Here is a 113,481-nt window from a genome sequence, read left to right on the forward strand (position 1 = left end):
ACAATGTTCTGTCTGTGTGTATGTCTGCAGGCCAGAAGAGGGCACCAGACATCATTACAGATGGTTGTGAGCCACCATATGGTTGCTGGGAATTGAACTCAGGACCTTTGGAAGAACAGGCAATGCTCTTAACCACTGAGCCATCTCTCCAGCCCTTTTTTTTTTTAATATTTATTTATTATACATACAATGTTTTACAACTTTTATAATTATGTGTGTGAAATATGCTATGAGTGTGGATGCATTGTGCAAAGGTGTCTTCTGGAGGTCAAAAGACAATTTTCAAAGGGGCAGTTCCCTTCCTTGAGGCAGGGTTTCTCGTTTCTACCATGCTGTGTATTTCAGTCTGAACGAGAGCTTTTGGGTTGAGTGAGTGTCTTGTTCCTCTTGTCTCATGCCAGAATGCTGGGTTTGCAGAGGCTTGCCACTGCATCTGGTTTTTATTTAGAATAAGATGCCCCATAAGTCTTGTGCATTCCCCATTCGGTGGCTGTTTTAGTGGGAGGGGTTGGGATGTGTGACCTTGTTGGAGGAAGTATGTCACTGGAGGTGGGCTTTGAGATTTCAAAAGACCCCTGCCATCCCAATGTACTCTTAATTCTCTGCTTGTGAATCAAGATGTTCACTCTCAACTGTTACTGCCATACCTTCCTTCATCCTTCATCATGGACACTAACCCTCTAGAACCATAAGCCCAAATAAAGGCTTTTTAAAAAATAAGTAGCCTTGACTATGGTGTTTTATCACAGCAATAGAAAAGTAAGACAGTGGGTTCTGGGGATGAAACTTAGATTATCAAGTTTGTGTGACAAGTACTTTTTCCCACTAAACCATCTTACTGGTCCTAGATATATATTTTCAAAACCAATAATTGAATAGCAGGAAATAATACAGGTCTTCTATGAGCTTAGTGGAGTACTGGATGCTGGAAGCTTAGTGGGGTATTGGATGCTGGGAGTTTAGTGGGGTAATGGATGCTGGGAGTTTAGTGGGGTACTGAATACTGGGAACCAGTGGGGTACTGGATTCTGGGAGCTTAGTGGGTGAGTACTGGAGGCGGATATTTGTGAGGGATTGGCTCTTCTTGGCCCCTTGGCTTGCTGTGTTTTCCATGAGGTAGGGACAGCAGAGAACCCTTCATGTTGTCTTAGTGTTTTGTGTCAGAGGGTAAAGAGTCTGTAATAAATTGAATAACATTTGCCCCAATTTCATGCCTACCTGTGATGGTTCATCTTCTCAACCTGATTGGATTAAGGGGCACCTGGGGAATCAACAAGGAACCAATAAGTGTGTATATGAAGGTGTTTCCAGAGAGAGTGACAGAACCCCATCTTACAGGCTGGGCATCCTAATGGAATAGAAGAGGGAAGACAGGTAGGGTGGATATTGCTGCCTGCTGTGAGGTCCGGGGCTCCTCCAACATGCTACACTGCCATTCTGTCCTGCTGAAGTATGTGGAGCTAAACGACCATGGATAAGATCCCTCAGAAACCATGAACCCAGAGTCTTCCTCCTTAAGCTGTATGCATCAGGCATCCCATCACAACAATGAAATCTGAGCCATGCAGCCAGATCTAAGATCATGAAGTCAGACTGAATTGAGGCCCTACACTCAAAGGTAGGGATGGGAGCATCGGAACCAACCAAAGCCCAAGGAATTGAACAAAGCAGAGGTACTCTGCCTATATATAGCCTTGGCAGGGAAAGTCCTAGGGACCCCTTGACTTGACACTGGGTTTTTGTGGTGCTGACTTCCCAGTTTGTGCTCACTTTTTGTGGTTGTTCTACGACATACATACAGCCTGGCTTCACATGTGAACTAAGGCACTGAAGGAGGACATGGTATCCCCTGAGGCCAGTGTTCTGACAAATGCCCTAGTGAACTTCTCACTGTTAGGATGTCAGGATGTGGCATGTGAGCTGAAGCAGAAACTCATGGGAGACAGAGTGCAGGGTGTGCCACACACTGTCTACCCCACCAAGATCCCACAGCTGGAGCTGAAGTCAATTCCAAAGCCATTGTGAGGGCTCTACAGATCCACTCCAAATTTACATTGTTTTTGAGATAGAGGTCTTATTTAGCTGTAAATACAACACTGTAGCCAAGGATGACCTTGAACTTGTGAACCTCCCATCTCCACTTCCTCCCTTCCCCCAGTGCTGGGAGCCAGATGTGCCCTACTGCACCCAGTTTACACGTAAGTTGGGACAGAACCCAGGGGCTTTGTGCTTGTGAGGCAAGCACTTACCTAAGCTACATCCCAAGACAAATTTATAAGTATTTTGAAAATGCTTCTCACTAATGGACCAATAATGTTTCTTCTAGTTTATCTTAGGAAAAAAAAGACAGAAATTAGATGAAGGTTTATCTCTTCAGGGTGTTGACCATGACTTTATGTGGGAAAAGGTGGGCAGGCTAGATGTCCAGTGGTAAGGCAGTGGTGAGGCAGATGACAGAGTGTCCATGGGATGGAGTACTAAGCAGCCATTATAAATATTTATGAAAAGTGTTTGATGTTAACAGAGAGCTTTTAATGATGTAGGAGGAGCCTATGTGGTATAATATTAACTGAAAAGAAAGCTGGGCATAAAATGTTTCAATATGATGTCAACATGACAAAGAAATGTATGAGAAGACGTCAAGGAAATATGCCAAAATACCAGCGGCCACTGGGAAAGTTGTGTGTGTTTAATTTTTTTATATACTTCCTGTACTTTTAAAATAACTTCCTGTGCACACAAGTTATGGCCATAATCAAGAAAGAGGGAAGAAATTTAAAAATGCTCTGTGTGTTTTTCATTTTTATTTTCTCTGATGGATAGTTTGCACATCAGTAAATTTTGACTGGTGCTAACTACTTAGGCCAATCACAACACACATATACGCACAGAGAGGTCACACAGGCTGTGCCAGGCTGGCCATTGCAAATGTACATCAAGTTACACAGGAGGAATTGTGGGACTGGCTCAAACACGCCACCAGATGGCTGGGACACAGTTGGATCACACTTCCTCTCCTGCTGCCTGTCAGTTATTCTTCACTGAGATGTTGGGCCAGCGGGTGACCTCTCACTGGTACTCCCTGCAGCAGCCCTCAGTGGGTGAAGAGGATGCTGGTTGGCATCTGTTCTGGATCCCTTTCTTGACCATTCGACAGTGGCACCTGCAGCTCTCTGCAAACTGGTCCAGTCACCGGATCTGCTCTTGATCACTCACTCCTCCTCACCCCATTCCACTGTGGGTTGGACATGACAAATTGAGAAAGAGCCTGGAGCCTGGCAGATACACACCTGATATGAACTATGCCCAGATACAGAATGGGAGGGAGCAGGAGGCATAAACCCAACACCATACACAAGCTCAGCCTTCACAGACAGGCCAGTGTCTCTAGGAAAATGATTACAAAGGAGCCTAAGAGATGGGTGGACTATGTGGAACCCACCAGGCTACAGTCACTGGGAGAGGACAAACAGGGAACAGGACTTCTATCTGACAGCAAAGCTGGGAGGGTGGATAGGTAATGGGTCCAACATGGTGCTAGATTATTGAAGTTCACAGCTATCCACACCCGGGGGTCATGCCCCTTTCCCAGTTTGTTCACGTGGTAGGTTAATGAGGGTTTACTGTTTTAAGGGTGGTTGGATAACTGACGAGACAGACTCCTGGGTTGGGCATGCTCTGGGAGGGCCATGCGACAGTGAGGGGCTCTCTATTGCTACACTCTGCACAGCAGTGGCTGGGCCCACCTGCCATGCCCATGGCCCGTGATAGCAGTCATGGGCTTGCCTTCAACCCCTTCTGCCTTGGAAATCTCTTAGACCCCTGTAAAATGGGGGCTATGAGGACAAGAGGGTGGAAGGGATGGTCCCCATGGTTCTGGGGCACCCCACGTAGGGGTTACATGATGTTACACTGGGTGGCCCCACAGCAATCCTTGATGAGTGCCAGGCCTGTCTTGGCCACTGTTGGCTTGCTAGGTGGGGGATCTGCCTTCTTCTCTGCCCGGGAGCCTGCAGGAATGGAAAAGCAGAGGGAAAGAGAGAAAGGTAAGGAGAAGAAATCCCTGACCACTGGCAGTCCAACTCAAACCCAACCCATGACCAGGCCTTAGTATGGGGAATGGCTATGCATTCTATGTTCAACATTCGTGGACTTTCTTGTCACTCATTCCTCGTTCCAAGTGCATCTTGAGTCTACCTCCTAGTCAGTCCCTCTCATCATGTTAGCTTCCAGGCCTAGTGCAGGGTAAATGGGAAATTCTGTTCAACGCACTTTAACTCAAGGGTTCACATCTTTCAGTTTAGGAAAATGCTCATGTTATCTTTTCAGAATGCTCTCCTGATCATCCTCCGTTTTATCCCCTCAGAATGCCTATTAGATGTAAACTAATTTGTCATTCTGTCCTTTCTCTTTGTAGAAGCTATTGTACTTTCCTCTTTGTTCTGTATCCTGAGTAATTTCCTCGGGACTGCCTTCCATTTTGTGAAGCATGCTTTCAACTGTGTCTTCTTATTCAATCCTTTTAAGGTTTTACTTCCACGGTAGTTTTATTAATGAGGCTAATGTTTTTGCAAGTCTATTTACATTTTTCATAGCATTGTTCTATTTCATCTTGGGTTTTGTTTCTTGTCTCTTTAATAACTTTAATATACTTAGTGCACTGTCTCTTCAAGATCGTTTTCTTCTTAAATCTTTTTTTAAAAAAACTTTGTAATTTATGGTGTGCACACAGATGATTCAGGAGTACATGATGTTGAGGGCAGAGGACAATCGTGTGACGTTCTCTCCTTTCACATTTACATGGGTGCTGAAGGTCAAACTCAGGCTATCAGGCTTCTGTAACAAGCCTTAATCTATTGAGCCATCTTGATGTCTTCTTCTATCAGGTTCTTGGGAAGTCATTTTCTTTGTTGCATCTGCTTTTTCTATCATGGTGATTCATCTTTTCATGGGTTTAAAAAATTTACTGTCAGGTAATATTCCTGGTGGTTGTTACCTAAGGAAGACTGTGTGAAGGATGTGTGCATCCTCTGTGAGAAGTTCTACAAGTTCAGTTTTTTTGTGCCACCCGTTACTGACCTGTGGAAACAGAATTGTCAACTGTGGGGAATACAGAAAGGCTCCCTTGTATTGGTCACTAAAACCACAAGGCAGATGGCCTTGACTAAAGTCATTTTCCTCACAGGACTGTCTATTTGATATTTTATCAAACATGAAATATAAGGACCCCCACCTAATAGCATGGTGAGAGGGCAAATACATGCACCTTCTAGGTAAGAACATGGCTAGGAGAGAGAGAGAGAGAGAGAGAGAGAGAGAGAGAGAGAGAGAGAGAGAGAGATTCTTTCCATAAGTTCTGTTCCTCTAGAGAACCCTGCCTAATGTAAGGAAGAGTCTGGCATTACCTTGGAGTTGTCAAGCTGTGGTTCTCAGGTCTGGACCTTGGAGAGGGCGTGTTTATTAGAGTATGAATTTTCAAATTGATTGGATTGAAAAAATGTATTTAGTAAAGCCTAAGTCTGGGTGTGTCTGTGGTGGTATTCCAGAGAAGATTAGAATTGAGGCTCTGGCCAATCAGTGGTGTCATTCCACGAAGGCTTCTTAATGTGATAGGATCACTAAGGTAGAAGAAGGTAGAGGGGAGAGGAGCTGGGTTACTGGGATGAGCCTTTGGGGGTACACTTTATTCTGGCCCCTTCCTATGGCCTTTTCTCTCTGATTACTAGACAGGTCAGCTGTTGTTCTCCATCACGGTGGCTGACACCTCTGAAGCCAGGAGTTCAAATAAGCCTTTACTCCTTCAAGTTGTTCTTACAGGTCCAGTACCCAAAGGCAATGTGCTCGTGAACACGTACATGAGCTGTGGGGAGAGAGAGACGGGTCTAACAGGTCTTCCAACAACTCCTTCCTGTTTTCTGCAAAGTCTAAATTTAATAAGGTATGTACTTTTTTTTTTTTAGCTAGGGTCTCAATATGTAGCCCTAGCTGGTCTGGAACTCTTAATGTATGTCGACCAGGCTGGCCTTGAACTAACATGGATCCCCTTGTCCTTGCTTTCTGAGTGCTGGGATTAAAGATGTGCACCACCAATATCCAAGGATATCCACTTCTTTGTGTTTTTATTTTTCCTTTTGGCTTTTTAAGACAGGGTTTCACTGTATATCAGCTCTGGCTGTCTTGGAACTAGTTCTGTAGATCAAGATGGCCTCAAACTCACAGAGATCCACCTGCCTCTGCCTCCCAAGTGCTGGGATTAAAGGCGTGCGCCACCATCTCCTGGCAGAATATCCACTTCTTACAACTGAAAGAGACCTCATTAATGTAGCAGTTAGAAGTATCTGCCAAACATTACATCAAAAAAGAAAAGACATTGACACCAGGAGCCATGATCACTTTAACATCTGGTGGACAGGAGGTATTTCCAAACTTGTCTCATTAAAAACTCTTTCTGCTTAGGGTATATCATAAAGCTAACAATTATTCTGAGAATTGTGTCTCTGGCTCTTCCAGATTCCAGCCCTAATAGCAGCTGGAACTCCTGAAGGCCATAGTTGCCATCTTATTCTTAATGAAACACATCAGATTGGAACTATGGAAGGACAGCTGTTGCAGGACCAGCTGCTTACACTTGTGGACAATGATAGCATAAGGCTCCCGGAACCAAAACTACAAAGACAATTGTAGCAAATCATTAAACCAAGCATGGAGCACGTCAGGGTACGGACCTTGGAGACCGCATGAGCTGCAGACCCCACCCCCCCCATTAGCCTGGCCCTCCCTGCTTCCATCCCATGCTTAAGATGTGTATCTTATAAAATGTGTCTTATGCCCCTACCCTCACTTGTTTAAAATCTCTGTCATAGGAAAGGGGACCATGCAGGCACTCACTAGCTGAAGATTTGGTTACTTTGTCTAGAGGTTTTAACTTGATCCTCAGGAAATCAGCCATTTCCTTGTCTTCTTCCTGTTCCCTGGGAAGATGGACATGGAAAAGAGAAGAGGAAAATAAAGTCAGCATGGAAAATGCCAATGGTGGCCAGAAAGAGGCCAAGCATGAGCTTGGGGAGTGACGTGTAACATTATTGTGTAACATGTACATATGGCGACTGGCTCTGTGTTAGGTGAACTCTATCTCTAACGAAGACACACACTTCTATATAGATGCTGACCCAGAGTGAGACCTCAAGACAGAAAGAAGAACATGTTCCTTGCTGGGGTTCAGTGAACTGGGAAGCACCCTGTGCCTTCAAGCTACCCCAGACACTCTGACTCCTACAAGGTTCTAGGCCCGTCTCAGAGAGAAAGTCACCTTTGCCTTCAAGGCTACCAAGAATAAAATGGGGTTTGTGTAGCCCAGCTGACTCTGGGAAAGTTCTCAGAGAACACATGATGAAGTAGCCGCCTACATGGAGAGAGACTCCGAAGGCTTTGTTCTGGGACAAAAATACCCAAGACACACAGCTGCACCCGGACCTCGCACCCTAGTTGTACAGCTGCAGAGCCGGGGGGCTCCATGCCGAGATTGGCAGGTACAAATGGACAGGAAGCAGCATGAGGGGGGAAAAAGGGAAAGTGTGGGAGAAGCTGTCCTGGGGGCAGGTGTTTGTCCATGTTGACAGAAGTTTAGATGTAGCCAGACCATGTTTGTCCTCTAACACTTGATGAATTTCTCCCTGCCCACCTGCCTAGACTTTGAGGGATAAAATGGTGTTTCTCTTGAATATAAAATAGGTTCTGAGGTCAGAAAGGTTTGGTGTCTGGGGAGCACGGCAGAGGCCAAGCCTGTTAGGTAAGGCCATAGGTCCCAGGAGCAGACAGTGGGTTTTCCGGGTGGTGCAGGGAGCAGAGGCTTGGGATCTGATGGCCTAGGACCCACCTTAACCGTTCCACCTCAGCGTCATCCACCAGGAAGTCTCTCTTCTGCACCAGTCTGTGAATCTTCTGGATTAACTCATCCTCTCTCTGCTTCTGCAGCTTGGTCTTTTCTTTTTCTGGGAGGAAGAAAACAGTGGGGCAGCTATGATGGTGCTTGCCTGCAATCCCAGCACTCGAGGCTGAAGCAGGAGAGTGCTGAGTTTGAAGTTAGCCTGGGACAACATGTGAGATCCTGTCTCAAGACACAACAAAACAGTCAGTGAGTGGAAGCAGTGGAAGCCCTGAGTCTGAGGGGATAGGATTGGACCTGGGACTCTGCTGCTTTGTTCACTGGTGAACTTGAAGAGGCAATATGACCGGTTTTGTGTTTGTTTGCGTGTAGTCTGTGTGCTCACTCGTGTGTGCATGCAGGTGGAAGCTAGTGTTCAACAATGGGTGTTGTGCTGGAGAGTTTTATGTCAACTTGACCGAGAAGAGAACCTCAGTTAAGAAAATGCCTCCCTAAGACTGGGCTGTAGGCAACCCTGAAGGGCATTTTCTTAATTAGTAATTGATGGGAAAGAGTCAAGCCCATGGTGGGTGGTGCGACCCCTAGGCTGATGGTCTGGGTTCTCTAAGAAAGCAGGCTGAGCAAAGCCACGAAGATCCAGCCAATAAGCAGAATTCCTCCATGGCTTCTGCATCAGCTCCTGCCTCCAGGTTCTTGCCCTGTTTGAGTTCCTGTTCTGATTTCTTTTGGTGATGAACAATGATATAGAAGTATAAGCTAAACAACCCCCTGATGGAGGAAGGTCATTGGTTAAATAAAAAAGAAACTGCTTGGCCCTCATAGGTTAGAACATAGGTGGGTGGAGTAAACAGAACAGAATGCTGGGAGGAAGAGGAAGTGAGCTCAGATGCCATGCAGCTGCTCCCTGGGGCAGATGCGATGAAGCTCCAACCCAGGATGGACGCAAGCTAGAATCTTCCCGGTAAGCACACCTGGGGTGCTACACACATTATTAGAAATGGGCTAGTCCAGGTGTGAGAGTTAGCCGAGAAGAGGCTAGATATAATGGGCCAAGCAGTGTTTAAAAGAATACAGTTTGTGTGTTGTTATTTTGGGGCATGAGCTAGCCAGGCGGCCCAGGGAGCTGGGTGGCAGGAACGCAGCCCGCAGCTCCCACTACAACCCACCCCCCAAGCATCTTTGCTCATGGTGTTTCATCACAGCAGCAGGAATCCTAACTAGGACAGGCGTTGTTCCCCAGGTTCTGTCTAACATTTTTGGTTTGTTTGCTTTTGGGGCGAGGGGGTGTGATGTGGGATTCCCCTCTGTATGCTGTGAATATGTTTTATTACCATTGGTTAAAAAGAAGCTGTTCTGGGCCTACGGCAGTGCAGAACAGAGCAAGGTGGGAATTCCAAGCAGAGATAGAGGAGAAGAGAAAGCAGAGTCAGAGATACCATGTAGCTGCTGAAGGAGAAAGATGTCTGCCCTGGAACCTTACCAGTAAACCATGAGCCTTGTGGTAAAATACAAAATTATAGGAATGGATTAATTTAAGATGTAAGAGCTAGCCAATAAGAAGCCAGAGCTAATAGGCTGAACAATGATACAATTAGTATGGTTTCTGTGTTATTATTCAGGTCTGGGCGGCCAAGAAATGAATGCACAGTCTCTGCCTACAGGGGTGTTGTTGGTTTTAGAGACAAGGTCCTGGTTGTCCTGGAACTCACCAGTAGATCAAGATGGCCTCATACTCACAGAGGTCTACCTGCCTCTGCCTCCCAAGTGCTGGGATTAAAGGCGTGCGCCACCACGCCTGGTTTTGTTTGTGGTTTTTGTTTTGTTTTTTAATGTGTATGTGTGTGTTCCTGAAGGTATCTGTGGAAGCCAGACATACATGTTAATGGTCAGTCACCTTTTAAATGATCAAATTCTTTAATGTGCCCAGAACTATTCTTTTTTTTTAATACTTATTTACTTATTATGTATACAATATTCTGTCTGCTTGTATGTCTGCAGGCCAGAAGAGGGCACCAGACCTCATTACAGATGGTTGTGAACCATCAAGTGGTTGCTGGGAATTGAACTCAGGACCTTTGGAAGAGCAGGCAATGCTCTTAACCGCTGAGCCATCTCTCCAGCCCCAGAACTACTTTTATAGTCATGCTAAGTACAAATGTAATTCATTTATAGTGACAAGTTTTATTTAGCTTCCTGTATATATTTTCAAGATTAAGCCTAAAGCAAGTAACTAAAAACAAGTAAAGGTTTGTTTAACTCCGTATACTTAATGGATAATGGTCCTCAAACTTTTCTCAGATCTGCTGAATTTGGTGTTTAGTGTTTAATGAGAAAAGCTTCCCATGGTAGAAAAAAATGCCAGTTCCTATCAGCAAGGTTTCCAAAGAATATGGGACACAGATGACTCCACCTGACGGTGGTAATGCTAACCACTGGGCAAAGAACAGCCACATGCCTTACCCTCTGCCAGAGCCCTGCCCAAACTGTAGACACTTTTGGATTGACTGCCCTACTTTGCCTTATCAATGTAAGTCAACTGTTCCAAGTTCCTCGTCTACAGGAAAATTCCTCAGACCTTCTGGGTCTGGCAGCCAAAGGCTGAGGCTGCCTGTGCAGCCGCTGGGGTTGTGATGCGGTCCTGTGTGACTGACAGCCCTGTGTGACTGACAGCCCCGTGCAGCAGCTGAAGAGTGATGCGGTCCTGTGTGACTGACAGCCCTGCGCAGCAGCTGAAGATGTGATGCGGTCCTGTGTGACTGACAGCCCTGTGCAGCAGTTGCAGATGTGCGGTCCTGTGTGACTGACAGCCCTGTGCAACCGCTGCAGATGTGCGGTCCTGTGTGACTGACAGCTCTGCGCAGCAGTTGCAGATGTGCGGTCCTGTGTGACTGACAGCCCTGCGCAGCAGTTGCAGATGTGATGCAGTCCTGTGTGACTGACAGCCCTGTGCAGCCGCTGCAGATGTGCGGTCCTGTGTGACTGACAGCCCTGCGCAGCAGTTGCAGATGTGATGCAGTCCTGTGTGACTGACAGCCCTGCGCAGCAGTTGCAGATGTGATGCAGTCCTGTGTGACTGACAGCCCTGTGCAGCCGCTGCAGATATGCGGTCCTGTGTGACTGACAGCCCTGCGCAGCTGCTGCAGATGTGCGGTCCTGTGTGACTGACAGCCCTGTGCAGCAGTTGCAGATGTGATGCAGTCCTGTGTGACTGACAGCCCTGCGCAGCCGCTGCAGATGTGCGGTCCTGTGTGACTTACAGCCCTGCGCAGCAGTTGCAGATGTGCGGTCCTGTGTGACTGACAGCCCTGCGCAGCAGTTGCAGATGTGATGCAGTCCTGTGTGACTGACAGCCCTGTGCAGCCGCTGCAGATATGCGGTCCTGTGTGACTGACAGCCCCGTGCAGCAGCTGAAGAGTGATGCGGTCCTGTGTGACTGACAGCCCTGAGCAGCAGCTGAAGATGTGATGCGGTCCTGTGTGATGGAGGTGGGTCATCTTTCTATCTGTTGTTTCATTGGTTAAGTAATAAAGAAACTGCCTTGGCCCCTTTAATAGGACAAAAATTAGGTAGGCGGAGTAAACAGAACAGGATGCTGGGAGAAAGAAGCCGAGTCAGGAGTCGCCATGATTCTCCCACTCCAGACAGACGCAGGTTAAGATCTTTCCTGGTAAGCCAGCTCGTGGTACTACACAGAATATTAGAAATGGGTTAGATCAATTGTAAGAGCTAGCCAATAAGAGGCTGGAGCTAATGGGCCAGGCAGTGATTAAAAGAATACAGTTTCCGTGTAATTATTTCGGGGCATAAGCTAGCCATGTGGGCGGCTGGGTGCCGGGGACGCAGCACCGCCGCCCTTATTACAACACCTGTGTGACTGACAGCCCTGTGCAGCAGTTGCAGATGTGCGGTCCTGTGTGACTGACAGCCCTGTGCAGCAGTTGCAGATGTGTGGTCCTGTGTGACTGACAGCCCTGCGCAGCAGTTTCAGAGGTGATGCAGTCCTGTGTGACTGACAGCCCTGTGCAGCCGCTGCAGATATGCGGTCCTGTGTGACTGACAGCCCTGCGCAGCCACTGCAGATGTGCGGTCCTGTGTGACTGACAGCCCTGTGCAGCAGTTGCAGATGTGATGCAGTCCTGTGTGACTGACAGCCCTGTGCAGCCGCTGCAGATGTGCGGTCCTGTGTGACTGACAGCCCTGCGCAGCAGTTGCAGATGTGCTGTCCTGTGTGACTGACAGCCCTGCGCAGCCGCTGCAGATGTGCGGTCCTGTGTGACTGACAAAGACCAAGACCTCTGCCTCCTAATGAAGTCATCAATATCACTGTCTAGGTAGCGGGTAAGTCTCTCTCATTTTAATCGCTACATAGACCATTTGGATTATACTTCCTCCTGCTATAATTCATTCTTTTCAGATCTCTGATGGTGTTGATGGCTAACTATAGCTTTGTCAGTTTGGCAGCGGCAAGTATCAGCTCCTCTCTGCATGGCTGCATCTGCCTGGTCAGTTTATTTCCTTTGTAAAATCTGGCCTCACTTTTCTAGAACCACTAGGTTTCCTGCTAAGAAAGACAGACACAGAAACAGTTTCCCTTGCTGACTTCACTTTGAAAGAGATAAATTCACAAAACAGGTTTCAACATAATCTTTACTATTCTTTTATTTAAAGGAACTTGCTTTGCAGTGACTACTCTGAGTAATCAACCACTTGTGTCTCCTGGTAATTGATTAAATGGAAAAAGAAAAGTTTTGATGTTTATTTAAGTGGTGTGGGGGGGGTCTAAGAAAGTAATTTTGTTTATTTGTCTGTTTAGTTGGTTTTTAAGATAGGGTTTCTCTGTGTAGCTATGACTATTTTGGAACTTGCTTTGTAGATCAGGTTGGCCTTGAACTCACATAGCTCCATCTGCTTCTGCCTCCCAAATGCTGGAACTAAAGTTGTGCACCACCACCATCTGGCTTGAAGAAGGTTATCTTATGGTGTGTAATTGTGAGTTGTAAAGGAAGTGCTTTAAGATATGTAAAAAATGAGAAATGTTTCAGATTTTTCTCTCATTATGATGTTGTTATATTAAGACTTCGAAAGTTCAGTGTTTTAACAATAACCAATGGAGTTCTGGTAAGAACTATCCTTAGTAAAGCACTGACTAAAGTTCTCATCGTGTTGAAAACATCTCTGTCTAATCTATGTATTCAACCATCTGGACAGAGGAAAAGGTGTTCATGCTTTTAATCCAGAATTATTTTTTGGGTTCTCAAGCTTTTTCTATGACTCAAAAGCGTGAGTCAACTGCTTTTTCTACAATGTGAATTTCAGAACAGATTACTAACAGTGGTAACACTAACATAGCTAAAACTGTTACCTCTTTTTGTAAAATTAAAAAATTCTTGTAAGTTTCAGGAAGTCATAAGACTTGGATCTACCTGTCACAGGTCAAACAGACTCCAGATAAGTACCCTGTCAATCAACAGCTCGGGTTCCCCTACTTGCCTATTCCTGAGATGGGATCTCTCTCTCTCTCTCCCTCTGTATCTCTGTCTCTGTCTGTCTTGGGACTTCCCTCAGCTCCAATTATCAAGAACACAGATCCAGAAATTTTAAATGTACACCTAAGACAAAAATTTCCCTTGCTGGGCAGTGGTGGCACACATATTTAATTCTAGCACTTGGAAGGCAGACAGCCTGGTCTGTGAAGTGAATTCCAGGACAGCCAGAACATAGGGAAACCCTGCCTTGGAAAAAAAAATTCCCCTAAACTCCTTAACCTTCCCTTTAGTTCCTAGTTTATATCTATCCCAACAGATTCCCAATGAACTGCTCCAAAGCTGCCTGTAATGGGTCAGCACCAGTGTTCCTTGGCACCTATATGCACTTCACTAGCTCCCTGGTGATCTCACAGAACCTGAGCAACAAGCAAAACAGATATCCCTCAGCCTACACTCCTCTCTCCTTTCCCATCCTTGACACATTCCAGCCTTCCTGGACCCAAAACAATGCCTTAATTTCAGCAGGAAGTAGTTACAGAAGAGATTGTCACCTCTTATCATCAACAAAAGGCTGTAATGGTAGGTTTCCAAGACACTCTGGACAAATGGCTGACTGAGGTGTCTGTTAGCATTAAAGCAGATGCTGGCTGCCAGGTTGGGTTCTCCCAGCGTCACAAGTCCTGGCTCCTCCCAGCACTTCTCACCCCCACCCCTCCCCTAAACCTCTCCAGCCCATGGGTTTTGCTTCTATTCCCCCAGTTTCTCCTTTTCTATATAACTCGGCCATTTTGGCTTTGCCTGCTCTCTTCGCTCCTTTAGTTCCTGTGGGCTCTCTTGGTCCGCTTGACCCGTCCCTCTCTCCTCTCTTTTCTCTTCCTCTCTTGCTCTTCTCCCATCTCCCTCCTCTCATGGCCTGGTCTATTCTGCTGACCATGTTCAGCCTGAACTCTTCCAGATGTCTCTGGCTGTTCTCTCCCTCATATCTACAACAAAAACCTTCTCTCAATTTACCTTGGAACGGTTATGCCCTTATTTTTACTCACTTTGCATAAGAAGACTACCTCACTTATTGTACCACACACCCTGGTCCTTAATGCTCCTTCATGCTTGCTTCTACGTTTTATTTCCTCAGCTAGGACCACCATCTATCCTCCCTAAACTGGTTTCCCTGGCCCATAGCTTCTGTCTCACCTTCACTGTCTGTGCTGGGGTAGTCTACTTGCCCTCTCTGCCCAGCTGGGTGTATTCCTTGACTACTTTGAGCATCCAGTGTTTTGCTATAGATTGCTATAGAGTTCTTGTAAGTTGCTTGTTTGGTTAGTTTGAAATAGGCAGCCCTCATAATCAGGATACTTATGCAGCAGCTTTTCTAAGTTCTGACATTATTATTATTTATATATTATTATAACATTATTATTATTATTTATATATGACCCTGAATATCCTCTTGTATATATTAAATCACTTCCAGACTGCCTGTAATATGGGACATGTACAGATAGTCAGTAAATATGCACCAGCCATGCCAACCAGTTCCAAGTTTTAGGAGAATAAATCAAGTAAAACACTTGCCAAGGTCAAGTTCTTGAAGCTGAAGCTGTGTCTATTAATAATCCTCCCTTAGCCAAACTCTTACACACGCTGTCAGCGACATGAACTGAGACAGATGCATGATCCAGTCAACAGGTGTGATGTTAGAATCAACTGAAAGGAGAGCTGCCTAAACAACCATAAGGGGTTCTCTTAATCAGGTTATTGGAAGTGGGAAGACTGACATCAAATGTGGTTGGGACCTTCTTGTTGCAGCACAGATAAAGGTTGCGAGAAAGAAAACTTTGGGTTTTGCCTATTGTGTATCAGTGTTTGTGAAGTCATCTACTTTGCTTCCTGCTGCTGTGGCTGTTACATTCCTTTGTAGATCTCAGAACCAGATTCTTTGACAACCACTGACTCTACAGTAATCTGCCAGACCGCCAGGGACATATTGGGACCACTGAGGCAAGACTGAGCAGCAACTGGCCTCTCAGCCTCTCCAGTGTGCAGAGACCAGAGAATATCATGTAAGCCAACCTAATTTTAAAATCCCCTTTAAATACATATTCAACCTATGGGCTCTGTTCCTCCAGAGAATCCTGACTAATGTAACAGGCATTTGACTGGTTATTCCTTTGAGAAGCAGAAGGCCCATGGGGGCACCTAACCGAGAGTGTTTTGGGGAGGTAAGTCATTTAGGAGGACAAGGGATCAGATAATCAACACTGTTGACAACTGATGTAGATTTGACCCCATTATGAAGCCTGTGACCACTCCACTCTCCCTGTTCCCACACATTAGAAACATGGCGGTAATGGATCTGAGCCAAAGTGTGCATTTACCTCGGGGATAATTTGACTTGAGCAGCTTTATCGTATTTTTGAAGTGCTGAAGTTCAGAACCTGGTCCCTGCACATACTAGGAAAGTAATCTGCCATTGAACTGTTCCTCTTAGTCCCTCAGGAGATTGATGTTAAGTATATGACTCTTCCACATTCAGAGAAAGAAAAATTGAGTCTTGGGGGGGAAAAGTGGCTTGCTTGAGGTCAAAGGTGGCCCTGTCTGACATAAACTAATGCTTACCTTGTTGTTTGAGGTGTGGTCTCAGTCAGTAATCCAGGCTGGTTTTGAATGAGTGAGCCATCTTCCTGCCTCCTGCCTCCCAAGTGCTTAGATTATGGGTGTGTGCCACCATACCCTACATAGACTTGTGTTTAAATCTTGGAGCAACCACTAGGAAAAGAGACAACAACCTTACTCCTCCCAATCCCGTGAATACAGAGGGCAAGTGAGGAGCCCTGGGCAGTGGCTAAGAAAGGATGCAGTCACTCACATTACCTGGGATAGCGACCAAGTTCTGCAACTCCTGCTTCAGGTCCATGATGTCCTTGCAGAGCTGAATGTCATCCATCCTGTCGGGGAGGGGGCACCACAGGAGACGTTACTTCAGAAAACACACCTTGGCATCATCCTGGTTTGAACCCAGGAGGCTGGTGAGAGTGGTGCCCCTTCCAAGGGCTATGCCGACTGCTTAACTTGGTTGAAGGAGGCATGGGTGATCAGTGACCAGCCTGTTTCTGGATAAGTCTGGGTAGTCATCGCTTTTTTTCCTTGCTGTGACAAAGTACCTCCCAAGAATTAACTTAGGGGGAGGGGATGGTTATTCAGGACAATAGTTCTGGGGACTACAGTCTACCATTGGAAGGAAGGCAGGGGACCAGACGGCTCTGTAGCCACGTGAGTCTGGAAGCTCCTTTTATACAGTCCAGGCCAGGAAACAGAGCACTTGGGTAGGAACCTGGCATGTAGAACCCTCTGCCCCCACAGCTAGCCAGACCCCACATCCTCGAAATTGTAGAACCTTCCACAACAGTGCCACCAGTGTTTGGCCAGAAGTGTGACCCCCAGCCCCTTGTTTTTGTATGGTGTATTTATCTCTCACTACCGTGAGGCCTCTGAGCTTCTTCCTGCTAAGGTCTTTAACACGTGTAATGATTATACCCACCAGTGACCCATCACAAATGTCCGTGTTTTCCATCCCCCTCCTAGCATCCACGACCCCAGGACCAGGGCAGGGATCCCAGGCTTTAGTCTACATCTCTTGATGCCAGAGGCATCCCAGGAATTTTTCAAGACTTGGCTTAGAACATCCTAGCAGGCTACCTTGAATGAGCCAGGGCTTGCCAGAAGGACACAGACTGCCTACTGCCTGTTGGTTTGTAACCTTAGTAGTTCCCTAGACCTTAGCACAGCTGACCCCACGATGGAAGTACCTTTCAGGCCATAAAACTCATCATGTAGATAGCACCACCTGAAAAATTGTAAAAAAAAAAACTGTGAGGTGAAACAAACCCTTTCCCCTCCAAGCTGCTTTTGATCACAGGGTTTATCACAGCAATAGAAATCCTAACTAACATCTAGCAAGACTAAACAAATGCCCACATTCACACATCAGAGCTATTTGGCTTGAAGATGCAATAGCCTGAGAATGTGAGACTTCTGCTCAGATGATAGAATGTCATTTAGGATCTGTTATAGTTAACACTGAACCTGGAACTCACTGATTGGGTTAGATTGGCTGGTCTGTAAACCCCCAAACCCCCCTTGTCTGCATCTTCCCTGCACTGGAACTACAGGCCTGCAGTGCTACACCTGGCTTTTTCACGTAGTAGCTTGGTGACTGAACTCAGGATTTTATGGTTACTTGGCAAGCAATCTGCTGACTAAGCCATTCCCAGCCCCTTCTCTGTAGTTTTTTATTTTCATTTTTACAATAAATTCTTGTTATTTAAATTTTAAATTTGTAGTATTACTACTACTACTACTACTACTAATAATAATAATAATAATAATAAATGTGTGTGTATACATGTATAGTATTAGAGATGGAATTCAGGGCCTTGGTCAAACTACATAAATGATTTCCCATTGGGCTACCTGACCCACCCAGCTCCTTTCTAGATAACTTTGAAAGGTTGTACATTTTTAATTGCATGGGCCGCTCCTTTCTTTGGAGACCAATATAACCACAGTTGCCTCAGAAGAACCTCCTCCATTCCCTGTCCTCTTCTGTCTCACCTTTAGCCAGAGTGCTTGGGTTCAAGCCTGTGAGCTGTGGGACCACATCTTCCCAGTCTGTGACCAAACCTTTCCTAAGTCAAAGCACCTTTGCCTCTCAAACTAATTCCTGTGTAGCCTTAAAAACAGTCCAGGGCCTCCTTCTGGAACCTTCCCTATGCTCCCAGGCTGGTTCAGTTCCTTTCCTTTCATGGTATCCCAGCTTTTGTGTTCACCAAACAGAATGTGCCCTCCTTAAAGGGACCTGACTTCTGTTTCCTGCATGGCACACTTCAGTCAATATGTGATCTTTTAAGAAAGAAAGCAAGCAATCAGGTGGGCATAGAGAAGAGCACACATTCCTAGATTCCATCAAAACAAGACTTAGAGCTTCCAATGCAAGTGGAAAATCTCAAATCCCATGAGCGAGACACCAGGAGGGTAATGACATCTATCGAAGGTGCTAAGTCTTTTGAGAGAAACCCAATTAAACACTGGTAGTTCGGGTGATGCAGCTTTGCATTCTGTCAATGGCCTCCCCTGGCCTCCCATGGCCCATTACCTGCCAAGACTTACTGCCAATGCTGTCTCCCTTCCACACCCTTTATCCCTACTCCCAAAATTCACCCGTCTCTCACACTGAGACCAACAAAAGCTAACACAGAGCTGACAATGTCCTGCCAGCCTGTCTCTGGTCCCAGCACCGCCTAGTGCAATGCTTACTGCCTATAAGGACACACATTCTCATTCTCACTCTCTCAGCCAAGATCATACAGCTGGCATGATTCTAGAGAAGATGATAAGCTGGCACAGTTGCCACTGGAACACTGCGTGCAGATATCACCCAGACAGCTTCCCCCGTCTTTGTTCCGTTTTTGTGGCCCAGAATCAGGTCAGGTGTGGTCACATACCCACCCAGGCATATCTCTGAGAATTTGAGACTAGTCCAGTCTACATAGTGAGTTCCAAGACAGCAAGAACTACACAGATGGATCCTGTCTCTAAAATCAAGATAAATAAATAACTAAGTGAGTAAAAAATCAATGCCCCAGGAGTAAGCCTGGGAGGTGGGTTTTCTTGGCAGGGTTGAAGATACTTCAGTCCCATTCCTCATTTTCTATTATCATTCAAAACCTCTTCACTGTGTGAAAAATACTTTTGACATAGGTAATAAAATACTTTCCCCAATTTTTTTTTGGGGGGGGGGTCATGTAACCTAGGCTGGCCTCCAACTCCTTTTATAGCTGAGGCTGGCCTTGAACTCCTGACCCTCCTGCTTCTATCTCTCAAGTGCTGAGACTGTAAGGAGGGTAGCCAGGCCCAGTTCTGTCTTGTATAATATGTAAGTGAAACATTTGGTAGAGAGTCATGCTATTTTTAAAACTGATTTGTATCACACAAATCCCAAGTTAAATAATTTGGGCTTGGGCTGGGCATGGCCGAGGGACGGAGGAAAGTAATCTCAGCTGCAGGATGGCAGCTGTCCTGCCCCCTCCCACAGGATCAGGAGCCTGCCCCCGCCAACGCCCAGAGGGTCCCCTCTGAAGCCCTCAGCTGTCTCCAGCCACCTCCTGCAAGTCTCATTAGAGCTGCTGCACCAGCAGATGTGGGAGTTTATGGGGCATGAGGTCCTTGTGCTCACAGGCAAGCACTGGAGGAACCAGAAATGTTAAATACCAAGGGTGTTGCATCAAAGGGAGAGAAGGCTGGGAGTGGAGGTGACTTTAGCCTGGTGATGTTTTACTGCCTGTGTAGCTGAGAGCACATCAAATCCTCCGCAGACCCTTTCTATGAATTCAGTTTTCTTAATCTATGAGTTCTTCAAGAGTCTGACCCCACGTTGTTTTTGTATTTGGGAAGGTGCCACATGCACTTTACAAAGAGTTTTGATGATCATGTCTTAAGCTTTACTGTGAACGTGGGTTTGCGCTAATTATCACCTGGGAGTTTCACCAAATCATAATGTGCTATGAATGATGTGGGTCAGACTCCTGAAGTCTGAACCAACACCTACTACTGAGTCGTGCGGAACTGGACCAGCTTCTTCTCTCTGACTGTTACCCTGTTACTCTGACTGTTCTTATCTCTGTGACTGTGGTGGTCACAGAGACCCCACATGAGGGGAATATGGAAAAGGTTTGAGAGAAGGTAGTGGGAAGAGCTGGAGGAAGGAAACAATGGGGAAAGGGATTTAATTCTATTTCAACTAAAATGTATTTTGAGGACTAGAGAGACGTCGCAGCTCTTAAGAGCACATGATGCTCTTGCAAGGGACCTGGGTCCAGTTCCCAGCACCCACACACTGGCTTGCAACCATCTGTCACTTCAACTCCTTCTGACTTCCACAGGCACTAAACACACAGGCGATGCAAATACATACATGCAGGCAAAATATTAACACATTAAATAAATGAAGCCAATTATTTTTTTTTTAAAAAGGTACAGTAGAAACAAATTGAGAAGTGCAAGCCTGAGAGGGGTGTGAGGGTAGGGAGAAGGAAGTCAGTAACCAATCAGAGTCAGGATATGGACATTATTATGGTTTGAATATGGCTTGTTTCCTGAAAGTTCATGCTCTAGAAACTTGATCCCATAATCTAAAGAAGTTAACAGTGAGTGAGACTCTGAAGAGGCAGAACACAAAGGCAGTGATAGGGCAAAATGACCCTGGTAGGAAAAGGTTAGTGCTAATTCTTGGGGAGTGGGTTGGGTCTCAGGGTAGCTGTTGTTCAAGACTGAGCTGGGTCTCTCTTCAGTGTCTTCCTCTCTTACCCTGTGACCCCTAGGACTGTCTCACACATGCTTGTACCATGTGATGCCATGTTCTGCCGTAGTCAGAGATCCCTCAACAGACACCCATCTGTGACCTAGCAGTAATCATGAAACAAATACACTTCTCTTTAAAAAATATATTATTCACTATTGGGTATTTTCTTATAGCAATAGAAATCAGATGAAGACAGATGTTTGCTGGTTTCTTTACATTTAACAATGCTCACATCTTTGTCTAGGTTCAGACATGCTTGTGAAATAGTTTCATTTTTGTTTTAATTTATCACTATCTTGGCAGGGTCTTGTGTGATGTTGACAACCTGCAAAATTATCTGTGTTTGTTAGAAGAATGCCTTGGTATATCCTGACTGTACTTTTCTCTTTCTCCTAATGTGAAAAGCAATTTCTACTCATCCTAGAAGAACCCTAGAAGTCATTCTGGAATTCTGAACTATGGGGACTGCTCTATTGTGTTTCCTTAGTAGCCAGCATGGTAACTTGCACTCTGCAACTGCTCAATGAATTAAATCACCAGCAGAGAGAACTCACTGGACCCTGGTGTATCTGTGCTCCACTGAGGTGGTTTTCATTTTCAAGATTCAAGAACACTTGTAAACATGTTATTAATTAGGAGTGTTGCAGCTCTGACTAAACTGAGGATTTAGGTGGGCCATAGGTGGACACACGGGTGTTCTTTAAGAGGGAGATGGGGAGCTGAGCTCCCAAAGTCCAGTTGAAGAGAGGGAGGAGAGAGGATATGATCAAAGAGGTCAAAACCATGATGGGGACACCCACTGAAACAGTCTACCTGAGCTAATGGGAGCCACTAACTCCAGTCGTAGATGGAAGGAACTAGCATAGGACCAAGCTAGACCCTCTGAAGGTAGGTGACTGTTGTGTGGCTGGGGCAGACTGCAGGGCCATGAGCAGTAGCATCAGGATTTGTCCCTGCTGCTTGTGCTGGCTTTTTGGAACCCATTCTCTTTGGATGGATATCTTGTTCAGCCTGGATATAATAGGAAGGGCCTTAGTCCTTCTTCAGAGTAAGGTGTCTTGTCCTCTCTGGGGAGTGGATGGGGGTGGGGTGGAAGGGAAGGTATGGGAGGAGAGGAGGGAGTGGGAGCTGGGATTGGTATGTAAAATGAAAAAAAGGTAGCTTGTTTTCTTTTTAAAAAATAAAATAAAATTTAAAAAAGACATTTTTTTAAAAGAAGAGGGAGATGGGACACACAAGAGAGAAGTGAAAGATGGATTTAAAGAGGTAAAGTGAGGACTTCAGGAAGGAGCTGCAAGCTGTGGGAGCCAGCCATGATAAGCTAAATGTGAACAGATTGCCCAAAGGAAGTTCTTTTTTTCCCAACCATTATCACCTGCCAGTGTAGGACTCAGCCATAGATAAGTAGGAGGCCTGAGTCTTAGTAGTTTACCCTGAAGCAATACCTGGTTGCAGGAAGAACCACAAACTGAGATTACCTGAGCACCACCCAAGAACAGATCATCCAAAGGAAATGCCTAACGCTGAAGACAGGATCACCTGCCAGCACACACTCACCAGGACACCCCTAGACAAATGTCAGCCAATCAGGGGTCCTGAACTTCAGAAATCCCCCACTCCCAACTATAAAAACCCATCTCTAACTGAGCTTTCAGTTTATTCCAATACGTTAGACATGCAGAGTGTGCAAACTTGCATAAAAATAAAGGCTCTTTGCTTTTACATAAGGGACTCAATCTTCTTATTGACTTTTGGGGGACTTTGCAGATTTGGGCATAACACAAGCCAAGGAAAGCAAGTGTTGTGAGATGCTATTCTGAGTATAATGGCCATTGCTGTCTTCTCTCTTTTTATGTGTGTGTGGTGTGTATGTGTGTGTGTGTGCGTGCACACATGCGTGTGGTGTGTGTGTGTGCGCGCGCACACAGGCATGTGCTTGCGTGTTTGGAGACGCTCCATGTTTATACATATGTGGAGCCCAAAAAGGTTGGGTATTTGGCTCAATTGCTTCCCACCTCCATTGCTGAGACAGTTCTTACAGAATCTAGAGATGGCGGCCAGCGAGCCTAGGAATCTGTGTGGTTCTGTTCGCTGGTGTTGGTGTCTCCATGACCAGCTTTTACGTGGGTGCTGTAATCTGAACTCTGGTGGCCACAGCAAGCGTTTTATCCACTGAGTCATCCACTATGACCATTTTAATCAGGGCAACTGGGTCAACCTGTAAATGTCCCTCAGGATGGAACCCTTTGGGATTCCCCCATAATAAGGTGGGAGGAAGGTCTACCTGAGATCCTGCTCCGTGTCTCCAGCAGCACCTCCCAGCTGTACCTATCTGCCCGGATACCGGTGGTCTCAGGTGGTGCTGGAATGCATGACGTACACGGAAGGTTACCTGAAGAGACCCAGCTATGCCACCCCGAGTGAGTGGTCATCTATGCCAGTGGGAAACTTTTCAGGGGTAAGTAACCCCTCACCCTTGCTTCTGTAAAACAGGCCTAATAAGTTTGTTGATTCACCAAGCTAGCTTAGTAAAATAGTTTCTTTGGTCAGCTGGGCACTGTCTGGGGTGGGTAAATGTTTGGTCATGTCTCCCCAGGAAAAGTTCACACAACAGCAAAACCCAGAGCTGCAGAAGGCAGGAAAGGCTCTTGTCCAGGAGCCTCTCAGCTAAGAGAGGCATCGACTGCGAACCAGGGCGGTGATTGTCAAGACTTCTGGCCTCCAAAACTGTAGAGAGAACAAATGGTCATCGCCTAAGACTGGGTCTCTCTCCACCGAGAGCTGGAGTGGCACTGTCCATTGCTGAAGCCTAGGCATGCCCTCCCCTGCACAGAGAGCCATGCTGCTCACACGCACTGACCCCAGGGCAGCTTGAGATGGGTCAGTCTGACAACTGGAGAAGCAGGAAGCTGAGAACTCACCCACTCACTAAATCTTCACTGAGAGCCAGTACTGGGTTTGGCCATATATCTGGGGCCCTGAACATTGCCACTAATGCTGAAAACAATGAGTGTAAATGGCTCAATACTGGTGGCCCTTGTTGAGATCAGCATCCAATAAGAGACTGTGGAACTCATATCAGACTTACAAACACAGACAGCTTCTGAGAAGAGGATCAGGTGCTGGGGAGATGGTTCAGTTAATAAAATGCTTGTCCCACAAGCATGAGGACTTGAGTTTCATCCCCAGTACACATGTAAAAATGTCAGGCTTGGTAGCAGGTACCTGTAACCCCAGAATGTGGAAATGGGGACAGGAGAATCTCTGGGGCTTGATGACTAGCCATTCTAATCAAATTGGTGAGCTTAAGGCCAAAGAGAGACCCTGCCTCAAAGGTGGTGAACACTGTTCCAAATGTGGATGTTCTCTGACCTCCACATGCACCAACTCACATGTAAAAGCACACATTCATAAACACACTAATAGGTACTTCTGGCTTCCACATGTATATGCACACATGTACACCTGCATATACCTGAACACACACATACACAGAAGCAGAGTGATAGTGCTAAGGCTGGGCACAGGTGGGGAAGGGTACAGGTGGCTTCCTGCAGCGAGAGGAAGTTCACTGCCACCGCTGTGATAAAACGCTGGGCGGTTTATAAACAATAAGGCTAAAAGCCCAGCCTACATTCAGAATGGGTCTTCATACCTCAATCACCCAATCAGAAACTCCCTTATGGGCATGCCAAGAGGTGTGTCTCCTAGGTGACTCTAGATTCTGTCAATTTGACACTGTAGATTAACCATCACAGGCACCAATTCCTATTTAATCATCAAAAGTCCAAACTTTAATGCCTCCCCCATCCCCAGAGGCTCCCTCCCATCCCCCCAGAGACTCCCAACCTATCCCTGGTTGTACCCAGTTAAGACCATAATGCTGTAGGAAGTCATACAGCCAATAAATAGCCTTTAAGTTACCCACTCACTGGGGCATGGCCTCATACTATTTATGCCCATGTAAAACATGCATCTGGCCTATTTTCTGGTGCAGGATTTGGTTTCTGTTCTCCGTTCCAGCAGAGGATTCTGATGTGTGAGTCTACCCCTAAATAAATAACACTCTATTATTCTCAATTCTGAGCTAGTGTGGGATTTGTTTGAAGCATCCTTCTTAACCAAAGAGGAAACAAGAGGTGGAATATGGAAGAGAGGTAATGCCATGTGATAGAATGGAGATGAATATCAATGGGTAAATTTAAGTTATAAGAACTAGCTAGGAACAAGCCTAAGCTATAAGCCGAGCTTTCATAATTAATAAGAAGAATTCTCCATGTCATTATTTGGGAGCTGTCTGACAGGACAGAAAAAGACTTGTTACACAATTCCATTGACCCAACACTCTTGTGAAAACGGATCCATTTATTTGGATAAAGATAGCCCCCTGGCCATAAGCTATATATTCTTTTTTTAAATAAAATGTTCATTGGAGTTTTACTTACATGCATGTCTGTGTGAGGCTGTCAGAAGCCCAGGAACTGGAGTTACAGACAGGTGTGAGTTGCCATATGGGTGCTGGGAATTGAATCCCAGTTCTCTGGAAGAGCAGTCAGTGCTCTTAACCACAGAACCGTCTCTCCAGTCCCAAATTGCACATTCTTAAATGGCTAAGAGAAAATTTTATGCTAATTTTACCAAAAATGTTAAAAGTTGAGGAAACTGTGTTTGTAAACTATACACAAAAGGAGGCAGATAGCATATATAGTTGGTGGAGTCACAGAGCTATAATGGGCTGGCACCCTGCCCCAGGGTAACTGCTCTGTGATGCTTAAAGCATTGCACCATCTCCTCCTGGCTCCCTCATTTCCTTAGAGCTAAGTGGTACAGCGAGCTGGTTAATTGTTTATGTAAATTTTATTTTATTTATGTGATGTCCAGAGTAAATGCCTGTATTGTTATAGTCTTTGATTTTTGTGAATTTCCGTCTTTTTACAAGTCTTTTATCTATCATGTTTTTTTGTTTACTAGTGGCCCTGGTGTTATTATGAAGATGGGGCAAGTTAGGGGGACAAACAAGATGACCACGATGACATCAAGAAGTGCTAATTTTCCAAAGCCACAGAGAAACCCTGTCTCAAAACAAAAAAAACCCCAAAAAACAAAGAAGTGCTAATTTGCATACAGTATCAGTTTTCTATTCTGAAGGGCACCAAAGTCAAATCTAAAGATGCGGGAACCATGAGATGCTGAGGCAGGATGATTTGTGGGAGTTCAAGACCAGCCTAGGTTACTTAAGGACCTGTCAAGCAAGCAAACGTGTGTGGCTGTCCTAGAGTTGATCCCTTTGCAGAGAGGCTGGTAAAAGAGGTCTCAGCTAGGACATTAGTGCTTCCGTCTCTTGTGAATTTGAATCTGTGTATGCATGTGAAGCTCAGGGGGAACCTTGGGTGTCCTTCCTCATATACCATCCACCTTATTTTATGAAACAGGCTCTCGCATTGACCTGGAGCTTACTGATTAAATTAAGCTGGATGACTGGTAAGTCTCCTCTTGTCTCAACCTCCCAGGGCTAGAATTTCAGACATACCACCACCAGCACCACCAGCACCACCAGCACCAGTAGCACCAGCATCACCAGCACCAGCACCACCAGCACCAGCACCACCACCAGCACCACCAGCACCAGCACCACCTGTGGTCCTCGTGTTTCTGCAGCAAACATGTTACTGTGCACCATGTGCGTGCCTGAAGCTGGTGTGTATGCATGAGTGTATATTATTTCACCATATAACCAGGCTATAATCAATTTGTGCTTTCTACTGCTATAAGATCTGAGTTGCTTCTGATTTTGTTTTGACTTTTATGAACACTGTGGAGTCTTCCATCTGTTGTTCGTCTGTGAGAATTTCTGTAGGGTAATTCTCTCCCCATGTTCTTTCCTCCCTTTGTGATATAGCAAGACCGACTTAACAACAAAATCAATTGGGTGTGGGACACAGTGCAGTGGTAGAGCAGTTACCTAGCATGTTCAGGATCCTGGTTCAAAGACTGGAGAGATGTTTTATGGGTGGAAAGGAGGGTCTTACTAAGTTACCAGGCTGGCCTCCAGCTCACACTGTCCCCTTGCCTCTGCCTGCCAAGTGCTGGAACAACAGCTGTGCATCAGTGCACTCGGCTCCTGGACTACTTTTGTGGTTCAGGAATTGACCACAAAAGGGATTCACCCTTCAGCCTTGTGCAGGCTTAGGCAGCCATCCTACCCTGGATCACAGCTCCAGGCCTGAAACAGGTTATGGTAACCTGGAGTTACCTAAGAGAAGCATGGCCCCCTGACCCTTGCTTGACCATGAAGCTGGAACACCAAGGGCTTGTTAGGTAAGGGATATTTCTCTCATCGCCCCACCCAAACCCATCCCACAATCCCCTGTTGCAGAAAATTTGTTTATACTGTGTGACGATGTTATCTCTGTGATTGGTTTAATAAAGAGCTGAACAGCCAATAGCCAGACAGGAGAGAAGAGGTGGGACTTCTGGTCAGAGAGAGGAACTGAGGATGAATCAAGGCCACACAGTTGGTAATAGAAACTAGATCTGATTCAGTGGTTAAGAGCACTGATTGCTCTTCCAGAGGATCTGGGTTCAATTCCCAGCACCCACACGACAACTCACAACTGTCTATAATTTCAGTTCCAGGGGACCCAACATCAACGCACATAAAATAAAAATAAATAAATTAAAAAGGAAACTAGACTTAAAACCATTGAGAAGTTCAAGGATTGAGACCATTGATTTGTCCCTACCCTCACTCCCAGAGAGCTGATAGTTATACCACTATCATCTATTTTATCAGAAGTCATGCAAGCTTGAGCAAGTAACTTGATCTCTCTGTGCTCCAGGTTCTCATGTATAAGATGAGTTTGTGAGATCATCTGCCTCTAGAGGTATCTTAGTTACGGTTTCTATTGCTGTGAAGAGATACCATGACCACAGAAACTCTTAAATAAAACATTTAATTAGGGTGACTAGTTTAAAGTTTCAGAGGTTCCGCCCATTATCACCATGACAGGGAGCATGGCAGCATGCAGGCAGACGTGGTGCTGGAGCTGAGAGTGCCACACCTTGACCAGAAGGCAGCAGGAAGTCAACTGACTGTCCCACTGAGTAAAGCTTGAGAAAGGAGACCTCAAAGCCCACCCGACAGTAACACAGTTCCTCTAACAAGGCCACACCTCCTAATAGTGCCACCCCCTTTGGGGGCCATTTTCTTTCAAACCCCCACAAGAGTTGTGATGAAGATTAATACATCAATGCACAGAGAATCTTCCTCGAGCATGGCTGCCATCTACAGTGTGTCCACCTTCTGCCCCTCTTGGGATCTCTGCTGGTTCCTAAGACTTGAGCTCTTCCTCAAACCTCATGTCCCTAAATGAAGTGGTTCTGGGGAAATACTAGAGGCCAGGACCTCACTCCTGAGATGTACCCTTCAGTCTATCATTTTCCTTGCCTGATGCCATTAAAAGCTGCCACCACCTGGAGCAAGCTGAGAGGCGGCCCACACACTTTTTATGAAAATCCAGCTAGCAGGTGCAGAGTGGAGATAAGCGGTTCAGCCCACTGGGAGGCTGAGGGTACCTCAGATAAACAGCAGGAGCAGGGAAGGATATAAGACAGAGAGCTGAGCCAGGCAGCCAAGGGTTGTTTGAGTTATTAGAAGTCAATGATGTGATTAATTCCTGGCTGGGGTGAAGGGAAAAAGAATGTGCTTGAGGTTGTAGCAGCAGACAGGATGGGAGAGATGAGCATGTCCTGGAGAGAACAGCCCCAGCCATTAGCCCCCAGCTACCTGTTGACTGCTGTAGGGAGGTCCTCTGAGACCTAGGGGCTCCCTGACTTCTTAGAGGGAAAGTTCATAAAGATCAACAAACCTCAGCAAAGAGATCTCAAAATGGCATTTTGTAGGATCAAAGCCATAGGGCAAGCTAAAGGGAAGATACAGAGAAGACATGCTGGGTGCTCAGACTGGGAAACACACACCACCGGGGCACCTTTATGATCAGGCTGTGCATCTGATCATGGCCTATGAACCTGACTGTGGTGTATAACTTGACTGCATGGACCTGGCTGTCTTGATATACCCTGTTAGGAAGCACTTGGTGTGTGCCAGGGCCCAGGAGGATTAAAAAATACCACTATTGTGAGTGTCATATTTATTTTTCCTGTTAGGACAAAATAGCTGGCAAAAAAACAAAACAAAAAAGTAAAGAGTAGAGGGTCTTGGCGTGAGGCGAGGGGAGCTGGAGATGGGAGCAGAGGCTGAACTCAGGTTCTGACAAGATGGCCGGGCCACCCTGCAGGATCATCAAGGAAACCCAGCGTTTGCTGGCAGAACCAGTTCCTGGCATTAGAGCAGAACCAGAGGAGAGCAATTCCGTTATTTTCATGCGGTCATCGCTGGCCCCCAGGATTCCCCCTTTGAGGGAGGGACTTTTAAACTTGAACTATTCCTTCCAGAGGAATACCCAATGGCAGCACCTAAAGTACATTTCAGGACCAAAATTTATCATCCTAATGTAGACAAGTTGGGAAGAATATGTTTAGATATTTTGAAAGATAAGTGGTCTCCAGCACTGCAGATTCGCACAGTTCTGCTATCAATCCAGGCTTTGATAAGTGCTCCTAATCCAGATGATCCGTTAGCAAATGATGTAGCCGAGCAGTGGAAGACCAATGAAGCCCACGTCATAGAAACAGCGAGAGCATGGACTAGGCTATATGCCATGAATAATATTTAAGTCTATCAGATCATCGAGTGTACATCACTTCTCTTGTTCTGCCGATACTCTTCCTTTTTTGTTTTCATTTAATGGACACAGTCTTAGAAACATTACAGAATAAAAGCCAAGGCACCTTCATCTTTGGTGATTACATGCACACTAGCAGATCTATGTCTTGTCCTGATTCACTGTTGGAAAGCATGAGCAGAGGCTAGAAGTGTCATCCGGGTTGTTGTGAAGTGTTTAAAAGCAGTGACTCTGCTTGGATTCATTTCCCCATCATGGTTTAAGTACAAAGCACTGTGAATGAAGGTAGTTGTCAGGGTTAGCTGCCAGGGGTATGGGTGTTTTTATTTTATTTTTTAGGGGGGAGAGTTTTATTTTAATTTTATGGTTTCCTTTCTCCCTCCCCCTCTTATGGGATCTAATTGCAGTGGTTAAATGCAGCTAATCAGTTTTTTAGAATATGCTCTCTAGCCAAGTCTAACTTTAGATGCTATAGATGGATAAGCTTGATTGTCTGAACCAAAATGGGAACATTAAATAAACATCACACCTCTCACTAATAACATTGTGACTTTGCTGTCAAGTGTAGATTCTCTGCCCCATCCTCCCAAAAGAAGAAGAAAAGCTTGTGACTATTTTGTATGGCTTATCTGGAAACTTCTGTAAATCTTATATTTTAGTAAAATATTTTTTGTTATTCTAAAAAAAGAGTCGAGGGTCTTATGCGGGCTCACTGTCTGTGGGTGCAGCCTGTTATAGTGGAGAAGGCTTGGTAGCAGGAACATCACACTATGATCTGCAAGTCCCAAAGCATCACTCTGTATCCTGGATCTAGAATGTCCCCCACAGGCCCATGTGTTAAAGGCATAGTTCCAAGATGGTACTCTTAGAAGGCAGTAAGGACTTTTAAGAGGTGGGACCTAGTGAGAGGAAGACCATGGGGGGAATTCTTTAGCAGAAGATTTCGGGACCCCCATCTCTCCTTTCTTCCTTTCCAGGGTATTCTGCTTCTTCCAGGCTCACAACAGTGAGATCAACTGATTACAGACCGGAAACAGTGAGCCCAGAGGGTCCTCTCGGTTTATGAATCAATTATCCCAGGTATTTGTTGGCATAACAGAAAGCTGCCAACAGTTTCTGTTCAAAGAAAGGACACTGTCCAATATGACTTGTGTCTGCTCTGAACCCTCAACTCGACACATGGTGGGATAAGGGGTTTATTGTAGTAGATATGACGGAGAGTTCAGCAGAGGTATCTGGAAGGGTCCAGACTGAACCAGGCCATGGGGGCAGGGAGAAGAATGAGAGAAGAGAGAGGGCAAGAGAGGGGACCTGAAGCCAGGAGCAGAGGACCAAGGGAGCACATGGCCAAGTTGTATAGAAAAGAAGAAGCTGGGGAAAGGGAAGCAAAGCCCGGCCCATAGGCTGGAGAGGTTTAGGGTAGGGGGTGGCGGTGAGCCGTGCTGGAAGGAGCCAGGACTCTGTAGCTTGTGGTGCTGGGAGAACCTGGCAGTTAGCAGCTGTTTTGATGGGGCACAGCAGTGAGCAGGCACGTGGTGTGAGGAGGTGGGCGGGAAATGTTGATAAGAAGGATGTGATGGGTGGATGAAGAGCATTGGTCACAGCTCGGAGACTTGGGTCGGTGCTGGTTGGTGAGGAGGTGGCTCCTCCCTGGGCTGGCTGGAAGTGCGGTGTCTGAGAATCTAGGAGTGGCTGGGAGCACTCAGCTAAAGGAGAACTAGGAGTGTTGGTGAGCAACCCTGGGCAGGTATGGGGCAGAAGCCTAACACACTCGGAAGACATCAGGTGGCTGTAGTTAAGGTCTGAAAATATCAGAGTGCTGTAGATGAGAAAGAAGCTGTCCCCAGACTCCTTTTGAGAGCACACAGGTGCTGGCACTCAGAGAACAGGCAGGGAGGGCTCTGTAGTGCGATACATGGCTTAGGTACTGAGTGAGCCTTGTCCCAGGTTTATTGGGGACCTGACAAAGATGGTGAAGCAAAACAAACCTGGTATGGGCATGCGGGCATCCAAGCAGGAGCTAGTTCTGCTCTGGAGGGGCTGAACAATCCAGGGACAGAGAATCCTTGCATTGGGATTTGCCTCAGGGCAAGACTCTGCCTCCGAGACAGACATGAGTCCCAGCTGTCCTTCTGTTGTGCACTGGCTACTGACCTCGAGTCAGTCGCGTCTCTATTGCCTCAGATTCTACATCCATGCAGGGGAAAGCAGAACATTTTGTTGGTTTCTGTGAATGACTATACCATGAGTAGGGCACACTGTGTGACATTTCAGAGGCCCCAGGCAGCAGTAGCTCTTAGCTGCCTTGCCTTGGGCCCAAGTACTAGGAGAAGCTCCTGAGTTCTCACTAGCACTCAGGGAATGGGTAAATTTTCCTCTCCTACTACTCAACATTCTGGGCGGAGAAAGACAAGGGTGGGCTTTGCATCCAGAGGGAAGAGAGTAACAAACTAAGGAAGAAACAGAGGGACTAATGGCAGCTGCTGCCAGACCTGGTCTGAAAAGGATCTGCACATGGCCACCTGAACTGTGGAACACAGGTTAATTCATGGGTCCCATGGCATCTGTGGGCTTAACATGTTTACCTCAGAGCAGGTCTAACAGAACCAGTCTTCTTGTGGGCATAACTGCCACTGGTTCTGCCAAAGGCTGTTAGTCTTGGTCTCATCCTTTGCTAAATGGCTAAATGGGATAATCACACACCCTACTGAACAGGCAGGACTGAAAAAAAAATCACCAACGAAGGAATGGTGGCTTGATCTGTCTGGAGGGTGATGCTCCCCAATTCTACTTCTGGCAGAGGGTGGGACTGAGCTGACAGACAGCTGAGATGTTCGTCCGGTCCAGGTGCCTCTGTTTTGTTGCTTTCTGTTTTAGACGGAATGGATCCAGCTGCACTTGCTATCATTTTAGAGTTTCCCTGAATTCTATGTCCAGTAGCCTGGGCAGGATGCTTGCTTAGGAATTTGACCAGGACTAGCCCACTGTGTGCATGGGTTAGGGGACTCTGCAGGACACCCGCAAGCACAGCTCTTGCTCAATGGAGCTAAGTTCATAAGTATATTCAAGTTTAGGAGTCTCCGCGTGTTCTCTCTGGTTCTAGAGACCATCACAGAGCTAGGAAAGATGCCTGCACATCCTTGAAGACGCTGGTGTTTGGAAGTGCTGTTTCGGTTCTCTAGGGTTCTAACAGGCACACAGTGAGCATTTAGAATCCAAGCACAGCAAACAGTTTTTAAACATATCTTTTCTCTTGGGAGACCCCCTGCTCCTTCCCCAGGGATCCTAAGCTCTAGAGACCCAGATCACCTCCCTTCCTGCAGGTGAGGGCACCAAAGCCCAGCGAGTCACCTGCCAGGCCGGCCCAGCTTTGCCTGTTCAGCTCACACCAGGACAGCCCCTGTTGGGTACCCCACCCCCAATGAGTGCCAGGGAAAGAGATGTCGGTTTGGAAGCAGGCTAGCCTGAACTCAACCCAGGGCCTTGTTTAGCAGGTGGACATGGTGGTAACAGCTAGACATAGTAGTACACATAGCACTCCACCAACACCTGAGAGGCCAGCCTGGGATACATACTGAGACACTGTCCCACAACAAAACACAATAAGAGATAGATGACAATACCCACCTCTCAGGGTCTAGTAAGAATCTAAGGTTCTTTTTTGCATATAAAATTAATATTTGAGCAAAGCATATAATTTATATGTATTTTAGATAATTTAAAACTTACCTCTAAACATCATACCACATCTCCTTAGAACAAGTACGAGGCTTTACGTTCACAGACTAGTCATCCTGATAACACATTTCCCTGGAATGTTGCTGGTGGTTCCCACAGCAAACCTTAGCTTACTCTTTCTGCTGACTCAAAATAAGAAGCTGCCTTTCCCACACACGTGTGCATACATGCATTAGTATGTATACACGATTGCATGTGCACACTTACGTGTACACATACCTTCATAGTTTCATCGGGGTGTAGCTGTCATAGCACCCCCATAGGGCCCTACACTGTCAACATTCTAAGGTTAACTTGTGAGCCAGTAAGCCAGCCCAGCTCAAGCCCAAGGAGATGGGAAGTTAGAAGAGTTTCTCAATACAACAAAATGCGTCTATCACATGACAGGCCAGAGAGCAAAGCTTTTGAGAAATACCATAACTAACCACTTTCTGGTACTTCCCACTTAAAATAGCAAAGCTGAAACATAAAGACAAATTTCTTTCTTTTCTTTTTCTTTTCTCTCTTTCTTTCTTTCTTTTGGTTTTTGGTTTATTTTTATTTTATTATTATTATTTTTTTTTGAAATGGGTTTTCTGTGTATTCCTGATTGTCCTGGAACTTGCTTTGTAGACCACACTGGCTTCAAACTCAGAGATCTGCCTACATCTGCCTCCTAAGTGCTGGGATTCAAGCTATGTGCCACCACCGCCCAACATAAAGACAGATTTCTTAAGGGTCCCGGAGCCCTGGCGTTTCCAGAAAGAGAAGACTGTAGGTGCCACCTGTATGTATCTTCCATGGTGACTCCAACCCTATCTACCCTCACCAAAGAAACCAGGATGTATTTTTTAATAATTTGTTGGTTTTCTACTTTCTTCCCTTAAACTTTTTTAAATCAAGAAAACCGAATTTAAGCTAGGCATGGTGGCAATACCTTTAATCCCAGCACTCAGGAGGCAGAGGCAGGCAGATCTCTAAGTTCAAGGCCAGCCTCATCTACACAGTAATTTCCAGGACAGCCAGGGCTACACAAAGAAACAGTCTTAAAAAACCAAAACCAAGAAAGGAAAAAAAAGGGGGGGAGGATGGAAGGAAGGAAGAAAACTGAGTTTAATTCCTTGAACATGTGGTACCCATGAGGGGTTCTCTTAGTGCCTGTAAGGGCTCAATGTTAGTACATGATGTTCCGTCACCCCTTGTTCTTCAGGCCACTTCCGTCCTACACACCTCTACCTTGCTTCCCCACTCACTCACATGAACCTGAGTTCTGACTCTCGACGGACCAGGACTTCACGGAGACGCTGGATTTTCACCATCTCCAGCTCGATCTCCTCTGGCATCATACTGGTCTCAGCCATGGAGATGATGTCCAGCTGGCCTGTGTGAACAGGAAACTGGTGTCAGGACGCTAATGCCATGAGGGCTTTCAAAAATTCCCACCAGGCATGGGGGTGTGTTCTTCATCCTAGATACTAGGGATGTGAGTTCGAGTTCCATCTGGAACACACAGGAGACAGGAGGGTTGTGAGTTCGAGTTTCATCTGGAACACACAGTGAGATCCTGTCTCTCCAAAAAATAAGAATTTCTACAGGGAAAATTGCGCTATTGCTTTGGGGAGCAGCCAAAGCCCCAGCAGCCATAACACACCACAGGGGCAGAGACATGAACTGGGCTGACAGCAGATGTGAGAGAAGGATCCTTCCAAATCCAGGAAACCCACGGTGCTACGGTTTAAACGTGACTTGTGCCCCAGCATCATGAGGTGAAGAGAAAGTGGAGTCTCTGATACATGAGAGAGAAGGCATGCTTCTTCTTCCACAGGCCTGGATTAGTTCCGTAGGAAGCACTTGTAATAAAGCATGTTCCATTTTCCTAGCTCACTCCCCTATCCTGCACGTACCTGCTGCCGTAACCTTCACAGGAACAGTACAAAAGAGGGACTGTCTAGGGAGCAGGCCAGAGCCAGAGACCTCTGTGGGAACAGGCCTGAGCCAGCGAGTCAGCGACCTGAGCCGGAGCAGGCCCAGGCCCGAGGCAGCAACCTCCACAGGAGCATGCTTGAGCCAGTGACCTCTGCCAGAGCAGGCCCAAGCCAGAGACCTTTGTGGGTCCAGGTGCGAGTCCGGGACCTCTGAGGGAGCAGGCTGGAGGCAGCGACCTCTGCGGGACTGGGCCCAACCAGGGACATCTACAGGAACAGGCCTGAGCTAGCAACCTCTGCAGAAGCGGGACTGAACCAGTGATCTCTACAGGAGCAGGCCAAAGGCAGCGACCTCAGCGACCTGAGCAGAAGCAGTCCCAAGCAAGCAACCTCCATGGGAACAGGCTGGAATGACCCCCAGTACTACAGAGCGACCCCCAGGAGTGCTGAACAACCTCCAGGAGCACGGAGTGACCTCTGGGGTGATTGGAACCGTAATCCTGACTGCACCACAAGGAGCGGCCTTGGATCCACTGGCACCTGGAAGATGGATCATCAGAGACACAGCCAATCAGAGGAAAAGATGGTGACACACTTAACACCACAAAGAGCAACACGACACCAATAAAACAATAAAGCAGGAGAAAATGACCTAGAAAAATAACTTTAGGAGAATGTTTGAGACCCTTGAAGAGGAAATGAAAAATTCCCTCAAAGAAATGGAGGAAAACACAGACAAAAAATTGGAAGAAATCAACTAATCCCTTAAAGAAAACCAAGAAAAAGAAATCAAACATATGAAAGAAACGATTCAAGACTTGAAAACTGAAATAGAGTTAATAAAGAAAACACAAACTGAAGAAATTATAGAAATGGAAATTATGAGAAAATGATCAGGAACCACAAATGTAAGCATAAACAGCAGAATACAAGAGATGGAAGAGAGAATCTCAAGCACTAAAGATAAGATAGAGGAAATAGACTTATGGGTCAAAGAAAACATTAATTCTAATAAAAGCTTAACACAAAATATCCAGGAAATATGGGAGACCACAAGAAGACCAAACCTAAGATTAATAGGGACAGAAGAAAGAGGAGAAGTCCAACTCAAAATCACAGAAAATATATTCAAAAAAAATCATAGAAGAAAACTTTCCCAACCTAAAGAAAGATATTCATATGAAGATACAAGAAGCTTGGAGAACACCAAATAGACTGGATTAAAGAAAAAAGTCCCCTTGCCACATAATAATCAAAACAAAAAACATACAGAATAAAAAGTATATTAAGAGCTGCAAAATAAAAAGGTCAAGCAACATATTAAGGGAGACCTATCAGAATTACACCTGACTTCTCAATAGAAACAATGAAAACCAGAAGGTCCTGGTCAAGCATCATGCAGACATTAAAAGACCACAGATGTGAGCACAGACTACTATACCCAGCAAAACTTTCGATCACCATAGATGGACAAAACAAGATATTCTGTGACAGAACCAGATTTAACCAATACCTAGCTATAAACCCAGCCCTACACAAAGTACTAGAAGGAAAACTCCAACCCAAGGAAGTTGGCTACATAAACAAAAACAAAGACAATAGATGATCTTACAGCCACAAATCCCAAAGAAGGGGAAAACACACTCAACATCACCAACAATAAAAATAACAGGACCTAGCAATCACCGATCATTAATATCCCTTGATATAAATGGATTCAACTCATATATAAAACACACAGGCTAATGGACTGGATATAAAAATAAAATCCATCCTTCTGCTGCATACAAAAAACATACTTCGGTGCATGAGTCTGGGACCTCTGAGGGAGTAAGCCTGAGCCGGTTTTCTGCAGGTTTGGGCACATCCGAGTCTGGGACCTCTGAGGAAGTAGATTGGAGCCAGAGACTTTTGCAGGACTAACCCCAAGCCAGGGACCTTCACAGGAGCGGATCCAGACCAGAGACATTTACAGAAACAAGTCTGGGCTGACAACTTAGACCAGAGGAGGCCTGAGACAGGAAACTCCATTGGAGTGGAGCAAACCCCTGGGAGCTCCGAGCGACCTCCAGGAACATGGAGTGATCAACACGATAACTAGAACTGTAACACTGACTATACCACGAGGAACAACCTTCTGAGCCTTGGATCCACTGGTTCCTAGAATTTTAATCACCAGAGTCACAGAAAACCCCGACCACATCTATTAGAGGAAAAGATGGGTAGACAAGGTGAGAACACACGCAACATCACATGACACCAGTAAAATCTAGAGACCCTTCAACAGCAAGACATGAACAAACAAACAGAGTTGAAGCAGAAGAAAATGACCTAAAAAATGACTTCAGGAGAATATTTGAGACTCTTAAAGAGGAAATGAAAAATTCCTTCAAAGAAATGGAGGAAAAGACAACAAAAAATTGGAAGAAATCAGTAAATCCCTTAAAGAAAACCAAGAAAAATCAGTAAAACACATGAAAGAAACTATTCAAGACTCAAAAACTGAAATAGAGACAATAAAGAAAACACCAGCCAAGGGAATTATAGAAACAGAAATCATGAGAAAATGACCAGGAACAACGAATGCAAGCATGAACAGCAGAATACAAGACATGTCATAGCCAGAACCTAGAAACAACCTAGATGCCCCTCAGCTGAAGAATGGATAAGGAAGATGTGGTACATTTACACAATGGAGTACTACACAGTGGAAAAAGATAATGACATCTTGAAATTTGTGGACAAATAGATAGATCTAGAAAACAACATATTGAGTGAGGTAACACAAACCCAGAAAGACAAATATCATATGTGCTCATTCATAAGTGGCTTTTAGATATAAAGCAAAGAAAAACCAGACTACAGTTCACAATCCCAGAGAACCTAGACAACAAAGAAGACCCTAAAAGAGACATACATAGATATAATCTACATAGGAAGTAGAGAAAAGACAAGATGTCCTGAGTAAATTGGGAGTATGGGGATCATGGGAGAGGGTAGAAGGGGAGGAGAGAGAAAAGGGGTGGGAGAATGAAGAAAAATTTACAACTCAACCAAAAAAATTTAAGAATCAAAAATTAAAACAGGTCAATACCAAAAAAAAAAAAAATCAAAAATTGAAACAGGATCCATGTCTACGCCAAAAAAAAAAAAAAAAAAACCATAAAAAAAAGAAAAAAAACAGACCTTGTTTTTCTAGAGTTCTTAGGTCTCCTGATACGTTTGTGTGACTAACAGGCTTTATATTACAGGACATTAAAGGGACTTGCTTTGCAAAGGGTGATCTCAGGAATTAACCACTTATGTATATCTAATGGTAATTAACTGGATTAAAAAACTTAAGGTTTATATAAATTATAAACATCTAAAAATATAAAAGTCTAAATTATGAGGATTTAAGAAAATGATTTAAAATATAGAAATATTATGCTATTGTTATACTAGAATTTCAAACGTTCAAAGTTTTAACATCAATAGACCCCCTGGTAACTGCTACCATTATCAGTCACAAGTTTAAGATTTAGGATTCCGTCTGATTGCCTTCTAAATATGGACTTAAAGATCCTGATCCTCATGCTAGAAACATGTCTGTCCCACTGAATATTCAGCCCTCTGGTTAGACTAAAAAGAGTGTTCATGCTTTGTAACCCAGAGCCATAGCTCTTGCTATGACTCAAATGCACAAGTCAGCTCCGGCTATTTTTGTTGTTGTTTGTTTGTTGTGTTTTAGAGACAGGGTTTCTCTGTGTAACAACTCTGGCTGTCTTGGAACTCACTCTGTAGATCAGGCTGGCCTCAAACTCACAAAACCGTGCCTACCTCTGGTTCCCAAGTGCTGGGATTAAAGGCATGCACCACCACTGCTGGCAATTCTGGCTGTTTGCAGACACCACTCGGCTTTTTTCTCTACAATGTGAATTTCAGCACAGATCACAAGCATCACAGTGTAAGTTTCATAGAAAGAAAGGCGTAAGAATTGGATGCATCTGTCACAGGCCAGATGGGCTCCAGCCAAGACTCCTATCCATCAGCAGCCTAAGCTTTCCTGTCTACTGCCTATTCCTGAGGGGGATGCTCCAAACAGAAGTTCCTTTAAGTTAACTTTGCTTTCTACCCCTGGTCTGTATCTGTCTTGGCAGAGTTGCACTAAGCTGGTAGGCACCATCCAGAAATCAGTCGCAAACTAAAAGTGCTCCAGTCCCAGGCAGTCCTATAAAACTGGAAAGTCCCAGAGTTGCCGAAAGCTGAAGTGACCTCTCTCTCTAGCTGGTCAACAGACCAGCTGCTTCTGATGCAAGTCCCATCACCCTAATCCCTCCTGGTCTTTTCACTAACATTCCATCTTTCTGGGCCTTGACAATGGTGTCCTGATGTCAGCACGAAGTAGTTTAGAGACTACACACCTTTATCCTCAACAGAAGGCTGGAATGTTAGACCAACAGGACCTTGGCAAAGGAGACAAAATGGCTTACCTTTAGTACCTATTGGCATACCAAGACTTTAATGGTCTTAAAAATTTTGTGCTTTTTATGTTAACTAAACAGGTATAATTTGTAAACAGGTCATGCATCTTTTGATGTGTTACAAATTTTGTCATATTTCACCCCCAGATAAAGAATGCTAAAACCCTAACAAGAATTTGACAAGGACACTTAAGACAAGGGGGGAATGACAAACAAGCCTGCCTCCATTTTAGGAAGCATCTTATAGTAACCATATTTTTTTATCTTACATTTTTAAAAATTGATTTTGTTGAGCTATATATTTTTCTCCACTGCCCTCCCATTCTTCCCCTCCCCTTCTACCCTCTTCCATGATCCCCACACTCCCAATTTACTCAGGAGATCTTGTCTTTTTCTACTTCCCATGTAGATTAGATCCATGTTTGTCTCTCTTAGGGTCCTCTTTGTTGTCTAGGTTCCCTGGGATTGTGAAGAATTATAATGACCATCTTGCCACCCTATCTTTGTTTCAAAAGCTTGTGGCCACCTTGTTATGATTGTGTTGTTATACTCTGCTCCTAAAACCCCACCTATATTGCTTGCCATATCCATGATTTGGAAATCCTCTTCCCCAGCTTTAGGGAGAGACAGCCTATGCACAAAGAATAAAAAAGCTTGTTTTAATTAATTGCTTGCTTTAATTAATTTGACCATGATGATTTAGGTTGGTGTCTTTCTCCTCCCATCTTTGGGATTAGCACATACCAGAGCCTTCTTAATAGAATTCTTATGAAGAATAACAGGTAATGTATGCAAATCTTGACACACTAGTACTCCACACAAGACCCATAATCAATGCAATCAATGGTGCTCCAATTTTACCTGTACTAATTTTATAAATTGGAACATGAGCAATAAATGCTATTTTAAGCCCCTCTCAAGTCCCCCTAAACATGGGGGGCCCTAGAAGTCACCTCAGTCTGTGCCAGGAGGTGACTCCCTCCTCCATGTGTGAAACTGATGTAGAAGTATGCTGCTTCCATATACCCTTGAATTAGAACTTAGCTACTGTTGTTAAGTGTGGAAAGCAACAGCTGCTTCCTTTTCTTCTTCTTACACACACACACACACACTTTTGTTTTGGATTTTTGCGACAGGGTCTCTCTACCATCCCTGGCTGCCATTATGACTTGATTATTGTTTTCACTTGGAAATTAAGCATGACGTAAGGAGACGTGATTGTGTGTCAACTTGACAAGAAGAGGACTTGTGATGGCTGATCTTGGTTGTCAACTTGACTACATCTGGAATCACTAAAACCCAAGCAGCTGGACATGCCTGGGAGGGATTTTTCTTGGTTAGCTTCTTGGAGGTGCAAGAGCCACACTAGATCTAGGTCATGTGAAGAAAGAAGACTCACCCTAAAACAGGTCACATAAAATGACACGGAAGCGGGAAACTTCTGTTTTTTGCCTGCTTGCTCTCCCTCTGGCTGGCAAGTTTATGTACTCTGCTCCCACAGTAGCCCTTCACTGGTATCAGAACCTGTTTCTTCTAGATTCCAATTTAGACTGGAAACCAGCAGCTCTCTAGGACTTACCTAGGACTCTAGCACCAGACTGGGACTACTGAGACATCCGGTCTCACAGACGGAACAGATTGTGGATCCTCAGCCTTCACACCCTGTAAGCCTCTTTCATAAATGCATATCTATTACATCACTCTATCATCTCTGTTCCCTTAGAGAATCCTTCCTAATGCAGATTGTGCATTAGGGAAGTGAAGGATGCAGGATGTGGGGCTTATTGTCTGGTCAGCCTAGCTGAATCACAGAAAGGGTTCAAATGTCATACTGTGTAGTCCTTGCTGGTCCAGAATTCTCTAAGCAGAGCAGAGAGACCGGCCTCAAATTCAGACACACTCCTGCCTCTACTGGGGATTAAAGGTGTGCACCAACACACAAGACCTACAAGTTTTCTTGAAACAAAAGAAAAATTAGAAAACTTCCACAAATAATCTCCAGAAAGAGGCTTTTTTAAAAAATCAAGCCAGATTACGGTTGCAATCCTAGCACTCATTAGGAGGACGCAGGAGGATTGCCATGAGTTTTAGGCCAGCCTGGACTACATAGTGAGTTCAAATCCATTTTGGGCTCTTTTAAACAAGAAAATTATAAAATGAAACACCCAATCAAAATTAAAAGGTCACCTGTATTAATTAAAAGGACTCAACAATATGCTCATCAGGATAAAATCAGTGAACTTGAGGCCAGATGAGTAGTATTGCCCAATCTGATCACAGAAAAAGCAAATAGACAGATGAGGTGTACACTTGTAACCCAGACTCAAGTAGTTGCTGCTGGAGGATTGAGAGTTCAACGCCAGCCTAGGCTACAGAATTTGAAATCAGTCTGAGCTCTATGGTGAGACCCTGCCTCTAAACAAATAAGTAACCAACCTTGAGGCGCCACAACAAGAGTAAGAGCTTCAGGCTGGGAAAGGAAGAAATACATACACAGTGGCCAGTGAGATAGCTCAGCAGGGAAAGACTTGCTGCCAAGCCTGGCAACCTGAGTTTGATCCTCAAGAGCTATATGGTGAAGAGTCCAAGAATAAGAATATAGAATTGCAGGTTCCAGAAATAGAAATGTAGAAATAAAGAAATTGATGTGGGATTTCCCTCTGTATGCTGTGAATATGTTTTATTACTATTGGTTAATAAAGATGCTACTTTGGCCTATAGCAAGGCAGAATATAGGTAGGTAGAAAAACTAAGCTGAATGCATGGAGAAGGAAGAAGGAGTCAGGCAGATGCCATGTATCTGCCAAAGGAGATAGATTCCAGGACATTACCAGTAAGCCACAGCCTCATTGAAATACATAGATTAATAGAAATGAGTTAATTTAAGATGTAAGAGCTAGCTAGAAACTTGCCTGCGCAATTGGCCAAATAGTGTTGTAATTGATATAGTTTCTGTGTGATTATTTGGGCCTGGGCAGCCGAGAAACAAAAGTACAGTCTCCTTTTACAAAAGGTGCCCAAATAATTGGGGCTAACCTACGGGATCCACCACCCACTTTAGTCAGGTGCTTGTATGCCCACTTGGGGTTAGAAGGAAAGTAACTGAGAGTGTACCAACCTCTCAGCACCCCTGCCTGGGCAAACAGCTGGATTGGGTCTGCTAGGCATACACAGGCAGGAGAACATGACAGATTCCCACCACCATACACAGAGACACTTCCAGGCCACACAGCACACTGCATGGCAGATTTAACTTTTACTCAGACTGTAAAACTTTAAGACAATTGTGAGGACAATTCTGAACCCTCTCAGTCTCAGCAGTAGTGCTCCCCCCCGCCAGAACCAAGGATCTAACAACTACACATGCATGTACTGAGATGTTGGGAACTTTCCATCTCCCTGGATAGGGGCAAGATTAGCCTTAGGTGTTGACTCAGTTACTGGTGTTTTGACTCAGTCCCTGGGAAAGGGGCAAAGTGATCCTCAGGTGTTTCCCCCTTACCTCATCTGATCCGGCAACCACTCTCCAGCCAATTATTGGTAGTAGCCCTTTTGAATAAGCCAATTATAATAGTTAAAGAGCAACCCCAGACACTCCTCTTGCTTCTATGGTTTTTTTCCTTTAAAAGTAGCCCGTACCAGCTATTCGGGGTCTTTCTGGCCTCTAATGCTGAAAGACCCTGTCATGACAGAAGTAATAAAATCCTCATGCTTTTACATCAGATGTGGTGTGAGAGACGGTCTTTTGGGGCGACTCCTCCTCGGTGATTGGACTCTAGCGTCCAACAAGACAAAAAGGGTTTATGTGCTGCTCACTCCTTCCCAGAGTTGAGGTAGTGAGCACAGTTCCCACCTAGAAGTCCCAGAACTGGCAGTAAATGTACCTCTGCCATGTTAAAAGGCCAAGGGAGGTGGATACAGCATCCAGGACTGCTGCTACCAAGATGCTTATCACTTTAAGAGTGCTCCTGGTCAGAAAAGAGCTACAGATATGCAATAAAGACATATTCAGGCAGAAATAAACCTCTAGATGGGTCATAATGTGTTTTTAAAAAATGTACACAGGCGTAAGATAAAAAGAAAATGGGTATAGGCAGTTGCAGAAAGAAATATTTTTTAAAAATATAACAGGGGGACCAGGAGTGGGGCCAGGCCGGGGGTGGAGGGGGCCGTGGCCCTCGCTCCACCTTCTCCCATCATGAGCCAGGGAAGTCCTGGGGCCTGGGTCCCCCTCGCTCCCACCTCCGGGCCCTTGGTGCCCCCTAACCCGTTCGTGCATGAGTTACACCTCTTCGGCCTCCAGAGGGTTAAGTTCTGTCTCCTGGGGGTACTGATGGCCCCAATCCAAGTGCTTCTAGCTTTTATTGTCCTCTTTCTCCTCTGGCTCTTTGCATGGCTCCAAGTAGCGGGTCTCACTGAAGAGCAGCTTCAGGAACCAATTACTGGATGGAGGAAGACTGTATGCCACGACAGGGTTCTTGGTCTGAGTCGCCTGCTCTTTTTCCTGCTTGGCTTCCTCCGGATCCGTGTTTGGGGACAGAGGGCCTCTCGCCTGAAAGCCCCTCAGACAGTGGTTGGTGTCTTCAGCTACTTCCAGCAGGATGCCAAGGGTTTGGTGGACTTCCGAAATGTGGCCCTTGCACTAGCAGCCCTGGATGGAGGCAGGACCCTGGAGGAGCTGATTCGCCTGGCCTTTGCGCTCTTTACTGAAGAACAGGCAGAAGGACCTGGCCACCTGCTATACAGAGACTGCTTCAGCACCATCCTACACCTGTTGCATGCTGAGCTGTGCCAGCCTGGAGGCAGCCAAGGCCTCTCCCTCTGTCAGTTCCAGAACTTCTCCCTCCATGACCCTCTGTACGGAAAGCTTTTCAGTAACTACCTACCCCCCGCCCAAGCCTCGAAGAACCTCCCAGATACCAAATGCCTCATCCCTAAGCAGCCCCCCCGCCCTGGCCAACAGGACAGTGCAAGCCCCCAAGCAGAAGGCTGACTGAGCGCCTCAGCCTCTCACTCTCTCCTCAGCCTCCCACTTCAGCCCTACTCTCAGGACACTGTCCGAGGCCTCTCCTCTGCCCAACCCCATCTCTGCTCCTGATTTTTTTTTTTTTGGTTATCATTGTTTGTTTTTTAAGTTTATTTTAATTTTTTTGATTGGTGGGGTTTTTGTAAAAGACTATTTTATATATAACTATAAATATATATCCATTAAAAAAACGCGGTCCCAGGAATGCAGTCATTAGTTGTGAAGGAAAGAGATGGATAGTCAGCTGCCAGATTTCCATTGGAATTTTTTTAAAAACTACAGGTTGATCTTGGTCACACCTGAATTTTCTCACTCACAAGTGGACTGCGGTATTTCCTTCATGGAAAGCATACAGTGATTTTGTATCTTCCGATCCTGTTAGCCCCCTACTAAATGTGCACATTTTCATAGACTTCTTCGTGAACATCTTTTTCATTCCATTCCCTCATGCTCTGTCCTCATTAAAGATGGAAATATTGCTTCCTGCCATTCCATATTTAAAAAAAAAACAAAATCATTAAAGAGACAGTAAAAGTAATATGAAAGAGTACAGACAGTCATAGATTAAAGGAGTAAGAAAAACAAGCCACGTAAAGATGGAATGTGCACAGAGTCAATAATTATGTACAACAAACACCAGGAAGCAGTTTAGAGAAAACAATGCCCAAATTCCCAAAATGATTGTTTATAAATGTTTATTTAAAAGGTGTTGAGTATAAATCATTAGTAATCATAGTCAATTTCTCTTTTTTTTTTAAAAAAGGGGGAGATATGAATATAGAGATGAATACTTTGCATTGGTAGGGGTCTTGGTCTATTGGTACAAATTGAGGTCAATTTTGTTACTGTATATATATATATACATTTCTACTCTTATTTAAAGTATTATGTTTAGACAGCTCATTTAAAATGTAATTTATAATTAAAAATGACAGATTAATAGATAGCCATTTTTAATAATCAAACTCATAATATTATTAGTTAGGTTTTCTAAGATAATACAGAGGTCTATTTCAGATGGATAGGTATTCCTCAAACCTTTTAAAGACCTACAGGATTTCACATTTAAAGAGCTTAGACTTGTCTTGATAGTGAGACATATCTGCTTCTTGCAGCACCAATTACCTCTGCAGTAATCACTTTAGAGAGGTTGATGGACACTGAAGAAAGTTGTTATGGTATTTGCCTTCAATATGACAAGGTTAGCCATTTGGGCAAGAAAATGTTCTTGCCTGGACTGCTTGACGGTATACTGTATAAACTGGATATGCTGGAACCCACAGAAAAATGACTGCTGAACTTGCCAAAAGAAGGGACAGCCCTTCAGGGTTCCTGCTTCATGAAAGAGTCTGCCAGACATTCTGCAGGGCACAGAAGAAAGTGACTGACAAACTGCCAGTATAGGCAAAACAGTCTTTCAAATTTCCTGCTTCATGGAAAAGTCTGCCACATACTGTGGGCCTGTAGGCTGAAGATGGATGCACCAACATTGCAGAAGAACTGTGGGTAACTGTCCAGACAGTGAGATGTCAATTCTAGAGCTTTGGAAGCTGCTTACAATGTATTTCCTGTTTTCTTAGGTAATATTATTTCCCTTCTCAGATCTTTGATGTAGTTGAAGACAGTTATAGTTATAATTTTCCTTAGTTAAAATAAAAGATAAATTAGATACAAAACTTTAAAATTACGAGATAAAATAGATGGTAGAATATTTTCTTTAATTTTGTCAGATCAAAAAGAAACATCGCAACTATAATTCTTGCTTGATACCTGTTTTGTTATATGTAATTTTACTATACTAAAGTTAAAACCTTCCTTTTATTTAGACAGAAAAAAGGAGATGATGTGGGATTCCTCTCTGTATACTGTGAATATGTTTTATTACCATTGGTTAATAAAGATGCTGCTTTGGCCTATGCCAGGGCAGAATATAGGTAGGCAGAAAAACTAAACTGAATGCAGGAAGAAAGAAGGCAGATCCAGGCAGACACCACATAGCTGCCAAAGGAGAAAGAGGCCAGAACTGAAAAGTTTTTATGACCTGATAATCCTCACCACCAATCCAATAATTTGAATTAGACCAAATCCAACCGAATGAGAAAAAGCCCAGGTTTAATGTATGCCAGTGCTCCTGGGTGGCCTTCCAGGCCCCAGAGAGGAGATGGGGAAGAAAGACTGGGAAAACCACAGAGAGGGGAAAGGAAGACTGGGAAGACCACGGAGAGGGGAAAGGAAGACTGGGAAGACCACGGAGAGGGGAAAGGAAGACTGGGAAGACCACGGAGAGGGGAAAGGAAGACAGGGAAGACCACGGAGAGGGGAAGGAAGATTGGGAAGACCACGGAGACAGGGGAAAGGAAGACTGGGAAGACCACGGAGAGGGGAAAGGAAGACTGGGAAGACCACGGAGAGGGGAAAGGAAGACTGGGAAGACCACGGAGAGGGGAAAGGAAGACAGGGAAGACCACGGAGAGGGGAAAGGAAGACTGGGAAGACCACGGAGAGGGGAAAGGAAGACTGGGAAGATCATGTGTTCGTTCTCTGGGGGCAATTTAAATACCCTGTGGGAGTGGTCTTGAGCCTCTCTGGGGAGAGGTCGATGTTTGGTGGGCTTTCTCAGAGGTGGAGTCTGGACTGAGGTAACTTCCAGGAGAGGGAGCTTGGAATGAAACTTTCCACCAAATATTCCAGACTCTTTGGATATATGGATGCCAGGGGTTGGGGTGGAGCCTTAACCCAAACAAGAACATTACCAGTAAGACACAGCCATGTGGTGATACATAGATTAATAGAAATGATTTAATTTAAGATGTAAGAGCTAGCTAAAAATATGTCTGAGCCATCAGCTAAAGTGTTGTAATTAATATAGTTTCTGTGTGATTATTTGGGTCCAGGCAGCTGGGAAACAAAAGTATAGTCTCTTTTTACAAGAAATATAGGTTGTAAGTCTAGGAGAATTAGACTGTCAGCTGTTGGTGGAGGCTGCTTGTTCTTTTCCTGGCCGCACAGACCCTAAATAATCACACAGAAACTGTATTAATTACAACACTGCTTGGCCAATCACTTAAGCATATTGCCAGATCATTCTTTTATCTTAAATTAACCTGTTTCTATTATCTTATATTTTACCATGAGGCTTGTGGTTTATCGGTACTGATGTGTGGAGATCTTGGGCATCTTTCTCCTCTGGTGGCTATATGGCATCTCTTTGACTCAGCCTGCTTGGTCTCTATCCGCTTGGAATTCCTGCCTTGCCCTATTCCGTGCTGCAATAGGCCCAAGGCGGATTCTTTATTAGCCAATGGTCTTCACAGCATACAGAGGGGAATCCTACATCAGCCAGAAGCTTTTTCAGCAGCTTAAGAATTAACTATTATCAGTGGGTTACTTTGCTTTACAACCCATAGCTCTGTTTGCAAGGTTGAAGTGGCCCTCTGCAAACTGAGAGTGACTCTGCATTCTGAGGATCAACTTTTAGACATCCCCAAGTCACTCATGACCAGCAACTGATGTGATCTAAATTAATGTTTAAATGAAGGGATGTATGTGACTTTTTGGTTGCGATTGTCCTACTCTTTCTTGCTATGCAAAACTGGCCATATCAGGGGACTATAGAGCTTTGGTAAACACCATCAGGAATGCCAGAGAGAAACAATGGGCTAAATGCAAACACTAGTTTAACCAAAAAAACCCTGTTAATGAAAATTGTTTTTTTTTAAAAAGTAATTTATATCTGAGTTTCATCTCAAGATTGTAAAAATTCTTTTGTTCATGTCTGATGTTTGCTTCATCAGACAAAGGGGAGTTTGGAAACTGCTCCTGGCCACAGCTACAGAAGCCCATCACTATCTGTGGTCACAGCTATAGAATACGAAAGAAGAGAAAATGTCAAATGAGATAAATTCAAAGAAATCCCACCAGCATTCCCCATTAGAATTCAACAAAGGAAAAGATTCTGAAAGAAGGAATCCAAAGAGGGAGGAATGTAGCTTAGAGGGGGGCACTCACTTGAATGATTGTGGACGTGAAATAAGGGCAACTTGCAGAAAGCGCCTCAATGTGTCTCCAGATTGAACTGTGCATTCTGTCTTTGAGGGGTGATTTTTAAGTGCGTTCTCCATTGAAGAGAAGCTTAGATGCCTTACTGGGAATGAACCTGGCTTTAAAGAATGACTAAAAGAGGTCTCTAATCAGAGAGGCAGGGTGACAGGGGAAGACTTGAGATTTTGGGAAGAAAGATGTTAGGTGGATAACGGGATGAACTGCTTTTCTCGTATGTTCTTAAGTCATATTTGATACAAAAATAATATAAGAAGCAAATGTTATCACCTGATGTGGTGCTCAATGTATTTAGGAGAAGGAAATACAGTGATCCTAAAGTGAGACAGGGCGCACGCCTGGTGGTGCAGATTTGTTGTCCGCTGAGACAGAAGGATTGCAAGTTCAAGACCAGTCCTGAATACAAGGCCAGCTTGAACAATTTAGTGAGACCCTGTCTTAAAATGAAAACATTTTTTTAAATTAATTAATTTATTTAATTATTAAAGATTTCTGCCTATTCCCCACCACCACCTCCCATTCCCCCCCTACCCCAATCAAGTCTTCCTCCCTCCTCAGCCCAAAGAGCAAGCAGGTTTCCCTGCCCTGTGGGAGGTCCAAGGACCACCCACCTCCATCCAGGTCTATTAAGGTGAGCATCCAAACTACCTGGGCTCCCACAAAGCCATTACGTGCAATAGGATCAAGAACCCATTGCCATTGTTCTTCAGTTCTCAGTAGTCCTCATTGTCCATTATGTTCAGCGAGACCGGTTTTGTCCCATGCTTTTTCAGTCCCCGGCCAGCTGGCCTTGGTGAGTTCCCGATAGAACATCCCCATTGCCTCAGTGTGTGGGTGCACCCCTCGCGGTCCTGAGTTCCTTGCTCGTGCTCTCTCTCCTTCTGCTCCTCCTTTGGATCCTGAGACTTCAGTCCAGTGCTCCAATGTTGGTCTCTGTCTCTGTCTTCTTTCATCGCCTGATGAAGGTTAATATTCAGGAGGATGCTTATATGTTTTTCTTTGGGATCACCTTCTTAATTTAGCTTCTCTAGAATCACGAATTATAGTCTCAATGTCCTTTATTTATGGCTAGAAACCAAATATGAGTGAGTACATCCCATGTTCCTCTTTTTGGGTCTGGCTTAACTCACTCAGGATAGAGTTTTCTATTTCTGTCCATTTGTATGCAAAATTCAAGAAGTCATCGTTTTTTACTGTTGAGTAGTACTCTAATATGTATATATTCCATACTTTCTTCATCCATTCTTCCATTGAAGGGCATCTAGGTTGTTTCCAGGTTCTGGCTATTACAAATAATGCTGCTATGAACATAGTTGAGCATATACTTTTGTTGTATGTTAGGGCATCTCTTGGGTATATTCCCAATAGTGGTATTGCTGGGTCGAGAGGTAGGTTGAACCCGACTTTCCTGAGAAACCGCCACACTGCTTTCCAAAGTGGTTGCACAAGTTTGCATTCCCACCAGCAATGGATGAGAGTGCCCCTTTCTCCACAACCTCTCCAGCAGAGGCTATCATTGGTGTTTTTGATTTTAGCCATTCTGACAGGTGTAAGATAGTATCTTAATGTTGTCTTGATTTGCATTTCCCTGATTGCTAAGGAAGTTGAGCACGATCTTAAGTGTCTTTTGGCCATTTGAACTTCTTCTGTTGAAAAGTCTCTGTTCAGCTCAGTGCGCCATTTTATAATTGGATTGATTAACCTTTTACGGTCTAATTTCTTGAGTTCTTTATATATTTTGGAGATCAGACCTTTGTCAGTTGCGGGGTTGGTGAAGATCTTCTCCCAGTCAGTGGGTTGCCTTTCTGTCTTAGTGACAGTGTCCTTTGCTTTACAGAAGCTTCTCAGTCTCAGGAGGTCCCATTTATTCAATGATGTCCTTAGTGTCTGTGCTGCTGGGGTTATACGTAGGAAGTGGTCTCCTGTGCCCATGTGTTGTAGAGTACTTCCCACTTTCTCTTCTATCAAGTTCAGTGTGTTTGGACTGATATTGAGGTCTTTAATCCATTTGGACTTGAGTTTTGTGCATGGTGATAGATATGGATCTATTTTCATTCTTCTACAGATTGACATCCAGTTTTGCCAGCACAATTTGTTGAAGATGCTCTCTTTTTTCCATTGTATACTTTTAGCTCCTTTATCAAAAATCAGGTGTTCATAGGTTTGTGGGCTAAAGTTAGGGTCTTCTATTCGATTCCATTGGTCGACTTCTCTGTTTTTATGCCAATACCAAGCTGTTTTCAATACTGTAGCTCTGTAATAGAGTTTAAAGTCAGGGATGGTAATGCCTCCAGAAGTTCCTTTATTGCATAAGATTGTTTTGGCTATCCTGGGTTTTTTGTTTTTCCATATAAAGTTGATTATTGTCTTCTCCAGATCTGTGAAGAATTTTGATGGGATTTTGATGGGGATTGCATTGAATCTATAGATTGCTTTTGGTAGAATTGCCATTTTTACTATGTTGATCCTCCCAATCCAAGAGCAAGGGAGGTCCTTCCATTTTCTGGTGTCCTCTTCAATTTCTTTCTTCAAAGACTTAAAGTTCTTGCCAAATAGATCCTTCACTTCCTTGGTCAGAGTTACCCCAAGTTGTTTTATGCTATTTGTGGCTATCATGAAAGGTGATGCTTCTCTGATTTCCCTCTCTGCTTCCTTATCCTTAGTGTATAGGAAGGCAACTGATTTTTTGGAGTTCATTTTGTAACCTGCCACATTACCAAAGGTGTTTATCAGCTGTAGGAGTTCTTTGGTAGAGTTTTTGGGGTCGCTTATGTATACTATCATATCATCTGCAAATAATGAAAGCTTAACTTCTTCCTTTCCAATATGGATCCCCTTGATCCCCTTATGTTGTCTTATTGCTATTGCTAGCACTTCAAGCACTATATTGAAGAGGTATGGAGAGAGTGGACATCCTTGTCGTGTTCCTGATTTTAGTGGGATGGCTTTGAGTTTTTCTCCGTTTAATTTAATGTTAGCTGTCGGCTTGCTGTAAATAGCTTTTATTATATTTAGGTATGACCCTTGTATCCCTAATCTCTCCAAGACCTTTATCATAAAGGGGTGTTGAATTTTGTCGAATGCTTTTTCAGCATCTAATGAAATGATCATATGGTTTTTTCTTTCAGTTTATTTATATGGTTGATTACATTGATAGATTTGCGTATGTTGAACCAGCCCTGCATCTCTGGAATGAAGCCTACTTGATCATAATGGATAACTTTTCTAATGTGTTCTTGGATTCGGTTTGCCAGTATTTTATTGAGAATTTTTGCGTCGATGTTCATGAGTGAGATAGGAAAATGAAAACATTTTTAAAAGAACCTGGGCTATTGCTCAGTGGCAGAATGCTTTCTTAGCATGTGAGAGGTCAAGGTTAGTCCCCAGTACTACAGAAAAGGGGAATAATCCCAGAAGGTACTGGAGATTGCGGTAAGTTATGTATAAATAATTCAAGACCAAGAATACCCACTAGGAACATCTGTGACAGCTAAAACTATGTTCTAAGTTTAAATTACTGTGTCTAAGAGATCCATAAAACAAAAATGAAAAATACCTGTAAACCCCTGTTGCCCAAGGGCAGATAACGATAACTTGGGGGCTGTTCATGTAAAATAACAAACCACAGTTTTTGTTTTGTTTTGTTTCCATTGTTGTTACTGATTTTTATTTTTGTTTATTTATTTTGTTGTTTTGAGACAGGGTTTCTCTGTGTAGCCCTGGCTGTCCTAGAACACACTCTGTAGATCAGGCAAACCTCGAACTCAGAGATCCATCTGTCTCTGCCTCCCAAGTGCTGGGATTAAAGGTGTGAGTCACGCTTAAAGGGACAGCAAGTCGCGTGTTTTCACTTCAGTAAATTGGTGGTCCCAACAACACAGGATGTGCTTGACCGTGTGTAGGCAGGAAGTACTATTACATGTGTTCATGTGTGTGCATGAATGTGTACTTTGGACTCTGTATGATCACATTCTATGTGCAGATCCTTGTAGCCACTCCCCCGATGAACAGTGCATTCCAATCATTCGGTCACAGACCTTTCATGTTCAGGTGCTCTAAGTCTCCCTCTAAGAGTCTTTTTCTTTGTGTGTTTAGGTTCCTGTGTGTATATGTGTGTGCGTGATCTACCTCAGGTGTCTTCCTCTGGAACCATCTACCTTGTTTTTGGTTTGTTTGACATTTTGAGACAGGGCTCTCATGTAGCCTGACTGGCCGTAAAACAGGTTGGCCTAGAATTCACAGAGATCCTCTTGTCTCTGTCTCCTGAGTGCTGGGATTAAAGACATGCACCACCATACCCAGCTCACCTTGTTGTTCTTGTAGTTTTGGGGTTTTTTTTGTTCTTTTTTTTTTTTTTTTTGAGACATGATCTCTCACTGGGACATGACTAGTTAGGGCAGGCTAGCTGGCCAGAAAGCCCCAGATAAGCCTCTGTCCTCACCTCTCCAGCGGGGCCCACAACAAGCACATGCCATCATGCCTGACTGAGTGGTAAGCACTTTCCCAGCAGAGCTATCTCCCCAGCCCCTTCTTGGGCTATGTTTATGCCTGCAATTATTAAATGATTAATAAGATAGCGCACACATAAAGAACTCCTATTTGGTCCAGGAACTGGTGTCCACAATTGGAGGTTCCCATACTAGGAAGCAGGGGACGGGGTTGGGCGTCATTGCTAAGACCCTGCATCACAGCAGCCAGTGCTAGAGTGGATGAGTAGGTGGGAGAATAGAGAGCCACCCTTTCTTTCTCTGTCTATGATCTCCCTAATCACAGTTTGGAGAAATTGTGAAGATAAGACAAGTTTACTTTCATGATTAAGAGTGTCATAAAAATAAAGCAAGAAGCCACGAGAGCCAAGGTCAGGCTAGCCAATCTTTACGACCTCAGTGGGCAAGCGGTGGTGCAAAGGAAGAGAGCACAAGAAAACAGACATGCATGCATGTGTGCAGGCCAGAGGTCAAGCTTGTTCCTGAGCTACCCTCCACCTTGCTTTCTGAGACAGAGCCTCTCACTGGCCTCAGCCAATTGACTGACCCAGGGATGCAGCTGCCTGCCTCCCCAGTGCTGGTGTCAAACGTGAACTGGTCTATGTGAGTTCCAAGGACTGATCTCATGTCTTCATGTTTGCACGACAAGAAGTTTATCCACTTAGCAAATTCCCAGCCCTAGGGGACATCTTTTCATATATCCTTCTCCTGACTTGGTACTTCCTCCTCCAGGGTCCTTGTTACAATCTGGTCACATCTGGCAGGATATGATGACACAGGGGCTCAGAGGAAGTCTTGAAAGGAGTTTCTAAGCCCGTGTGGCTGTTTTAACACCGAGGCTCTTTCTATCATTAGATTCTCAGGAGTTTGCTTCCTCCTCAGCTCCAGTGTCACCGTGCCAGGGCTTTTACCCTCGGAAACATTGACCTTTGGGGCCAGGTGAGTCTTTGTCAGGGACAAAGGCGCATTCTGTGTACTGAAGAAAGTTTACCAGCATCTGTGGCCTCTACCATGGGACACTAGGAGCATCCCGTATCCCATGTTTGACAGCTTTGCATCCAAAAACTGTCAAGAGAGTGTGGGGCTTACCAGGGGTTTGTGAGATGCCACGTCAGGACTTGTGGTCCAGCCCACCATGTACAGGATGCTCATGAGTCCTTTCTGCCTAGTGGTTTGCTGAAAGGTTTTCCTCCGTAGTTTCTCTCTGGTGGATCAATACACTACTATTTTTATTTTATTTGTGTGTGTGTACACATACGTATTTGAGTGTCCATGCAAGAACAAGTCTAAGTTGGAGTTCAGTGTTAGGTATCTTACTGGCTATCCAGCAAGCTCGGGGATCCTCCTGCCTCTACCTCTCCAAGGTGTCTATAGGCAGCAAGCCATCTCAACAGCTCCTATGCTCACTTTATATTGAAACTGAACAGAGTTTGAGATGCAGCTCTCTGTACAGTGCTCGCCTGTGCTATCCCCAGGCTGTTTTCTCCAGCCCCACAACAAAAAGCAAACTTCCTGAGCCTTCCCAGGCTTCGAAACTATGTTGCCTATTAATGGGCAACGTCAGGCGCCCATGGGAAATGACTCCTGGCGTGGCATGCTGGCTGTGCTCGGGGCTCTGAGGGAAATGACTCCTGGAGCGGCATACTGGCCGTGCTGGCCGTGCTCTGGGCTCTGCAGCACAATTTCTTGTCACCTGCCACAGAGGGGCTGGAAGTATCCCAGGCCCGGATCCACAGATGCAGCTCTTAAATTAATACTTAGGCACTGCACCCGACACTTGGGCAGTGTCCCTCCTGAGATATAAAATGCATTTATTCACTTTCTAGTTATTTTCCTCACTCTATTATCCAGGGAGTTAAATATTTGTGGAGCTCGAGCGAGGCCTCCCTTGCCCTCCCCCACCCATCCAGCATCTCACCGTTTCTGCCACACCCTCCTCCCACGGCACCGCCGTCCTTTTGTCATGTGACACTTGAGGATCCAGACTGAACACATGAAGACATGTCTGCTCAGTTCCCTTTGGTTTTAGATAAGCAAACTCTAATGTAATCTCAAATATTGCATGGGATGTACTTAGCTTTCCAAACTACCTGGTGTTTAGCTGAAAACCAAAGCTAACAGCACAGTCGGTATTGTACCTGGCAGCCCTGCCTGGGCTTTCCTTTGGTGCACTTACTACAACTAAAAATTATTTTTCTATTTGTGTGATTCATTCTAAAAAGGCTGTGGATGAGTCATGTTTCTCATTTCTGACTCCTCAGCCTAGCACAGGCTTTCTCCTCTTCCCTTTGTCATCTGCCATTTCCTCATAGTCCATGTCTGTCTCATCTCTATCCAGAGTAGTCCTCTGTTCCCCGCCAGGACAAACCCCTTTCCCCCTCCTCTCCCTCGTCCTCTATCTCCTTTGTCTCTTATTCTCTGCCCTCTGTCCCTCTGAACAAATTAACCTTTGTGGCTGAGAGGCAAGTCTGGGCGGCGGAGGCACCGGCGCGCAGGCAGGCCCAGGCAGCGGAGGCACCGGCAGGCAGGCCCAGGCAGCAGAGGCACCGGCGAGCAGGCAAGTCCGGGCGGCAGAGGCACCGGCAGGCAGGCGGGCCCAGGCGGCAGAGGCACTGGATGCGGGATAGTGCGGGCAAGAAACAGTGAAGCCCGCACTGAGAGCAGATTTCCCCTCTACAATTAAATCAAACCCATTAGATAGCATCGATAAGAGGAGATGGGCAGATGCCAAGGCAAGAATTCACCCAACAATCTGAAAAACAACATGAAAACACCAGAACCCAATGATCTTACATCAGAAGGACTTGAACACCCTAACACAGGAGAAGAGGAAAAAAACTGACTTTTGAAAGCAATAGAGTCCCTTAAATAACATGTAAAAAAACGCCCTCATAGAAATGGATGAGAAGTATAACAAAAAGTTTGAAGAAATGAGTAAATACGTAAATGATACCCTGGGAAGCCAAGAAAAAATGAACAAACAGGTAATGGAAACAGTCCAAGAATTGAAAACTGAAATGGAAGCAAGGAAGAAAACACAAACTGAGGACCAGTTGGATATGGCAAATATAGGTCAACGAGCAGAGACTACAGAAACAAGCATAATCAATAGAACACAAGAGATAGAAGAAAGAATCTCAGATTCTGAAGACACCATAGAGAAAATAAACGGACTGATCAAAGAAAACACCAAAACCAACAAATTCTCATCACAAAACATTCAGGAAATATGGGACACAATAAAAAGACCAAACCTAAGAATAATAGGGATAGAAGAAGGAGAAGGGGCACAGCTCAAAGGTCCAGAAAATATTTTTAACAAAATTATGGAAGAAAACTTTCCCAACATAAAGATATTCCTTTGAATATTCAAGAAGCATACAGAACACCAAACAGACTGGATCAAAAAAAAGTCCCCTTGCCATATAATAATCAAAACACAAAATATACAGATTAAAGAAAGAATATTAAGAGCTGCAAAGGAAAAAGGCCAAGTAATTTATAAAGGTAAACTGATCAGACTTACACCTGACTTCTCTATGGAAACCATGAAAGCCAGAAGGTCCTGGATAGAGGTACTACAGAAACTAAGAGACCATGGATGCAAACCCAAACTACTATACCCAGCCAAGCTATCATTCACTATCAATGGAGAAAACAAGACATTCCAGGATAAGAACAAATTTAAACAATACGTTGCCACAAATCCAGCCCTACAGAAAGTAATAGAAGGAAAATCACAACCTAAGGAATCCAACATTACCAACACTGCCTACAATAACCCAGGCATCTAGCGACCCTTCAACAGCACAACTCAAAGAAGGGAGACACACAAACTCTTCTACCAAAAGCAATAAGAATAACTGGAGTAAACAACCACTGGTCATTAATATCACTTAATATTAATGGTCTCAATTCACCAATAAGAAGGCACAGGCTAAGAGATTGGATACGAAAACAGGATCCAACAGTTTGCTGTTTGCAAGAAACTCATCTCAACCACAAAGACAGGCATCTACTCAGAGTAAAGGGTTGGGAAAAGGTTTTTCAAGCAAATGGTCCTAAGAAAAAAGCAGGTGTGGCCATACTAATTTCTAACAAAACTGACTTCAAACTAAAATCAATCAGAAGAGATCGAGAGGGACACTTTATACTCATAACAGGAACAATTCAGCAGGATGAAGTCTCAATCCTGAATATCTATGCCCCTAATATAAAAGCACCCACTTATGTAAAAGAAATATTGCTAAAACTCAAGGCAGACATCAAATCACACACACTAGTAGTAGGAGACTTCAACACACATCTCTCACCAATGGACAGGTCAATCAGACAGAAAACTAATAGAGAATTAAGAGAATTGTTGGAGGTAATGAATCAAATGGACTTAACAGACATCTATAGAACACTCCACCCAAATAGGAAAGAATACACCTTCTTCTCTGCAGCTCATGGAACCTTCTCGAAAATTGACCACATACTTGGAAACAAAGGAAACCTCCACAGATACAAAAAAATATCAGTGTCCACCTGTGTCTTATCAGATCACCACGGATTAAAGTTAGAAGGCACCAACAATGCTACCCCCAGAAAGCTGACAAACTCATGGAAACTGAACAGTCAACTACTGAACCACACCTGGGTCAAGGAAGAAATTAAGAAAGAAATTAAAGTCTTCCGTGATTTTAATGAAAACAAAGAGACAACATACTCAAACCTATGGGACACGATGAAAGCAGTGCTCAGAGGAAAGTTCATAGCACTAAGTGCCCACTTAAAGAAAATGGAGAAAGCATACATTGGGGACTTAACAGCACACCTGAAAGCTCTAGAAAAAAAAGAAGCAGACGCACCCAGGAGGAGTAGAAGACTGGAAATAATCAAACTGAGGGCAGAAATCAACAAAATAGAAACACAGAAAACAGTCCAAAGAATCAATGAAACAAAAAGTTGGTTCTTGGAGAAAATCAACAAGATTGACAAACCTCTATCCAAACTAATTAAACGACAGAGAGAGAACACACAAATAAATAAGATCAGAAATGAAAAGGGGGACATAACCACAGACACAGAGGAAATTCAGAGAATCATTAGATCTTACTACAAAAGCCTGTATGCCACAAAACTGGAAAATGCAAAAGAAATGGACACTTTTTTAGATAAGTACCATATACCAAAGTTAAACCAAGACCAGATGAATGATCTAAATAGACCTGTTAGTCGCGAAGAATTAGAAACAGTTATCAAAAATCTCCCTTCCAAAAAAAGCCCAGGACCAGATGGTTTCAATGCAGAATTCTACCAGAACTTCCATGAAGAGCTAATACCTATACTTCTTAATGTATTTCACAATATAGAAACAGAAGAGTCATTGCCAAATTCCTTTTATGAAGCTACAGTTACCCTGATACCAAAACCACACAAAGACCCAACCAAGAAAGAGAATTACAGGCCTATCTCACTCATGAACATCGACGCAAAAATTCTCAATAAAATACTGGCAAACCAAATTCAAGAACACATTAGAAAAGTTATCCATTATGATCAAGTAGGCTTCATTCCAGAGATGCAGGGCTGGTTCAACATACGCAAATCTATCAATGTAATCAACCATATAAATAAACTGAAAGAAAAAAACCATATGATCATCTCATTAGATGCTGAAAAAGCATTTGACAAAATTCAACACCCCTTTGTGATAAAGGTCTTGGAGAGATTAGGGATACAAGGGTCATACCTAAATATAATAAAAGCTATTTACAGCAAGCCGACAGCTAACATTAAATTAAACGGAGAAAAACTCAAAGCCATCCCACTAAAATCAGGAACACGACAAGGATGTCCACTCTCTCCATACCTCTTCAATATAGTGCTTGAAGTGCTAGCAATAGCAATAAGACAACATAAGGGGGTCAAGGGGATCCATATTGGAAAGGAAGAAGTTAAGCTTTCATTATTTGCAGATGATATGATAGTATACATAAGCGACCCCAAAAACTCTACCAAAGAACTCCTACAGCTGATAAACACCTTTGGTAATGTGACAGGTTACAAAATCAACTCCAAAAAATCAGTTGCCTTCCTATACACTAAGGATAAGGAAGCAGAGAGGGAAATCAGAGAAGCATCACCTTTCATGATAGCCACAAATAGCATAAAATATCTTGGGGTAACTCTGACCAAGGAAGTGAAAGATCTATTTGGCAAGAACTTTAAGTCTTTGAAGAAAGAAATTGAAGAGGACACCAGAAAATGGAAGGATCTCCCTTGCTCTTGGATTGGGAGAATCAACATAGTAAAAATGGCAATTCTGCCAAAAGCAATCTATAGATTCAATGCAATCCCCATCAAAATCCCATAAAATTCTTCACAGATCTGGAGAAGACAATAATCAACTTTATATGGAAAAACAAAAAACCCAGGATAGCCAAAACAATCTTATACAATAAAGGATCGTCTGGAGGCATTACCATCCCTGACTTCAAACTCTATTACAGAGCTACAGTATTGAAAACAGCTTGGTATTGGCATAAAAACAGAGAAGTCGACCAATGGAATCAAATAGAAGACCCTGACTTTAGCCCACAAACCTATGAACACCTGATTTTTGATAAAGGAGCTAAAAGTATACAATGGAAAAAAGAGAGCATCTTCAACAAATTGTGCTGGCAAAACTGGATGTCAATCTGTAGAAGAATGAAAATAGATCCATATCTATCACCATGCACAAAACTCAAGTCCAAATGGATCAAAGACCTCAATATCAGTCCAAACACACTGAACCTGATAGAAGAGAAAGTGGGAAGTACTCTACAACACATGGGCACAGGAGACCACTTCCTACATATAACCCCAGCAGCACAGACACTAAGGACATCATTGAATAAATGGGACCTCCTGAGACTGAGAAGCTTCTGTAAAGCAAAGGACACTGTCACTAAGACAGAAAGGCAACCCACTGACTGGGAGAAGATCTTCACCAACCCCGCAACTGACAAAGGTCTGATCTCCAAAATATATAAAGAACTCAAGAAATTAGACCGTAAAATGTTAATCAATCCAATTATAAAATGGGGCACTGAGCTGAACAGAGACTTTTCAACAGAAGAAGTTCAAATGGCCAAAAGACACTTAAGATCGTGCTCAACTTCCTTAGCAATCAGGGAAATGCAAATCAAGACAACATTAAGATACTATCTTACACCTGTCAGAATGGCTAAAATCAAAAACACCAATGATAGCCTCTGCTGGAGAGGTTGTGGAGAAAGGGGCACTCTCATCCATTGCTGGTGGGAATGCAAACTTGTGCAACCACTTTGGAAAGCAGTGTGGCGGTTTCTCAGGAAAGTCGGGTTCAACCTACCTCTCGACCCAGCAATACCACTATTGGGAATATACCCAAGAGATGCCCTAACATACAACTATGTTCATAGCAGCATTGTTTGTAATAGCCAGAACCTGGAAACAACCTAGATGCCCTTCAATGGAAGAATGGATGAAGAAAGTATGGAATATATACATATTAGAGTACTACTCAGCAGTAAAAAACAATGACTTCTTGAATTTTGCATACAAATGGACGGAAATTGAAAACACTATCCTGAGTGAGTTAAGCCAGACCCAAAAAGAGGAACATGGGATGTACTCACTCATATTTGGTTTCTAGCCATAAATAAAGGACATTGAGACTATATTTCGTGATTCTAGAGAAGCTAAATAAGAAGGTGAACCCAAAGAAAAACATATAAGCATCCTCCTGAATATTAACCTTCATCAGGCGATGAAAGAAGACAGAGACAGAGACCAACATTGGAGCACTGGACTGAAGTCTCACGATCCAAAGGAGGAGCAGAAGGAGAGAGAGCACGAGCAAGGAACTCAGGACCGCGAGGGGTGCACCCACACACTGAGGCAATGGGGATGTTCTATCGGGAACTCACCAAGGCCAGCTGGCCGGGGTCTGAAAAAGCATGGGACAAAACCGGACTCGCTGAACATAGCGGACAATGAGGACTACTGAGAACTGAAGAACAATGGCAATGGGTTCTTGATCCTATTGCACGTAATGGCTTTGTGGGAGCCTAGGTAGTTTGGATGCTCACCTTAATAGACCTGGATGGAGGTGGGTGGTCCTTGGACCTCCCACAGGGCAGGGAAACCTGATTGCTCTTTGGGCTGAGAAGGGAAGAAGACTTGATTGGGGGAGGGGGGGAAATGGGAGGTGGTAGCGGGGAAGAGGCAGAAATCTTTAATAATTAAATAAATAAATAAATAAATTAATTAATTAATTTTAAAAAAAACAAAAAAACAAATTAACCTTTGTGCTGATAACTTGGTCTTGGAGGCTTTTCCTTTCTGAGGGCACTGAGGACAACACAGATGTCAACCTCTGGCTCCATACACAGTGCAACACCCGCACACATGGGAATATGCTCACTCAGTACACCCGCACACACGGGAACATACTCACACAGTATACCCCCACACACAGGAACATACTCACATGGGACACCCACACACATGGAAACATGCCCACACAGAACACCCACACATGGGAACATGCTCACACGGGACACCCACACGCACGGGAACATGCTCACTCAGTACACCCGCATGCACGGGAACATGCCCACAGTACACCCACACACATGGGAACATGCATATACACACAACTCTCACATAATACTTGCAAAAAGATTTTTTTTGAAAGAGAGGGATGGGAGGAAACAAAGTCAGAGTAAACAGTACTCTCAGCACCAGATTAGGTGATTAAAATGAGATTTTAAACAACAACCCTACACCCAAGACAACAGCCTGCCCTTTCTCTGACTGTTTCCTTTCTACAGCGGGATCTCCTTTCTCCATTAGGGCTGCGACTAGGGCGCACTTGAGCATGATACCCCTTAAGACTAGAGTGGAGAATGGGCTATATATATATATTGTACCCACGTAGGTTATATATATATCTGCGGACCCTGAGGGATGTATCTGAAGACACACACAGCTCATTCTGGAGTTCCTTTCTATTTTGTGGTTAGTGCATGTATGATATAATTGTCATCTTATAACATGCGTGCAAGTACACGTGGGAACCAAAAGAGGGCATCAGTCATCTTTGTCACACTTTGCCTGGTCCCCGTAAGGCAGTCTCTTCGTGATCTTGGAGCTGGTGGGGGTGGGGTTGTTTGGTTTCTGTTTTCAACTAGACCGGCAGCTAACACCCCCTCCCAAAGCAGCAGGGTGACAGGCACGTACTGGTCAGGTGTGGCTTGTTCCCTCGTCCTGGAGACTACACAAGTGTTCCTGAGCACTGAGTCACCCCTCCAGCCCCGTGACTTTTTCACCACTGTGAAGCGGCCCTCTTGGCTGTAATAATATGTTTTGGTTTTGTGAGTGTTTGCTTGCTTTTTGCTTTGTTTAGGTTTACATGGGTGACCTTACTGCCGAGCCAGGTCAGGTGACCAGGTTCTCCCATCTTTATTGAAGTATACCCTGCCTTGTCCCCTGGTTTACTTATGTTTTTTGTTTTTTTTTTTTTTTAAACTAAATTCCTCTTGTTGACTCTGTTGCATTTATGTTTTCTGCAGTGCCATGCCTTTGGTAGGGCCCACCAAGACCATCCACTTTCCCCAATTCCTGTTCACCCTATGAGTGTATGTTCATACATGTAACTTAAATACACCTATGAGTGTGTATGTTATAATTGCTTATCGCATCTCATTTCAGACTACAAAAACAATAAGTCTCATGTTTTAAACTAGTATGTACTTTTAAGTCTCTTACAAAAATACTTTATATTTAATCCAACCCTCATTTAAAATATATTAAGCTGTTCCCTACTATTGTCAGTTCTGCCGTTAACCTTCTATTGTGAGCAGTTTCTTCTTCTTTCTGTCTTTTTACGAGTGTAAAACTTACCTGTTAAGTTGAGAGCCAATGCGATCAAGCTCAGACCCAACCTTCCAGACAGATTCTTTACTATAGTTATACATAATAATCAGCCCTCAACTGCTCAGAGATCTGGGGGATGTGATACTTAAATATTTGATTATTTAAAAACACTTTATAATAAAAAGAGACAGGTTGGCTCCTAACAGCAGCACTCTACTTCCTCCAAAGAAGACAGAAGACAAATGGGCACAGAACAACGTCCATTCGCAATTCGCTCCAACTGCCAAGCACTGACCACTGGGAAAAACTGCCTTTCATCTAAACTGAAGATCTCCTGATGTGGACAGAATCACTGGAATCTACAACCTAGCTGCTCAGGTCAAGGTAGGCTTGTCTTCCTACAGATTTCTCAGCCCACAGGATCTTCTGGAGCCTGGCAGGCCCTGCGCTAAACATCAAAGGCAAATGCGACCTTCAGTGACCATGGAGGACCCTGAGGAGTAGCTCTGGGTGCCAACCAAGTAAGTTCTCTGTCATTTTTTAATCAGTAACTCAAGTAAAATTTTATTCTTCTCAAAGATCTCTGATGCAGTTTGACAGCTGAGAGGTTTTCTCAGTTTAAAAGGACAATCTCACCAAACAAATTTTAGATCAAATTTCTCTCTCATGCTGCCTTCCATAGTCTTAAAAATACTTTTCATTGTGCAAAAATATCTGTCACAGTCATTCTGACATAAACATGCTACTGTTTATACAATGTATATGTCTAAAACTTCTGTTTTCACAAACCCAAAAAATTCTTGTGAGTTCCAGGGAGCCGAATTGAAGGATCCACCTTAAACAGGTCAGATACATCCCTCTCAATTCCCTGGTCCTAAATTTCTTTTTCTTAATTTAACTTTGTCCTCTCTTCTGCCAATACCTTAATCAGGTGTAAGAGATACCAGACATTTCCATGCCACAAACACCAGACAGGAGCAGAGACCAGCTATGCCAGGATGTGGCCAGCACCCAGCCTTCTCAGGTTCCCCCGAAAGATGACGCCCACAATAAGCCAGAAGCAGTCTTGAGAATCCGCCACCCCAATTCCTTCAACCTGTGGTGCCTAATCCCCTGCTTTTTATTATAAAAAAAAAAAAAAAGAATGGGAATGTAATGTTCTGTCTCTTTAAGAGACAAGCCACGCCCACTCCCTTCCTGCTTGCAGCCTCTGCCCCACTCTCTCATCCTGTTCCCTCTCTCGAAGAGGCAGCTTCTGCCTCTCTCCCCCCTTCTCCCCTTTTCCTCCCCCTCCATAACACCAAATAAATGTCCAATTTCATTCTGTATGATGTACCTATCTCTGTGTCTCCCACCCACCACCTGCCCACACTGCTCACTGAGGACCAGCCACCTTCATTTGGAAACCTGCCGTGTGGTATCAACCCCACAGCAAGCTGCCAGGGACCCGCAGCAAATCCACTTCACAGATAGTCTTTTTTTTTTTACAACAGATGTGCAGCACCTCCATGATTCTACATTTGCATTACAATAATTTTTCCCATCATCTTCTTCTTCTTCTTTTTTTTTTTTTTTGATTTTCAAGACAGGATTTCCCCATAGCTTTTGGTTCCTGTCCTGGAACTAGCTCTTGTAGACCAGGTTGACCTTGAACTCACAGAGATCCAACTGCCTCTGCCTCCCGAGTGCTGGGATTAAAGGCATGCGCCACCACCACCTGGCTCCATCATCTTCTTTTTATATGTGTCTTTAAATATGAAATTTACATGCCTCTACTACTGAACTACTTCTCTTCTCTCTCTCTCTCTCTCTCTCTCTCTCTCTCTCTCTCTCTCTCTCTCTCTCGTAGTTCAAGCTGGCCTCACACTGATTATGAAGCTCAGACTGGTCTTGAATTCCTATTTCTTCAGTTTCCACCTCCCATGGGCTAGGATTTCAGGAATGAACCACTAGCTTTGGCCCATTGACGTTTAACTAGTGGCATGGTTGATTGACACCTGCTGTCTCGCTGCATTTCTCTATGCATTGTGTCCTTTTTGCTTGTGTATGTGTTTCTCTGTCACTTCCTCACTGCCTTAATTTATGTTGAATGTTGGGGACTGCTTGCCTGGCATACATAAAGCCCTGGGCTCTACCCCCAGCACCCGGTGAAGAAGCAGGAGAATCAAAAATTCAAGGTCATCTTTAGTTAATAGTGAGTTTGAGGCTAGCCTAAACTATGGGAGACCTTGCCTCAAAAATGAATTAATAAATAAATCCAGAGTGGAAACTTAGATAAAATGTGATTCAAGCACCAAGAATGTGATGTACTCAACTCAAATCATAGGAGTCAGGACATGCAAGATAGCTGAGTTATTCATTGGCAAATGAGTAGGACACGGTTGGTGAGAGAAGCGGGAACAATCTGAAACTACACCTACAGGTGCAGTAGGCATGAAATAGAGACAGGACAGTGGGATCAAAGGCTCTGGTGGCTTGAGAAGCAAGTCAGCGGGCTGCTGCAGAACCTAAAGTTTAGCTTCTTTCTGAAGGCAATGGTGAACATTGGTCTCAAGAGGGCCATCTTTCCATCACAGATGCTCTTGTCAAGGTGGGGAGATGGCTCAGTTGATAAAACAATTGCAGAGCAAGTGTGAAGACCTGAGTTCAGACCTCTAGGACCCATGTAAAAACTGAATGTGGTGCTAGGCGGTGGTGGCACACGCCTTTAATCCCAGCACTCAGGAGGTAGAGGCAGGCGGATCTCTGTGAGTTCGAGGCCAGCCTGGTCTACAAGAGCTAGTTCCAGGATAGGCTCCAAAGCTCCAAAGCTACAGAAAAACCCTGTCTTGAAACAAAAACAAAAAACAAAACTGAATGAGATGATTGTGACTGTGATCCCGGATCTCCAAAGGCACCATGGGAGGCAGGGGCAGCAGAATCTGAAGAAGTTAGTCCTGTGTGTGCAAGGGCAAGAGATAAGACAGCAGCCTCAAAGAAGCTCGAAAGCAAGGACCTGCCACCCCAGTTATCTTCTGACCCCCCCATGAGGAGGCATGGACACATGAACACAGGGGAACACAAATTTTTAATTAAAAAATGACATTGTCAATTATTCATAAGAACCACGAAACAAGAGCCCAGAAAAGTATTAGGGGTGTGGCCAGTTGGGAGGAGAACAAGGCCTTCACCCAGGGTTTCCCAGTCTCTTCACTGTACCACTAGAATTACATTTCATTTCTTGCTCAAGAAGTTTTGAGTGGAAAAAAAAAGAGCCTTCCTAGAGTGAAGTAGACGTATACAGCTCCACCGTCTTAGCCTGTTAAGTTTCAAATCTGGGACAAAAGGTGAGGTGCCTATATAGCATATCAAAGTAGATACTGGCCACCAGGTTTTCCCAGCATCCCTACCTGTTACAGGGCATGGCTGACATGCCTTGCCCCCTACTCCAAGGGCTGGATTGTCCTTCCCTATATAATCCAACCATTTAGTTACCGGGTCCTTTTGTACCTTCGGCCTCCTGGCTTCTGCATCTGGTTCCATTCTTTCCCTTCTCCCTTCCCCTCCCCCTCCTCGTGTGGCTTGGCTCAGGGTCATGTCCCCTCTGGACCCTCCCAGATGTCTCTGCCTACACTCTCCCTTTTATCTATAGTAACTTTCTCCTCCACCATACATAGGAGCAGTCATGTCCATTCTTTTCTTTTTTATTTATTTATTTCACTCACAGCCTTAGTGAGAATCTTTACTCAGCAAGTCCCCTTGAAAGATCCATGTAGAGGAAGGGTCAGCAAGATGGCTCAGTGGATAAAGGCATGTACCACGAAGCTTGAGGATCTGAGTTAGATCTCTGGGACCCACAGGGTAGAAGGAGAGAACTCATTCTTGCAAGTTGTCTTTGACCTCCACATGTACTTCATGACACATGTGTTCACACACAAACACATAAATAGATAAGTGTAATTTAAAAAATTAAAATATACAGATCAATGCATGTCTGGGCTGGGGACATAACTGAGTTTGTAAAGGGCTTGTCTAGCATGCACAAAGCCCTGGGTTTGATTCTCAATACCCTATAAATACCAATAATCCCAACACTCAGGGTAAAGGCAGGAGGATCAGAAGTTTAGGGTAATCCTAACTACATAGCCAGTTAAGGTCAGCCTGGACCACATGGGACTCTGTCTCAAAACAGTAAACATAACTATGCAATAAGAACCCAGGAGTTCGTGCACTAGACTTGTATGGGGACAGAAACATGAAGGAGGGATGCCTTTTGGGTATGGTTTAACTTTTTATAATGAGATTTTGTTACGTGGAAATGATTTTATAAAAGCTTCCTGACCATTCCATGCAAGAATACCAAGGAATTAATTCAGTAGATAAGTTTCAGCCACTGAAAGAAAAAGGAAGATGTCAATTTGATGAACCAGAAACTGCTGTTAAGATTAGTGGGATATTAACCATGGTCCTTTCAGAGACCTGGGTGAAGGTCGGGCCAGAGTATGCGTGGCCAACTCCTTGACAGTGAAGACCTTTGGAATAATCGAAGCCTGGAGCTAAGGTAGGGCTCTACTGGTAAAGGGCTTGCCCAACCCAAAGCCCGGGTTTTATTCTCGACACTTCACAAACCTCAGCAGTTTTCCACAAAGCAGGTCAGTGCTGGAGAGCTACCCTGGTGACAAATGGTGGCTTCTGGGGACAGCATTTTCCTGTGCGGAAGCCAGGAGGGTCTCAGGCGAGCCGGAGACGGCTGAGGACAGCTTCTTCTACTCGTCTTTACCTTTCTTGTTACAGGAGACGATGAAAGCTTCAAAAGATCACAAGTACCTTTCCTAGCGTACCCATCATGGCCCTGTTCTTCCTATAAATGTTTGGATTAATTGTGAATTTGTTGTTAATTATGACATTAACCTGATAATGTTTGTAACTGCTTATAAGATGTTGAGAAAAGTTTGACACGCCCTGTAAATGTTTGGGTTTAATGCGAGTTTCTGGTGTCACTCTCCATCGCTTCTGCTCAGTCTGCCAGCCTGTTCATATGGCAGAGGATCCATCTTGATGCTTTTCTTCATGAGGAGATGTGCATATCTGTGGTAGCTGCGTAGGTGTGTGCACGAGTGTGTGTGCCCAGCGTGGGTACACGTGCTCCACTGTGCACCTGTGTATGGGAGCCATAGAACAAATCAGCTATCCTTCTCAGGCGCTATCCATTTCGGTTTTTTGAGACAGGGTCTCTCACTGGAACCAAGAATTCATTGAGTAGGCTACGAATTCATCAAGGGGGCTGGTTAACAAGCTTGGAGGATTCCCCCCTCTCTGTTTTCCCAGTTCTGGGATTCTTGTTAAGGTAAACTAACAGATGGGCTAGCTTAACTCCCCAGCCTTTTGAAGTTATTTAAGGTCATAAATACTTACTCCCAGCCTGTAGTAACAATCCCTCTGTTGGGTTGTGGGTGCTCTCCAGGCACAGGTGGTTTGAGTAGGTGCCAGGGAAGAAAAAGTCTAACCCTGTGAAGGACAGGGAGGACATGAGGTGTGGCTGTTTCTCTTGGGGCTTAAGACGGTCTCACTAGAGTGTGAAGACTTCACAGCTCTCTACCTAAGCAGTTAAGATTTAATCACAGATCATAGATCATCTTATAATGATTACAAGTTAGAGAACGGAGAGGGGGAAATCAGTTAGGAATTAGCAGAATGTGGTCTGCTTTCAATATAAGCTGACTTTACAAGGTATCTTCAAATATGTTATTAGCCATATGCATTTGCCTTAACAGAAATCAAATTTTGAAAGATTTTTTTCTTTTAAAGTGTGTGTGAGAGAGAGAGAGCGAGATGATAGAGAGACAGAGAGAACATAAGACAGCGAGCAAACGAGCATGCCACAGAGCACATTAGCACATTACCTGCCTTCCCACCTTGTCAGTCAGAATCTCTTTGCTACTGCGTGAGCCAGGCTAGCTGACTCCATGCCCACTGATTGTATTGTGGACATTTGATCTACTGCATCCACCTTCTAAGTGGGTTCTGGAGTGCACAATCAAAATTGTCAGGCTTGCACAACAGGTGATTTTACTTACCTAGCCATTTTTCCAGCCCTTTGAGGGGAGCTTTTGGGTTTCGTTTTATTTTTTGGCAGAGTCTCAAATAGCCCGGACCAGCCTTATTATTGTTATTGAAGGCGACCTTGAACTCTTAATCCTCCTGCCTGCACCTCCCACACACTAGGATTACAGATGTGCGCTGCCGCACCCAGTTCCGTGGTACAAACTCAGGACCTTGTGCATGCTAGGCAACTGAGCTAATGCTTTGAAATCACAAAGATCCTCTACTGTGAAACGGAGAACCCTTTGACTGCAGAGACATTGAACCATTTTCCACTGCCGTTGGAGTAGTGCTCTATTCTGAGCAGACCGTTAATAAACATTCTGGACTGGACTGAAGACACTTGCGATGTTAGGAGAACAGTTTCATTATTCAATTAATATGAAGCCAAGTTTTCAGAGCTGGAGAAGCATGACCACGTGTGTGCTTGCATGCACTTGTGCATGCGAGTGTGTGTGTGCACGTGTGTGTGCGCACGTGTGTGTGCGCGTGTGTGTGCTGATGATGATCCCTTGCACATTGGAGGAAAATACCCTGTCGCTGAGCCACACTCCCCAGTCCCCATATTTCTCTTTTTAAATTATGATAAAAAAAGGAAAGGCCTTGACATTTTTTTTGAAAAATATAAACTATGTTTTAGTCAACCCCCCCAAAAAAAGAAATAATAGAACTCAGCATACAGTGAGGGGAAAAAAAACTTTTCATATTTTCCCTCTCATTTTTTGTTGGGAGCACAAAGGTCTTTTTGCCCACAGACCACCAGGGAAACCAGGAATGTGAAGCTTGCAGGGTTGTCTTTTCAGAAGGAAAGATTAGAACCTGTTTGCCCACCCAGAAGACTGGGAAGTAGAAGTGATTAATAGCTTGGTTATCTAAAGGGCCAGGCCATATCAAGCTCCCACAATCACTATCTACGTGGCCAGGGGATCTCCAAGCTCCCATAGTTAGGGCTGGAGGTAGTCTATAGCCCAAGTGCCCGCTATGCTAGTGTATGACAGAGACCAGGCCAGCTCCTTCCCTAGCCCTTAAGGTACCACAGGTAGCCTATCTCTGGAGGGATGACACCACGTCTCCATGTGAACCGGGGATTGGATTATGCCAGGAAACTTTTCCTAATTGTACCATGCATAATATGCTTATAACAAATTGCTTTAGGTTAGACTCCTAAGGCTTGAACCAGCCTGGCCAAACTGTGCTGAACTGAGTTTCCTTGCCCCTCAAGTTTCATTTCTCTGACGGCAGTGGAGTTTTCAGGGACCACCCCCCCCCGCCGACACACACACATGCAATTTTTTAAATGTGATTAATTCAGAAAAAGAGAGCTGAGAAAATGGCTCAGATACTAAAGCACGAAGACGTGAGTTCAAGCCCGAGGACCCACATAAGTAGCCAGACACGATGGTGTGCACCTGTAATCACAGGTGAGACACGATGGCATGCACCCGTCATCACAGGTGAGACACGATGGCGTGTACCCGTCATCACAGGCGAGACACGATGGCGTGCACCCATCATCACAGGTGAGACACGATGGCATGCACCCGTCATCACAGGTGAGACACGATGGCGTGCACCTGTCATCACAGGTGAGACACGATGGTGTGCACCCATCATCACATGTGAGACATGATGGCGCACACCTGTAACCACAGGGGCTGGAGAGATGGCTTGTTGGGGGAGGCTGCTAGTTTGTTTCCTGACTGCCTTGACTCAAAACCATATTATTTGCAACACTGTTTGGCCAATAGCTTAAGCGCATTTCCAGCAAGCTCTTAAAGCCTGGACCAACCCATTTCTATTAATCTGTATATCACCATGTGGCTGTGGCTTACTGGCAAGGTTCTGGGGCATGTGGCTCCATGGCTTCTCAATGACTCCACCTACTGTTTATATCTCTTTCAGCCTGGCTATATTCTGTCAAGCCATTGGTTGAAAGCAGCTTTATTCATTAACCAATAAAAGCAACACATAGAAGGACTTCCCATACCATTTTCCCTTTTTGGTCAGGAATGAACAAGCAGCATCCCCCAACAATGGCTTAGCAGTTAAGAGCTCTGGCTGCTTTTTCAGAGGTCCTGAGTTCAATTCCCAGCAACCACATGATGGCTCACAACCATCCGTAATGAGATCTGGTGCTGTCTCCTGGCTTGCAGAAATACATACTGGCAGAACACTATATGCATAACAGACAAATAAATCTTTAAAAAATAGCTGGATGTTATTTTGATAATAGAAGATTAATGCCATAATGCTGTCAGTCTCTAACACCCAAAGAAAATATCTTCTCTGAAGCCCCTGCTTTCCTCCTCTCTTCCTCCTCCTTTTCAAAGCAAGATCATCAAATCTAGTCTGTCTTCTGGGCACCTTTACCAACATGTATATCAAGGGGAATTCTTTTCCTTCCAGAGCTGGAGTGAAGGAGGATCTTAGGCAGAGCTGAGTGAGGCACTCAAGGGACGGCTGTACAAACTAGATAACAGCTGTATCATCTGGAGCGACAAAGGTACCGTGGAATGTAACAAATGTCCAATCCAGTCTGCAAACATTCTTTGTAATTCTTTAAGGTCCTTGATTTTGCAAAATTACTTAAGTAAATTTATTTTACCCACAGTAATAAATACGCAGTGTAGGCAGGTGAGACGGCTCGGCGGATAAAGGCACTTACAGTTAAGTGACCAAAGGGACCCAGTGACCAAAATAGTAGAAAGGGAGAAACGGCAACACAGGTTGTCCTCTGACATCTACACCTACGCTGTATCACATGCATGCTCTCCCAAATCATAAATAAATGCTTAAAAAAAAAGAAATATACAATGACCCAGTATCTACATGCCATGTAAACATAAAGAAATATACAATATAAAAAAGAAATATACAATGACCCAGTATCTACATGCCATGTAAACATAAAGAAATATACAATATAAAAAAATAAATATACAATGACCCAGTATCTACATGCCATATAAACATAAAGCACATAAAAGATGCACAGAAATGTCCTTTAGTACCTCAGATGCGACCTGGGATTTTCTATTCTTTTCTATTTCATTTTTCAAACGTTGGTCCCAGGGTTGGGGCTATAGCTCAATTGGCTATACATAAAACCCTGGATTCTACCCTCAACTCTGAAAACAAAAATGGATACGGATGCAATAACCATCAGGAGTAAAAGCAGGAAGGTCAGAAGTTCAGGGTCATGGAAAATTTGAACCATCCTCAAAACGCCAAAACAAAAGAAAACAAACAAAACAAAGCAAAGCAAAACAAAACAAAACAAAAATACAGCAGGCCTAAGACTGTAATTTCAGCATCAGGAGGTGGGGGCAGGAGAATCAGAAGTTCAAAGTCATGCTCAACTATATTAACTAAAGCAAAGTCAACAGCAGACAGGGCACAGCCCTGGCTAACAGGAACCTGGCTACAGAAGCTCGGCCTCCCTCCAAAGGTTCCATGCACACTTAAATAATTCCATTCTGTTGTTTAGCTTCTTTAGGATCACAAATTATAGACTCAGTGGCCCCTATCCATGGCTAGAAACCAATTATGAGTGAGTACATCCCATGTTCTTCTTTTTGGGTCTGGGTTACCTCACTAAGGATCGTATTTTCTATTTCCATCCATTTGCATGCAAAATTCGAGAAGTCATTGTTTTTTACCGCAGAGTAGTACTCTAATGTGTATATATTCCACACTTTCTTCATCCATTCTTCCATTGAAGGGCATCTAGGTTGCTTCCAGGTTCTGGCTATTACAAATAATGCTGCTATGAACATAGTTGGACAAATGCTTTTGTCATATGATAGGGCATCTCTTGGGTATATTCCCAAGAGTGGTATTGCTGGGTCCAGGGGTAGGTTGATCCCAATTTTTCTGAGAAACCGCCACACTGATTTCCAAAGTGGTTGCACAAGTTTGCAGTCCCACCAGAAATGGATGAGGGTACCCCTTTCTCCACAACCTCTCCAGCAAAGGCTATCCTTGGTGTTTTTGATTTTAGCCATTCTGACAGGTGTAAGATGATATCTCAAAGTTGTTTTGATTTGCATTTCTCTGATCGCTAAGGAGGTTGAGCATGACCTTAAGTATCTTTTGGCCATTTTAACTTCTTCTGTTGAGAATTCTCTGTTCAGTTCAGTGCCCCATTTTTTAATTGGGTTAATTATCCTTTTAAAGTCTAGTTTCTTGAGTTCTTTATATATTTTGGAGATCAGACCTTTGTCTGTTGCGGGGTTGGTGAAGAAGCTAAACAAGAGGGTAAACCCAAGGAAAAACATATAGATATCCTCCCAGCTATGGGAAATAGACATGACTGATGGGCAAAAAATTGGAATCTTGGGGGTGGGGTGGGATGGGGATGAGGGGTGATGGGGAGAGAAAAGTGTGAAGGAGAGGATGAGGGGAACTGGGGGAATCGGGGTGATTGGGGATAAAGGAAGGTTGGATAGGGGAGCAGGGAAACTCATACCTTAGGTAAGGGAGCCACCTAAGGGGTGGCAAGAGACTTGAACTTGGAATGGCTACCAGATGCCCAGGGCAATGTCCCCAGTTAGTTCATTGGGGCACCTGAGGATAGGGAACCTGAAATGAACCTATCCTATAATCATACTGATGAATATCTTGCATATCGCCATAGAACCTTCATTTAGCGATGGATGGAGATAGAGCCAGAGACCCACACTGGAGCACCGGACTGAGCTCCCAAGGTTATAATGAGGAGCAGAAGGAGAGAGAACATGAACAAGGAAGTCAGGACCATGAGGGGTGCACTTAACCACTGAGACAGTGGGGCCGATCTATTGGGAGCTCACCAAGGTCAGCTGGACTGCTACTGAAAAGACATGGGATAAAACCGGACTCTCGGAATGTGGCGGACAATGAGAGCTGACGAGAGGCCAAGGAGAATGGCACAGGAACTTTCAACTGGCGATAGATCGAGAGAGAGAGACAGAGACCCAAATTGGAGCAACGGTCTGAGCTCTTAAGGTCCAAATGAGGAGCAGAAGGAGGGAGAACATGAGCAAGGAAATCAGGACCACGAGGCGTGCACCCACCCACTGTGACAGTGGAACTGATCTATTGGGAGCTCTTCAAGGCCAGCTGGACTGGGACTGAATAAGCATGGGTTGAAACTGGACTCTCTGAACATGGCGGACAATGAAGGCTGATGAGAAGCCAAGGACAATGGCACTAGGTTTCGATCCTAATACATGAACTGGCTTTGTGGGAGATTAGCCTGTTTTGATGCTCACCTTCCTGGGCCTGGATGGAAGTGGGAGGACCTTGGTCTTCCTGTAGGGCAGGGAATTTGGACTGCTCTTCAGTATCGAGAGGGAGGGGGAATGGACTGGGGGGAGGAGAAGAGGAGTGGGGATGGGGGAGGGGAGTGGGGGGAGGGGGCAATGTGTGGGAGGATGGGAGGGAAATGGGAAACGGGGAGCAGTTGGAAATTTTAATTAAAAAAGAATAAAAAAAAAAATTCCATTCTGCACCAGCTAGAGCCACAGCTCAGGGATAGAGCACGTGCCTAGAACACGTGAGGTCCAACACAGCAGAATGGAGTCTCCAGCAGCCTGGAAATCCCACTCCCTGCATTTTCACACGGCCGTTTGCAGATTTTGTTTTGTTTCGTTTTGTTTTGTTTTGTTTTTTTGAACAGGGTCCTACCTGTCCTGGAACTAGCTCTGTAGACCAGGCTGGCCTTGAACTCACAGGGATTCGCCTGCCTCTGCCTCCTGGGATTAAAGGTGTGCACCACCACCGCCCAGCCCCATTTGCAGATTTATTGCCCACACTCCCACCTCTTTTTCTTAGAAAAACCTACTAACAGCTGCGATTCCTCAGAATAGGATTTACAGAACACTGACTTAGAGAAAGGCAAATTGCTCCAGGAAAATTGTTTAAACCCTGCTTCTGATGAGCTTTTCTGTGGCACCTTCAGCGTGGCACGTGCCAGGCTGGCAAGCAGGGGGGTTAGGCCACAAGCCAGCTCCAAGCTGCCCTCGCTCTGTATTTAGATAACAAGAGCAGCCGCTGAGTAAATGCTAGAAATCTAGATGCCTGGTTCCAACCCACAGAGGCCAAAGCAATGTCTTCTAGGGCATTCTTTAGAAACATGTTAATGCCCAGTAGCCCCACCTCTTTAGGAACTGACACATGGGTTTCCTTGGTGGCTTAGGAATCAGATATCTCCATGTAATCATCAGGTATGTGTAGAATTCCTACTGTGCGTGCCAGCCCCTACTGTGTGCCAGGCCCTCTTGTTCTCCAGACGGGGGATCTGATCTGCCAGCCAAGCTGTCATCGTTACACACAGTGACAGACTGTGACCCTGAGCTGAAAATATGTGTACACGGTGAATACTTTTAGTTTGTGGGTAACAGCAAGACTGGGGTGAACTCTGGGTCCACACCGGGCTTCACATCTGTTTAAGGTTCACACAAAGTGACTAAGGTGAGCCCTGAGAATATCTGGATAAACAAATGGCCAAATTTCTAGCATAGATACTTACTGGACCAGGTTTTGTAGGAAATAATTTTGTGGGTCTAGAGAGGTGACTTATTTAGTACTGTGTTCAACTAGTACACACAACGCTCTGAGTTCAAGACCCAACACTGCATAAACCAGTTATCACACACACCTGTAAATCTCATTACTGGGGAGGTGGAGGCAGGAGGATCAGACGCTCAAGTAGAAGCCAGCTTGAGATGCTACCAAGTACCTGATGCTCACTGCCTCCTCAGAAGTGCACGTGAATTTTATGGGGAGGGTGTGTGCTTCCTGAGAGCCTGTGCTTCTGTGGAAAACCCTATCTCAGGTCGCCTCTGAGGTGACTCGAGTCCTACCCTTTGTCTCTGCAGCACAAGTGCCGTGGAAGTGGCAGCATGCAAGTTATTCTGGCCCACACGCAGATTCTGTTCTCTCCTATAGAACATCAGTCTCTCGGGGAACACTCATCTCTGTATCCCTATCAACTACATGATCCTGTATTCCTGGTTACACGGTCCCTCAGGCCCTTTAAAACCTGTTGTCGCGCCTGCCTGGATCTCACATTGGTTCAGATGAATGTAGTATATAATTATTTATTTGCAGGGTCTTATATAGCCCAGGCTGGCTTTAAAACTCAGGGTGCATCCTGAGGATGGCCTTGAACTTCTGATCCTCCTGCCAGCACTTCCCAAGAGCTGGGAGAGAGAACAGATACTGAACACCAGAGGCAGTTTTACGTGGTGTTGGGGATGCAAGCTCTCTTACAACTGAATTTTAGCTCCAGGCCTAGACAACAATTTCTAACTTCTGTTTGTTTTTATCTTTGTGACAAGATTTTATCTTTTCCCAAAAATCATCTTTTTATAATAATATGGGAAGGTTTTGTTTTGTTTTTGTTTTTGTTTTGGCCATATGCTATAGTTCGAATCTCAAATGTCCCCCAAAGGCACATGTGTTAAATGTCTAGACATAGCTGAGCAAGGTGGTACATACCTATAGTCCCATGTAGTCCCATGTAGTCTTGGCTAGGGCAGAAGCACCAAGAAGTTCAAGAATAGCCTGGGCTACATAAGACGGGAGAGAGAGAGAGAGAGAGAGAGAGAGAGAGAGAGAGAGAGAGAGAGAGAGAGAGAGAGAGAGAGAGAAGGGGGTGGGGAACAGAACACATAAGAAAGGCCTATACACCTATGTGATGGCTAGCCTTATAACCTGACTTCAGTGCCTGGGAACCCACTATGGGGGTGAAGTGAACCTCTTAAGTGGAAGGAAGTTATGCCAGTGGTACATGGTCTTGAAGGGGATACTGGCACCCTGCTTCCCAGTACCCTGAAGTGAGCAACTTTGATTAACCCCACACTCTGCTCTTCACAGAGCCCACCCACTGTGGACCAAAGTATGTGGCGCATGAGCAAAATAAACTTAATTCAATTTGCTCATCAGAGCAGCACGGAGCCTCTAACACGCTGTGCCACCTGAAACCTGCCTTAGACCTGGTGGCTCAGTACAGGCACATTTCTCCAGCAACTGCATCTGCCTGGAACCAAATGAGTCATTTCTAAGCATGCTTTGCTGCCTTTCTTCCTCCTCCTCCTCTTTCTTCTTCTTCTTCTTCTTCTTCTTCTTCTTCTTCTTCTTCTTCTTCTTCTTCTTCTTCTTCTTCTTCTTCTTCTTGTTCTACTTCCTCTTCTTTTTCAGAAAATGGAGTAAAGTTATGAAGGAGTTGACCCACAGAACATGAATTCTGCATCCCTCTATCAGTGACAAGGTTTTGAATGTTTACAAATAGTAACGAGAGCATTGGTGCCTTGTGTAATCAAGTAGGAATGTCTAGTCTAGGATAGCTGCTTTGTTTCACCTGGGAACCACAGCAGGTGAACATTTGGATCAGATGTTTTCCTGAGAAGATTCAGGGTTTGGCCACTGTAATTGGGGTTGATAAAGGGACATTTTTTTTCTCACTAGCTTTTTTTCTCTTTAAATACAGAGTCTTACATAGCTCAGGCTAACCTCAAATTCACGTGTAGTGGATGATGTCTTTGACTTCTGATCCTTCTGCCTCTGCATCCCAAGTGCTTGCATTATAGATAGGCATGGCATACCGCCGTGCCTGGCTTATGCAATGCCGAGGATCGAACACAGGACCTTGTGTATACCAGGCAAACAGAGTGAGCTACATCCTCAGCCTTGCTTTCATTTCTTTCCTTAAAAAATAAATAAATATATAAGACAAGTGGGTTCAGACTCATTTATTTTGCTCCCCAGACCTTGGGAATATCATCTTCTTTCTGAGTTAGAGGCCTTTAGCCCAGTATGAAAGGAAGGTGGAGGGAACAGGTCGATTGTATTAAATGTGACTTGAAGGACTCTAATGTGCAGCCAGATATGACTCCCATAGGATGTTCCTCAGCATTGTCCATATTTGTTCTATGCCTGATGGCAGCAATAGAAGCCACTGAGAGTTATCATGGAGAATGCGGATGTGGTGACCTCCACGGGAGATGAAGACCATCTCAATGTGCAGGAGCAGCTGGTGTGTTAGAATGTTAGTGGGAATGGTCATTGCTGCCATTTCCTTCTCCTCCACCTCAGGAAAGAAATGAGCTGGGGGATGGTCCAGATTAGTAAAGTGTTTGCGCTGAGACCTGAGTTCTACCTCCAGCACTCACATAAACATGCTGGGCACAGGCCTATGACATGGCTAGCCTCCTCTGACCTCTACAAACAGGCTGTGACATACACACACACCACACATATACACACTACACACACATGCATATGCACATGCCACACACACCACGCACACACACCACACCACACACACACACACACACACACACACAGCACTGACAATCAAAAGTATTACCTGTGCTCAGAGTAAAGCCGTGGAAGGGAAACACAGTTAAGAGCGTCTGGAAATGAGAAGAAACTCCCATTCAAATGGCTTTGATTTTTCTCCAAACTTCCCTGACTAGGAAATTTACTGCTTTTGACAAATTGAAGTGAAGGAAAAATTGTCACTTCCACTTACAGTCAAAAATACTTCAGATGGCTAACTAGAAATACCCTGCACACAGGAGCCCTGGCTGCTGCCCTGAGTCTGCCTAGCCAATGGACTCGGAGCTTTCTCTGGAACAGGATCAGTTCCCAGGGACGAATCATGTCTTCTGTATTGCCACCTCCCAAAGTGCATAGGAAACAACACATGAATGAAAAGTGCCCTGGGTGACCAATGACATCTCAGCTTGTGTGTGCGTATGTGTATGTGGTGTACAGACACTGAGACTGTGATATCCTAGGGATGGAGAAGAAGACAGGGGATAGGAATGCTATCAGACTAGAGTATTTGCATCCTGAACTCAGCTATTTCTGGCTGTGGGGTGGAGCCCAATGATGGAGTGAGGACTGGTTTTTGATAGCTATCTACAGATGGGTAGACAAGCAGGATGTAGCTTCCTCTCCATAAGCGCAGCATTCAGCAGTGAGGTTTGAAGGGCTGATGTGTGCTAGAACACCGAGGAGCCTTGAAACGATGATGCTAAAGAAATGAGCCAAACAGAGAAGGTCACATATTGGATGAATTCTATTAATACAAAAATACCCCAAACAGAGAGAGAAAGAGAACCTAGTGGGTGCTAAGGACCTGGAAAGGGGCCACAATGGGGTTCAGAACATGTTACTTCAAAATATGGCACCTTGGTATTGGAGGAAACATCAGGAAGAGGAAGGTCACTCGAACCTCCTCATGCAATTATAACCTGAAGATCTTCGAGTGGCATATGCCCAAAGGAAAGAAATGCCACACAAGGAACTGGGAGGGCTGTCAGCAAAATGCTTTCTGCACAAGCCTGAGGACCTTATTTTGATCCCCAGGACCCATGAAAAAAGTCAGTTGCATGTAATTCCAATGTTGGATGACCAGGACAGGAGGATCCAGGAGGATCCTTGGGACTGGCTACTTAGCCAGCCAGTCTAGGTCAGTGAAAGACCCTGTCACACACACAAAAACAAGGTGGACAGTGTTTGAGGAATAACAGCAAAGGTTGACCTCTGACCTCCACACGGTTCCATAAAACTTATACCAACCTCAAAAGTCTTAAATGCTTAAACACCTGGAATATTTTTTATGGGGAAATGGTCTCACTCAGACAATTACCCTCCTATTTCAACCTCCAACATGCTGGAACTCCTGCCCAGCTCACAAAAAGTTGGCATTTTGCATGGAAGGTCAGCACTCTACTGCTGAGCTATGTCCCCAGGATGAAACCTTTTGATCATCAATATCACAATTCACATTGAAAATTTCATACCCAATGTGGAGTAACGAATCATAATAAACACAGAAGTACACTAAAAATATTGTATAAAATGACTTGGCTCTGTGTTTTGCTATATATGAAACATAAATGAATTTAGTGTCGAGGTTTGGGCCCCATTGCCAGGACATCTCATTATGCATATGCAAATATATGCAAACAGTCCAGAATCAACAACCAAAAATACTTCTGGTCACAGATGTTTCAGACAAGAAACATTGAACTGCATGGATAAATTCTTAACCTTTTCTCTGGTTGATCACCATTTGTTATTGGAGTCTCTCGGTCATGAATGTAACAATAGAATAGACTCTTTTCCTGCCCTGTAGGCTCAAGGGGAGAAACTGTGTAATTCCACCAGCATCAACTTTAGGGAAGAACAAATGTATTAGGATGAGACAGCTAATGTTTATCTCACTCAAGGTATTGCACTAAACGGCAATACATTGTAAACTTTAAGATCTGGGGGTCTAGCTCAGTTGGAGTGCTTGCCTAACTTGTGCAAAGCCAGGGGTTCAGTTCCAGCACCATAAAAACCATGTGTGGTAATACACATGTGTGGTAATACCCACTGTCATCTCAGCACTTGAAAGTAGAGGCAGGATCGGGTGTTCAAGGTCATCCTCAGCTGCCTAGTAAGTTACAAGTTAGCCTGAGACCCTGCCTCAAAAGAGGGGAAAAAAATCCTTGAAAACCAGTATTAGAGTCACCCAGGAAACAAACCCTGGGCATGCCTGTGAAGCATTACCTATATTGGGTTAACAGAAGTGGGGAAATCTGTCTCAAGTATGGGCAGAGCCATCCCATGAGCTGGCGTCCTGGGCTGAATAGAGAAGAAAGTGTGGTGAGCGGAGCGCCCATCACTCCCTGCTTTCTGACTGGACACAGCTCGACCAGCGCCCACCTCAAGTGGCTGCGGTCTTGATGGGCTCACCATGATGGACTGTGCCCTCATGGTGCCAGCCAGAATAAGTCCTTCCTTCCTTAAGTTGCCTTTGTCAGGTATTAATTATATCACAGCAACAGGAAAAGCTACCGGGTCACAGGTCATGATCAACCTTGTGAATCAGGTCCCCATTTATTAGAAGATCTGTCTCAGCAGAGATGAATGAACTAGCCTAGTCTTCCCTCCCATGAGCCTCTGGGAAATAACCAAGGCAGAACTGATCCCTAGCTCCTGGCACCTGGACAGTTCTGCTGGACCAGTTTGCACTAGTCCAGGATGAGCACCATCCTGTACATCCACTTCTGTACAGCAAAGGGTCTTTGTAAAGTAGTGTTTCTAGCTCCAGTGAACAGACTCCTATAGTTTCTCTTCAGAATGTATAAATGGCTCTGTATTTAATAAAGGTTAGCGTCAGTAAGGTGTGTATGTGTCTGTGTGTGTGTGTGTCTGTGTGTGTGTGTGTGTTTCAATAGGAGCAGGTGAGCACAAGGGTGAGGAGGCCAGAGGTTGATGTTAGGTGTCTTCCTTTATCCTCCACCATCTTATATTTTGAGACAGGTTTTCTCACTGAAACTGCCACTCGCTGACTTGGATTGCTTGAGTAGGGAACACGAGGAGTCTTCCCATGTCCACCGCCCTAGTGCTGGGATTGCAGAAGCACACTGATGCACCACGCTTATTCTCATGCGATTATGGAGGTGCTTTACTGCTATCTCTACAGCCCCCGTATGAATATGCTGAGTTGTTATCCAATTAATTTCCAAAAAGACGGCAACCTGACACAATCCTACCAGCATGTCCCCTTTCCCCCACGAATCTGAACGCCTTTTGAATGGACCAATATGATTCACTTGATCTTAGCCAAGAAGCAATGGATCAGATGCTAAATGTGGTTTTGGCTTTTTGTGTGTGTGTGTGTGTGTGCGCATGTGCGTGTGTGTGTGTGTGTGTGCGTGCATGTATTTGAGACTCTAAAGAAGCCATGGTTATGAACAGTGTGCCACCTGTGGTTGTATCTAAGCACTGGGGATCTTGGTACCTGTGGGGAGCCTACCCCAGTCTCTACCCACAGTTACATTCTCAATGTAACTGTTTCCCAACAACAATGCCATTCCAGATATGTGATTTTAAAACCTCACTTCTTGCAAAAAGAAAGTAAGAATATTGATCTAAGCACAGCCTCTGGAACAAAAGATGTCAAGCAGATGGATAGCCAATGCAGACTAATCAAGACTCTGATGTTCAACGCCATAGTATTGAAGATTTACAAAATACATTTGCACCTAGGCCTTCTGGGTTACCAGCCTCCCCAGCCAGTGACTATTGACTGAATAAGAAGGGTCCAAGTGCGGGCAATGTGTGAGCACTGGACAGTCAGCTCCACCCACCTAGCAGGCATTTCTTTATATCAGCTTGTGCGTGTGTGACAGCAGTTCCCTACACACGCGTGTGTGCGTGTGTGACAGCAGTTCCCTACACATACGTGTGTGTGCGTGTGTGACAGCAGTTCCCTACACACTCGTGTGTGCGTGTGTGACAGCAGTTCCCTACACATACGTGTGTGTACGTGTGTGACAGCAGTTCCCTACACACGCATGTGTACTGTGTGACAGCAGTTCCCTACACACGCATGTGTATGTGTGTGACAGTAGTTCCCTAAGCACACGTGTGTGCATGTGTGACAGCAGTTCCCTACACACGTGTGTGCGTGTGTGACAGCAGTTCCCTACACACGCATGTGTACGTGTGTGACAGCAGTTCCTTACACACGCATGTGTACGTGTGTGACAGTAGTTCCCTAAGCACACGTGTGTGCGTGTGTGGCAGCAGTTCCCTACACACACGTGTGTGCATGTGTGACAGCAGTTCCTTAAGCACACACGTGTGTGACAGTAGTTCCTTAAGCACACACGTGTGTGCGTGCGTGACAGCAGTTCCCTACACACGCATGTGTACGTGTGTGGCAGCAGTTCCCTAAGCACACGTGTGTGCATGTGTGACAGCAGTTCCCTACACACGCGTGTGTGCATGTGTGACAGCAGTTCCCTACACATGCGTGTGTGCATGTGTGACAGTAGTTCCCTAAGCACACGTGTGTGCATGCGTGGCAGCAGTTCCCTACACACACATGTGTGTGCACGTGTAGTCACAGTTCCCTAAGCACTGTCCACCTTGTCTTTTGAAGACAGGATATCTTACTGCCTGTGGCTTGCCAAGTAGGCTAAGTTAGCTGGTCATGGAGTCTCACAGGTCTTCCTGTGTCCCCAACACTGAGTTAATAAAAGTGCATGCCACCAAAGCCATCATTTCTTATGTTGGATCTGGGGATTGAATTTGGGCTCTCATGCTTCCACAGCAAGCATTTTCCTGACTGAGCCATCTCTTCAGTTTGGTGCACACACCCCTTTGAGCCGAGAAATGGGTGCTGTGTGCACGTGTAGGGGTCAGAGAACTACCTATGGGAACCAGTTCTGGGGACCAAACACAGGTCTTCTGGCTGGATGATAAATGCCTTTATCCACCGAGCCTTCTACTTTGACGCTTCTTAATAAACATCAGCTAAGCTGACTGACCCTTAACACCATGTCTTTCAGTAGCATAGACACGGATATATCAACCACTGTGCTTACTGACACTGCCCCATTTAGTCCTCAGGGGACTGTGCCCACTTTACAGATTAGGAAAATGAGGTTTAAGGATGTGAGGCACATTGCCTAAGAGTCCAGCTGCTAAGAAGCAGCAGAGTGAAAAAAGGGAACACAGGCAGAGAATTCTTCTAGGGCAGAGCCTGGGCTTTTTCTACTCTGTCTCTGAAGTTAGTACACATTAGGCATTTAACCTGTCCAACAAGTGTGTTAGCCTCTTCAGGGACACTCACAACCAGTGTTCTGAAGTTTCCAAACCACATGTGCATGGAGGAAACATGTGATTGCCATAAGGGAACCACGTGGAATAGCACATAAGCCAATAGAAGCATATTTCATTAAGCCAGGAAAAAAATAAACAAAGCAAAACCCTAAGCTAGTACATGGCCTCCAGCTTTTGAAATCACCTCCCCCTGCCTTGAGCAGGCGGCTTACCTGAGATGCCCTCTCTTCAAACTGGCAGTTAACCTGAAATGTCCTTTTCTCCTCTTTTCACTTCTAAAAACTGCGTAGTTCACAGGCCCAATGCAAACATCCTTATTTGCTGTCCGCCTGAAGTCCCTCTGTGAGCTCAGTCTCCTCTTACTCCCGCTGTGTTCCCATGGAGCAAAGGTCTCATTCCACACTGTTAGCTTTAACTTCATCCCCTTTTCTCACATCTGTATGCTTTCTGAGGCTCCAGGCTGTGTCTTGCTTTATTTCCAATCTCTGTTGCCCCTTCAGTAGGCCAGGAATACTGGACCTCCCTGGAAGGAGACACTTGGAGTCAGAGAAGCCTAGAACCAGGTTAGGCTCCTGTAAGACCTTCAGCAGGTCCGCCATAATGATGCACATTCTTTTTTTTTTCAATATTTATTTATTATGTATACAATATTCTGTCTGTGTGTATGCCTGAAGGCCAGAAGAGGGCACCAGACTTCTTTACAGATGGTTGTGAGCCACCATGTGGTTGCTGGGAATTGAACTCAGGACCTTTGGAAGAGCAGGCAATGCTCTTAACCACTGAGCCATCTCTCCAGCCCCCTGATGCACACTCTTGATCCCAGCACTCAGGAGGCAGAGACAGGCAGATCTCTGTGAGTTTGAGGCCAGCCTGGTCTACAGAGGGAGTTCCAGGACAGCCAGACCTATATAGTCTTTAAAAACTAAATAATATGTATTAAAAAGCTCTCCAGCAACTTCCTTTTTCTCCCTATCCCTCAGTTCTCCCAAGCACAGAATGGGAATTACAACTCTGCCTATGGCACAGAACTGCATGAGAAGTGAATGAGCTTGAGCTGACTCTCAGCAACTGTGTATTATTAACAACCATTTAATAACCATTCAGATAGCAAGGCTTGGGCGTGGTGGGTGGTGGCGCATGCCTTTACCCCAGCAGGTGGATCTCTGAGTCTGAGTGAGTTCTAGGACAGTCCAGAGCTATACAGAGAAACCCTGTCTTGGAAAACGCACACACCAACAATAAACACCCCTGACATTTCCCCCTTCATTTAACACATAGAAAGTAAACATAAAACATGAGCCATCAGTTACGACGGTGATAGCTCATGCCTATAATTTTGATAGTCAGGAAGTTGAGGCAGAAGGACCATTAAGAGTTTGAGGCCCGCCCCCCTCCACACACCAGATTCTTTAATACCAGCATCTCTATAACTCCAGCCTCTGCTTCTATAGTTTCCACAACTTGACCTTGTTGCCTGCCAACTGAGGGTAGCTTCACTCAATGCTCACTCTCCCAAAACTGGCCATGCTGTCTCTGTCCCTTGTCAGCCCTTCACACTCAAGGCCATTTCTCCATTTGCTGAGAATGGCTGTCATCAGGAAGGAAGAAGTGCGGTGTCGTTGCAGCTCAAGCACTGTTGTGGGATCACAGCTTGCCCCTCTGTGGTCCTGCTCTCCCCCAGTAGCCAGCATAAACATTTGAAAACAAAAGCCATCCTGTGTTTGTCCCTGCAGGGGTTAGCAAGATGACTCAGTGGGGAAAGGCTGCTGTTAAAACTAACCACCCTAGGACCCACATAGTGGAAGGAAGGAATGGGCTGCTCTCCTCTGACCTTCGTATGCCCTTCCCACACACAGAATAAATAAGTATATTAACACATGGAAAAGCGTGGCCCAGCAACATGTCTTACCACGGTAGTCAGCTTCAGACATTTTAAAAACTGTAACCACAGGTCATATCAGGCCTGCCTCCTTCCTGACTAAGCACCACCTTGCCCTGACTCATTGGGTCGCAGCTGCTAAGCTTAGCCACCTGCCTCTTCCTGGAATACTCTGTCTTTGCATCCAGAGCTTGGATTCCTTGCTATTTGCATGCCAAAATGTCAAAGCGTTCAACAAACAGTCACTTCCTGATGGCCAGATGAGCAGGGCTCCTCTCTGACAATTCCCAGAAAACATGTATCATGGCTGGCATGCTGCTCAGACATTATCTGACACCCTCATCCCTAACCCTGACATCCCCTGACTGTGGGAGGGCCTTTGCCTTGCTCAGTGCTGTGCCCTTCGTGAACACTGCCACGGCAGCACTTTCGTGGTGGAGGCAGAAGAAGCAGGAGCTCGGGGATATCTTCGGCTTTGTGGTGAGTGGAAGCTAGCCTGGGGTATGTGAGGTTCTGACTCTAGAGTACAACAAAAAGTGAACACATTATTTTTATACTAAGAAGGAAAATGCAGCCTTCTGGTGGTGGTGGCGCACGCCTTTAATCCCAGCACTTGGGAGGCAGAGGCAGGCGGATCTCTGGGAGTTTGAGGCCAGCCTGGTCTACAAGAGCTAGTTCCAGCACAGGCTCCAAAACTACAGAGAAACCCTGTCTCAAAAGCACAAAAGAAAAAAACCAAAATAAACAAAAACAAAAAACAAAAAAAGAAGGAAAAATGCTAAAAATAAGAATAATACAATTATCTGTCCTAACTAGAAAGTCAAGGGAAATGAGTCAAACCTTCCCCGCAACAATGTGTCACACAGAGCGGCAGCAAAGTCACATTACTTCAAGCTCAGTATTGTTTATTAACAGAGTAGCTGGCCAGTTAATGATCCGATTGCTAGCTGCTTCACATCCCTGGACTTGTAAAGAACAGTCATCCTCCAGGGACTTCTGGGAAGATTGCTGCCTGGGCTGGCGACTTTACCACAGCCTCTCCCACCCCGATGCCCTTGGTGCCCCCTCCCCCCCAGGGCCATCTTTTCCTCATCCCCTCCCCCAGTCCTGACCATCCTTTAGGGCACACTCAGATTTGCCATGACAGGACCCTGACAACAGGCCGCTGTGCTCTCTGAGAGCCCCAGGCTTTCTCAAAGGCACTGTGTCTTCGTGTCTTCCTTAATTATTTACAGTAGTGTGAAAGCAACATTTCTGTAGACCTTGCTACAGTAAAATGTCACTATGAATTTTCCAGCCGAGTTATTAAAAAAAAAAAAACCCACGCTTACAGGAAAATGCTGTCAAAGACGGGTGGGGGGTGGAGTAGAGACAGAGGAGCTCAACTTTGGGGCTAGCCTGGGCTACCTGGTAAAGGTTAAAGAGGGCAAGGGTTAATGGAAGCAATTTCTTAGAATCTGTCTCAAGTGAGAAAACACTAGATGATTTTCTAGCATTCGTGAGGCCCCAGTTCAATCCCCAGAACTAAAAAGAAGCACGAAGTAGGTCACTGGAAGAGTCTTTCTAGCCCGGTGGTGGCTACGCCTTTAATCCCAGCAGCCAGCAGCGGGAGGCAGAGGCGTGCGGAGCTCCTGGAGTTTGAGGCCAGCCTGGTGTACAGAGCAAGTTCCAGGACAGCCAGGGCTGTTACACAGAGAAACCCTGTCTCAAAAAAACAAAACAAAGCAAAAAGTGTCTTTTTGTACACACTTCTGTGAAGAAGGTAGCATGAATGCTGTCGTCATCCACACAGCCTTTCAATGATCTCTTCACATACAAAGGGTTTCTACTTGTCTGCTGTAACAACAGCCATTTGGCACTAACCTGGGGCTTGTAGCACACAAGGTTGTGTGTTAAATGACCTCATTCTGTCCTTCTAGAGCAAGCCCCAAGCATCTGTTACTATGATTCTTCCCATTTTAAAGTGTTTATTTATTTATTTGTGTGTACACTTATGAAGGTGTCTGTATAGTTCAGAAGACAATGTCAGATCTCCTGGAGCTGGAGGTACAGATGGTTATGAGCCACCCAGTGTGGTTGCTGGGAACTGAACTTAGGTCAAGAGCTCTTAACTACTGAGTCATCTCTTCAGCCCCATTTATTCCTATTTTACAGATAAAGCAACCAGGAATATAGCTTCAACTATATGCCCATGGTAACAGAGCTGGAGAGGACAGGGTTAGTTTGAACTTACTTCACCTGACTTCCAACTCCGGTTCTGCCATTTTTAGTTATTTGCTTTTTGACAGGACTAGCCTCAAACACTCTTTGTAGCCAAGAAAGAGCCTGAAGTCCAGGTCCTCCTGCCTCTCTGAGACCTAGGGCTTAGATGACAGGCATGGACCCTCGCACCGCTTCTGTTCTTCTCCTGTGACTACAGCACATCACGTGTCTCCATCTAAAAACTGGACCTGGAGCTGCATCAGGTGGTACAGGCCTGAGGGGGTTCCAGGTTCTTACCTGGACTACAGTGAGGGGTTCAAAGCCCAGATGACTTTAAAATATGGCTCAGTGATAGAGCGCTTGTCTAGCATTCACGGGGCCCTGTGTACTACAAATAAGAATGACAGTAAATTAAGTAAATGCTGCACTTGAGGGCTAGGGTGCAGCTCAGTTGGCAGAGCACTTGCCTAGCACGCACACAGTCCCAAGTCTGAGTCCTATCAATGCAAACCCAGGCATGGTGGTGCATAGCCATAAACTCAGGAGTAGAAGCAGGAGGATCAGAAGGTCAAGTCAGTAAGGACTCGGGACACCGGGCCTGATGTTATCTACATGATAGAAGGAGAGAACTGACTTCTGCAAATTGTCTTGGATGTCTACATGTATGCCACAGTGCTTGAATGCACACACACACACACACACACACACACACGGTAATAACATGACAAGGTCATCTTTGGCTATATAGCCAGTTCAAGATCAGCCTGGACTACATGAGACTTTGTGTGTAAATAAGTCAGAGTACATAAATACTTAAATATTCTATCGAGATGAAAGGAAGCAGTTAATACAATCTCAGCTAAGAGCAACCAAGTCTACCATCTTTCTCCTTTTTTCGGTTCTTCAGAAAAATCTTTAAATGCATGCAGAGGTGAGGCAGAATCTTCTTAATGGGATCTTTCTTCCTTCAACAGGTCAGTATTACAGCACAGGTTTGCAGTAGTTTGCCCATAGCCCCAGCGTTACTAATTTCCACCTTCATTAATAAACAAATAGAGGCCCAAACCTATGGGATAGCTCTGTAGATCACTTGGAAGTTAAGAAGACTTCTACGCATAAACAAAAATCCCCAAATGCCTGATTGTAAACAGGAATCAAAATACCAAAACTTGCCAAATTCAAGTTTCTAAAGTGAGCCTCTGGATCCCTGCTTTGAGGAGATTTCAGATGTGAATAGCTTAAAGAGCTAGGGGACAGGTTGGGGCTCTGTGCCAATGTACACAAGGAAAATGATCTGCTATTGAACCATGAAACAAGTCTCAGAAACTTGGATGGTTTGGAACAGAAAGGATCAGGGAGTCAGAAGCACAAAATTTTCAGGGACTTAGATGGCATAAATTTAATTCTTACCTCGATTTCCCTATATGCTTAAATTTTGTTTTCCCCAATGAAAAGGCAAGAGAATGCAAAGCTGTAAGGGAAGAGCGAGGAAGGAGTCTGGCATGCTGGCTGCCACACACCTGCACCCAACACTTGGGAGGAGAAGCAGGGGAATCCAAGGTCATCCTTGGTTACAGAGTTCGAGGCCAGGCTGGGTCATATGAGACCGTGGGGGGATAGTGGGAGATAGTGGGGGATAGTGGGGGATTGTGGGGGATTGTGGGGGATAGTGGGGTATGAGCTGTTAGAGAACTGATCAATATTTCAGCTTGCTTTTCATTTTAGTTTTGAGACAGGGTCTTACTTTGTAGCCCTGGCTGGCCTGGAACTTGCTATGTAGACCTGGTTGGCCTAGAACTCACAGATCTGCCTAATATTTCAGTTTTGACCCAGAGTCTTTATGCAGTTTCATGGAAAGGATAAAAGGAGTTCCCTCTACAGATGGAGGACGAGCTATTGAAATATAACTGTGTCCTGAGATCTCCCCTGAGTGTTGCATGCACCATCTTTAGTATTCATGATAAAGCCATATGGTATATAATATTATCCCCACCTTCAAAGGACAGAGTAGAGTGAGAACAGAGATGCCCCTTGCCACATTGTCAGCCAAAAAGCCCTAGTCAAACCTGAGAGTCCTCAACTGTGGCTGGCTTCTACTCTATGGGGACCCAATGTTCTTTCTAGCACTGTGGACTGCAGGACCAACAGGGCCACTATCTGCTGTGAAATCACTAACCATCTTTGAAACAGACCAGGAAGGTTCCTGAACTATGAAAGCAGTAAACCTTCACCACAGATGTGTGGAGTTCAGCCAACTGGGTCTGCATCCTGCTCCTATCGTTCCTGTTTGTGTCACCGAGAAAGTCCCAGCCTTCTCACGCGAGGGGTGTCTCGAGGCCACACGACGTAGTAACAGCGATGAAATGAAGCGCTGTGTCTGAGTTCTCAGGGCATGGCGATCTAACAATAAAAGCACCCAATAGTGGCATTATTTTGAGCTTGTAAAATAGACCTGCAGCTTTGAGATCACCTCAAAATGCCAAAGCCAAAGAGTTAGAGAGGATGAAGCAGAAGAACGGACCTGGGTGTTAAAAGGAGAAAGAAACTGAAAGGAGGGAGGTTGGAAGGATTATGACGCCCACCATAACAGGGATGAAGATATTTGAACTTGAGATCCAAATACAATATAGCTAAGCTATTGAGTCCACAGTTACAAGTATGAAGAAAACAACCATGTGTGCATGCTCATGTGTACACACACACTCTCTCTCTCTCTCTCTCTCTCTCTCTCTCTCTCTCTCTCTCTCTCTCTCGAGTGAAGATGGGAAGGAGAGTATTTATAATACTTTAAGTACATGTAACTCAGCGACTCTTCCTGGGAAAGGTCACTGAGGCTGGAGACCCTGCCTCAGAGCTGGCAGCTGCAGGTTCCCTAGAAGACAAGAGGGCTTCTTGCAGCCTGGCAGACTACATACACCAGGGCTGCTGAGCAAGGCATACCAGAGCAGGAGGTGGGTGGAGGACACTGGGAAATCCCTAGAGTTGCAGAGACATCAGTGACCCTAGACTTTCCAGACAGCCTCCACATTTTGCAGCTTTAAGTATCATATCCAACAGACTGAAAGGAAAAGTCTTGAATATATTTAGCAATGTCTGTTGATACCAAACACCACAGAGAGAATCGGTGAGTGCAGAGATCTGTTTCAAAACCGCCAGCTGGGGCTGAACACAAACCAAATCGGATCATTAAGTCAAGGACCAGAAGAGTGGGGGTGTGCACAGGGCTGACCTTGCCCTTGCTTGCTCTTTCACCTCTCCTCTGACCCAGGAGGGGTGGGAAGATGCTGGGATTTAAGCTATGCCCTGAACCTCAAGGCAGGGAAGCAAGCAGACACTCCCCCATCTCCAGTACGTGGGCGCTTCCCAAGCTGGCCCTTGGCTCCTGCGACCTCAAGCATTTCAACGCTCTAATATCCTCCTTTCTGGGCTGCAGGAAAGACTATCCTTCGCAGCAGTAGCCTCCGGCTCCGAGATCTGAGATTCCCTGATCGGCCCAGGCTCTTCCTGGCTTAGCTGCCTTGTGATTTCCTGAGGAGCCTCCCGGTGCAGCCCAGCCCTGGAGGGTCCCCTCTTTTGTTTATAGGGAGAACATCACTGCTGTGCAACACTGGAAGCCGGTCTGTGGGGGCGCTTCCCCTGTCAGCTCACCCACGTTCCCCCCACCCCCGCACTAGGAGTCACCAGCTCCAGCACACGGGTCCCCATTGTCCCCACCCATTCCTTGCCCAAACACTTACTTCCCAGTCGCTCTGCTTTCCATGCTGTCTCCTCCACCGCCCCATAGCGCCTCAGAGGCTTCTCAGCTTCCAGATGGACAGACAGAGATTGCTTTAATTCCATTGCTAATCCTCGTGAACAGTCAAGGGATCCGCTTTCACTCCATCCTTGCTGAAGGCTGCAGGGAGGAAGGCGGCTCCGATTAGCAGCGTTTTAAGGGGCCCGGTGTTCCCGAGGAAGCGGCTCCATCTCTTCAACTGCCAGCACCCTAAAGAGCCCAACTGGTACCCAGGATGGGGGAGGGATGCATAACACATGCGCAATGGAAGCTGGAGGGGGGAGGTTTGGGGGCTGGGTAGGGAGAAAGAGGGACAGATGATAAACTCTTTAGAACAACAAAAACAACTAAAATAAAATCATCTGCAGAGGAAGCAAGAATAAGATACCTGCCCATATTGGAGCCAGTGGGGAGGCTTTGCGTGATTGGATATAGCTATTGTGGGAGGCTTGGGGTCTGTCAGAGGGCCGGTAGGTTTCAAGTGTGACTGGTGAGTCAGAATGTATCTGCAGATGATATGGCCTTCGTGAAGGATGTGGACCCCAGCTCGAGGGATCTGTGTTGTTCGCGTTTATGTGCATGATTTACATATAAAGAAGAGCAGCAGACACCCACCGTGTGTGTGTGTGTGTGTGTGTGTACACCTGTGTCAATCCTGTGTATTTGTATGCACAGAAACAAGAGAGGCAAAAATATTTTGGACATACGGCCGACAAAGCTATTTGGAACACTGATCTTCATAAACCTGGAGAATAATCATAGAGACCAAACATGGTAGCATTAAAATATAGGGTCAGGACTGGCAATGGGGCTCAATTGGTACAGCATTCACAGCCCAAACATGAGGACCCACAACTGAGCCCCAGAACCCACATTAAAAGAGGAGCAGGTGCAGCAGTGTATACTTCTAATCTCAGCGCTGGGAGCAGAGACAGGAGGATTCCTAGGACTTCCTAAGACACCTTACACCAACTTCTGGCCTACACACACACACACACACACACATATATATATGTATATATACACATACATACATATACACATACACACACTATGTATGTGTGTATGTATATGTATACACAATATGTATATTATATATGTATATATTGTGCATATGTATATATGGTGTATATAAGTAAGTAAGAAATGAGAATGCAGTTCGGTGGGTAGAATGCTTGCCATAACATGAGCAAAGCCTTGGGTCCTATCCCCAGCATTGCAAAAGCCTAATGCATAAGTAGAGACAGGTGAATCTGAGATTCAAAGTCATCTTTGGCTCTGTAAGGAGTTTGAGGACAGCCTAGACCATGTCTCAAATGAATGAATGAATGAATGAATGAATGAGTAAATAAATAAATAAATAAATGTAATCAGCAGCTAGGCTGATAAAAATCAATACTACTTATTGAATGATCGCTAAGCATAAAACACTTACCAATGTCTCTGTGGAAGCTAGCACTCCACTCCCCCTAATTTTACAGAAGACAGAATTGACATTCAGAGAGTTCACTTACCCATATCCCCACATTTCCCAGGTACCAAATCAGCCCTTGAATCCAGAATATATGAATTTGGATTCCCCCACTTATTGTTATAATTTCCTTGACTGTGGTTATATTATATTTTTAATTGTTTGTTCCTGCATGTATATCTGTGGGGGGTGTTGATCTCCTGGAACCAGAGTTACAGACAGTTGTGAGCTGTCATGTGGGTGCTGAGAACTGAACCTGGTTCCTCTGGAAGAGTAGCCAGTGTTCTTAACCCCTGAACCAACTCTCCAGCCCCTGTGGTTATATTTAAAAAATCTAAAAATGATATGTATGTGCATAAGCTGGGGTGCATGTGGGGGAGGTGCATGTGAGCACAAGCGCTGCTCTCAGAGGTCAGAGGCTTTAGATCCCCTGGAGCTGAAATTACAGGCTGTTGTGAGCCACCAGACACGGGTGCTGGGAACCAAACTCGGGTTCTTTGCAAGCGTCATGCACACTCTTACCTGCCAAACTGTCTCTGCAGCACCTTAACTGCAGGTATATTTTGCACGGAGGGGAGGAACAGACAAGGTTCTCTAGGTCAAGAGATGCTGGCTTACTACTTGCTGGCTATTTTGTGATGTATCTGGGGACATTGGTATCTTTTTTTTTAAGACTTGGAAGTGTAAAGCAGACAAGGTTTTCAAGAAAACAATTCTGTCGCTTAAAAAATTATCAACAGTGAACTCCTAAACAGCTTATGAGAGAAAAAGGAGCTAGCTTCAAAAAGTCCTAAAAAAACTAAACCTAAATTATAATGCCAGGTTTTGTTCTCTTTTGTGTGGAAGTTTGAATTGAGATAAGGTTTCACCATTTGGCCAATTCTGAGAGGTCCTAACCTAATTAGGTAAAAAACATAAAGTAATACCTTATTTCCTTTATTACCAAGCATGAGAAATGAAACAAGGAAGTTGGAGTCTCTGTAGTTATGAATGCTGGCTGTTCTTGCAGAGGGCCAGGTGTAGGCAGAGGCCACTTGTTTGTTCCTGGCTGCCCAGAACCAAAATAATCACACAGAAACTGTATAATTAAATCACTGCTTGGCCTAATAGCTCTAGTTTCTTATTGGCTAGCTCTTGCATCTTAAACCAACCTATTTCTATAAATCTGTGTATTGCCAAGTGACTGTGGCTTACAGGCAAAGTTCCATCCAGCATCTGTCTCCAGCTGGGATACATGACTTCTCCCTGACTCCGCCTTCTTTCTCCCAGCATTCAGTTTAGTTTTTCTGCCTAACTCTACTCTGCCCTATCACGGGCCAAAGCAGTTTCTTTATTCATTAACCAATAAAAGCAAAACATATACAGAAGGATTTCACACATCAGACCCAGGTTCCATTCCTAGAACCCAAAAGACAACTCACAACAGTCTGAAACTCCAGTTCCAAGGTACCCAGTGTCCTCTTTTGGTTTCCAAGGGCACTTCATGCATGTGTACAGATACACAGTAAGAACACCCATACACATAAAATAAAAATAAATCTTAAAAAACCCCAAAGAATTGAAATAAGATTGGTGCCCACAAGGACAACTGCATCCACATAAAGCCTGAGAGAGCTTGGGAAGTTATTCTAGACAAAAAAGAGTAAAGCATGATTCGTTGATAGCAGCAATTTCTCAGGTGGGCTCTGTTTGCTAGAGGCAAATGTGTCTCATTTAAGAGAGGCTTCCTGACTCAGCTTTAGCTGCAAAACCTTGTAGCTCTTTTAAGAGGTCCTGCCATGAAACACTTAAATAGTGTTGATGAGAAGCTGACTGCATGCTTTTTGGGTTTTGGCCGTAGCAAGATAAAAAGCCATGCCATTTTAAAATTCCTGCTTTCTGGGCCATCCTGCCAATGCAAACTCTGAGTCTTCAGGCAGGAGTTCCAGCTATAGAGCATTTGAGTGTGGTTTGTGAGCAGACTGCTGCAGCTTGTTTGGTGGCAGGGACCTTGAAATGCCACAGAGTTGTAGAAATAAACATGGCTACAGCCAGTACCTCTGCCATGAGGCTGGAATCTCAGAAAGCTAAAGAATGGGCTGGATCCAGCCGTCAAAGCCATGGCTTTAATCCTACCCATATTGCTTGGTAAATTAAAGACTCATGTGGTCAGAAAAAGAGAGAGATATGCAGTAAAAGTAGATTCAAAGATGAAAAAAAACCTTTAAGTGGTTTACTGTGTGTTTAAAATATATGTAGGCTTGGGAGAAAAAAGCATAAAGTCCTTAAAAGAAAAAAAAAGAGAGAATAGTTGGGTGTGGTAGCACACACCTTTAATCCCAGCACTTGTGAGGCAGAGGCAGGTGGATCTCTGTGAGTTCAAGGACAGCCTGGTCTACAGAGGAAGTTCCAGGACAGCCAAAGACACACAGAGAACCTCTCTCAAAAAGCCAAAAATTAAAAGTAAAAATAAAAGAAATAAAGTTTAAAATAAAGCCACGTAAAGATGGAAAACACAAAGAGAATCTGGATACTGTGTATTATTAGGCTCTCTTTGAGTTGTTTGGATGCTGAGGGAGGAGCAATTGCTAAAAGATATTTGTTTATAAATGCTGCTGAATTAATCCAACATAAATATTTTGAAAATACCTTGACTTCAAAATTGAAGTCAAAAGGTATGTTACTTTGGAGAAGAGAATTTGCTTTTGTTTCCACAGGAAATAAGAGGCTGTGGATTCATTCTGAGTTAAGAAAAATCAGGTTTGATCAAGGAAGACCACCTGAGAAATCTCCAGTAGGAACAGATGGCCTAGATGTCTGAGTTCTACATCCAGAACAGATTCAAGACTGCTGCCTGAGATGATCAAGACTCACAGGATACTCCAGTCAGGACTTGATCATAATTCTAAATTTTCTTTAGGTCCCCATAAGATTATCAGCACCCCAAACCAGGAGGAAGTAGCCTGGAAAACTATGCCCACATTCCCAAAAAAATGGACTATAGATTTTTTCCTTAGTTTAGATGTTGGTTACAAGTTGTTATGGCTAATGGTAAGGAGAAAAGCTAAACAAAAGATATTAGATTCAGAGTTCTTGTTTAAAAAAAGGGGGGGGGGGAAGTGGTACGGGACAATTCTGTATTCTGTCAATTATATTTTAAATAAACACTGATTGGCCAGTAGCAGGCAGAAAGTATAGGTGGGACAACCAGACAGGAAGTAGAGTTGGGTCAATGAGAAAAGGAGAATTCTGGGAAGAAGGAAGCAGATTCTGCAGTCCTGACCTGGCCACAGAGCAAGCAAGCTATAACTGCCTCACGGAAAAAGGTGCCAAGCCATGTGGCTAACATAGACAAGAATAATGGTCTAATATAAGTGATAAGAGTTAATAAGAATCCTGAGATAATGGGCCAATCAGTTTATAGTTAATGTAGACCTCTGTGTGATTTCTTTGGGACTTAACGATTGTGGGAAACAGGCAGGATAGAAACCCCAACAACAATTGGGTGTGGTGGTACAGGCCAATAATCCCTGAGCTCAGAACTGACAAGATGGCTCAGTGGGTTAAAGTATCTGCTGCCAAGCATCATAACCCATGTTTCAGCTCTGGGACTCCCATGATAGAAGGAAAGAACCAGCTGCTACAAATTGTCCTCTGACCTCTACATGGCATCTACTCCTGTCCAAACACACACACACATACAATGAATAAATAAATGCAACAAAATTTAAGTATTTATATATTTATATTTACTATAAAATAGTACTTATGTATATTAGAAATTAAATATATAATCAAATATTTTTTAACTTAAGAAAGCTGTTCTTTTATGCCACCTGGAAAGTTAATTAACTGATTTTATGTCACGCTATTAAGCAACACTTAAAAAAAAATCAACTGATGGGGCTGTAGAGATGGCTCAGCAGTTAAGAGGACTTGCTGCTCTTGCATAGGCCTAATTTCCCAGGACCCACATTAAGATGCTTACAACTACCTATAACTGTTACTTCATGGGATTTGATGCCATCTTCTGGTCTCTAAAGGGACCTTCAGTCATGTGTGCATACACACATAGTCAGAGACATAAACAAAAATAATAAATTTTTATGAAATGAACCAATGAAATGAACCAAGCCACTGGGCATGGTGTCATATACCTTTAATCCACATTCTTGGAGGCAGAGGAGGCAGGTGTGTCTCTGAGTTTGAGGCCAGTCTGGTATGCAGAGGGAGTTCCAGGATAGCTAGGGCTACACAGAGAAATTCTGTCTCAATAAAACAAAACAGAAAGGACCCAGCATGGTTGCTCTTGGCTAGTAGAAACAGGGGGATCAGGATTCGAGACTAGCTGGGCTACATGTGATCTTGACTTGAAAACAAACAAAGCCAGAAAGAAACAGCAACAAAGAACTGGAAACTACAGGCGCTAAGGGCCTAGGAAGGTATTAGAGTGTATGCTTAGCATTATACTCAAGGTCATGGATCCAACCTAAGCAAAACAAAGACATATGAAGTTACATATTTTTGGGGGGGAAAGGGTTTTCCCATCTGTACCAGAACACGATCAGCTATCTTCTTCAATTGCTTTCTTTCATATTCTTTAGGGCAGGGTTTCTTACTGAACCCAGGGGCTAATCAGTTCAGGAGATACTAGGTATCCTCCTGTCTCTGCCTTTCCAACAATGGGATCACAGTGTGTATTAAAACACCCAGAGTTTTATAAGGGTGCTGTGGATTTGAACTCTGAAGGCGAAGGCGTAAGTCACAAACAATCTCGCACCAGTTTGGAATTATGATTAATAGAATGGTTATTTATTTAAAAGGGGAAAAACTTACAGATCACCGTCCCAGACAACAGCCCTCTGCGCAATCAGGAAGGGAGTCTAGTCGCTGGGAGCAGAGCAGGAAGTAAGAGAGAGCGAGGAGGGAAGTGGCCACTTTTTTAAAGGGAGAGAGACCACGCACTTCTTCCTTCCTGATGACAGCCATTCTCAGCAAATGGCCTTGAGTGTGAAGGGCTGACAAGGGACAGAGACAGCATGGCCAGTTTTGGGAGAGTGAGCATTGAGTGAAGCTACCCTCAGTTGGCAGGCAACAAGGTCAAGTTGTGGAAACTATAGAAGCAGAGGCTGGAGTTATAGAGATGCTGGTATTAAAGAATCTGGTGTGTGGTGGGGGGCGGGCCTCAAACTCTTAATGGTCCTTCTGCCTCAACTTCCTGACTATCAAAATTATAGGCATGAGCTATCACCGTCGTAACTGATGGCTCATGTTTTATGTTTACTTTCTATGTGTTAAATGAAGGGGGAAATGTCAGGGGTGTTTATTGTTGGTGTGTGCGTTTTCCATGATTGTGGACAGAGACATTTATTATTGTTGTTGTTATTATTATTATCATCATATTATTATTATTATTCCATGAATGTGTGTGTGTGTGCATGCCTGTACTTACGTGACTATCAGAGGACAACCTGCAGGAGTTAGTTCCTCCTTCTATCACGTGGTACCTGCAATTGAGTTTAGGTCTCCAGGATTGCTGGCAAGCACCTTTACCCACCTAGCCATCTTGACAGCCCAGCAGAGCCAGTCTTGGGCAACTAACCACAACTGCTGTGAGATAACTGAAGTGGCCCTGCCACGATCAAAAGATGGCATCTCTTGCCCGTTTCCCTGTGTTCCAGCTCTTTCCATTTCTTTCCCCTCTTCCTTGAGCTCAGAGATGGCATAGCTGCTGAGAATATGTGTCAACTCAATGCCCAGTTCTGAACTGTAGCTGAGAATGACCTTGAACTTCTGTGTCTCCTGTCTGGGCCTCTCCAGAGCTGAGCCTTCAGCCATGCACCACCCCACACTTGCCTAAATATTGCGTATACTGCATGAAATCCACCTAGGAAAGTGTTACCAACAGCAGTTGTTTCTCAAGTTGAGATAAGAGGGGAAGCTTACCTTTCCATTTTCTGCATTTCCCAAGCACCCACACCAAGATGTTGCTCTATCATCTCAAAAATGAATGGATTCAGCATCGAACACTTGAGGAACACAGAATTTGTAAGCCCAGAGGACCAGGCCACCACTGCAGCAGTGTTCCCGTTAGACTGAGCAACAATGCTTCCAGTTCGGTAGCTGCTGTCATGGCCACCTGTGCAGAGTGGCCACCTTCCGCCAATCCTGGTCCTGGGCAGTTGCCTCAACTCTGTTGGGAAGGCCAAGGACTCGGAGGGACAAGGGATGAGACTCCTGGGAGCCGGGCCAGCAGGGCTGGCATGAGGCACTTTCATTATTGCCGTCTCAGCTGACTGAAAAGGAGAATAATGCAGCAGATCCTGGTAATCTGAAACTTTATCAGCATGTTAACAGTTTCAAATGTGAATTATATGGAACTAACCAGAACAGCAATGCTTTCCGAAAATATGGGCTTTGAAACACGGAGTACTGGGTTGAATGGAGCCTGATCCTGCTACCTGTCATCTAAGGTACCCTATATGATGTGTCACTTAATTTCTCTGTTTTGTTTTCTCACTGTGTGTGTGAGAGAGAGAGAGACAGAGACAGAGAGACAGAGAGACAGAGAGACAGAGAGAGAGAGAGAGAGAGAGAGAGAGAGAGGGAGGGAGGGAGAGAGAGAGAAGGAGAGAGAGAGAAAGAGAGAGAGAAGGGAAAGGGGGAAAGTGCCGTGGGTCAATGATCTTGTACCTGACACTTGTTTTGCTTTAATAAAATGCTGATTGGCCAGTAGCCAGGCAGAAAGTGAGGTGGGGCAATCAGGCAGGAAGTATAGGCAGGGCAATCAGAAAAGGAGAATTCTGGGAAGAGGAAAAGCTGAGTCTGCAGTCGTCACCCAGACCAAGAGAAAGGAAAACGAGAACGTCCCACTGATAAAAGGTACCAAGACACATGTTTAACACAGACAAGAATTATTATGGGTTAATGTAGAATGTAAGAATTAATAAGAAGCCTGAGCTAGTATGCCAACCAGCTTATGATTAATGTAGACCTCTGTGTGATTCTTTGGAACTGAATGGCTACAGGACTGGGCAGGACAAAAATCTCTGTCAACAACGTATATCTGGTTTGTGATATAAGTAAGTATATGTATTTGCTTGTATATCTGTGCATGTGTGTGCATATGCATGTACAGGCGAGAGATTGATACTGGATTTCTTCTTCAATTACTGCATCATAATCTTCTTAATTAATTTTTTAATCATTATAATTATTGTAATTGTTTTTGTGTGTGAATGTTTTTCTTACATGTGTATGTGCTCCACATGGGTATCAAGTGAGGGAGGAAGTCAGAAGATGACACCAAACTGAAGTTTGAATGGTTTTGAACCATCATATAGGTGTTAGGAATTGAACCTGGGTCCTCTACAAAGACCCACCAGTGCTCGTAACTGCTAAGTCTTCTGCCTCAGTACTGGGGTACAGGCACGGGACTCTCTTACCTCCATCTCCTCAGTACTGGGGTACAGGCACAGGACTCTCTTACCTTCGTCTCCTCAGTACTCGGGTACAGGCACAGGACTCTCTTACCTCCATCTCCTCAGTACTGGAGTACAGGCACAGGACTCTCTTACCTCCGTCTCCTCAGTACTGGGGTACAGGCACAAGACTCTCTTACCTCCATCTCCTCAGTACTGGGGTACAGGAACAGGACTCTCTTACCTCCGTCTCCTCAGTACTGGGGTACAGGAACAGGATTCTCTTACCTCCGTCTCCTCAGTACTGGGGTACAGGCACACTCCAAGCTCAGCTTTACATGGATGCTGGCATCTAAATTCAGAGTGGTGTGCTTGCACAACACACAAGTAAGCCATCTCCTCCCTCCTATGTTTTATTTTCTTTATCTTTAAAAATCCTAATGCCTTGGACTGGGGATGTGGCTCAATTGGTAGAGGGCTTGCCTAGCATGCAATAAGCCCTGGGTTCAGTTCCAAGGCCCACATAGGCCAGGCATGGTTCATGACTACAACCCCAGTGTCCAGGAGATGAAGCAGGAGGGCAGCCTCAGCTACCTAGAGTCTGAGACCAGGCAGACTAAATAAATAAATAAGCCTGGGAATGGTGGTGCATGCCTCTAACATGTCTCTAATTCTGGCTCTCAGGAGGCAGAAGCAAGCAAATTTCTCTGAGTTTGAGGACAGAATGGTCTACATAGAGAGTTCTAGGCCATTCAGGGCTACACAGACTGTACCTCTAAATATATACATACACATACATACATATATGTGTGTTCATATATATTTACACTGAATACACAGTCATGATGAGTAAGTGAAATGGTGCATAATCTCACAACCTTACATAGCAACAGCATGTGCTACAGCATTTTGAAAACACCATGAGAAGTGACAGATGCCAGTCATGAAGGACACATCTTCTAAATCACAGTGAATTGCTGCAATAAGAACAAGATGACCGGGACATTGCCTGTGAATGTGCCCCTTGGTCGTTGCGTTGTTCCAGTTCACAGAAGACAAACGGAGAAAACTCTACCCATCATCCTCCTGCCCCCGCTGAATCAGTGCTTTGTCCAGCAGGGCTTGAGGCTTTGTGGAACTAACCATTTGCTCCTAGCGATGGACAAGCACAGGAACAGACCATGTGAGGCGGGATTGTGTCTGCTTTCACATCTGGCAGCCATAGAGAAGGTCGCTGCTGCACACACTGTATGAGAGAACACCAGAAAGATGACCGACCTTTTTCCCATGTGGTTTCCTTCATTCCATTTAAACCATAGAGAATGGAGAAAAACTGTAGGTATAATATCTCCAGCCATGTTTTTCTGAGGCTTTCCCTCCTGTCAAATGGGCTGAGTGGCAGGTGAGACAGTTCAGCTCTAAGGCTCTTGTCACCATGCCCAGCAGCCTGGGTTCAATCCCTGGGACTCACATGATAGAAAGAGAGAGCGGACTCTGGCAGGTTGTTCTCTGACCTCCACACAAGCACACAAACAGGCACAATCACACACCAACAACACAAAATAAATACAAACAAATAACCATCTTTTATAGATGTTATACCAAACTGTCCTCACCAGTGTGTGCTAGTATTAAGGACAAGTCGTATGACACAAGCGTACTAACATGGTGGAAAGATAATCCTCCATTCCTTCAAACCACCCCAGCAGGAACACCAATTGGCCTGTAGTGGGCAGGAAGACAATCAAGTACCCTGCACTCACATGACTGTCTCCTGGAAAACTGAATCAGCAGTGTTCTCCTGCACTTGGGCTCCAAAGTCCTGCTCAGATCAGGAAATGTACACCTTACCGACATTTAATGTGTTTGAACAGCCCTAACCTTGATCTCATCTATTTTCCGTTTTTGCTACACGGGTCATTGCTCTCTGGAAGAGAGTTACCCTAAACCAAATACGAAATGGCTGAAGAGTCGTTTAAGACACGCTGTTCTCAGAGGAGTCTGCACATCTTTCTGCTGTCAAGACCACTAGAATAAATCTCCCAGAAGTGCCTTGAGTTCAACCTTACCTCCACTACCTGCTTCTTTTAGTGGTCTGGGGGACATAGTTCAGTAGTCTAGTCTGGCATGTGCAAGGCCCAAGGTTTGATACCCAGAACCACAAATGTGTGTGTCTGTGTGCGCCTGTGTGTATCTCTCATCTGTGTGTGTATGTCTGTCTGTATGTCTCTCATCTGTGTCTGTGCCTCTGTGTGTCTCTTTGTGTGTGTGTGTGTGTCCTCATCTGCGTGTGTCTGTCTGTGTGTCTCTCATCTGTGTCTGTGTGTCTCTTTGTGTGTATGTGTTTGTGCCTGTTACCTGAGCTAGATTTTGAGGAATGAATAAAAAATAATCTGATGATACAGGAATCCGATGAGTTTGGAAAATCCAAGGTATGTGTCTGTTCACATATGTACACATATAGACACACATGTATACATGTGTAGGATATAATTTTCTATTTTCTATCACAGCTTTGCTTTAGTAGGTTATTGAAACAGGAATGTGTATTGGCCACAGGTCCTGTTGACTCTCCTAGTACTTTTAACGACCTTTAATCTCCCCTTACAGTCTACTCCCACTGAATGAGATAGAGTTCTTTCCCCAGATCCTGTGATCTCCATGCACTCTTTCCACAAATATCATTCTGTGCTAGATAGCACAGTGAGGCTGCAATACAGCACATGTCGGGGTCAGCAAGTGGTGAGCAGGAGCTGATAGGAAACAGCTGCAGTTCCTTCCCAGTCTAAGGACTTTGCAGACTACACAAAAGGTTGTGGAAACAACTGCAATTGTTTTTAAATAATTTTTTAGAGTTATATATATATGAGATGGGAGGTGTTATGTGCATGTGAATTTAGGTGTCCATGGAGGCTAAAAATAGGCACCGATCTCCTGGTGCTTGAGTAACAGGTAGTTGTGAACTGCCTGCCATGGGCACTGGGAAACAAACCTGGGTCCTCTGCAAGAGCAGCTAGTGTTCTTAACCACTGCACCAACTCTGTAGCTTCGGGATTTTTAGTAAGATGGAAACTATTCACACCAAGGCTATGGCAGAAGGATTGTGAGTTTGAGGTCAGCATGGGCTGAATAACAATAGCTTGTGTCAAAAAACAAAATTAATCAATTATGCTACAGATAAGGATGCTCTTGAGCTTCTGATTCCCTGCCTCTACCTCAGAATGCTAAGCTCATAGTTCTCCATAAACAATAGTTTTGAGGGATTTTGTCTCAGTTTTTATTTATCATTATTATGTGTGTGTGGCTGAGATACAGATGGGCATATGAGGGTCAGGGGATAACTTTGTAGGGCAGTTTTCCATCTATGTTTATGTGGATTCCATATATTAAACCAACCCTGAACTAGAAGTGCCTTGCCTGCCTCACTGGCCTAAATACAGCTTTTTGAGATCATTTGTTGCTTTTCCCTGGGACTGGAGTTTGGTTCCCAGCACCCACCTCAAGTTACTCACAACTGTCTGTACGTACAGCTCCTGGGGATCTGGTGCCTTTCTGGTCTCTATGAGTACCCATGAGCACATGCGTATGCACACACACTCACACATGCATACCCACATTCATTCTCTCTCTCTCTCTCTCTCTCTCTCTCTCTCTCTCTCTCTCTCTCTCTCTCTCACACACACACACACACACACTCACTCACACATGTACACCCACATTCTCTCTCTCACTCACACACACACATACACATGCAACCCACATTCTCTCTCTCTCTCTCTCTCTCTCTCTCACACACACACACACACACACACATACTCACACATGCACACCCACATTCTCTCTCACACACACACACTCACTCACACATGCACACCTACATTATCTCTCTCTCGCCGGGCGATGGTGGCGCACGCCTTTAATCCCAGCACTCGGGAGGCAGAGGCAGGCAGATCTCTGTGAATTCAAGACCAGCCTGGTCTACAGAGCTAGTTCCAGGACAGGCTCCAAAGCCACAGAGAAACCCTGTCTTGAAAAACCAAAAAAAAAAAAAAAGAAAAGCAAACATTATCTCTCTCTCACTCACACACATGCTCACACATGTACACCCACATTCTCTCTCTCACACACACACACTCACACACACATGCACACCCACATCCTCTCTCTCACAAACACACTCACACACACATACTCACACATGCATGCCCACATTCTCTCTCACAAACACACTCACACACACACACTCACACATGCACGCCCACATTCTCTCTCTCACACACACACTCACTCACACATGCACACCCACATACTCTCTCTCACACATACACACTCACTCACACATGCACACCCACATTCTCTCTCTCACACTCACACACACATACTCACACATGCACACCCACATTCTCTCTCACACATGCACACCCACATTCTCTCTCTCTCACACACACTCACTCACACATGCACACCCACATACTCTCTCTCATATTCACACACACACATACTCACACATGCACACCCATATTCTCTCTCTCTCACACACATACACACACACATACTCACACATGCACACCCACATTCTCTCTCTCTGTCTCTGTCTCTGTCTCTCTCACACACACACTCACTCACACATGCACACCCGCATTCTCAATCTCTCTCTCTGTCTCTCTCTCTGCCTCTCTCTCTCTCTGTCTGTCTGTCTACACGCACACACACACAGATGCTTTCAGCCTGGGTGTACGTTGGCCCACGGTCATGAAATCATCTCGTTCTCTTTGACTCTCCGCACACTTTCCTCTTCTTTCCATGCCTGTAAGAACAAAGCCGTCCACACCACTGCAGGCATCACATCTGTATCAAACTCCCAACCACTCTCATTTCGCCACCAACTAGAAATGAGAAGCAGCCTGTTCTGTTTCCCAAGCAAAAGTTGAAAGAATCATTCTAATTGTACAGATGAAGGTCACGTGGCCACTGCTAGCTAAATCAGGAGTGTAAAAGACACTGATTGGCTTACCCTCGTCACATGATCCACCTCTTTGTGCCAGAAGAGTTGAATTTTGGGGGGAAGGGATGAAGCAGTGGTGTTGGATGCTTCCCACACCTCTCTACTGACTGTGTTCTGTCAGGACATGGTGCCAACCTTGTCCACAACAAATGGGCATGTGAAGGGTGCTGACTACAATTTACTTATGTCTGCTAGACTAGGGGGCATTGGGAGCAGGCTAAGTCCCACTAACCTCAGACTCCTCTCATGTCTATCACAATGCCACAATTGATGGCTTAAATTATTTGTTGAACTAATGCCACTGAATGAAATGATGAAATTAAGAATTGCAAGGAACTGGTAAGATGACTAAACCTAAAGAGATACATTCCATTCCCAGGACCCACATGGTGGAAGGAGAGAAAAGAATCCCAAAGTTGAACTCTGTCCTCCACAGGTGCTCCATGGAACCTCTGTACTCTTGTCCCACAAACTAACTAAGTAGATAAAATAATTTAAAATTTTTTTAAGTTTCAAGAGAATGGAGACTTTTTCAACACCCCTCCCAAGAGGACTACAAGCAAGATGGAGTTAGACCACCTCTGATCAATGGACACCTAAGGAACACTGTCTACTGTACTGCTTCACTTCTTTAGCATGTATGTGCATACACCGGGGCTTGAACCTATGCAGAGTTAGTAAACATTTTACCATTGAGCTGTGCCTACCACCCCTATTTTATGAGGAAAACATAAATTGTTAATCCAGTTATTATCAGATGACCATTAATATGTATGGTGATCTGGTCAATGTTACAACATAGTATTGCAAACACCAATGCTTGTAGATACATCATAGAGATGAACGCATTGTAAGACAACAGGAAGTAAAATCTGTGGTGAACTACAGCTTCATAGAACACTAGGGTAGTCATGTAGCCTTTGTCAGGTCCAAAGGACATTGCATTTTTCTAAATTCCAAAAGGCAGTCGAAATATCCAGAAATGGGCTCAACCTGAACTGTACAACCTGAACTGTAGGAGGACTTTTGGTGGTCAGATAAAAGACAGCATTCCCTAGGAGCTTTCCCTTATTTTTTATCATTATTATTATTATTATTATTATTATTATTATTATTATTATTATTATTATTTGTCAAAGGGACAAATGACTATCTGTGGTACCTACTAACATACCAAAGCCCATGCTGGCCTTCTCACAGTATTGTCTATCCTCCACTCCCTCCAGCTCATGGGCTTCTCTCCCTGCCGCCACTCCTTCTCCTGCTAGTTTTGATATGTGTGCTTGTGGACTTTTCTCTCCCACCAGCCAGCTCCCAAATAACCACACAGAGACTTATTATTAATTATAAATGCTCAGCAGATAGCTTAGGCTAGCTTCTAATCAGCACTTACAACTTAAACTAACCCATTTCTAATAATTTATTTGCTGCCATGTGGCTCATGACTTGTTACCTCATCTTGTACACACCCTGCTTCCTCTATACCTGGCTGGCAGTGTTACCCTTCTTTATGCCAGTGAGCTCTCTTTGTGTCCATAAGTCTCACCTAACCTCTTCCTTCCTAGCTACTGGTCATTTAGCTTTTTATTAAACCAGTGAGAGCAAGACATCGTCATAGTGTACAAGAAGATTATTTCACAGCATGTGCTCTCTAGCTCCCTCTCTCTTTACGTTCCTCTCTGTCTCTCTCTCCTCTGTTCCTGCTTCTCCCAGGGTCAAGTCCAGTCTTCTGGCCATGCTCAGTCTACTTCTTTCTCTTTCTTCCCTGGACTCTTCCAGATGCCTCTGGTTGTTCTCTTTCTCATGTCTACAATAAAAACCTTCCCCTTAACCGTAACACGGAGCAGTCATGCTGTCAGTTTATATAGCCTTATCATCTACTTTAGTTTTTGAGACCATGTCTCAAATAACCCAGGCAGGCCTTGAACACATCATGCAGCTGAGGATGACTTTGAACTCCTGATCCTTCTGCCTCCATTTCCCAAGTGCTGGGATTACAGGTGTGTGCCACTGAACTTGGCTGTCTTCTCACTTTATGAGATGCCACTTTTATGCCCAGTCTCTGGGGGACCCCAAAAGATGACCAGGGAAACTGATTCACTGAAATGCAAAAGCAAGGTTTATTGTGTGCACAATACAAGCCATCAGGGATTTCATCAAAGCAACTGGTGCACCAGCAGCAGCAGCAAGAGGAGATACCCCGCCCTTCTAGAGGGCATTATTTAAAGCTAAAAACCAGAAAAGTTACATTAGCAGGGTGTGGGGTGACGGGTTCAATCCTGATTGGCTAAGGACTTCTCAGAAATTTTCAAACCTTGCCTGTTGCTTGACAAGTTTTCTTATCGACTGACCTTCAGGTGGGGACATTCTGCAGTTATCTGTACTCTCCAGAGGACTCCCCTGTTACTTTTGCCCCTAGCCATTTCTGAGGACTGGAATGTTTTGTGGGAAATAGCTTACACAAGACACAAGATGGAGGTGGAGGACAAAATGGAGGAACTTTGGTTCTTCATTTCCCCCTGTTCCAGTAACTATAGTAAACTCAATCATGGGTTCCTGACATATAACTTGTAAGTATCTTCAGTCCTGAGGGGTCTGTGGATGTGTGATCTCTGGACCATAATTTATATTGTACCCAACCTGTCTTTCATGAATTTTACTAGCCAGTTAAGAATGCAAGGTCCAAAAATCAGTAACAAAAGCAGAATTACCAGGGATCCCATAGAGTAGAGATGAAAGTGGTCAACCAAGGGAGCTATTAAACCAGGTTTCAGACCAACCCTGGCCTTGCTTTCTCTTTTCCACTTTGCCAGTCCTTCTCTAACTCTAGATACGTTGTCTTTGATTATTCTTGAATGATCAGTGAAGAAATAACATTTTTCTCCTAGAACTGTGAGCCTACCCTACTGTAAGAATAGAAAATCTGATCCCCTCTTGTTCTGCAAGATTACCTCCGCCATGGAGGATATGGACTCTTCTGGGTGGGAGATGGATTTTTCTAGTCATCCCTTCTACCTGTCCTGAGTTCTTGGCTCTATAAGCACAATAGAGTTTCCTATAAGTCCTTGGCTTACCTGTGATATGAAGTCTGGGCCATTGTCAGCCCCAATCATGAACGGGAAGCTGTACCTTCAATTAATTTCTTTGTAACATATTGGCCATCTTGTGTTTGGTTGGATATGCCTCAGTCCATCTGGAGAAGGTGTCTATGAATACTAACAAGTACTTATATCCAATTTTTCCAGGTTTGGTTTCAGTAAAATCCACTTCCCAATACATACCTCTTGAATGATCAGTGAAGTCCTCCTCTGTCCAGCGCCAGGATTGGAGGGGGACAGAATGGCATTGGTCAGTTGGCAGGCACAACACTGGGACACAATTCCTTCAATAGCTTGACTGCCATCCTGCATTTTAACTTTGGCCCAATGTAGTAGGTCCTGAGTTCTGGGTGTCTCCAAATGCGAAGACTGTGAATCTTTTTGAGTATGCCATGTCCTAGCTTCCTTGGCAGGATGACCCACCCATCAGCTGTTTTCCACCAGACTTCTAGGGGTTGAGCCATAAGCAAGGTCCATGCCAGATCTTAGTTGGGAATCTGGGGAGAGTTCCTTGCCCCCAGGTCTATTAAGACTATTAACTCTGGGGGCCATTGCTATCTCTTTGGCAGTCCTATCAGCCAGGCTATTTCTCTTCTGCATGGGTCCTGAGCCTCACTGATGTCCAGGGCAGTTGTCCAAAGCCGACTTTGAGGGTTCCCAAAGGGCCTGTAGGAGATCCAGGATCTCCTGTTTCTTCTTGATTGTCTTTCCTTCAGTTGTTAAGAGGCCTTTCTCCTTATACATTGTCCCATGAACATGAGCAGTGGCAAAGGCATACCTGCTGTCTGTGTAGATGCTCAGCCTCTTTTCTTTTCCCAGTCTTAGGGCTCTAGTGAGAGCTATCGACTCTGCCCTTTGTGCAGATGTTCCCGTTGGTAGTCGTTATAATGATCTGTCCTGTCCCTTTAAAAGACAGGCTCTGCCCACTTCCTTCCCAGTCTGCTGAGGTAGGCAGATCTTCCTTCCTGCTTGTAGCTTCTGCCTCACTCCATTCTCTCCCCCCCCTTTCCTCGTCCCCTTCCTCTCTCTCTCTCTCTCTCTCTCTCTCCTCTTCTTCCTTCTCCCCTTTCCTTCCATAACCACTAAATAAATACCCAACCTCACTCTGCATGGCATGCCTATTCATCTGTCTCTTGCCCACCACCGCTGCATGCCCATGCATCTGTCTCTCCTCATGGTCTTGTGTGCCATCCCTACCTGGACTGACTGCTCTCAGGGGACCCCCTGCCTGCTACCTGCCACCATTTCCGGGACCTGCAGTGTTTCTGCTGCTGCAACCACTCGGGGATCCACAGCATTTTAGCTTTTACTAGTACAGTTGTGACTGTTGCCCCCTTGTACCTTTGTCTGTTTAGCATGTAACTACTTCTATCTGTGAACCAGATGTCCTCCACGTCCGGCAGTGGGGTATCCTTCAGGTCCCGTCTGATGCAATCCGCTTGTGCCCATATCCCAGAACAATCATATAATGGAGCCTTGAGGTCAGAGTCAGGTAGCAACGTGACTGGGTTGAAAGTTGTTGGGTCTTGGAATGTAATCTGGGCTGGATTAGGGACTAAAGATGTTAGTGGGTCATGCAGGCATTGCTCAGCCACCAGTCTAGCAGCTGCTTAAGAATCCCCTCTAGGGCTGGAGAGATGGCTCAGGGGTTAAGAGCAAGGACTCTTCTTCCAGAGGTCCTGAGTTCAATTCCCAGCAACCACATGGTAGCTCACAACCACCTGTAATGAGATCTGGTGCCTTCTTCTGGGGTGCAGGTACACATGCAGGCAAAATACTGTATAGATAATAAAAAAATAAATAAATCTCTAAAACATCGGGAGTGGCAATAGTCAAATTCTGTCTCAGAGTTAGCTTGTCAGTATCTTTTACCAGCAGGGCTACAGCTGCTCTAACGCGGGGACAGCGAGGCCAAACCATTACCACAAGGTCTAACTCTTCAGACAGGCAGGCCACCGGGCACTCCCATATTCCCACTGTCTGAGGAGCACCCCTTCTGCTTGGACAGGTGGGTCACCAGGTGCTCCCACGGTCCCACTGTCTGAGGAGCACCCCTTCTGCTTGGACAGGTAGGTCACCGGGCGCTCCCACGGTCCCACTGTCTGAGTGAGCACCCCTTCTGCTATTCCCGTGTGCTCATCCACGAACAGGTAGAACAGCTTATACATCTGGGAGTCCAAGTGCCGGAGCCTCCAGGAGTTTCTGTTTCAGAGTGTCAAATGCCTTCTGCCTTTGCTCAGTCCAGGTGAAGTCACCCTTGGTGGCTTCATACAGAGGTTTAACTATTTCAACGTAAGATGGAGGCAGAGGACAAAATGGAGGAACTTTGGTCCTTCAGCCACAAATTAACATAATCGGCAAAGCCATGGCCAGAGTGATCTCATTCTCTGGGTCCCAAGAGACCAGGCCCAACCACAACGGCCCAATGGGGATGAGAAGGGATCTACTCACTGTGGACACAACACCAAACAGCAGGTCTGTCTATCTTTAAGGCGCTGACAGACATTTTAGAATTATATAGGTGAATGACAAAAGTGGGACCTATGGGCTGAGGAAATGCTCAGTAGATAAGGCGCTTGCTTCCAGACCCGACAAACTGAGTCTAACTAAAACTCACATAGAGGTGAAAAAAGAGAGAAACGACTCTCACAAATTTTCCTCTGATCGCCACATTCAGTAGCATGCATGTGGATATGCACATGAACACCACACACATACACACAAATACAAGTCTTCTAAAAGTTCTAATATAAAATTCTCTAAGCCTTCTATCCCTTTAGATATCATAAAAGCTTCCTGTAGACATAGGTTTGCAGCTAAAAACCTAAAATATCACAGATGTCTTCATTTTAAACATGAAAAGAATGTGGTACAGAAAATAAAAGCACTCACACCTAGGTCATTGTTGGATGTGCAATTGCTGGTTTTTTTTTTTTCTGTATCCCTTGATGCTTCCTTCCCCAGCACCACGTGACATCAGAACAACTTATCCTCCCTTCTCTTCCAGGCTCACACCTCGTACAGTCATGTAAGGGGCTCACACCTGCTCCCTAGGCCAATATAAAGGAAGACTCGTGACCTGAGAGCAGTCAGTCAGTCTAAGCAGAATCTCCCGCCGAAATGGAAGCCTTGTTTTAAGAGACTCATTCTCCAAAAGTAATGTATTCGGAATTGTTTGCTTTAAACCAAGACAGACTCCTGAGCTCGCTGACTCCAGCTATACATTCATACTAGGGGTAAAGATTTGCTCAAAAATGAAAGACGGGTAGTCTGACCATTGCTGTATTGAAAATCTCAGAGCGGTCTGGAAGCCTTAGTCTTCCATCTCCTTAACAAACTCCAAGGAGCTTGTTTTTCATTTGCTCAATAAATATTTTAGTCCAAACTGGTATTTCCTCTATTTTACTTCTAAACTGGATTTTTAGCTGCTTCTGCTTCCACTCTTAACCAAGAGCTCCATTATCTATGCTATTAAATACAAATAACAGAGACCACTGTTCGGGCTCAGCTTCTGCATAAACCTAGCTGAAAGTCAAAATGGAGCCACTTGTGCTGAAGGACCCGCCCCCTGCTGAGAGGAAGCTGTTTACCTGATCTTCCTGGGAATGAGGATGATGAGCTCCGTTAGCATGGCGGAGTCTGAAATGACTTCTCCTTTATTTCCCTATCATTTTGTCTCCCCACTTTACAAAGGGAAGTTGACTTAAAATGCCAGACTGGGGTCTGGAGAGAGGGCTCAACAGTTAAGAGCACTGACTGATCTCCCAGAGGACCCAAGTTCAATTTTCAGCACTACATGGCAGCTCACAACTGTCTGTAACTCCAGTTCTAAGTGACCTGACACCCTCATACAGGCATACATGCAGGCAAAGCATCAATGCATATAAAAATAAAATTGTATTTTAAAAAAATGCCTGACTGGGGCTGAAGATGTAGCTCAGTGGTAGAATGCTTCCCTGGAATGATCCTTCTGTCGCTTCTAAAAACAATCTCCTTCTATTTGGACCAATAAAACACTTGCTACAAATTCTAGAATTGAGAAGAAAATTTACATGGCTCAACTAAATTGTTGTACTAATTACCCTTTGATAATACCTGCTATAAAACTTGCCACCTTGACCATTCAATAAATGTAGGACATCTAGAGCCTAGAAAACAATAATAAACAGGGTCTGAAAGTACAGCCTGACCTTAATAAACTGGGACACAAGAGCAAACATCACAAATGACATCCACATTTTTACTTTACTCCTGGAACTTACCACATTCATGATCTACATCAATCAACTGGACAAGCAAATGATTAAGAACTCTCAATTTTTGTTGTGGTATTTTAGCCCTGTTTTTCCCTTCTTTAAAAAGGTTTACTTTATTTGTCTGTGTATCTGTGTCAGTGTGTTTATGCTTGTATATGGGTGTGTGCATCTGTGTCAGTGTGTTTGTGCTGTGTGTGGGTGTGTGCATCCATGTCGGTGTGTTTGTGCTGTGTGTGGGTGTGTGCATCCGTGTCAGTGTGTGTGCATCCATGTCAGTGTGTTTGTGCTGTGTGTGGGTGTGTGCATCCGTGTCGGTGTGTTTGTGCTGTGTGTGGGTGTGTGCATCCGTGTCAGTGTGTTTGTGCTGTGTGTGGGTGTGTGCATCCGTGTCAGTGTGTTTGTGCTGTGTGTGGGTGTGTGCATCCGTGTCAGTGTGTTTGTGCTGTGTGTGGGTGTGTGCATCCGTGTCAGTGTGTTTGTGCTGTGTGTGGGTGTGTGCATCTGTGTCAGTGTGTTTGTGCTGTGTGTGGGTGTGTGCATCTGTGTCAATGTGAGTGTGCTTGTGTATATGTGGGAGTATATGCACCAATGTGAGTGTTTGTGCTGTGTGTCTGTGGGTGTCTGTGTTGCTGTGAGTGTTTGTGGTTGTATCTGTGTG

At 44.7% G+C, this 113,481-nt stretch overlaps 1 protein-coding gene and 1 pseudogene across 1 annotated transcript; one reads left to right on the plus strand and one right to left on the minus strand.

Annotated features, from left to right (window-relative positions):
• Positions 1 to 2,172: 2,172 nt before the first annotated feature.
• Positions 2,173 to 91,822, minus strand: Bmerb1 (bMERB domain containing 1). Its single transcript, XM_057774125.1, has 6 exons — positions 91,556 to 91,822; positions 34,447 to 34,570; positions 16,243 to 16,316; positions 7,877 to 7,991; positions 6,889 to 6,971; positions 2,173 to 4,010 (listed from the first exon to the last, which is right to left on the minus strand). The coding sequence occupies exons 1-6, from the start codon at positions 91,656 to 91,658 to the stop codon at positions 3,898 to 3,900; spliced, it is 612 nt and encodes a 203-aa protein (XP_057630108.1). The 5' UTR covers positions 91,659 to 91,822; the 3' UTR covers positions 2,173 to 3,897.
• On the plus strand, positions 28,556 to 31,293 carry LOC130877166 (ubiquitin-conjugating enzyme E2 N-like; annotated as a pseudogene).
• Positions 91,823 to 113,481: the final 21,659 nt, after the last annotated feature.

The sequence above is a fragment of the Chionomys nivalis genome, chromosome 7, assembly GCF_950005125.1.
Source record: "Chionomys nivalis chromosome 7, mChiNiv1.1, whole genome shotgun sequence".
Lineage (NCBI taxonomy): Eukaryota > Metazoa > Chordata > Mammalia > Rodentia > Cricetidae > Chionomys > Chionomys nivalis.

Coding starts and splice junctions, on each gene's coding strand:
- Bmerb1 (XM_057774125.1), bottom strand. CDS start 91,658: ATGGAATTAAAGCAATCTCTGTCTGTCCATCTGGAAGCTGAGAAGCCT. Junction 16,317..34,446: donor GAGTCAGAACTCAGGTTCAT/GTGAGTGAGTGG, acceptor CCTCCCCGACAG/GATGGATGACATTCAGCTCT. Junction 7,992..16,242: donor GAACTTGGTCGCTATCCCAG/GTAATGTGAGTG, acceptor TCTTCCTCCCAG/AAAAAGAAAAGACCAAGCTG.